We start from the raw sequence: 116,137 nt of genomic DNA, 5'->3' as shown, positions 1-116,137 counted from the left end.
ATAGATAAAATGTCCTTGGGAAAATGACATAGAGTGCGTCAATTCATATAGAAACAAGATAAGACATGGTGGGCTGTGTAGACCCACAATAGAGGCTGAATAGTTTTAGCAAAACATTTACAGAGGCTAGTCAAAGTAAAAACAATGAGGACACTGATTTAAAATGGTGTGTAATGATGTTAATGAGAACAATCCCTGCTTCTCATTGCATTTTACTCTAATTAAATAGTTCAGACTGCCATTAGAAAAGCAACATGTTGGGTGCAGCGCAAAGAAAGAGACGACAGCAGGGCAGGCGCAGCAGAGAAACTGGCAGAAGGTAGACTGAGGCAATAACAAGAGAAGGTGTAAAGTAAGGGCAAGGAGTGATCTATTAGGGAAATGAAATCTCCTCTTCAGTGTGGAACAACATACATCAAGATGTGACAGCCCCTCCTCTAAGCCTGTCAGTCCCCGCCTCTGTCAAAACAACAATTTAGAGCAAAGCTAATTCCCCTGTTAACCTCCAGATAGCCTCTGTCGAACACATTCTTCTCCTGTAAACAAGAGCGCTGCGTTGGCTCGTGCATTTTTCACACAGAACTCGAGCACAAAGCCTCCCAGTGCCAGTGTAGAACAACCCGGTACAGAGACTATTTTGAAACCCATCCGTGTAAATTTAAGAAAGTCATCTTATAATGAAGTAGGAGACGTCATTTTGGCGTTCTTTAGCTGGCTGCTTTGGATTATCGCGTCTGGGAGCTACGGTGGCCTTTGGATACCGTAAAAGGATGTTGCTCTTTGTTGGAGTTTTACTGCAAAACACAAGCTGATTTGTATTTTTTGAGAAAAAACCCTAAACTATGCATATTTGAAAGCAGTTATACACATGCACAAACATAGTTAGGGGGGTAGTATGTTCAATTTCAGCTAATAAACCTTCCTAAAAGTTACACGGTGGATCGATGACCCACCAGCATTTGCCTTTATATTGAATCGCCCTCACTTGTACAATCAAGGCGTGTTTCACCTCGAAGGAGGAGATGAACGAGAGAGGAAAGCAGAAATAAAAGACAGGAGAGGGGAGATGATATGGCAGTGTCAGTGGTGGTAATAAAGAATTATATGTCTGTCTTTATCACCTATACCCTCAACCTCACACACACATGCAACTGTTCTGATTAAACCCCTGCAAACATGGATTGGTGGGAGTGTCCATGGACCACAAGGCTAATTGAACTGTCTTCATTCTGAAAGGGATGGGCATGCAGAGAGAATGATGAGGACAAGAATAAACAAGCAGCAGTAATAGTTACAGAAAGATGCACACAAAGAGAGGAGAGGAGGTGGTAAGAAGTTCAGTCACAAAAAAGTTTGAAGACTAAGAGGTAAAAGACGTTAAAAAAAAAAAAAAAGGTCAAATGAGGACCTTCAGTTGCCACTATTTCGAGGCTGACACATCTCAGTACATTTCGGATATTCAAGTTGCTCAAAAGATAAAGCCCTCTGACTCTCAGTCCTGACCCATCACGAGGTAGAATTGTGTATTTTCAGAATTTGTGTGCCTGAAAGCAGGTGCCACGAATTTCCTTGTGATTTATTTCCACATGTTTCCATTGAGAGAAATGTATGGGTATATTCTGAAATCTGAAATTAATCATTTAAAAGTAGGGAAGATCATTTGGAACTGTAGTGTCTGAATCGTCTTGTTTGTTTTCTCCCCGGCACACACAGAGGTCACTGAGATTTTCAGCGCATCACAGCAGTGAGATGGTTAATTCCCGTTTTATGTATACACTGGTTTAATGACTAATTGCCCACCCCAAATCCTCTTAAAATGTTTATACACCAATGTTTTTTTTTTTGGAATTTAAAGCCTCTCTGTTTTTGTGTTAAAGGGAGAAAATGTTCTGCAGCTTCAGGTTCCCAAAATACCCGTCGTGAGTGATGAGTATTTTGGGAACCTGACCCTCCAGAATGGTCTGAGAATCCCACAGAGCAACAGATGTTTAACTGCTCTCTGTCGCCGCTGCTCTACCGTCCCGTCACTGCCCCCTCATTGTCCATTAACCAGCTCTACGTGTGTCTGTCTCCTCCCGCCATCCACCGACTTCTGTTCACGGCTAATTAGCTATCTGCCTTCTCTCTCTCTCTCCCTTCACTCCAAGCCTGAGACCTCATCACATTCTACTGTCATCTCGCTGTTCACTGTCGTCGGTAATAATCATCCAATCTCCGCTCTCCTCCTCCCACCTCCCTTTCTTCCCCTCCTCGACTCCTCCCCCTTGTCCTCCTCATTATGTCCCGGTCTCCGGCGTGACAGCCGCCATTAATCAAGTGGTTTTGAACGATGTTGAACCTTGCAACCCCTCAACGCCCGGCCCCAGTTCGACCAGGAAGTGTTCCATCCCTGCGGTCCATTAGGCCAACCCGAGCAAAACATGAAGCACGACAATGGATGCAACAATAGAACGCACAGCAGACATTCGATGACACGACACAATGGGATGTGGAGGGGGAACAACTGCTCTCATTATACTCTATAATATATCTGTTGGGGAGTTTCCTTGTGCCCTAATGTCTCCTGGGAAACATTGTTTCCCTTTCCAAACACACTGGACCTTATAATTAGTGTTAAATACTTGTTACTCTAAACTCTGCCATGACATTTTTGCCGCAGCAGTAAAATGAAATCCCCTCCCCATGCTAGAATCTGCCTGTTAACTATGGTGGGTTGACAGGCACTACCTAGCTAGCAGCTCGACCTCTTTACATTTGTGTATGAATGGAGGCAAAATGAATGGTCCTTTTTACAGCTACAGACTGTGTGGTTGTTCTGTGTCTCACAGACTGTTTTGACTCTGTTGTAGTACGTAGGTCCGTTGCTTGAGTTTGTGTGTGAGAGCCTGTAAAACTGACTTTTTTGGGGAAATGCATGTGCGTTTCCACGTGATTCCACACACGAGGGAAGTGTTCCTATGTTTCCCAGATTGAGACGACGCAGAAAAGGGAACGTGACAAAGAAGCCTATGTTCCCGAGGACTAGTGTTTCCCCAGATTTGATACATAAGGGAACATGATAAAGGTTCATATGCTCCCAGCTCTATATGGCACACTGGAAAGCTCCTGGTTTGTATTTGCTTAAATTGTCATTGTGGAAACTCATTAAATGGGTTTTGTGTTTTGAATAATAGACCTAAACCTGAGATAACTTATCAAATTAGGTTTAGGGTTAGAGTTTGGGGGTCAAGGGCTGCTGAGTTTGTTTAGCCTACTTTGAAACCTTGTCCTTTGTGATTTTATTAAACATACGCACACACACACTTTGACAACGAAGCCCCCCCCCGCCCCTGTGAGGATTAAAGCCTTCATCTTCAAATGGCATCGGTCAACAGATATTTGACGTTTTAATCAGACGGGACATCGCGAGGCCAACCTCTGTACTGTGCAAAGTATCACGCTCTATGGCCGTTATCTCTTTGTAAATAGATAAATGTTATGTGCATGAATTATATGAACACAACGAAGTGTTGTTAGTCTGGAAGTCTGATCATAAATCCAAATTACATTATACCACCAAACCTAATATCTCTCGGTGGTGTGAAATTTCAAATGCCGCTCGCTTTGTTGTCTTTATTGACAAGACCTTATCTCAAATGATGCGATATTTGTGCTCAGATATACAGCAACATATTGTTCAAACTTTATTAAATGGTGTGATATATATCCCCTATCTAATGGAGAACAGATCACAGAGTACTAATTATTTTACAGCAGGCTTTTACGGCCTCCTTTTATAGCCTATATCTGATGAGGGCAATGGGAAAGAATAACCTGATCACCAACAACTATTGCATTTACTTTATCATAAATAATGCTGCGTAGAACTGGGCAACCTGTGACCTGTAGTTTAATCACTTTGTCCTGTGTGACGACGGAGAGAGAAAAAAGATGAAAGGTTTTTGCTTCTACTTCTACAACGCTCAACACGGGAAAACAGAATTGCTGTTTTTATTGATCCAGTGTTTTTTTAAGCAGGAAAAGCAGGTGTCTCTGATAACATTCTGATAACAGTGGCTCTGTTCCATTCATATAAGTCAGGACAGTGTGGCAGTGAGCCAGCATGCTCCCTGATACTGAGGAAGCTGAATGGAGCACAGCCTTCATTAATTTGATGATTTACATCTGCCTGCGACTTTTCTACAGCGACCTGTCAAAATATCTGCCATGAAAAGGGTCTATCGTTGTATCTATAAGATGAACTTAAGCCCCTCTAAGTAAATTGTATAATTTTTTTTATTTACAGTAGTAGTATTACACACATGAAGACTACATTGGATTTATAGCAATAATTCATAGTGATTGATCGTCATGAAAGATGATGTAAGTTGCTAATGTCTCAAAGACTGAGCTTGAAAGGCGATGACGTATGTGTGTCTGCACGAGTCAGGGGCAGAATGACACAATCAGCATCGATTTCATTCATTAGTTCATTAGATTGGCTTGTATACGACAGCTGCCTATGCTGCGATGACAAGCTCATTTCATCATATATGAGATGGGGATCTGTGTTGACTAAAAGACATTAATTAAAGAAAATGAATCTCTGAAAAGCTTTATATCAGGATACCCAGATAATCATTTACCTTGATGAGCGCACACATGCCTGCACACACACACACACACACACACACACACTGTACAAGGCTCATTGGTTATTTAGTTTATATGCTGGGTAGTTGAGCAGGTGTTGGTGTGTTTGTCTTTGAAGTGAGAGCAGTTTGTTTTCCCAGGCCCATAACTGTCTCTTATCAATCCTGTATGAACCAGCAGGAAATCACCAAACTGTAGCAGAAGCAAAGGGCAGTTTGCAGACACTTTAAAAACAGATTTTAGCCACTACGGTGTAAAGCCTCACCTCAGAAAATGTATGATATCTTATGAATGTTTGCCACTTTTTTTCACGTAGACGACCTTTGTCTGAACGGAAACAGAGGGTTGTGTTGCTTTCTAGACCTCACACTCCCCACACCAAAGTCCATAGAGGTAAACGGTGACTTTAAATCATTGCACACATGAGTTGTTGGTTCGCTGTTACCTCCATAAGTTCATTAAAATGTGTTTGTTTGTTTTTTGGGTGACTCGTGTGTTTGAAATCTTTCATTTAAATGTAATTAAGTGACACAAACTTAGTAAACAAAGCAGCTCATGTGTCCCTTGAGCTAAAAACTCTACACATTTATGTTTCCAGTCAAAAAATGCCCGTGTAGAAGGCAAAAAAAGGAAAAAAAAGTGTAATAGATATTCTTCAGCCATTGTAGACTTAAGTGTGTGTTTATTTTATTAAATGAACCTTTAGTTAAGGAATCAGTTTTTTCCCTGTGCCCTGGATAATACATAATAATAATAAAATAAACTATTTCACCATGCATATGAGCTCTATGCACATAGTAAGTCACTTGCACAGTTCTGTGTGCTTCTGGTCTACAGAGGAGACACAATAAGTTTGCTTTCTCTCCGTTTACGGCACCATTATCTGCACTGATATTATGAAGACCTATAATTATGACAACCCGTGTGATAAGAACTGTCGGGTTTCTGTCAACCTCGGGCAATAAATCCCAACAAAGTCTTGTTAAACGTTGAATTTTATCATCTCTCTAAAGTGAGATGACAGTAATTAACGTGGCGGTAAAGTGTGGCACAGTGTGTCAAGACAGCCGACAGTGTGTGAGCTAAAGACATAGTCACACCTGAGAGAGGTCATCATGCTTAAAAAGGATGCTCACAGGGAGGTCTCTTGTTGTTCACTTGTTGGCTATGTGATGTAGGTTCCAGAAAGGTTCTAATGGCATTTGACATCCTCATGCCCTTTTGTTTGTTAAGGTCATTTAGTATTTATTTGCTCACACTTGTGTTGCAGCGGGTTAGTAGACAAATATTTGATTTATTGGTTTGATTGATTCTTAGGGTTGGGCATCTTTGGTGTGAGTCCACATGATACCGATCTCTTTCAATGTGAAACTGGTTGGATGATGCAAATGATTATTTATTAATCGAATAAAAGTGAGAGCTCACGCAAACTAAAATGGAAGAAAAGTAAACCAGTGTTAGCAGTTACATGCTGCTATAATTTGCATAGTCATAACAGTCATGGCAGAAACCTAGGGAACTTGAAAACAAAACAATAAATACATGGGTTACCAGGACGCCTTGTGGCCATATACAATAATGCACAATTGGGCTGTTACTTTTTCCAAAACGCTATTTAAAACAGGTATAAGGTCAATCGAGGTTTAAATTTGAGCTGTCCCCCCAAATTTCCAATGGATATTCCAATTCTGGATAAAAATGCACAAATGTAGTGATGAGTCATTTCACTCCCCATATACACTGACTGATTTCTTTTCAGAGTTGCATCTAATCACAGCTGTTCTGCGTATGTACTTGCATTGACACAGATGGGTTAGTTTTTCCATCCCTAGTGTCTCTGTGATTTTGCTACTCTTCTATCATAGTAAACGGTAAATCTTTGGTGTATGGCAAAATCATTTAATCATGTCACTGGTTATCTGACTGACATTTTCTGAACCAAACAAGAAATCAATTAATCAAGAAGACATCCGACAGATCTGTCAATAATGGAAAACAAGTGTTATTGCTGGCCTAGTTCAGACCTGGTTGGGGAAAAAAAGCACAAAACCCTGTTAGTGGTCTGAGAACATGTCACATCCAGGTAGGAAGAAGAAGGAACACCACACGGGATCAGATCTGAATGCTATGATTGTGTAGCCTTCACAATGTTCTTTACTTTGAGCACCAGTAGTAAATCTGATCTGTTAAAAGTCTGATTATAGTTGGACTGAGACAATTATTTGGTTTTCATAATGTCATGTAAACACGTTAGTCCGACTAAAATTGAGCTAGTCTTAGTCCAGCCTTTTTCAAAATTTTTCAAACCCCCAGGGGCCCCCAGTTTGAAAAAGACCAGAAAACCCAAGACCAGAAAATGCCACCAAAGACCTCTCTGTGTGTTGTGTCTCAAAACATTGGCAGGGGACAGCATTTGTATTGTTAAAACAAAAAAAAATGTACTCAATATGCACCAGGTTGTATAGAGAGATATAGCGCCACCATGGAGGTGGAGTCAGACGTTCGCTGCCAATAAATTGATTCAGGGTTCAGAGTTGTCTGGTTGCCTGTCTTAGTCGGACTATGGCTTTAGCCTGCTAAACCGTGTATGTAAACATACTGAGTGAGATACTGCACATCTTGAAACTATTTGGCAGCAGTAAGGGCTGTTGAAAAAGAAGCCTTACATTTTCTAAAATTATACTGAAACAGCAGTTTTCCTGGGCTCAGGTTTAAAAACAACAACAAAAAAACCCATTGTATCTCTGGCTTATGCACATGGAGAAAAGTTGTCGTATGGCCACTCAGCAAAAACCTTCCCTAAAAATATTGCTGCTTCAGTGTACACAACAGAAGAAGCACGATGACCTACTTAATTTGCCAGCTCACATTGAGAAGCGGTAATATGGTCTAATGTGGTGCACATTTGCTTGATGCTTCTCTTTAACATTCATGTCCCTGCAGCTCTGCTCTGAAGGTGCTATATCTCACACTCACTGAGAGACACTGGCATGTTTAATGTAAAGATGTGAACTGCCTACTTCACGATGTCAAAGGTATCATGTTATTCATCCCCGCACTGCAGTTTGTAGTAGTGTTTCAAGAAGGTGCAGCAGGAAGATCCTCCTAGTTAAGTGGGTCAATGCACTGTTTATCTCTGCGAGTGTGTGCAGTGAATACATGTGGTTGTTGTGTGTCCTGATGTACATGTGTTGAATAGAATCCCCCCCCCCCAATTTAACCACTCAAAATATGCAGGCAATAAAGATTTGCCGTCAACCTGCTCACATGATGAAAATAGCCTCTTCCAGACGCTGTGCCCAACTCCATTATTAATCACCAATACAAATATCTGTGTCATACAGAAAACAACCGTGTGCGCGTGAGAAATGTTTTTGAATAAATCCTAGTTGTTGTTGTCCCCTGTTTAATGTGTAGTCATTTAAGTGCTTCCTCAACACACCAGTGCAGTGTGTCAGCACTAATGAAACTCACTGAATGGAAGTAAAACAGTGAGGAGGGCAGATTGTTTGTCTCTGCCCGTGTTGTGTGCTCACGTCTGCTTACAAGTTGACTTGCAAGATTTTACAATGCTCTTGTGCATAATTTGGATAGAGCTGGAGATGTAACTGCCTAATGGTGTGTGCAAGATGTTTGTTTAGGGAATAAGGATTTGATTTTTCTTTTCTTTTCAGCCACAGTTAGGCCTTTGCAGCAAGAGCGAGACACAGAAGGGAAGTGTGACGCAGCGACGCAGCATGTATGTGACTTGCAAATGAAACAGTGGTGGTTCTCTTAGGGAGAGTGAAACATGTTGTTTTCTTTTTTTTGCGTGTCCAGTGATGTTTATATTTAAGGGAACGTTTACATTAATGCATCAATAGATGATGAGAGTGGGAGATCAGTGAGAGTTTGTGAGTCTGGATGATTTGCTCATTATTGGTGCAACAGTTAGTCCTGTTTCCATCCTGACACTGTCCTGTTAATTACCTTCAGTGAGACTTTCTGTCCCTTGATGCTCCTTTTTTATTGCACTCTCTCTTTTTTTTTCTTTAATCTCCTTCTCCCTTCCTCTGTGTTCCTCCATACTCTCCCCCCTCCCGTCCTTTCATCTAATGTGCTGTGTTTCATCCTCGTCCTCTCTTCTACTCTGACTCTTTATTTCACTGTACCCCACCTTCATTTCTTTCCCCACCTCCCCTTCCCCCACTCAGACAACCAGCAAAATCCCTGTCACGACCTTGATCCTCTTTTGCATAAGCAGTAAATGCCATCGTCTGCTGTCTAAACTGTCCCAGCATCCCTGGTGTTTATGGTCAGTTAAACTGCTCCATATAGTGAAGTCAAGTATGTGTGTAGGTCAGAGGTTACGCAAAGTCACTAATGCAGACGAAGAGCGACTTGAAAATGTACTCAATTGACTTTTTCATTGTTATCTATCTATCTGTTATCTATCTATCTGACTCAGCATCACGTGCATGGCACATTGCCATAATTGCATATCCTCTCTCTATTGGCACGCCTGTCTTTAGGCATGAGGAAGCGGCTTGTTTAGTGATATGGCTGTGACATTTCTAGCATTATCTCTTGCATTTCTTATCCAAACAATGTTAAAGTTGGCACTGCACACATTGGGGCCCAAGTCACCTGTCAAGTTTGAAACCTGTCAAGCAAACGGTCAATAAGTTTAACTTATACAACATGTGTAAGTAATGGTCAAGCATGTCCTGGACCTTTTTCAAAGTTACGGTTGTGGCTATTGTTCAAGTTTAAGAGTAGGGTGCACTAAATACTTGACACTTTAATCTCCAGAAGCACTTTTTTTTTCCCTGAAAAAAATGTATTTGAAAACATCAGTGTTTCCCGTATTTTCTGGATATGTTCCAAAAAAAGTAGTTGAGAAATAATTATACTACATGGTCATTACAGCATTGCTAAAACAACTATTGTATCTAATGCTGACTTAAGACTGTTTAGCCACCATTCGATAACCCTAAGTTTATCTAAGTCCAAGGAAAAGGCAGTATAGACTGATGCTGATGGACTTTAAATTTTCAATTTTCAACAGTTTCCATAATTAATCTAAATGGACCCCAAAAAAAGGAGTTAAAGAGAAAAACGGACTGCCAGTGGTTTTTATGTGACACTGCTGGTATCACAGTTTTACAAGTGAGTGCTGTGTATAAACTGAACGATAACAGATTCCTCACTGCAGCTCTGAGGTGTGATATTTTGCAGTTTTAGTTATTATTCTCATGTTGACGCCGTGGTGAGTATGATGACTCTGCTCAGTCACGGTGATTTAGAGCGCTTCCGCTGAAAGAACAGGTCAAGGCTGTAAGACTTGGCCAATCTTTGAAACACCACCAAACATTAATCAAGAGCACTGATTTGGAGCCAGTACTCGACTCATCAAATTAACCTTCATTTAGAACAAACAATAACTGCTCACCATGCCGAGTATTACAGGATAATGGAGTAGGTTTACAATGAAGTGACCATAATACGGATTTCATTTGCACAATTAGGATGTTGAATACGAACAGGTCATTTGTCCTCATTGATAGTTGTGTTAGAAATTGTGTGTCTCAAAAAATTGATGCACTGATCTGCCAAGTACCTGTGTATCTGAGATTTGAAGTGCTTATTATATTACATTACATTACATGTCATTTAGCAGACGCTTTTATCCAAAGCGACTTACAAAAGTGCATTTAAACATTTGGGTACGAAATTTTTATATAGACTGTAATGTGTTTTCCTCATTTGACCATGCATTGCACAGTTTATTAAACTAAGCAACATGATGCTTTAATATGAATTTATCAATAAAATGTGCTGTTGCAGAAATACACTGGCTTATTTAGTCAGAGTGTTAAATGCATGTGTTCAGAATGTTGGGTTGATGGTGTGTCAAGTCTGTACAGTGAGTGTGCTTGGGGAAATCCAGCACCAACAGAGATGCTGAAATCCTTCGTCATTTCTGCTCACAGGTTAATATGATCATGTCTCTTTCACCTGTTACTGTGGAGACCAACTCTGCCTCATGATTGCGGGGAGCCTGTGGTTTTGTCAGCCGATGACACTTAGCCCAGATTTTCTTTTGAATTCCCCAGGTTGCACTGCCGCACCCTGCTCAGCGATTGTAACGATGGTGCCACCTTGAAATCTGAGAGAAGGAAAGACGAGTAAGAAGAAAGGAAGATAATAATCATCATCATTTTCTAAACCTCCTCTGTGCCATAAGCACCTGCCATGGAGAGGAGCAGTGTATCTTGGACAAGTAATAACCTGTGACGGCTCAACTTAAGAAACTTGAGATCTGCTTCTCCTTCGTTATCTTCTCCAACCAAGATGATGCTTTGGCTGCTGCTAGCTCTGGCCACTTGGGTGGGACCTCGTCAAGCTGACACCGCCCACTCCAATGAACGGCGAGTTGTAGCACACATACCTGGTGACATCATCATTGGAGCCTTGTTCTCTGTCCATCATCAGCCTCCTGCTGACAAGGTGATTTTATCTCTCTGTGTGTCCGAGTCTGTCTGCAGGATGATTACTGTTACTGTGACAGTAAATGTTCATTTTCCACCACCATGATCTTCATGTGCCATCCTGCCTGAATTTGAACAAATCTCTTCATCATTCAACCCCCATTAGTGACTTTAAATGCCAAAAGGCATATGTGTTATATTTGGTCTCCCAGTCCTTCAAATATCTAGTAAATGTCGTTATCTGCAAAGTCAAAATTTAAACAATATTATTATCTAACTGTGCAATTTGTCGATGTGATTTTGTCTTTCTCTCGAACTACGCAGGTACATGAGCGGAAGTGTGGTGCAGTGCGAGAGCAGTATGGCATCCAGAGGGTGGAGGCTATGATGCACACACTTGACCGCATTAACAATGACCCATACATCCTTCCCAACATAAGCCTGGGCTGCGAGATCCGAGACTCTTGTTGGCACTCAGCTGTGGCTCTGGAGCAGAGCATTGAGTTCATACGGGATTCACTGGTCTCCTCTGATGAGGCTGAGGAGTGGGGTGGAGGAGTTTCTTGGGGAGGAGGAGGAGGAGGAGGAGGTGGAGGAGCAACAACAACAATGAAGTGTGCAGACCCCTCTGCCACTCCAATGCGTGGAAAGAAACCTATTGTGGGTTTGATTGGACCTGGGTCAAGCTCAGTGGCCATCCAGGTCCAGAACCTTCTACAACTCTTCAACATACCACAGATTGCCTATTCTGCTACCAGTATGGACCTCAGTGATAAGGTGAGATACATACTCCTGAATTACTTAATGCTGTTCAGATGTAGGCACATAATATAAGAAAGATAATTATTTAGGGAGAGGTAAAAGTACAGCTATGTCAAAGGGATATTTTTTTTGCGTGGTTGTATAAGATACTGACACATTATCAGCACTGAAAGTGTAGTTTCTTTTACTGAAAAACATAGTATTAGCCACTCCACAAAATGGCACACAGGAGTTGTTGATCCACTGCTGCCTCCATTTGTTATAAAATTTCTCTGATGTTCAAAATCTTGCATCTGGATTTACTTAAAAGCTGCAAATTGATTGAATGAAGCAGCAGCAGCAGTACACAGCAGCTTCTGTTCCTGCTGTCAATGAATGGTAAAATGAGTGCCCTTGTCTTCGGCTGGTTCTTGTTGACAGTGGCGTGCTTGATGAAGTGAGGGTTAATAATGTGTCAGTAAAAAGTAACACTCAAGTATAACTTTAATCATTACTTTATTCTGCCCTTTGATTACCCTGTTACTACTTTTATTTCCATTGTTTTAGAGCCTGTATAAGTACTTTATGCGGGTAGTGCCTTCAGATGCCCAGCAGGCAAGAGCTATGGTGGACATTGTCAAGAGATACAACTGGAGCTATGTGTCTGCTATACACACTGAAGGTACAGCCACCCACACATTCTCTCTTACTTTTAACCTCCACTTCTAAGCTCAGACACGCCAGCACAAATTGTCTTTCTATTTTCTTTTGCCCTTTCTTCCTCTCTCTGTCTCGGTGCACTTTGTTCATGGTTTGCTCATTATATTTATTTACCTGCATTCATATCTTGTCCAACTTATTTTAATTGCAACAACACTCCAAGTGGAAAGTGGAGCTTCACAAAAAGAAACTTTAGAGAAAAGATATTTCAGTGCAATTAGAACAAAGAGTGCAATATGGTGGAAGAGAGGTATGTAACTATAAAGATTGGCTGTAGGTGTTCCAAGACGAGAGTTTTCAGCTTGTAGAAGGACATGAGATTAAATGAATTTGCTGTATTGGGTTGAAACTAATGCCAACAAGCTGATGAAATGGCAGAATCCAAAAGTAGCAGAGGTGGTCAGCTGATGATGGCTGGAGGATAAAGGAGGGAATGGGGTCACAAATATAGGTCTTTGCTAAATTGCTGGAAATAAGAATCTGGAGTAGGAGTGGACAATCTGTATAAGATATTCAAACTTCAACCTTTATTTCTCTGTTTGGAACATCACATGTGGGAGAGCAGAGTTGGCAGTCAGGTTGAGTCGACAGCATTTGACTGGACAGAGCCGGTGTGTGTGCGTGTTCATGAATGTAAATGTGCACTACATCTGTATGCTGGTGTGAACCTCACAATACAATACGCGATACATGTTCCATGATACCAATAGTGTCATGATACAGCAATTAGGTGATGATCAATATTATTGCAAGACAATCATATAGCGATATTTGATGCTATCTGTCTAACTGAAGAAAACAAAACCTGAGAGAAATTGATATGGAGTTTAAGGAATAAATAACAGGAGCAGGGTGAATGTGTGGAGTTTGTGGTAAGGATGAAATTTAGTGTTTCTGATTTAGTTATGTACATTTTGACAAGCCTAATTAAACCTTCAAAGGATGTTTTTGCAAACTACTATATTTGAAACATTAGAGATGCAGAAACAACAATGACATTTGTTTTTTTTGTCTTATGTCTGCAACTGCTAGTGTGTGTGGGCTTCTGGGCTTGCTGGTGCGCTGCTATTAATCTTCGCTGCAGGACAGGGAGATTGTGTATAGGAGATAGAGACAGAGCTAGTGGTTGTGTGTGTAATGTGTGGGTTTGTCAGGAAACTATTAATCTTTGTATTTACTCAGACAGGTGTGTCTGACCTTGGAATGGGTCTTCAAGGTCGGCCGCTGCCTTTTGAAGCAAAATTACACTCAGACACACAGTGGTGGCAGAAAGCAGACGGCAAGAATTGGGAAGAAATAGGAAAGCAAAGGGAACAGAGAGAGAAACCGATAAGGAGCAGAGGAAACGGATGGGACAGGTATCAAAGGAATGAAGGGAGGGCAAGTAGAGGGAAGAAGAGAGAGTGAGGAAGGCGGGGAGGAAAATGAAGTAGGTTGGGAGGAAATGAAGGAAAATGAAAGGAGGAAGAAAAATGAGGTATGGGGATAAGGGAGAAAGAGAATAGGTAAAGCAAGGATTATGGTGCTGCAAAACTATAGCTGGTCGTGTGTGTGTGTGCATGCATGTGTGTAGTATTTGGGAAACGATAAGAACATACAGGAGCTGCAGATTTGGAGCTAAGTGGGGTTTAATTTTATAGAGACTCATTATATTGCTGCATTCACATTTTGCATCTGGAGGCAAAAGATCATGGAAACTGAATAATGCATGCAATATCACACAGTGGTCGCAGTAGTATACGATTAATTGCATGTTTGTAAGTCATTATGTGTGGAAATGGCAATACATGCAAACTACACACTTCATATTGACATTTTTGAAAGACCTACAACACATGAATGCCTGTGTGTTCTAACAGATCATGGAGTAAAGGCTTTTGTAGATCACCCCAGGGAGAACAGCCTCAGCTTACTTTACTGTTTCACTAGATGTTGTAAAAGGGAGAGAGACAGTGTCGTCCATTCCTCCATGTCAGCAATTTCCTTTTATCCACCATTATTCAAATAATTTTGTACTGTTTATGCACTATACTTATAGTTCAGTGTATATTTCACCATGCACTATTTATTTTTTATATCGCTGAGTTTGTTTTAATGCAGTTCAGCTCAATGGGTCTTATTGACTCGAAATTTGACAAGTGTCACCTAAGTGAGCGCCAAGAGATTGTGATCAATTTGTCAATAAATCCAGATGTCGACCTTCTCTCCACATTTTCCTCTTTACTCTCACTGCCTTTCGGTCCCCCTTACTTTCTCTCATTTATTTCTCTTATTTGCCTTTATTGACTGTTTTTCTAACGCCACTGATGAGCTCCCTCCTTTCCATAATTTCTGTACTTGCCCCTTTCTTTCCCCTCATTCCTCTTACGACCATCATCCCTCTCTCTCTGTCTTTCTCTGATACCCGTCATGCCCTTTGTCTGTTTAATTGTGATGGCCTTTTCAAGAAGAAGAAGAGGATGGAGGTGGGATACATTGGAGAAGGCAGCGTGGTGAAAGTAATAATGAATGGGGAAGAGGATAATGACACATTCTCTGCTGTCACCTCTGGCAGTTTTGCATTTGGATGAAGATTTCAAAAAGGAGCTCAGTGGCCAGTGTCTGGTGATTCTCAATATAACAAGAGCTCCTCTGTGTTTAATGAGCCTGGGTCACATCTTCTTAAACTGGCTCGGGTTTCAGAACTCATTTTCTGGTAAACCAGTAATAGTTTCTGTTAGGTTAGATAGATAATTCACATGCCATCTTGGTCTATATAGAGCAGTTAGTAGAGTTTTCCTTTTGGCACAGGAGAAAGCAGTCTTAATGTGGAAAAAAGCCTTAGCCTGGGCTCGGTAAAACATGTTAAAACATATACTGTGTAGGATGATATACTCTCACTATGTCCAAAGTAGTTTATTATTATATGACACATGCAACATATGTACAACTATGAAGGAGTCAGTGCCTTTGCTTTGATTTGTATTATTTTTGAGTTTGTGCTAACATTAGATCTACAAATATAATGTTGGCAATTCACATTAAAGTAGAAGACATTCATTATTAATTAACTAATTAATAGATTAAAAGAGGAAAGTCTGGTTTGAGTCTTGTTAATGTGGACTGAAAAATACTGGTTGCAGACACAGAGAGTTGAAAGTGAAAGAAGTGACATTTGTGGCTTCATACAGGGTGTATTTTAAGATCCGTCATTTTTTTAATAGAATAAATGCATAGCAAAAGTGAAGCTCTGGGGGAAACTGGGGTGATGGTTATGGTCCTAAAACTGCTAATATGCATCCTGTCTGTAACCTGGAGCTAATTTAGCTCAAAATATGGAAATTTATCCAAGAGGTAATTTTTAGTGAGAACAGGAGGCGAAAAGTTCTAAAGGTCAGTAAACCATATAGGTTTACTAACTGAAAAATTATAAACTTCAGGAAGACCAACTTTGTATATGTATATATATACATATATATATATACATATGTGTGTGTGTGTATACATGTATATATGTATATGTGTGTGTATACATGTATATATGTATGTATATATGTGTATACATATACACAAGTATGTATGTATGTATGTCTGTGTGTATATATATGTATATAGATAGATAGATAGATAGATAGATAGATAAGAGGCAATGACGACATATACAGAAGGAGAAAGGAGGACACTGACAGCCAAGGAAAAGAGAGAGGTCTCAGGATGAGTGATGGTCCAGCGAAGAGAGAGTGAAGAGAGGGCAGGGAGATGAAACCAGGGAAAAAGAGAAGCACACAGCCTTGACACATACTGTATGCAAAGGGAATATTAAACAGGAGTGAAGTCACACAATATTACAATAATCAGGTGTTCAGAATTCAAATGTGTTTTATGGCTATATAATTTGACAATTGAGATAAATATAAACAAAGGGCCAAGAACAGAGCCCTGGGGTGCTCCATATTTACCACAGGAAAATCCTGATTGACTATTAGAATAAAAATGCGTGTTCTAACCATGTGAAAGCTAGATCCAAATTTTCACTTGGTTTCTGTGTCAAAAGCTGCATGGAGAGAAAGTCAGAGAAGCACAGAGATAAAATCTCAAGTCAATTATGAGCAGGAGATCAACGGCTTTAGGAAATACAGGTTAAAAAGGTTAAACGTGGGTTGAAAGTGACAACATTGTGGTACTTGTGAGAAGTAAGGTTTTTGCCATGTGCTGTTGAATTCTTTTATCTGACTTAATTTTGTTTTTCAACAGTGTCAGCGAGCCAGTCTGCCCCCAGGGTTTTACGATGTTTGACATTTAGCAACACATTGGTCGTAATGTACAGTAGAGCAGTGGTGGCTGGGTGAGGAGGATTGAGGATAAGTGGAGAAATGTCATGAGAATAAGACTGGATTATAAGGATTCGAATGAGTGTGAGGGAGGATGACCGTTTACTTGATGTTTAAATTTTTAGGACATATTTCTCCCTGGGTGAAACTGTGACAGGAGGGGATGAGGCTTGAAAGGAGGAAGCAGATGAGGAAAGGGAGAGAGGCGAAAGGCAGGGAACGTGTAATTGCATGTAATAGACTTGATAAGAGTGACAAGAGGATGAGGATGGTAATTGAGTAGAATTAATGAAGGAAGAGCAAGAGGATATGGAGGGAAATGAGGTGAGAAGTAACACAGAGCCACCTGTGTCTATATTTTTTACTGCCAGTTCTGCTGCTGAGACAATTGAGGTAGAGTGGGGGATACTGTTGTGTCTTTGACTGCATAATTTATCAGCTGAATTAAAAGAAGAGGAGTAGAGATCAAAGAAGATGCAAGAGGGGGCACGAGGAACAAGTGGGGGGAGATGTCCATTTAAATTTTTAACGAGTTGCACAGATTTATACACAAAGGTGTATTTTTAGATGTGAAAAAAAGTGATTAAAGAACGAGCAGGAAGAGGTAAACAAGGCAAAAGAACGGCTCATAAGGAAACGGAGGGAAGTTGTGAACGTATGAGATCTTTTGCTAATACCAGGAGACAACAGGGAGAGAGTCTTAAGATGTGGATAAGAGGTGTGATTGAGGCAGTAGAGAGTAGCAGGCTTAGGTGAACTGAACTGAAGCATGTACAGAGAAGGAACAGTAAGTGTAAAGTGCAGAAATTGACAGTCAGAGCTAAAATATGAAGGAATCTTTGATTTATATTGTTCCTTCCTCTTTCACACAATCTATCACCGCGGCGGCATTACGTCCTCGGATTTTCCTCACGTTTGCCAACGTAATGTAAAATCAAATTATTTTGGGGTACAGCAGTGAGAGACTGGAATAGATACCGTGCTCTGTGAAACTGATGAATGTGTGTGTGCGTGGGTGGGTTTTTGTTCAGGAGGAAAGAAGTGTATTTTGTATGTGTGTTAACCAGAGAGAGAGAGGGAGCAATGTCTCACACATAAATCCCTGCTGAGACCAAAGGGAAGTAGGTTACAAGCTTATTGATTTTGACAATGGTAACAGTATGAATGTGTGCATGTGTGTGTGAGTGTGTGAGAGAGAGAGAGAGAGAGAGAGAAGAGTGCAGAGAAAGGACGGTCTGTACCATCTGTATCCTTCTTCTCTCACTGAGACACTAATTACAGGACTTTACACTTTTGCTTCACCAAACTCATCATTGACCTGACTACACACACACACACACACACACACACACACAAATGCACACACACACACACACACTCCTCCTCTTCCTCTCCTCTCCTGTCACAAGTCGCCACCCCCTTTCCCAAGTTTCTATCCTTCTTCCACTCAGTTTTCCTTATTTTTTTCCCCTAATTTTCCCTCTTTATCAGCTGAAGTTGAGCTATGATCAGTGATGTCTAATAAGACTGACTTTCTATTATCTATTGAAAAACAAATACAGTAAAAAAAAAGAGGGAACAAAGAGGGTGAAGAATGAGGTTTGTTCCATCAAAAATGAAGAAGAGACAGACAAAAGGGAGAGGGAGAGAAATAAAGAGGGGAATCCTATCATACTCTTTGCCAGTGTGTACAACACTTCATTAGCATAAATTCCAGGTCACCCACTTTCTGTGGCAAAGAAACGGGTGCCACAGTGGGGAGACATTTCTTTGACATAAATTAGAGCTTTAATGATTAGTGTAGGAGCAGAAGGCTTACAGTAGTGGGTATGAGAACCTTGTCTATTGGGGAGAATCTATTTATATATCTATACACAGATCCGAATCATGTATCTGTCTTTGTGAGACTTCTATTTAAGTACATCTGTTGTAGTTGCATTGATTAATAATTGTACCCTTTATTTGGATTTCTAGGCAACTATGGTGAAAGTGGAATGGAAGCTTTCAAGGACATGGCAGCCAAAGAGGGCATTTGTATTGCCCATTCAGGTAAGAAACTTGAGAGGGATCTTCATAAAATGCTTCTCATTCACTTTGAATGCAGCATTTTCAAGAATTGCTGAACAGAGTAAGGTTGTTCTCCCTGTTACTGATGCTGGAACTAAGAATAGTGGACATGTCGGATATCACGCCACCATCCCTTTAGCAACTCTTGCTATGTATGACAAACATTGCTCTGCTAACCTCCAACTCTAGCACCAAGCATCATCAGCTGCCCTTCATGAAGCGACGATGTTACGTGTACACAGAGATGCTGAAGATTATTGTAGCTACATGCTGTCTCAGCTTCCATACGTACATGAATTAAGAGGACATTTTAATATGACGTGCATTTCCTGCTGTGGGTGACTGTTGGTTGATACCTGGTCACATTTTATTATTATTATTATTGTTATTATTTTTGAAACCAAATGAAAGTTATCTCTAGTACAAATAAAAACACTGATCCAAGTGTGTCAGGTGGTTACAGATCATGTTTGCATTTGACTTTTCTCCAGGCAAAATCTGGAGCAATGCTGGAGAGCACAGCTTTGACCGGCTGCTGGAGAGACTGAGGGCCCACCTGCCCAAGGCCAGAGTGGTGGCATGTTTCTGTGAAGGCATGACTGTCCGCAACATCCTCATGGCCATGAGACGCCAGGGACTGGTTGGAGAGTTCCTGCTCATTGGCAGGTCAGTGCAACTGCAAATTCAATTTCCTTTGTTTTGAGTTTCTCCCAGTGGCTTTAAATACTGGTGGATGACACAGCATAGCAGCTTCCTTCAAGTTAAACCAAAACATTTTGATCACCCTCTGGTTACTGGTATCAGTGTCAGTCATAAACTGCTGTCCCCTTCATGGACCAAACGTGCTTTGTGTTTTTTTTTTTTTTATTATTTCGGACAAATGTTCACTTGGACTCATGATGAAGCGATTATAATTCAGTGGTTGAAGTCATTTTGTAGTCATTTTTTGACAATAGTGCAGTGATGGTAATAAGCTACAATTATATGGTTTATCTGACCAATAGGTTTGATTATTTATTTATTACATTGGAACAAGTTGTGGTTTCTGTGCTCCAAACAGCACATCTGTACAGCACAGAGGTAGTCAAGGCATGAAATTACCATTGAGCTGTAATCATTGTTTATTTGGTGTTTTAAAAAGCCGCACAGAATGAGAAGCATACTTATATTAAACACTTCCACAACAGAATATTGGGATCTCTGTTTAGTACACATTAACAAAAACAGTTTTGGAGGTGGTTTTCATATTAAGCTCTGTTCACACTTAGATGAATCCCTCCTACGATTCATTTGCAAAAATAACCCTCTGAGTGGATCTTTATCTCTATCCGAGTGTGTGTCTGCATGTGTATATGAAAGTTGCTTTTGGTTGCCATGCCAACTGTGTAATTAGCATAGGTTGAATAATGATTTTAGCACTGATACCAATATACAGGTAACACATCGACTTTGAATAGATTGTTAACCTTATCATGCCATTACTTTAAAACATAATTGTGTTTGCCTCTGTTCTCTTCTCCTCAGTGTCACTAAATCACAACCAGCATCATTTTTGTTGTCATCCTTCTCATCTTACTCATCGTCATCTTCAACTGCATCATCATCCTCATCTCTGTCATCGTCCTGCTGAGAGTGAGGTAACATCTTAAGCCATATATTTATGTAGATAAAAGTAGGAGCAGAGATTCCATCTTTCAAGTTAATTTAAGTAGTGGCCACAGTATAATACAAAGGCCCAAGGAGAACCTCATAAGTGCTTTCTCCCCCTCTAACCAAGTGCTGTAAATGTGTCTTCAAGCAGATCACTAAACTTACAACCTACAAAGTACAACTGGTCCTGTGCTGGTCAGTGATGAGCACTATGAAGCAGTACATAGAGAAGTTTCCAGATTTCCAGAGTTTTGGTAATGAGTGAAAGTCAAATTGACACTCCAAACTCTAACGCTAGCATGGTTTCTCAAACTTCTCCTGCTGTATTACTGGTTTGTCAATTTGACCTTGTTTACCCAAGTTCCTGCAAATACAACAATGAGATCAGGGTGACAATGGGAACGTCTCTCACATCAGAGAGACGGAGCAAAAGGTAATACATTTGGCAGCCAAACTCCTCTTTGACTGACGGCAGTAAAATGAGCAGTGACATGCAATTTCAGACAGACAGACAGACAGACGACTTTATTGATCCCTTTGGGAGGTTCCCTTGGGGAAATTAACAAGTTAACAAATTAACAATTTCCAAGTTGAATGAAAATTGGAGAAAAAAAAAAATGCATAGATACAGTACAAAGATGCAGTTTTCAGGCATGACATTGCTTGTGACATTTTTCACAGGCAATGCCGCGTTTGTTTTTCTTCTTACACTTCAGAATATTCCCATTTCCATTTTGACTTCACTTAAAAAACAATTCAGTATTTTTTCTGTGGCATAATCCAAGAATGCTTTTTGACACATGCCAAATTAAATCAATTTATTACATCAATTTTCTTAAATCATGCAACTCGGTCTTGCGATTAATGCACTTACATCAAGCGGTCACATCATTTTGGATTTTCACTTCTACATGGTACGAAAACAAGTTTCTCAGGTGGAATAGAGAATTTATTGCCTTAGTATAATTGATACTTATCCTGTAGTCCTGTTATTGGCCTGTCTGTTTTGATTAACTGATTAATTGACTTTCTGCCCTTGTTAGTGTCAGTAATATAATGGACTGTAGTTTCAAATTGGAGATGGTCATGAGTGGGTGCCTTACTCACTGGTGGGCCGTGGAAAGGAACATCTTATCAGTCCAATTTGGCCGACACTCGTTAAACACCAGGATAATTACATCACTACAAGTGCACACATATGATGAGAAAGCAGATTATTTAGTTACCAAGGGCAGAAATCAGAGTCTTCAATAGATCAGAATGAAATACTGCAAGATCGCTGCATCTGCAGACGGATTTTATGTGCTTTGTATTTGAGTTAGTCTCACCATGAACAAACACATTTGAATAAAAACCTTCTAAACTTTATTGTAGACATTGGTAGTGATCTCTTGCTGTCTCACTCCTAATATCCTCCGCCTTAGTTTCATGTGAATGTAAATGGGTAATTCTTCTTGGCCAGGCTCATATATGAAAAGTACATCCACCATTAACAGTTTTGTAATTATGATGTAAAGACAGCTTTTATCTATTAACATCACTAATAATAACGTAATACAACATCAACCTTTACTTTATATAACACACTGACCAACAAATGATGCAGTAAAGTTAAGGCCTTAGAGGACATTTATATCTTTTGTCATTTTTAAAAGCCTCAGAAATCACTCCAGTCTTTGTGTGTTACTGGTTTCAAGTTGTATGTTCTGCTTCTAGAAATAATCCTAAAAACTCACATCAGGTCCTCGGGCTAACTATCAGAATACAAGGAAACTATGTCACTCACTCACTCAGTCACTCACCCACTCACTCACTCATTCACACTGACACACACAAGTTTGAGCAGCGATCTTTTCAGGGACTTCCATTCATTTAGCATTATCCCTAATCTTAACCGTAACCTTACCATAATTCAAATGAGGTTCAGCCTCATTAGGACCAGGGTTAGATCTGCATGTGGGCCAGTGTTTACGACAGAAAATACAAAATAAAGAGGTGACAATTACAAGAACACACACATACACGCTCTCTCTTGGGCTCTTTTGATTGCTTTTTCCCCTTTAATTCTTCACGGTAACAGCAGGCTACAGACCCATTAATAAAGAGTTGGGCTGAGATGAATGTCTTTAGCCACATGATACACACAACACGCCCAGCACTTAAGCACAAATACACCTGAATTTGGTTTTCTCTTGAACCAACCTCTTCTTTTCTTTCCTTTTATAAAACGTCTCCTTTCATGAATTTATACTGTAAATGTGTTTTAGCCACCACTTGATGCGTGTTATAGTTCCTTTGTCCCATAGTTTTATGCCGTAGTAAGAGCTATCCCATCTAAATGTACAGCTTTTGATAATGCCTTTTTGGCATGGCCTTATAGAAAATATAGACCAATGCTGTCTGACATGTCATAAAAAGCTCCACAAATCCTAAATCCTCTAACTGACATTTACAACACAATTGCAGATTGTGAATGTGCTGGTAGGTGCATAGCTGCCTTCTGACATGCATTAGAGTCCAAAGTGGCTGCATGTCTGCAAAAGTCACTGGACATTCTCTGGAAATTCTCCTGACTGTTTTTTAGTCAGATCCCCAGATAATGTCTGGGTGAGCTAATGTGAGAGCGCAGCCGGAGAACCTCAAATAATACCCAGCAAGTGAATGGGTGAGTGTCCTGCTGCCTGCACGTTGAAGCCAGGTGACACCCTTACGCTTAGATGCTGTGCAGAATCTCCTGCTGTTGCTGTTATAACAACCTCCCGCTGCATTTGTCATGTTTGAACAGCAACCTCCAAATGCTCTGTATCTGGAGTTCATGTCCGCGAACAGCTTTAGATCGTGGATACCCGAGCTTGGTGGATTTTGATTTTGATTCATTCATTCATGCTGCTCATATGTATGCATGTCCCGATTACACTGCACATGTTTCTTAACAGGGAAAATAAGCAGTGACTATGATAATATATAAGGAAGCACTGTGCTGCTGTTGAATGAACCGAAAGAGAATAGTTTGAATCAAAAGGCAAAAAGAAGCCTCTCTCTCATCCTGCCCCAGCCTGCACCCCTTCTGCCTACTGTTGCCATGGAAATATCTCCTACCATATTTGGATGAATCCAGCATAGCAGCTGGGGTGATATGTGGTGCATGTGTATGTGTTTACGTGAATGGATGTGTGGGTTGATCTATGAGTGTGTAATTGTCTGTCTAAAACTATTATGCCATTATATACTTTAGAGTTAATTTACGCCAAAGTAATTTCAGAGACTGAATGTTTTTTTGCTGATATTCTACAACCCCATCACCCTCCTCATCTCTTGAAACACTCCATCCTTCTTAGCTCTCATTTGTGACTTAATCTTACGGTCTCTCACTCTGTCACTTCGCTGCATATCCAGCTGGTTGTGTTGTGTTACAGTATAAGGATGTGATGTATGAGGACAGATACCAAGAACAAATTGTTTGACTGAGGTCAGACTCCTGCAGTGTCCCACTTCACACCACAGCTGTCTGCTGGCACTTATCCGTAGCTTCAAATAAGGAACTATTTTAAAACGGCGGTTAAATGGCTTCTTATGACAAAACACATCAGTGACTCATGATGTATTTAAAACCAGCCTCATCTTTGAATGTGATTTTGAATGGTGGAGTGAGTATAAAGAAGGATTCAGAAGGCAAGAAACAGAAAACAAGGGGAAATGATGAATGAAGAGAGAAGAGAGTTAGTGGTGTAAGCACCTGAGTGCATGTGTGGCATTCATATAGCCCAGTAATGGAACATTTGCACATGCACACGTTCAGGCACTCAGATGTTGGTAGGCAGCAGGGTCTGTTCCAGTCTGTGGAGGGAGTGTTGTGAAATGTTTTGGTTGTATCATAGTAATTAAAATCCATTTTTATCTACTTACAACCAAAGACTGCTGGATAATTAAATCAAGAGAGAGAGATGGTGATGGACAACATAAAAATAATTTGTTAGTGTCATTGAACAGTGCAGTTGCACTGGCTCATTTTCCTTCGTATGACATCATGTCTATGCTTCCTTACATGGAATGCGTTCTTGTGACGTGATCTATGATGTGAATCTTACAACATGGAAAGTTTATCTGTGGATTCTTATTGAAGGTTCTCTTTTGACCTGTTATGTACACGCATCTTGAGTTATCCATTGACAATTTAACAGCACTAAATTGAGATGTTGATGCTCAAATCTGAGATTGGTTCACTCGGTCAGCAGTGGTCTCAGTGGTCCCTGTTTAGATCCACTATTAACATATGTCCTGTCAGAGTCGGGGTGTTTTCACATTTGGTTTCAACCCTACAAACAAAGTCAGACCAGCGTATTCTTTTTCTAATATGTGAATGCTCCAAAAGAACTCAGACACCTCTGAGGCCAACTGAACTCAAACCTCCTCAGTAGGTAGTATGGTTCGCTTAATCTATGGTGTATTTGCACCACAGATTGCCTTCTGGGGTAACCATGCAAAAACACTGTAATGTAGAGAGACAGAAACTACTGCACTTCTCCAGACCCTGAATTCTTGACCCTTAATTGTGGCTAAACGGTTGAAACTTGTTCAATCGGATTTTTAAAAATTCACCATGACCGTACTCACTGTTATTCAATGAGTCATTCATGGGCTAACCACTTCTGCTTTAGTGTGATATTAAGGCTCATGGGCTTTTTCCATGAATTTAAAAAGGAATAAATTGGTAACACAAAGTGCCTAGAATCAGTTAAGAGTGACGATCACAAATCAAAGATCCCCGTCCGCATGTTTATGCCGTCTCAATTTTGTGAACCTCTGCCATGACTTTTCTTTTCTGTTGATAGTTTGGGGGAAGTCCTCCAACACAGCCATTCAAATGTCTACTGAACTGAAAATGACAATACTAAATACATTTTTTATATTCAACGCACCACTTTGCTCTCATTCTGTCTTGCTGTCAATACCCATCCTGTTCTGTTGCCTCTTCTCCCCGTCTTTGTTCTCATGTGTCTCATGTCTTCTTGACACTTTCTCCCATAGCTCCACTTTCCCATTCTGTGGTTAACTTGAGAAGGTTTGCTCATGAATGTTTGCAGTGATACCCAGGACAGCAGCTGAAACTCTTCTCAAACACTGAGTTGTTAAGAACCATGTGCAGTGCAGACACATTTTCTACATGCCCTCAAAACTACAGCAGTAAAGAAAAAAAACCCTATATTCCCTCCTTAAAAAAAAAGAAACCTACCCAAAAAGATATAAATGCATCGAAATGTTATGTGTTTAACACAAGGTGTTTACAGTATGTGTGTTTATATAATTGGTTATACCTAGGATTAAATCTACTGTAATTGGGACATCTGTTGTTATTGCCAGTGTTTGTGGTGTAAATCCCCTGTAGGTCAGTTATTTAATGAGATCTTGACACCACATGGAAAAGACTAATACATCATTATCACATCATCAAAACACTGTTGATATTGTAATTATGCATTAGTGCATTAGTCATACAGGTGAATTAGGAGCATGTTTTACAAAACAGAATTAAACTTAAAATTCCATCAATCCCAAATGTACTGTATTTCACTTTCAATTTACTTTAAGATACATTAAGATACATAAAGACGAGATAGTTATTTATTTAGCTTTTGTATATATGTATATATATATATGTGTGTATCTATATATGTATATGTATATGTGTGTGTGTGTGTGTGTGTTCTAAATTGCACATTTAACAAATTAGGAAGTAAGAAATTCAAAGTAAATTTACTGCACTCACATCACCCTAACCCCCCTGGATCATAAACACAGCCATTCTTTTGAACATCAGCGTATGAATGGCTGATTAAACAAAATAATAATGATAAAATAAAAAATCAAATCATCAGCCCTTTCTGCTGCTGCTGCTGCTGCTGCTGCACATCCCTTTCAATGTTTTCCCCTCTTTGTTCCCTCTGTGATAGTTGGGCTGATTAATGATTGTTAGTGATCACGGTGCTGCAGAGAAAATCACTGAGATTTGAGGACAAAAGGACACACAGGGAATGACAATACTCATTTTATTTCCACACTCTGAGTCTCATGGCAGGGAATGAACTGGTTTTCCATATGTATCGCAGGCACACACACACGCACACACACATTTGCACCACTATTTTGCTGCACACTGCATTAACTTCAGTTGGACAGCCTAAAAAAAGTTTTATTCCTAACCTTAAACACCATAAATACACTTGATAGAAGGTTGTCAAGTGTAAATATACTGTATATTATATGTAATTTGTGTGTACTCATGGATCTGCTAATCCTTTTTACAGCCATTGTTGCGATAAAGGCCCTCTGTTTTGTTTTGTTTTCTTTCAGGGCCATGCTAATGCTCTGAATATTAAATAAACTTGTCTTTTACTGATATCCATTAATAAACAATCCCTAATGTCCTATTGGGACACATGTATCCTGCTCGGTACTCTTCATCCCCTCTATCTGTTTCAATTTATATACTTGACTTTCTGTAACTCACTTTATTTCCATTATTGGAAACAAGCCCTCAGCTCTTTCTTTCTCCTCCTCGTTACAGTCGGTTTTTTAAGGCTATCTATAAAGAATTGCCCTGCTATCTCCTGGAGTTCGTGGACAGGAAATGAATTGGCCCTTAATTTAGCTCCGACTCTAGACCAGGCAAAGGTAATTAAGAGAAATATGAGCTGTAGCTCTTGTGAGAAATGACAGAGACCTAATGTAACTGAAGATGTGAATTTGGAGGCAATATTTTTTTTAATAGTTTTACTACTCTTGTGTGACCTGCACAGAAACAGGATTACAGGACATAATGCAAATAATCTACTTTCTTTCATTAGCTGTCCGCCTTAAGTTTTTTCTACGACACATTCACCAGTGCGTACATTGATATATATGTATATTGTTCAATTACCTGACATGTTAATAGGTTAAAGTAAGAAATGTGCAATTAGATTAAATTACTGACTAAAAGAGGTTGCCTTGGCTGGTTCTTTCATATTTATTGAAGAAACTGCCTGACATAAACTGGCGTCTGACCCTTCACACACAAAAAAATCTAAACAGATGAATGTTTTTTGGCAGAATGACTATACCTGTAGGTGTTCAGTCAAAGCAGTGTTTATAGCTTGGCTCTAAACTAATACTGCAGACATGGAGTATTGGCAATGCAAGTTGCTTGCACCTGTAGTAAAATGATCTACGACATCTATACTAAATTGGCCATTATCGTGTTAACCCAAACACATGCTTTTAGAAATATATATAAAGCAAACAAAGCATGTAATGGCACATTTTAAAACACAGGCTCATAGTTAGGGATGTGTTGTTGGTTTGCTTCTCAAGCAGCTTTCTTTTCAATTTGTCCTCGAGCATCATTGATCATGTCTTCTTAGAAACAGGAAGGGAATGATAACGTGTCATTTTTCCTCATTATGTGTTCTTCAGTCAACCATTGTCCTTGATTTTCAATGAGATGAAGCCTCAGAAGGGAAAGTGAGTCAGAGGTTCATGTCCGACTGAATAAGAATTCTGCTTTGTGGTGAGTGGATGAGCTGCAGGTGATTTTTCAATCATGGCTGAATGATGATGTCCCTGTTTTGTAATGTTATATCGTGGTGGACTGGACTGCACACGTCTTCCTCTGCTGTGGGTGTAGTTAGAAAGTAAATGTTCCAGGGTGGTCCACTGTAAGCTTTGTTATTCAGACTTCATTTATTTATTTGGTGGAATTTGGCAGTGTAACTCAAACATGATGGTTGCTTTCATTTACAGCCTGACTCTGAATTGATTAATATGCTAATCCATGCAGTGCCTACTTAGCTTTAAATTTAGAATGGCACCAAGTACTGACAGCTCATGTTCTTTGATAAGGACGACGGTACTGTAAGCTACCACAGTGACCAACGAAGCCGCCAGATGATGTTATTGACGTCAATATGTAAATAAGTGTTATAATTTGACAGGCGATTAGTAGGTGGTTGGCAGGTTTTGTATCAACCTAAACAAAATCAGATTATGTTGAAGAATCAATGAATTACAGTTGGAGCCATTTCAAAGTGAGATTGGTTATTAAAGTAACATTTTCTAATTATTTAATTTAATTATTATTATTGTTATTTATTCAGCCTCCGAGTTTGGATTTCAAATCATTAATTTGTGTTTGAGGGACTTCCCTCTTGACTCCAGAAAACATACATACACATCACATTTTCGTCTCCATCTCCCTCGCTTCCCCTCTCTTCCGGTGAGCTCACGGAGACGGGTGTGATGTGTGCCACATCACAATCCCCCGCACTGCTTGTTTCCATAGCAACGCAGGAGACAGAGAGCGGGAAAAATATAGAAAGGCAGAGATGGAGAGAGAGTATGTGTGAGAAAGTTTGAAGCAAGAGTGAAATCAAAATGTTTACATGCTTATAACCGAAGACCGTTTCCAAAGTCCTCACTAAGACTAAGTCAGTGACAAATGTTACTGAATTGTGGAAAAGTCTGGGTATATTGCATATAGGTCTTTATTGGTGTAAGAAACTGTTCTATTTTCAGAGTACGAATGTTATTTCAGATTCCTGCTCTCAAATTCAAGTAGCACAGAGACACCATATCCTGAGCTGCTGCCACAATAAATCACTTAAACATAAACATATCCAAGAGACTCATGTTATGCGTCATAGAGGGAAAAAAAGTAACAACAAAGGCACAAAAGTGTCATTGTAAAAAGTAAAAACAATGAGCATCTAATCTGGTCAAGAAGGGTCTAGAAAAAAAAAGTGGGAAACCATAACTGTTCAGTAGCAGGTGGGCAATATGAGCTAAACAATATATCACAATATTCCATCATGACATTGCAATAAAGATATTCATGGTGATATTTCACAGAATTTCAGTGTCAAAGTGCTTGTTTTGATATGGAATGACGTGTAATTCCGTATAATGACATATTTATCATGTAAAGTAAATCTATGCATTACATGTAATTAATAATGTAATTTAATGTTGAAGGCAATACATGTAGTAATGTGATAATAACAACCAAATGTCTTCATTATTACTTTTATAAAAAACACTGCTAGCAAAAATAGTATTAAATTGTGTTCAAACACATGATATTAAGTGGTTGGCCACATGGAATTGATTGGAGGCACTGAATATGGCCCACGGGCCGTTAGTTTGGCACCACTGGCATACATGGTCTTCATTAAAATTAGCTGGGGAATCCTCTAATTTGAAGAGAATGTTATCGATGACCTTCTGGGAGAGGGATCCCTCCTCTGAGGCTCTTTCTAAGGTTTTTTTCCCCTGTTCAATGAGGCTTTTGTGTTTTTTCCACACTCCATGTGGAGGATAGAGGGTGTAACTTTCTCTACACTGTAAAGCCCTTCGAGGCTGTGTTACTGTGTTCGTGACGTTGGGCTCAATTACTAACAGGGACCTGACTTGAACATGCAACCAATGTGAGCAACTAAACATGTACAAAAACGGGACAAATCGTATTCAAAAATGGCGAAGATAAATTCATGCAGCCTTTCTTGTCGTTGCCTCGAACTTGTGAAAGGAGAACGCCTGTTGGATCGTCAACAGTATTAGTTTAAGCAGTTGTTAAAAGTTTTAAATAAATCACAGCTGAGTGATCTGTGAGAATGTTGTTGAATGTAGAATTGTATCATCTGTATCAACTTGGCTCTCTGGGTGTAAAAAAATGAAAAGCCCCAGGGAAGAAAATCTTGTCTTAAAATGTAAGAACAGGATAAAAATATATGTCTTGCATTGCTTCAGATTTATATGATACAGGGTTTCAGGGGATACAGAAAATTCATCTTTTTCAGTCCTGAGGAATGTGAAAATGGAAAAAAAAAACAAATAATTATAATAAACTTTATTCATATAGCACTTTTCTTAACAAACCAGAGTGCAGACTTCATCTGACACAGTCACTGAACTAAACATACGGCTGAATGGGTTGTGATTTGACACACCAGCAGTGTTCTCGCTAAATACCCCAGACTCCTACAGTGTGCTGTAGTTCGCTTTGATTCTTGTGTCGGACAACGCGCTCATGACTCTTCCGGTGACGACACTCAGTGGCCGGCAGTCTGTTGATGTCACATTTTAGTATCGGCTCAGCTCACTTGGAACCTCTCCATGACAGGCACTTAAGAAGTTGTAGAGTCGAGCCGAGCAATGCTAGAACTGTATGATGGAAAAATAAGGAGGGAACGTAGGGGCCAGAGGAGGAGCTACAGGAAGAGATAAGAGACTGGGAGAAAACAAATCAAATGCCAATGTGTAATTAATGCATGAAATTCTAAATAAAATGTCTAACCACCTGAATGTTTCACTGACATTAGGCACAAGCAAAGCATGTGCATGCACATGCACAAATCCATGGGCTTCGTCTGGCCAAAGAAATTTGCTGCTACAGCAAAAGCATAACTTCCCCCGAGAACAGAGTAGGCTACCATCGTTAATTAGGATACACAAGAGGACATGCAGAAGTTTTCGCTGCTGCTCAGAATATAAACAGATCAGAGGATTGTACGTCCCAACGTTGGTTAGGAAACATACCAGAAATAACGAGCTGGGTTTAGCTGTGAGCAACAGATCAGTGCAGACAAAACCACAACTATCTGCCAATTACATAAAACCTTTCTCAGCAGTTTAGATGGAAGCATCTGCTTAATACTGGTGTACATGGATGCATTCAACTTACAGCTCCATGTACTACTTTATTTCAACTGATTTATTACTGTTGTGATATTTGGTTAATCCTTATTTCTGTGTTGTCACACATGTTTTGTCATGTTCACAACACTGACCAAATACTTATTTACACATGTGTGGGTAATGCAGCATCGAAACGCAACGAAAAACAGGAGAAGTTGAGAGATGTGTGGTACCAATGAGATGTGGGAAACTGATCAGAGTCCAGAATAACATGGAGCTAATTTACTGGAAATCCATCTGTTCTCTCTCTCTCTCTCTCTCTCTCCCCTCCCCTCCCGTCACCACTTTCTCAGACTCGTGCACACACACACACACACACACACACACACACACACACACAGACACAAGTCTGTGGGCGATAAGCTGGATGTCTCGTTACTGGGCATTAGTTGCACCTCTTCTTGCTAATCCCTGCTGTCAAACAGTGTGTCTGTGTATGTGTGTACGTGTGCATTTGTGCGTCGGCCCGACTAGTGTAATTATTGCCATTGTGTAAAGCAGGGAAATAGCTCTAAATGTTGCTTCTAAGACACTGGACCATCATTAGGTTACACAAGATCGTACACTAATGGCTGTGAGTTTGCATTTGTGTGAGGAAAAAAAGTGTTTTTGCACATGGTGATTCAGTTTTAGAGATTATACCATCTTAAATGTTTTGGTTTTTATTGGATTTTTTTTTTTTTAGATATCTTTTTTGCCTTTATTGGACAGAACAGTAATGTGTGAAAGGGGAAAGGACCATGGGTGGATTTAAACCCAGGTCACTGCGACAGGCCTCAGACGGGACAGCTCTTTGAGTTAAAGCTAAATTCAACTGAATGAATGTCCAGGTTCTTCTTCTGAAGCTTTTTATGGGCACCTCTTGGTGTTTCCTTTCCCTCATCATCTCAAAAGTCACTCTGTGTGCAGGAATGTCGCCACGTCGGGTAAAAAAAACTGATTCGTTCAAGCAACCTTTTGTTTTCCTATTTCCATCTGGTGTTTATATTGTTTCCCCTTTCCCCTGGCAAGCTGGGTGGTAACAGGAGCATTGAGAATGGGTCATGAAAATGTTATAGATTATAAATGTTAAAGCGAAGACTGGAGAACAGAGCGCTGTGCATTGAGCGACCAAAAGCAGGGAGAAAGAGGGCAGTGTTACATTGGTGGTAAATTACCTCAGAAGGTGATATCACAGTGTCTGCTGTGCTGAGTATCAGAGATGACGGTTTTATAGGTGAAGCAATAAAAAGTGACGAGGCCAGACCTGGAGGAATAGGACAAATATACAGCCTCTTATTTTTTCCTGCTGACATCATTCCCGCCATCCTTTGTGACTCTGTTTCTTTCTCCACTATTCATATCACTTCTTCACCTGGAACAGCTTGTTCCTCTTCTTTCTCAACCTCACAGGACACTGACATCTCCATTTTGTTCCTCCTCCCTCTCCCCATGTCAGTCATTACTCCCCGAGAGATCATATCTGTGTCACTTTATCCTCTCCCCCTCCGTCTCGCTCAATCCTTCCTTATCTCTGTGGCTTTCGATGTCTTTAACCTTTCCACTCCTGGTGTTTCTACCATAAGTCTCTTTGTCTGTTGCTGTTTCACTCAGGTTTGTGAGGATGGCCCCAAAAAGAAAAATGCTCTTACTACAATTCTTTCCTTTCCTGCCCCTTCGAAGAAGATGAAGTTGTGTCAGAATTTCCTCCACTGCTTTGCTCCTTCAACATTCAACAAAACTAGTGTTTGTCTTCCAAAAATCTTTGTAGATGCTGCTCAGCTGACGTCCTGACGTCCTGACAGGGACCCCAGCTGCAGCCAAACAATGTCTGTTATCTGCGCTCCTCCATCTTTCTTCCCGCGTGCTCTTCTTCTATTTAATTAGCTGCCTTTGTCCTAATTCTCCCGCTTTCTTTCTTTTACAAATTTTTCCTCATTAACTCTTTTGTCGTTAAACACTTAGCCAACTCGTAACCTCATGAAAACCTTATTCATAAGGTAAAGCTGGCTTGTATTCAGATTTAATTCAGGTGTGAACCTCGTCAAGTCCATTCAGTTTGGCACAGAGAGGGAGGGAGATATATCTTTCCTGAAGATTAGTGTCCAAAATGATTGTTTATTATCTACATTAAAAGGTAAAAAAAACAATGCTGAAAATGCAGGTGATTTTTTTCTTGCTTTCTTTTGACGTTTTCTACATGATGGATGGAAGACCATGAAGGAGCGCGTTTGAACAAGTCCTGAAGGTCAATACATAATGATGAAGTTATCATGGTAAAAATTGAAAGTGTCACATAATTTTTCTCCATTAGGCCAAACCTTTTTTACATCTTTTCCCCTTGAAGGAGTTACTCCTGAATAAAAGGGAATGAATGAATGTCTTTTCTTCTCTTCTTTTTTCTTCTCTTCTCTTCTCTTGGCAGTCTCATTTGAGGTAATCTATAATCTTTTAAGATCAAATTACTGAATGTAATTATGGTTGTCTAATTTTGCAAAATAAGTTGCAAATGAATGTAAACAACATAGAGAAATAGTCAAATGGGGAGTGTGAATTAAGGAAACGAGATGAGTCAGAAATTAATAGTTGATGGCAGATGGCGACGAGAGAAGGTTGAAATTAGGAGGATGGATGGATGGATAGATATATGCAGGACAACCAGCCTAAGTCATAATAAAACAAGTATGAAGAAAGGATGAAGAAACTTCAAAAAAGGCAATGAGAGGATTTGGATGTGGGGACAAAAAAAGGAAGAATAAACAGATGCGGTGAGATAGTGTCAAAAAAATCGAGGGAAATGAAGTGTGGCACAAATGAGTGAAAGAGAATTTATACCAAGGTAAACAGGCGTGGGTTGTGTGCGTGTGTATTTGTGTGTGCGTGTGATTGAATGACAAGCGAGTAAAGCAGTCTGATCACTGATATAATTACACAGATGGCTACACTCATGCATTCATCTCTTTCTCTGACACACACACACACACACTGCCACACGTGCACATACAGTACAGGGTTTAGTGCTGTTTAGTGCTGTGACGTCTGTGTGTGAGACAGTTGAGGCATTTTGTCTAATGAGTTTTGCTGTTGTCACGGTGAACTCTGACCTGATTGGCTGACGCTGTGGTTTAAAAAGTGCTTGATATTTTCTGTTGGTATTACTATGGTCTTTTTTTTCTAGATGTATGGATTATTGCATTTCTATTCTTTTGTTGATAATAGAACTATTATATAAATATAAATATTTAAAATGGGCTATAATTGAGATATGCAACTAGAGATTAAAAAAACAATCCAGATTAAAGAGAATATTGGAGAGCATTGTCCCCTCTCCTCCTCCCCAAAGACTTGAACCTCCACAAACTGAATGATGGATGAAATTTGAAATGCCTAAAAACTCTCCCAGAGAGACAACAATCAGACTGCTAAATATCAAAGCACAAGTGTGAAACGTTCCTGTAAATTGAGGAATGCAAAGTCAAATATTATATGCTAATGAAAACAATTAACGAAATACAGTTAGTATGTTGTATTATTATTGTTTTAGATATTGAGGAAACACCATGGAATTTTCAAGCTACAGCATGTGGTTAATTTTAGTAAAATGATTTCATTATTTACAGCAGATATAACGTTGGCGATACTGTAGCATGATTTACTGGGCTACAATATTTTATTTAAATGTTATGTCATACACAGAATGTCATCTGTCTGTGTGTGCTGTGTGTCCTTTCCTGGTCATGGTGTCTATCCAGCTAATTAATGCTGTCAGGTTTGGTTGGTGGACTGCTGGTGTGTGTGTGTGTGTGTGTGTTTGTATGTGTGCACTATGCATGGTTGTAAGCAGCAGATGCTCATCTTGAATCTCCGCCAGGTTGCCATGGCAGCCAGAGAGCGGGCGATTTGCGGTCGGGTGGCATTTTATTATGGAACCCATCACAGATTTATGTCGGATTCAGATGTTTTGTCTGTAATCAAATGTGAACCAATACTCCTGCATTGGTGATGAAATTTTATTTCCAGTGATGAATGTGAGATGTGTGCCCACGCTCTCCACTCCCATCAAACACAACATTGGCTCAGCAAAGTATGCACATCTGTATCGTGAGCAAACAAATCACGACCAAGGTCAAAGGGAAGCAGTAACACAGAGGAACATGTATGTAAGCTGTGCTTCATCCAGTGATCAAATATTACCATCTCACTCTAATTCAGAGAAAATGTTCAACCAGTGACCTTGTTCATCTGTGAGGGCGCAATGATACAATCATCTCAGAGTTCATAGACTAATAAAAACAATAATTTTAACTGTGATCTTAATCATGTTCTCTCTGACCCAAGACCGCTCAAAAATACTACCGTAAATTTTAGCCTATTGAGCACAACTGACTAAAAGCCGCACCAGCTAAATTTTAAAAGAAAATACATTTTGTACATAGGCCGCACTTGAATATAAGCCACAGGTTGTCATGTTGTAACCAGTAGTGGCGCCAGGATTCAATCTCTTATCAAAGGAGTTTGTTAATGAAGGCATCGACTTTATGAATGGCAAGTGAGTGCGCGTGACTAGCACTGAATGATGCGCCGCGATCACGGATGCATCATTCACTGAATGATGCACCGCGATCACGGATGCATCATTCACTGAATGATCACGAGTGGGCCACGGACAAAAGTGGGCCCACCTGTAACGCCGCATATTGTTGTAACATGAGATATTTACATAGAAAGATGCTACACGGAGGTTTTTCGTTGTTGTTTTCATTAAAACGACGTAATTTAAACACAGGGTGAACATGCCTGGATGGTTAGAAAATAAAACCGCACCGACACGGCATCAACATGCCTGGATGGTTAGAAAATAAAACACTGCACCAACACGACAGTAACATGCCTGGTTAGAAAAGAAAACACTAGCCTACCAGAAAAGTCATTGCTATCTTCATCTTCTTGCGCACTAAATTTTTCCCTGCGTCCGTCTCACTTTTGCGCTTACTGCTAGAGTGCCCCCCAGTGGCCGTTAGCCAGTAAAAATCTATAAATTAGCAGCACCGTTGTATAGGCCGCAGGGTTCAAAGCGTGGGAAAAAAGTAGTGGCTTATAGGCTGAAATTTACGATAATTAATTTAACACACAGGTAGATCCATATTCTGTATTTATGAACCTAAAGTGCAGACATGGGTCACATGGACTGTTTTTTTTCAAACTCGAGTAATGTCTGTGATCAATGAATGTAGAGGCGCATACAGTAAGATGAGCCTAGAAGATAATAACAAGTAAATTTCTGCTCAGTTTGGAAATCAGTCTGAGCTGGAAGACACCGTAAAAATGCTTGTATTTAAATGTATCCATTTACTGCTTTTACTGAAAAGACAATAAAAAAGACACTTGATGAGTTTAATTAAGTTACAAAACTGTATTAAAATATTTTTGTTTTCTTAGACGTAACTAATAATAATGACAATAATAAATTTGATTTCTAAAGTGCTTTTCACGAAACCCAAGGTCATAGAGATAGAAATTAAAGAGTGCTCTGATTTATTTTTTTGTCCATTCTCATGGTTTTATCTTATAAAAATAATATGTCAGGTAATATCCTTGTTCAGTTGATAACATCTGGGTAACTGTCAGCTGCAGTCTTAGATAATTGGTAGACAGTGATTCAAAAAAAAAGAATCAGTTGAAAATTAATAATCACTCACATATGAGTCTAAGTTTTTCTTCCTGTAAATTCTTGGAAAGAATGGAAATAAAAATGTCCCGAGGCCCCAGTGTAGCACATTGGTTTATAAAGGTTCTCATGAAGGTGACGCAATGGCCTACAACACTGGCCACACTGTACTGTAACGCAAACAGTATTTCCAGTTTAGGTAAAGACAGGTCGCCTGATGTTAATTAAATAGTGAGTAGAATAAAGTCTGTGTGTCTGTGCACACGCATGCTTAAAATCCAGTGTGCTTTAATGAGGCACAAAGTACAGCAGGTTGAGCGTGGGTTGGGAACCATGGTAACAGCCTTGGGCTCCTAGATGTGTGGAGAGAGAGAGAGAGAGAGAGAGAGAGAGAGAGAGAGAGAGAACCAGGATGTGTTATGATAAAAAATAAACCTATTTTGATCAGAAATAGTGAGTAATCAATCATGTGAAGATACTCTTTCCACACTCATAGTGCATGTACACATGAAGCCTGAAGGCTTCCACTAAAGCCATAGCAGCATCGCCCACACAGAACTGCTGGTGTCTTTTTGACATGAAGACAAAGCCTTAATGTATGGTGTATTCAGGATTTGTGTGACTGGATGGAAGTTGATGGTTTACTGAGTGTACAGTATGTAAAAGCAGGACGATGATGAAACAGTGTGTATGTGTGTGTTGAGGGCCGCTGTCAGTCATCGCTGGTCACCCAGCGCATGTTCCGCCATGATTTCCTGGCACTTTTTAATTCAAAGTATTCGAAATGTGTTGATAAAACACAGCAGCTTTTCCCTCCAATCATATTTATTTCATTTCTGTGATATTTCATTTAGGACAGTTAGTGAGAATAAGTCAAGGTCACAGATTGGGCTCAGAACATCTGCTGCAAAACCAGATTTGGGGGAATTAGTTTTTTTTTAGAAATAATTTATCCATGAAGGGTATGTGTGTGTGCGAGTGTGTGTGTGTGCACGAGTGTAGTCTGCTGGGAAACATGCCAAGCAGGTGGCAAGTCACAGAAGGAAAGGGGACAAGTGAAGGAGAGAAAGCAAGAAATTAAAAAGTTCACCACAAAGACAAAAAAACAAACATTTGTAAACAAGTATATGACAGAGGCACCGTGGTGTCTACAGTATATCACTTGCATCCATGAATGAGTAAAATGAAAATGAGAATAACAGTAGAGAGAAAGAGGAGGACATGTTGACAGATGGATTCAGTGGAATGTGACAGAGTTAGAGCGATGGGAGGAGAGAAAAACAATGAAGGGGCTCACGGGAAAGCTCAAGGTGTTAATGAGAGTGGGTGAAAGAGACCAATGAAGAGAGAAAACTGTAAGAGAAATCTATTGAAGGGATGAAAGTGACTGACAAATGATCAGTAAGTCTCTGATTCCCTCACTTCTCCTTTTTCACTCTTCTATTACTTGTGGCTTGTGCTGTCAATACATCATTGTGTTAACCACTGACTAAACAAACGCAAGTACCCCCATAAAAATCCAAAGTCTAATGCTTTCTTCCTGCAGAGAAGCAACTCAGTGTTGCATTGGTTTGCTGGCTGAGGCCAATCAGGAAGGCAGAATATAGTGAATAGCCACCATGGGGCAACTCTGCCGATTGCAAAAATGAATTCAGTTTGAATAGAAATCTATGGGAAAATGAGCCTCATTCAGTTCAATATGTAAACATTTTCCTGGAGTACAATAGCAAACGTTGTCAATTTTGTAAATTATGTTCATGTTTAGAGGAAAATAGGCGATAAAGCACAGCCCATATTAGCGGAAACCAGTGTGATTGACAGCTGGTGTTGTCCAATAGGAGTCTGATTGCAGGTGATGTCTGTTCATTTTGTCATTATTGTGAATCTTGAGGCTTCAAAACAGGTTTTCAGCTGATATTCTTATTTGTGACGACATGACCGGTTACTACTTCATCATCATCTGTACCATATGATAATGGATGATGGATTAACCTAAATCAGTTGTTGGTCATTTACCATATGATGTAATTTTCTGATTTAAAGGGCACATCATGATGACACCACACTTACTATATGAACATAAATTAGTTATAAATACCTCTGAAATTGCAGTTTAATATGGTGACATCCTTATGATATTGCTACATATTTTAGCAGATGGCATGTTTTCATGATGTCTCTTGTTATTCCAAACTAGTTTGGTGAGAATTCATCCATGCATTTTTATTTTTTGCATAAATACACACACATACACAAACGCACACAAATGAAAACAATACCCTACTTTGAGCTTGGGCAGATAACGGGGCAATTATGTTGATATCGACTGCCACCATTTTGCACACATTATGTAATTATGAACATTTACTTGTATGTTAACAGGCATGGTCTGTCATATAATGGATAGCAGAGTTCTGATGCAAAAACAACAAAACGCACAAGAGGGAAAAAGAAGGACAGTTAGAGAAACACAAATGGTGACAGACTAAGATAGCAATATGCACACACACACACACACACCTCCATGCAAACATTGTGTCTCCAATCAGACTGAGGCTAAAAGGACTGCTGTAGGAGAAAATTAGTTTTGTTCTCTGGAGGCTGAGAGGAAGAGAGAGAGGGAGAGGGAATGTAAATTTCCATTGGAAGAATTTAAGATTATTGTTGTGCTTGAGGCCATGTTGGCAGTAGTTGTGAAATAAGTGGAAGTCTTTCACGTCGGCTTCTCTCTTTTTTTATCCATTTTTCTCATAAATGTGCACACATGCCCTCTTTCATAGGTCACATTTGGGGACTTCAGCAAGCCATTTATTTCCTGGGGAAGTGCTCGAAACCAAACCATAGAGCTCTGCTTGCCTTGCACTAACCCTAACATTAACCACTGGCCCAAAAATAGGTCTTTCTTTACAAATGGGACACAACATTTTCCCCAGTTGGACAAGCCATCCTCAAAAGACTAGTTTTATTTCTAAATTTGGTCCATATTCCATATTAGTTACCCACACATGCACGCACACATAGTGCCATCTGTGCTTCCTTAAGGAACAATCATCCCGAATATCTTCCAAAAAATGCCAACTACAGCGATACATCTCCACAGTGTTTGTGTGTAGGTTGTGAGGCAGTTATAATTGTCTTGCTGGTGTGTGACTGGGCATGGCTGCTGAGCTGCAGCCAAAATACTCCATTTGACCTAGTTCATCTCAGCGCTCGGCTGACGTGTGTGTGTGTGTGTCTATGCATAGTGTTTGTGTATCTAGAATTTTGGACATTGCGGATTATGATGCAAGATTTCCCTCCCACATGTCTTTTGACTTTCTGCTTATCCTTGTATTTGAGCCTATTTTCAGTGGGCTTCGCCCTGATTTACCATTTCTGCAGGCCTGTCTCTGTTTCCTCCTCCACCTCAGTTTTTTTGTCATTGGTCTCCTGAGACGGGGACACTTGCTACATAAATGTATTGTGTGTATGCGTGTGTAGTGTAATACAGGCTTCATTTGTTATGATGACTTATTAATGGCTTGTGCATCCCTTCTCAAATTCACCCAATGACATGCATGCTAACTGTTTGACACACACACACACACACAAAGCAACATTTTGTGCTGTAATTCCAACTCTATGAAGGAGGCAAAGTCTAAAGAAATCAACCTTGCATCCTCTGTTCTCCACATGCTCACCTCATCAAGCCCATTATTTCAACTATCAGCATTAGATCCTGTCAGGGCTGACCCCATGAAACACTCACAACCCCACAGGGCTAATTAAACCTTTGCTATAACCAGTCAGCAACACCTGTGACACAGTCTCTTAACTGTCAGGTATTAGAGGTTCTCTCACTCAGAAACTGATGAGATTTAAAACTTTACTACTGGCATAACGACTTCTATCCACATCCTCGATCACATCACAGTCAGATATAGTCCTGGAGAAATAGTCTTTCATAAGGGAATTCACAGCAGACATGATATTTATATCCGCTATTATCATGTCGTGCTGTGTGTTTATGGTTCCCAAAAACAAGGAAAGGATGTATGTTTGTCACTGTCTCTTAGTTGAAATGAATAAAGGAATTCCTCACTCCATCCGCTGTGCTCTGCCTTTTCTTGTTTTTCCATCCTTCTACACTTTCTTTCATTCTGCTCGTCTCTGCCCTCCAACAGCAGCATACCTTCTTGTTGCTATGCAGGACAAAGTATCTGCAGACAGGAACTGTCTTCCAGTGAATGTTATTTGAATGTCGTTTTGTAATAGTTTAGCAAAACAATGCGGAAAGTGGAGTGTGTGTGTGTACAGTATATGTATGTGTGTGTGTGTGTGTGTATGTATATATATATATATATATATATATATACATATAATATGTATAATGAGAAAATGTCTCATTAAATGCTCCTGAAGAGCCCCTCCACTATCAGTCGAAGAGATTTTGAAACAACCGTATTACTTCACTAATTTCAAAAAATGTTTGTCAAAATTTGCCAATCAATGAAGCACATATTTTAATCTTTATATAAAAATAAAACAAACTTGTCTTTCCCTGTGTTTCTGCAGTGATGGATGGGCAGACAGGTATGATGTGACAGACGGTTATGTTCGGGAAGCAGCTGGAGGTATAACCATCAAGCTCCAGTCAGCTGATGTGAAATGGTTTGACGAGTACTACCTTAAACTTCGTCCAGAAAACAACATCAGGAACCCCTGGTTTCCAGAGTTCTGGCAGCATCGCTTTCACTGTCGACTTAAAGGCCACCCACAGGAGAACAGCAAGTTCAACCGCACCTGTAGCAGTGAGTACAAGGAAAATAAATAACAATGCAATGACAATGAAGGGAATACTCTGTAGTGGCAGCATCATTTATTTAGGTTTTTAAGATAAAACCTAAAATTTGTCAACATCAACTTTTTGAAAAACATAGTGGGTTGTGCCTTTCTGCATGGAGTTTGCATGTTCCCTGTGTGTGTGTGGATTTTCTCCAAGTTCTCCAGTTTCCACAGTCCAAAAACATGGAACATGGGGGCAACTGTACACTCTAAATTGACCATAGGTGTGACAGTGAGAGTGAATGGTTGTTTGTCTCTATATGTGGCTCTGTGATGGACTGGCGAACTGTCCAGGGTGTCACGGTTTTCTTCCCTTCACATTCCGTTTTTGTTTCACCATTCATTAAAACAGAGTAAGACAGCTGCATCAAAGGAAAACTCAATGAAATGGGACATGAAACAAATGAACAGGGCACAGAAAGAGACGGGAAGAAATGAGATGGCGGTAGTGAGGAAAGAAGAGGCTGATGAAGGGGAAAAAGGAGAGAGAGAGAGTTGTCTTTGATGTTGAGCCCAGGAAATAATTTCCCTCTTTGTTTCATAGCATTTGAGGAGAAACGTGAAGATCAGGAATTACACTGATATACCTGGCTTTTTTTTTCTTTCATCCCTCATTCGTGCTCATGATTCCACCCATCCACCTCTACAGAGCGGGAGTCACTCCGGCAGCAGTATGCACAGGACACCAAGATGGGCTTTGTCATTAATGCCATCTACTCAATGGCATATGGCCTGCATAATATGCAGCGGGCACTCTGCCCAGGCTATCAGGTAGGTACTGCTGTGATGGATGAATGAACGGACACAAAGACTTAGGGAGAAAATGGTTGAACAATTAAAGGTGTGGATTTTTCTGCTATCTTACAGTAGACTCTAAACTCTATGCCAAATATGTATTAAACTTCCTCCAGGGTTTCCATTTGACACATATCCTAAAGCATCAATACAGTGGTTTTCATCATATTCTACACGATATCCTCCACAGTAAGCATCTGAATAAATTGAGTCGTTTATTTAACATCACACCTTTAGGGTTTGCAGTCCAAAATGACTGCTGTAGGCAATGAATGGGTAAGACTATACTATGTTCATGCAACAGATGGAAAACATTCCCATATTCAAATTACTCCCACCCACCACCCCAACCAATCCACTGCCCTTTCTTATGCTAACTTGCACTCCCACATTAACCACACATTTCAGAGTGTTTTCAGACCTGCCTCATTCTTGTGCTTTAAGTTGTGGCTTAGGGTTACTGTTAATAACTGTTGATGTATTTTAAGGGCCTCTGTGATGCCATGCGGCCTATAGATGGTGCTACGCTGCTGGACTTCCTGATGAAAACTAACTTCACAGGCGTGTCAGGGGAGGGAATCCTATTTGATGAGAATGGAGACTCACCTGGCAGGTAACTGATACAGAGAGGCCTTTTAGATTTGTTAGATGAAGATCCATATTATGTATCAAAGTGATAATGATGTGCTTTGTGTGGTTTTTAATGTACAGGTATGAAATAATGAACTTTAAGAAGATGGGGAAGGACTACTATGACTACATTAACGTTGGCAGTTGGGACAACAGAGGCTTGAAGATAGATGATGACGAAATCTGGCCCAACAAAGATACGACGATCAAGTCAGTCTGCAGTGAACCCTGTGACAAAGGACAGATTAAGGTAAATGACACTATGTATTACATATTAGTAAATATTATTATATTATAATAGTATTATCATCCAAAAAAGATTGAACACAATAATGTGCTATTTTTCTTTTAAAGGGGACATATTATGCAAAATCAACTTTTTAATCATTTTAATACTTATAATTGGGACTCTGGGGGCCCTACCAGTCGCCAAAGTGTGGAAAAAGAATACTCACTCCTTTTTTTGTGGTCTCCCTTAGTGTAAGTATAGGCGACAAAACATGTGATGTTGAATTCCCTGCGCATTATGACGGCAGCATGCGCATTTCACCGCAAATGTTACCACCCCACCAGTAAATTTACTTCGAGAGCTCCACCTTAGCTCCACCTTAGCTCCACCTTGTCCCTATAAAATGTGACAGTGCAGGCAAGGGAGGAAGAGCGGTATTATGTCAACGCGGAGGGATAAGTGTGCTGTTGGTGACTGCACAGTGGAGCACAGTGTTTTACACAAACTTCCTGCCTCAGAGGATTTTATATATGAAGCTAATGTGCCGGATAAAGTCAGCAAACGTGTGTTCGCACCACTTCGCACCACTTCGCATCAGACTGCGGCCAGCGGTCGCCAAATTTAGTCAGCGAACGTATTTCACCGACGTACTAACACACACATTGTTAAGAAAAGGTCATAAGGTTCACTGGCGATCCTTAAGTGTTTTTAACTGATTTACAGTTCGGCACTGTTCGTCTTTATCCTTATGTAGGACGTCTCTTCCTGTGATGGCACTCTCGCTGTTTTCCGCGCACGCTGCCAGAAACCCCCTGGAAGTAGTGGGTGTGTGTTTGCCTGTGTCTCATTTGCAGCGTTCTGCAAAGGGGCGGTTTTGGCAGGGTTATTGAACTGCTATGGTGCTTCATCCTTAGGGTATTTTGACCAAAGCATGTCACAGACATGTTCATTAGGACACCAGGGAACTATTTTTACTTGGAGAAATAGGATATTATATGTCTCCTTTAAGACTTTTTGTTGCATTACCATGAAGGTGAAGATATCAAAGCTGAGCTCCTGTGTCTGAGCAGCAACTATGAAAATCCCCCAAAATCCAGACACTGGTGGTGAGACTGATAAAGGATGAAGATTGATGGATCAGATGAGACTAAAAGACTTGTTGGCAATGGGGAGGTGGAGGCGTCATGCTTGCCTAGTTTGCCAATCATATCAATGCCATATTTGAAAAAAAAAAAAGACTTTATCTTTCTCTTGCTCTGCAGTCATGCGTAGTGCTATTGGAACAGACACTAACAGCTGATAAGCAGCTGATAGCAGCACGGACGCCTGGGGAAATGACACCTAAGAAACTGTCTGTATGCATGCTTGCAAGGAGATGAAAATAGTGAGAGAACAGTTTTCTTGACTCAACTTACGCCAGAGATTCCTATAAAAACAAAGGATCAAATGTATTTATTATTATTATCATAATAATAATATAAACTTATAGTCATTATATAAACATTTTGTGTCCGCTTATCTACATACGTAGATCAAGTGAAATATCTTCCTTCTTTGACACAAGTTAAAACAGAATGATAAATAGAACACATATCAGACAGAAGCAAACCGAACACAACAGTGTCTGCTCACTGGAAGCATCCACATAAACACAGACGATGCACATTCTGTCTCTCCTAGGTGATCCGTAAAGGGGAGGTGAGCTGCTGCTGGACGTGCACTCCCTGTAAAGAAAATGAGTTTGTGTTTGATGAGTACACCTGTCGAGCCTGTGAGCTGGGCTCCTGGCCTACTGATGACCTCACAGGTCAGTGTTTTGATCTTGTGTTTGTGTTTGCATGTTGTTTTTTTTAACCTTGAACTTATAATGGGACATTTTCACTGTACTGGGGAAATACTTGAGTATATAACCTACAATCCTTCGAAGAAAACAGGCAGTAACCTCATTGAAGTAATAACTCTGTTTGCTTAAATGTGTGTGTGGTGTTTAGTGGAAATAGATTTGTATTTTCTGCGATTTCGGCATTATTATTGTTATTATACGATCAGTCCTGCAACACGTTCATTATGTAAAGAAACACGGTGAAGAACCCCGTTTCACCCTCCCTTTGCTTTCCCTTACCTCTCCTCACCTCTCCTCCCACTTTCTCATCCCTTTAATTTGCCACTGACATGGTCACCGGTGTTTAATTATTTTGCATCAAGAGCAGCTTTCAATGCAAATACAATACAGTTGCAATCAAAATTTATTTCCCCTTCACTGCATCCAAAGTGGTTGGATATTGTACGCTTTCAGCTGCTCATTATAATGCCCGCAAGCTCCTCGGCAAGCTCAATGATTAAAACATGAATGAGCCCTGTTGAAAATTCAGATTGATGATGTCTGCCTGAGACAGAAGCGTCTTTCACTCGAAACTGGGAGTGCACCAGTGAAAGTGGAAAACAACAGAGAGGAGGCTGACGGACAAAATGACAGCTTGAAAGTAGAGAAAACGTGATAGAAATGATCCATGTTTATCCTCTGTGTTCGTTTGCATGTTCATATGTGTGAGTATGCAACTATATTCATTAACAATAAATGCTGCGTGTCCCCCAGTGGGGGGGTGTATGGAAGGGTTATAATGAGGTGTAAACAAACTGCTCGCCCTGTTCCTCAAGCAGACATTTTGATCTCTCCTCCCCAGGCAAAAAAGAAAGGAGAGTAAGGGATGAAAACAGCTTGTGTGTGTGTGTGTGTGTGTGTGTTAGGATGGCAGTAAAGGGCCAGAGGAAATGGATGAGAGCAAGGTCTCAGGTGGCTGGGACCAGAGGTAAAGTAGGTGTGAAAACGACGGTTAACAATGTGAGAGTTGTTTAGGAGACGGCCTAAAAGACAAAGATGGTGTGAGAGAAAAGCCAAATTGAAACATAACTAGATGTTGAACGTGAGTTTGAAAGAGAGAGGATGAGGAAGGGGGATGGAGACCAAAAAAAAAGCGATTGACAGAACTGATCTGGGATTTAAAGCCCTGACGTTTTGGTTTGTGTTTGTGTGGGCAGGGTTAAGTGGAGCTAAATTAGCAGCAAGTTCTTACTTTCCGCCCATCGCACATTTTCACAGGTGGGTGGTCCTTAGTGTCACCATTACACATGGGAGGCCTCGCTAGATTGTCTGATGATTGTGTTTTCTGTACACACTGCATGATTTAAAAGAACTGGCATTGTTTTAGTTTATGATGTATTTATGTTTTTATTTATGAGTGCTCAAGTGAGTTCTTGGCCTCCCTTACAAAATGCTTTACTTGACTTGCTTGCTGTGTTTACTATCCCCTTGAGTACTTTTCAATTATTACTATTGTTGATGCCCCAAGACCAAAACACATCACTGATTTAATAAGCTTTATTGACTGTGTCGAAGACAAATTCATTGAATTGCCTGAGTCTTTAGTCTTTTTGACTGTTGTGTCTCTTTTTTATTTGCACTACAGTGTAAGCAGATGTGTGTCTTTTATCTGAGATACAGAGAAACAATAAAAGCAAGAGAGAGAGGGGAAAGAAAAAGAAACATAGAGAGAAAGGTGTTCAAAAAAGTGGATTGTAAAAAATGTGGAGACCAGCTGGATCACTTCATCAAGTGTTAAGATGGATAATAATTAAAAGTGTCCCTTTTAATTAATGGCTTTTTATCTCTGTGCCCACGAAGAAGACAGAGATGGAGAGAGGAAGGCAGGGAGAGAATTAAAGAGAAAGGAGGGAGGAGTAAAGAGGGAAAGCATAGCTATAAGGTGAAAAGAGAGACTGATTTACGAGAACGACAGAAAAAAGAGACAGGAAATGGATCAGGACTGAATGACAGCAGCACTAAAGAGGGAAAGGAGTGGATTAACAGAGGGAGAAGAGTGGACAGAAGGAGCATATGTTGCAAAGACAAAAGAGCAGTCGGCAGGTATGGTGTGGACATGTTTTATGAATGTGGTGGATACAGATTAATGAAAACATTTTAGAATTCACCTTAACCAATGGTTTCCGAATCTTGTGTAGCTGTTTACACCAATCCTGACCCCTGTCAGGCTATTAAAAAAAAGATCATCTATTCTTTGGCTGCAGGCAAAGAATAGATGATTGACATCAGGAAAGGTTTGTGTCCACTGTCTTAGAAGTTGGCCAAAGCCTAAAGTGAAATAGGTTGTAAGAAAAAAAACAGGGTATGGTTCCTTCTCTTTTTACTGCCCACTTGCACAACTCTAACAAAGCAACTAAATGTAATCCACATTCTGTTCTCCATGTTACTGCATCCCTAAAAAAATACCACATATACTACTACTAAAACAGCAGACATCATAGTCTGCAATATTCCCTCACCCTGGTCAATTTTATTCTAAGAAATGCATCTCCGTGCTCGCAGGCTGTGACCCAATCCCAGTTGAATACCTGCGGTGGGGCGACCCTGAACCCATTGCCGCTGTGGTCTTCGCCTGCCTCGGTCTCATGGCCACATTCTTTGTCACTGCCGTCTTCATCAGGTAAATCTCGGCCTTCTCTCTATGACTCGGACACACAGTGGACAAACCCACGTTTCACTCATGATTCCCTGGCGTGTTTACATTTTTGAAATGCCCATCTTTGATTTACAACTTGCACATGTAATCGTAAATGTGTTTACCTTCAGGTTTCGGGACACCCCAGTGGTGAAGTCATCGAGCAGAGAGCTGTGCTACATCATACTGGCAGGGATCTGTTTGGGTTACCTGTGTACCTTCACCCTCATAGCTAAACCGCACGTCATCCACTGTTACCTCCAACGACTGGGAATAGGCCTATCACCCGCCATGAGCTACTCTGCGCTCGTTACTAAGGTAAGAACTGCATTAAGAATTAAGAGACGGGCTGCAGCGCGTTTGAAGTGTAAGGCTTTGATCAACCACTGTGAAATTCCTCTTCTGCATTCAGCCAGTGTCTCCCCATCCATGTCTCTGATTGGTTGGGGTTGCTTAAGTTGTCAAGGACTTGGGTCAAATTTCCAGCTTGCTGGAGATTGGATCAGGGTCTGAGACATATAAGGGGATGTGTCAGTGGGTCTGAATATTTCACTCTTAGTAACTGCTTAGTTCTGGTATTTTTGTGTCTCTAACAGGTACATTTGGGTCTGTAAACAGAGCTGTATGAGGAAAAAAGTGCGATATTTAGTTGATACAGCAGATCCTCCCTATTCTATGTATTGGACTGAAGGGATATGGCCAACCAACAAGCAATGCAATGCTATGCTAACAAGCTATGACAAAGGGATATTCTGTTGGGCATAAGCTTTTGTAACACAGAGTTATGATTTATTAATGTCAGTGAAGTGCAGAAGCTCTCCCAAAAGAAATTACCCAGAGTTTATAGCACTTTATTTTGTCTCCTGCGAACTGCAATTTTTCTTTCAATTGAAGTGTTTTCCAATGATGTCTCCATGAGGACAGAAGCAGCACAGACAGCAGATGGCCATAATCTACGCTAGGTACAATATGTTCAGTGTATAGTTTTATAAAATGTCCCAATGGTGTATGTGCTCTGATCCCCAGACAAACCGCATTGCTCGGATCCTGGCAGGCAGCAAGAAGAAAATCTGTACAAAGAAACCTCGCTTTATGTCTGCCTGTGCTCAGCTCATCATTGCCTTCCTCCTCATTCTGCTGCAGCTGGGCATCATCGTCGCCCTCTTCCTCATGGAGCCACCTCGTGTAAGCTGTGTGTGTGTGTGTGGTCTTCACTTGTGCGAGGAAGGCTAAACTGTTTTATGGAGTGCAGACAAATTAAAAGACACAGGCAACAGAGAAAAGGATTTGAAGCAACAGCCATATTCAGTATTCGTGTTCCCTCCTCTGTCTTCATAGGTGATCCATGACTACCCCAGCATCCGCCAGGTCAACCTCATTTGCAACACCACTAACCTGGGTGTAGTGGCTCCACTGGGGTACAATGGCCTTCTGATCCTCAGCTGCACCTTCTATGCCTTTAAGGTACACAGCTGTTATAATATACTGAGGAAAATGAACTGGCATATCTTCACATGATGACTTGACAATCAAAGCTTTAAGGACACATGCAGTTTGAGCCATTGGTTGGTTTAATGATGTGCTGTATGTACATTACTACTATTAGAGTCCTGAACCAGGTACTTGATGAGTAACCTGCCAAAATGTTTTGTGAATGGTAAAATGGGACCGAGATGGGTCATTATGTGTAAAGTAAAGATGTAACTTCTGTCTTATTTACTGCTGCTCTCCCTTTGAGCATGAAATGAAAATAAATGTTTCCACAAACATTAAAAAGTCAGTGTTTAATAATCAGTGCCCTGCAGCTACTTATTTTCTGCTCACTGTGAGGGAAGAATGGCAAAAAGGCACAAAAGCTGAAATGTTCTGCACTCACAGCAAATTGACTTAGAGTTTACAAAAACATAAAGAAAAAGAATATAAATCAAACTACTGTAACTCGGATGGGGTCGTGACCCGGTGTTTCATGTAAGTGCAGTGATTATTAAGCTTCTGTGGAGACATCAGTTTTTATTTTCCAGATTTAAGGCAGAATAAATGTGAACAGATCAGCAGCTGCATTATCTAGAAGTGCTTGAATGTTGCTCACACTTTGTTTTCTTTCTCTCTCTATAAGACCCGCAACGTCCCGGCTAATTTCAATGAAGCAAAGTACATTGCCTTCACTATGTACACCACCTGTATCATCTGGCTGGCCTTTGTACCCATCTACTTTGGATCCAACTACAAAATCATCACCATGTGCTTCAGTGTCAGCCTCAGTGCCACTGTGGCTCTGTGCTGTATGTTCGTACCCAAGGTAAGGCTGAAGCTAAAACAAAGTCTCACTCCGTCAATGCTTGGTCCATTTACTTCCTCATACCTGTCAGTCTCCCTAAATATTGAGTTTTAGGAGCTTGCCATGTGACCAGGTGAACCCTGGTCTTTTTGCTGCAAGGCAACAGCGCTAACACTATGCGCCGTCTTCAAACAAAAAATGAAATAAGGATAAAGATATTGTTCAATAACATATTTTGTGTTTTATTCTGCATCAGGTGTACATCATTTTAGCCAAACCAGAGCGGAACGTGCGTAGTGCCTTTACCACTAGCACAGTGGTGCGCATGCACGTGGGTGACGGCAAATCCTCCTCAGCAGCCAGCCGTTCTTCGAGTCTGGTTAACCTGTGGAAACGTAGAGGCTCTACTGGAGAGACGCTCAGGTATGTGGGTGTGTGTTGTCTGGCATAAGTACTGACCAAACCCTGGTCCCATTCAGTCAAAATTGTCTGAGAAACTGTTCCAGATTTGAGGTTAGATGTGAATTGAGGGTAGGTTATAGGGTTAGGCATTAACTAGCTATGGTTAAGGTTGTGGTTAGGTCAATCTTAGCTGCTCTAACGATACAGATTTCTTTTGTCAGTTATCGCCAGGTTAAGTCACAGTCCAAGGCACCAGTACTGCAATGAGACTATTTATAGTGTGTGTGTGTGTGTGTGTGTGAGAGAGAGAAATTGATTGTCTGAACTCCACTTAGTCGCCCTGACTGTTCCTCTGACCCTAATATGAACTGCAGACAATTGCCTAATGCAGATGGGGCAAGTGGGAGAGATGAGAATGAACAGAAGAAGGCAGGGTAAGCAGAATACGGAGAGGGAGAGAGAATGGATGGTGGGAATGGACACAGAGATGAGGAGCAGAAGGAGAGGGAAAACGCTAAAAGCGTAATGTGAAAGGGTGAAAAAGATCTAATAGCTTTCACACCAGGCCTGAGGCCATCCACAAGCCATCTACTGTGACAAGGGAACGATCAAAGGCTACAAAGGGAGTGATGCACAGTCGTTCGCACAGACTGAATTTGTTGAAAATTGCAAGAACACATTTACGTTTGTCAGCAGGTTATTCCAGCTCACCCTGCTTGGTTAGCAAGATTTCAATCATACTCTTATGAGATAATTCATGAATGTTGCCTTCTTTGTTGCTTTTGTTCTTCTCCATTTCTCCATGTCCTTCCTCTTCCTCGTGCATGGTGGTAATCGGCAGTAATTGCTGGAAGCTGTTGTCTTAACCCTTAAAATTAATGCAAATGTGGGAAACAAATATTTGACCTTCTATAGAGAGTTTGGTATAACCTCGGCAGACATAAAAGGGTTAGTTTTTGAGCATTAAGACACCAGTAGTGGAGTGTATGCAACGCTGTTAATTTATTTAACGAGTCTCCGGTTTGGAGATCTCTCCCTGTTTCCAAGTGGAAAAAAGTACTGTAGTTCCAGGCTAGCACCACAAACAGGCATGCATATGGTTTGTTCACATATGTTAGAACAATGAAACCGCCATCCATCACTTATTTTCAGGCCTGTCTCACTGTGCCAGGCAGCCGCGCAAGTCACCGGTTGCGGTGTATCACCTGTTTTTAATCAGAGCTTGTGAAGGAAATTTAGCAAACAAGCATGTTGGACTACAAAACCGATGAAGATGAGCTGTTGAGAGAAGAACCAACGGGATATCTTTATTACACAGACATGGAACTTCATCAGAGAGAGAGAGAGAGATCGAAGAAAATGGGGCACAAGCTGCAGGGAGACAATGAAAAATTATGATTTTTGCCTACTGTAACCTCATCTCAGAGGAAGTCAGCACATTTTCTGCTCCCGCCTGCTTAATGTCCAAAAATCCAAACTATCCTTTTAAAGCTGTCCTCAAAGCTGGACACAAATGTAATAAAAAACAGAATAAACAAAGACACTGCAACATGTTTCTGCCAGTAGGAGGTCTGGTTTGTTACAAAGCCCACTGTAACCGACGCTTATTATGAGATGTATTAAACACAAATCACATCACACAGTGGGTGTGTAGGTGCAGGTTGACCTATGCAGCATATGGATACGTTAAGTGTGTGTATATACAGTATATGTGAGAGGAAGAGGTTGGAGTGCTTCTCACCTCCAGCCATAGCACTGGGGTGTTCAGAAGTCCCACTATAGATTAATCACACTCATTAACCTAAGCAACAAAATAAGAGGAGGAAAGAAGCATGAGAACTGTGACTGATGTGAAGCAGAGAAAAGTGAAAAAATAAAAAACTGCCAGGACCAGAAATAGAGAGGAAGAGTTAACCTGACAAAGAAAAATGAAGAACAATCTGGTGGGGGAAAAATGGAGCAGAAATGAATTGCACTGAAATTACTCCACATATGAAGTCCTACTGGTTTTCTATGCTAGAGCCAAATATGTCTGTGTCTACAAAGTGACATCACTCACCCAGCATTACACAACACTGTGTCAAGTATTTTGCCACGTGTGTTTTTGTTTTGGTTGCAGTTGTGCAGCTCACAATAGGAATTAATTGTGACTTTCAAAATATTTTTGCCTTGAAACATTTGTACATGATGACTCACTGTCTTCAAGAGAGACTTGTACTGATAATAGAAAATAGGCTCATATTATTTATTATTTATAACAGTTTGGAAGGTAACAGTACATTATTTCACATGAGGTGATACAAAAGTTGTACTGTGTGTAAGTGTTTTTACCATCTCATTTATTCAGTCTTCAATCAGAGATGGCATTAGTTTTACCCTAACAGACCAGCTGATGGTGATTAATGTGAATTAAAACTAACCTCTTCCTCTCATTCTTCTCTGCCTCTTCGTTTTGGCTCTCCAGCTCCAACGGTAAATCTGTATCTTGGGCACAGACGGAGCGGAGCAGTTCACGTGGCAACCACCTGTGGCAGCGGCTGTCCTTCCACATCAAGAGAAAGGAGAATAATCAGACTGCCGTCATCAAGCCCTTCTCCAAAACCTCTGAGGAGCGTTACTGTGGTGGGGGTGACTTGCCCCCTCATGTTCCTCTGCCCTCCCTCCCATCCATGTCCTCCCTGCCCACTCATCCCGACGCTGGCGCAGACAAGACTCTGTACGACCTCTCTGAAGCAGAGGAGCGCTACTCCCTCACATATCGGCCGCAGACACCTTCGCCAATCAGCACGGTCAGCCAGAGGCTAGGGGCGGGATTAGGGGAGGAACCTCACATGTCTGGCATTCCCACGTACACAAGCAGCATTTGTAGCGGCGGCAGCGGCAGCAGTTGTGGTCGTGCCAGCAGTGGATCTGTCGTCACTGGGAGTGACGGTCGTCTGGTGATTGTGGACGATTACACAGTGCGGCCCCAGAGTTCACTGATGGATCAGATCAGCTGTGTAGTGAATCGTTTCACAGCCAACATCACCGAGCTCAACAGCATGATGCTGTCACCCTCACCAACTCACTCACACTCAAACAAACACACACCTCCTTCTCCTCAGCCCACCGACCCGTATCTGCTACCCCGCGAGCTCCAGATGGCCCCAACCCTTACCACATTCGCCGATGTCCAGCCCCTCCCATCCGGTGGCTGCCTCGCACACCCCGTTCCTCCTTCACCTTACCCACTGCCACCTCCTCACTCCCAGGCCTCCCCCTCTCTCTCCCCCATGCGAGGAGGCCTGGTCGGCTGCCTGAGCAACTCCCCTATGAGAAGGGGAGAGTTGGACGAGGAGCTTATTGCTTTGACTCCTCCGTCCCCCTTCCGTGACTCTCTGGCGTCCAGCAGTGGCTCACCTGTCTCAGAGACAGATCTGTGTCTCCCCCCAGTCCCCTCCCATCCTCCCCCCTCTCCTCCTTCGCCCAGGTTTAGCAGGCTCACACTCAGAAACTACAGCCAGAGTTCATCCTCACTGTGAGGCAGAGACGACAAGTTATGAAAACGCATAAGTGAAGAGGAGCATCAAAAAACAGCAGGTCTTACAGAGGAGAGAGAGGACAGATGGATTGAAATCCATTAGTCCCTACATGCAGTAAAAAACCTGAAGTAGAGGAGTCATGGAGCACTGGTTGGTGATTGAACCAAGCTGTGTTTGTGTTTACATGTTCGCAGTGAGATGTAAGTGTAAGAGGCTTTGTCATGTTGTGTTTTCTTAGCACTGTCTCTCACACGTCAGGCCAGGAGAACTGCAAAAACAGCCCCTACAACTTTGCAGTGGATCGGTGTCTGTAAAGCCACAAATCATTCTCGTAGGCTATGGATCGTTGAGGTTTGGCTCGTGGCCTTAAGGTAACATGGCTATCCACTAATTAGAGACTGTGAATATGTGTGTGTTTGATTGTGTGCGTGCGTGCGTGCGTGTGTGTGCGTCAGTTTGTACTGTTACTCAGTTTAATGGCTACATGACTTGAGATAATAAGGTGAGGAGCCTATCATCCATATGGAGGCTATCATGGACACATATATATCTACACACACTCACACAAATAGAAATATTAGGGAACAACGTTGTAAATACTGAGAGGTTGTGGATTTTTGTAAATGATGAAATCCAACATGCTTCTGACTAAAGTGCATTGTGTTAACATACCAGACTGTATGTTATTCTGAAGAACTGTCTCACAAAAGCATCTTCTGACTCATTCACTTCCCCAGTCTGTTCCCTCTACTTAGCTTTCTTTTCCTCAATCCCCCTTTCCCCCTCGCTGTTGTCTCCTTTTTTTTTCTGCCAGTATTTCAGTATTTTCTACTCTCCCGGTGTGTTTTTCTTCAGAAGTTTGAATGTATATTTTCTACATAATTCCTGAAGCGGTCGGGACCAAACTTTTTTGTACCTCTCAGCCTGTGTCATGAGAAAGAGGGGAGGGGAAGGGGTGGTGATGGTGGGGCGGTGGGGAGGTCCAGCCTTGTCAGTAAAATTTTAAGCATCATTGGAAGGAATCTGACCTCATAGCTGATTGTTAGTGTTTGTCATTTAAAGGAGTGTTTGTAAGGCTCGGCTGGATACCAGTCATGGCATTTTATCTCGTTGTGTCCCTCGCATTCATCAAAAAAAAATTCCAATGCCATTAATTGGAATCGCAATCATCTCTACTGTTAGCGGGTGTAGACTGACAGATTCACGCTGGGAGAGAGCCTCGTCAACCTCGACCAGAGTCATCTGTCGTGCAGGTGCTAGGAACCTTTCAAAGGTCTCCACTCTTTTCACACACAAAAAAAAGAGGTTCAAAAGCTAAGGAGGTTCACCAATTGAAACTCTAACTTCTTAGTTTCCCGAGACAAACCTGGTAGCAAATAACTGACATCCAGTTTAGCCAATGAAAATACTCACGCACATGAAAACCATACATATCTTAACTCTGTTACAAAACATGCGTTTTTGCTGAGAGAGAGAGATGAGAAGATTGAGATTTGCACGACTCTTCTGTCTGTCAGGTGAAAACCTTAAAGTCTCAGGTCTGCTGACATGTTAATTATTGAGCTATCGAGGCGCTGGTGGGCAGAAAAGACAGAGCCAGTTCATTATTTCCCTCTCCTTCGAGTGTTTATGCTAAGCCAACTTGCTGCTGGCTGCAGCTTTATATTAAATGGATGGACTTGACAGTGATATTGATCTTCATTTCACTCTCGGCAAGAAAGCAGATCCATTCTATTGCTTTAAAGTACGGTTTGGCATCGTGAGACTAATCGCTTATTTCCTGGATTGGAAAAACTGTTGGAAGTAATCCAGGTGGTAATACTTTTCTGTAGTAGTTTTTTTGGCAAAGTCACTTAGTAGTATGTACTGCAAGTGATTTTTAAGGAGGCATGGGTTTGTTTATATGGAGAAAATGACTTTCTATTATTGAGAGTAGAGTCCAATTAGTCCAGAATTCATCAAGTTTCCCATTTTTGGTTGAAACCCTTATGAATGGCATATTGTGCTTTCTCGTGCCAACACTGAAACAGAGTTTGAGAGTACTCGTCATTGTAGTGGGATCTCAAATGTGCCAATGAATGCATTCACTAAGATGCTTTTGAGAAATTGGACCTTGACCTTGTGTCGGCTCCGTCCCACAGCAGAAAACACTGGGCAAGTTAAAAAAAACAAAGAATCTGGAGAAGGTTTTCTGTGGCAAAGACATGGCTTGATATATCAAATTGAAGTGGAAAATCATTAGACCGTTGTTTGTTCACAAGAACAAAGCGTTACCTTTCCATCATGCTCTCCATGTTTTGTTTTTTTAATGTAGTATTTCTGCTCTACAGTAGCCAGCAAGAACAAACTCAGACAAAGTGATTCTGTAAATAATAAGGGCATGCAATTCTGTTTTGTTTCAGAGTACATTTATTTGCAGGTGAAAAAAGAAAAAAAAATCTGTTTTTGAACTATGGTATGACATACGGTACCAATATGTGTTACGACTACAGAAACTGTGTTACTACTCTGAATGTGTGAGTATTGACTATTCCTATTCAAATGTCCTGTAATTCAACACTGTAATAATTAATATGAATATAATTATTGTGCCAAAGGGGTTAGAGAGGGTATAGTTTAATAGTGTGTTTCTTAAAAAAACAACAAGTAAATGTAAAACTGTTTATATTGTTTTGGATATTTTCTATACTATATAATTACTCCACATTTCCAGTGTAAAAGCAATATTATCCATATGTATACAAGGTGCACATCTGAGGGGTTTCTTAAATGAGTTTTCTTTTTTTCTAAAAAACTACAGTATATTTAAAGAAATGGAGATATTTATTATTGTCTAGTTGCCATAAAGTTGTGATTCCCTATTTTTCTTTTGCAGTCCTTGAGGGCATGTAGTCCCTTTCTTGGTCCAGTCTCTGATTTAAAGAATCCAATCAAGTGTGAAGGCATGGGTGCAGGGAAGTCACCTTTTAACTTGTACTTGAGGCTTGTTTTTGTTGGTCTCTGCAATTTAAAGCGAGATAATTCATTTCTTCTCGGTGTAAAAAGTGAATACGCGCAATCGACATCTTAGGTATAACTGTATCTATAATTATACTTTAACTATTTAAGTTGTTCATATGTGTAATCATAACTGACCTCTATCATCAAGTTCTTTCTGTGCACCTCAACATGTATTTGTGTTTATCTGGGGTGCCGATCACAAAGAGGGAACAAAACCGTGAAACTTTGGAATTGTTTCCGGGGATAAGCTGTTTTTTTTGTTTTTTTTTTTTATGTGCTGCTGCTGTCATTGAAAGTGTTCGTAACATGCTGGGAGCTTGCTTCAGCATTTCAGCTCCCTGTTATCAGGCTCCTTGGTGAGACTCCTGCTGCCTCTGCAGAAAGAGACAGAATCAGTGCTCACATGAACTGCTGTCTTACTCGACGCGCGCAGTCCTGTGACGTCACCTTGTATCATAATCACACCACTAAGAGCATACGATGTAGTCATTAAACAACACAGATTAACAAGGAATGGAATATTCAAACTGATTATCTGATTATCATGTTATACTGAAAAAAGAGTATTTGGTTTGTTGTTGACACAACCAAAACCAAATGACATGAAAAATAATCTGTGGATTGTAAATGTATTGCCCAGGGTGGACCACACCTTTGGCCCTATGTCAGCACCAGCGACCCCCATGTGGAGATGGATCTATTGTTATAATTTAAAGAACTCAGATTTCTTGCATTTTGATTAATCTGAGATTTTCCACAGCTGGATCCTAACATTTTCAATGACAATGTAATTTTTCTGATTTGGAAACGTAATGCAAAACACTTTCACGCAGGGAAAATTCACTACACGCCACAACAAGCTCCCACCACGTTATAATCTTCCCTTCACATTCTCGCCAAAAACACGATGATTACAAATATGATGAGGATAATGATGATGATGATGAGTTAAGTCTTATGCTCACCAGGAAGATGATCTCCAGATGACGTTCATGCTGTCCGTTCACGTACTTTCATAAATGCACTCTAAAGAATTGGATTGATAATCCCTGCTCTCAAAAATCCAGACATGTTTATTTGCTGATAGAAGGAAAACAGAACCAAGGTCATTGATTTTAAAGCCTCCGAATGGAAATTTGAACAGTAAAGGCTTTTAACCAGGCTTTTCCTGCTTCCAGTTTATCTTCAGATAAAAAAAACGGGGTTGTTTTTGTTTAGAGTTTATATTTTGTGGTGCTACGTACTGGATTTACGGGCTGTCATCCTTAACGGGGGATTAAAGGTGACCCTGACATCTCTGTGGGGTCATCTCTGTGTGTCATGATGATAATTATGAACACTGAATTATGATTATGATTGTGGGTCTAACTCAGTTGATAATTAATAGTTTCTTATGTTTTAACAACTTAAATAGAATTGGTAAATCAGAAGATATTTGATGGGCGAGAGGTAGGTAAGATTGAGTCTTGAGGCGTTTAATCAAATCAGGAAGATTTCACATGAATTTGGATTCTGTTCTTTGTTTTGTTCCATAAGAAAATAACGGTTGTTTAGAATTAAGGCTTTAATAAATATAAGAATGGCATAACCAAATCAGTGGATACAAATAATGACTTAAAACTTTTTGGCATTTTTCAAAACAAAAACATATCGATGTCCCGGGTATGAAATGTCCCACAGGCTTGGATGAATCCAGAGGGGTGAAGAGTAGATGTTTTAAAAATGATTAATAGTATTTTTGTACGTTTGTCCTAAGCTGCTGATTTGAATGTCGCATTTTATAGCCAAGTAAAGGGCATATGTGTTTTAAGATGTGGTTGTTTCCTCAGCCAATAGAGTAACACGACTGATTTTAGGTCTCTGCGTGTTACGGTATACATCGTAGAGGAGGCGGAGTTGTGATTAAGAAGTTGGATTCTGTATTGCATTGATTATAGGTCAGAGAAAAGAGTGTGTACTTGAGGAGTTTTGTCGAAGTGTAACTTATTAAGCAGGTCTGTGTGCGTCTGTACGACGGTTTTGTTTTTTTTGCAGATGGATTAGGCAAGAATTTTCAGTATTGTATATTGATGGTTTGTGGAATATATTTAGATAAGCCAGTCTACAACTGTGATATTACTCCATATGACACAGGCGTTCATGATTATCGAAGAAATAAATGATTTTATGCTTTTCACATCGCTTCTATATGTAGATCATCCTCTTTTGATCACTGCTGTGGACGCAAACAGAATCAATACCTTTAATTCTCATGATCTTTGAGCAGCGTGGTAGAGATAACAATGAGGAGACGAATGTTTAATCACAGAAATCTTATGTAGAGGTTTTTTAGGCAGCTAATCTGTTTATAAATTATGGGTTATTTCTCAATATCTTTACAGCCCCAAACTTTTACTCAGCCCATATTTAATTTAGACATTGTCTTCTGGTTTCCACTCTGAAACCAACCCAGAAGTAGCAATATATTTCATTGCCACCAGGGGGCGAGTGCTTGCACAAGGAACTTCATTTGAATGGAAGTTTGTTGCGGAAAGGCAAATTCTCACTTGAGTTATAACTTCAGTAAACATTTTCATCAGGTTATTGTATCATTTGCCAGTTGCAGGTCTTCAATAGATCATAATGTCAATTTTGTGAATGTTAGTCCCATTTAGAGGACTGGACACCAGTGTGATTGACAGCTGGTATTAACCAATAGGAGCCTGGTTGCAGGTAACGCCTCTGACCTTAGAGTCTTAAGAGTTCAGACGATTTAAATTCAAAAGTATTTATTCTCCCCTGGTACAAATGAACAATTATTAAAATCAATACTTGTGACACTGTGTAGTAATGTATGAAAGAAATTGCAGTGTATCCCCAGCCTTCAGTAGTTTATCACTGTGTTAACATAAGCTCTTCCACTCAGTGCCAACTGTTTGACATCTTTTTTATTTCAGGTGCTACTGTTTTTAATTATTATCATTGTTATTATTATTAGCTGGGGTGAATAAACACTACAAAAGTCAATTAAACTGGAGCTGTATCGACACAAAAACACATCACATTGTGGCATAGGCAGTGCCAACATATAAATGTGATAAAAGTGGCTTAAATATATCAGTTTCTAAAGGAAACCTTGTAGTGTTTAATCACCTTCATAAATATTTGATAGCAAATCAATTTTTATGAACACTTGTTTCTTGTTTTGCTGTTTTTCTCTCTGGTGTTCAGAACTGTAGAATGTAATTCGATTATGTATGTCGGTGTGATTACGGAGGAGACTTTTATATTTGGATATTTGATTATCTGCTTCATATTTTCACTCGGCTTTGTGAAGTGTAAAATGTGAGAGTGTGGTTTTAGCGGTTTGGAAGATGTATGTTTCCAAGTGGCTTTTTCGAGGATGATGACGGGGGGTAGAAGTCTAATTCAGGCGGATTTTATGATCGATTACTACTTTGCTCACGAATAAGCTTTAGATGCCTTGTTGATTAAAAACGGTTTGATTAATTCTTTCTGATTGTGCTGCAATCTAAATTGCCAACACTGCGACCTCATTCATAGGTTGTTGTTTTTTTTGGAGGCTCCCAATAGACCTGGCAATAAGAATGACAGCAGTATTGGCCAGAGTTCTCTTCCTTCCCTGGTAAATAAATCCTCATCTCCTCAGTCAAAATTGGCCAATGTGAGCTATAAACTGGAGGCAGAATGGACGGTGTTAATCAGACTCTCCCGGGACTTTTAACAGAACTAGTTGTGTTTTTTTTAGGACATTGGACTTTGTGTTCTGTTTTAGCTGAAAGTATTAGCTAACACATAGATAATGCAAAAAAAAAGAAAACCCAACACCTTGATTTCAAACAATGATGGTTAATATTTTATATCCTCTGACTCGTCCTCTTTTTTTGGAATCATATTGCACCGACCCTGTCACTGCATCTCATGCTTGCTTTTCTCCCCTGGTGCAGGAGCAAAGATGAGATGCAAGAGCAGATACATTTATGGGATCTGTAAAGAACCACAAGCCTCCAGAAAGCTGATGTTGAAAGTAACTCTGTGGTTCTGTAAGCCCACCTTCAGACCCGGTATAAAAACATGTGTGTGTGTCTTGGAATAAGAAAATGTTCCTTCTGTCTTTCTTCAATAGTTCTGTCTTTGGTTGAGCACCTTGTCCTCTCTGCAAAAAAAACACTGTGTTGCCACAGCACTTTGGCACTAACAGGTGGATTTGTAAAGTCACCACCATTAAAGAGCTAGGGCAACCTGTAATAAAACAAGAAAAAGAAAAAGATTCATTAACTCTTAGAGCTCTTAATCATGACATGGTTATCTTCCTGTTTCTTCTTACTGGGATGTAACTCCATGTGTCCTTCAGTTATCAGGGCTGTGAAGGGGGGGTGGACGACAACTTTGAAAAACAAAAAATGTTTTTGCTTTTTATTTGTTTTGCCATTAAAAAGATCATTGTGTAAGTGTACTATAAAGTACTTTTGAACCATGATTGAAATCATTATTAAAAAAAACAAAACAAAAAAATCACCTCCCTGTCCTTTCTGTGTTTATCTAGTGGATTAATTATTACAAATATCACAACAACAGAAGTGACCACCAGTCTTAAATGGTTAATGGTTACTGAAATCGAAAACAAGGAGCTATTCTATAAATCAGCAGCAGGAAGTGAATGTGTGTCTCTCTTCCTTTTCACTTTCAGTCATGTATATTTGAACATATCCCTTATACAGACATTTGTCTTCTCCTCTGTTTGGAAAGTTTTTCGAGAGGAGTAGTGTAGTGTTCCAAACATGGGTGTCCAAGTCCTACAAGCTGCATCACATAAACTCACTCACTCATCTTCTACCGCTTTATCCTCCACATGAGGGCCATGGGAGTCGCTGGTGCCAATCCCAGCTGACATAGGACGAAAGATGGGGTACAATTATAAGTCGGTTGTACCACAGTGTCCACACATTGGTTTGCAGTGGGTGGTCTTCATGTGGTCAACATGTCAAAAGGAGACATTTGACATCTCTTTGACAGCTCCTGTGATATCTGTTCCCTCTTCCATCACCTTCTGTGTGACATGACAGTCAGTGTGAGAGTGACAGCAACCAGTGAATCATTCCCATAATCCCCTAAGAACCTTTTATTCATTTATCTGAAGTCATACAGGTCATGGCAGCGAGATATCTCCTCCCACACCACTGTTCACTTTCCTTATCTCCTGCTGGTTTTCTTTAATTCAATTCACCTTTTACGCCGCTATCCTTTCTTTCTTCATCTCATGGTGCATACATCTCCAAATAGGCCCATGTCTGAAATAAACTGAAATAATGAAAAGACAATGAGCAAACAACAGAATTTCAAAAAGAGGGAAAAAAATAAGACAGGTAGGTAGACATTACACATTTATAAACACATCCATCATTTCTGTCATTTCTTTAGTGGATTTATTTAATAATCATGGCTGCATCAATTGTTTGCCTTCGATTGTCTCCTCTAAGACATTCACATGTGTATTTGTCTCCTAAGAATATGTATTGATTTCATATTCACAGTTCCCTCTGCATCTCAGGACTGAGGAACCATTTCTACGTCCATCAGAAATAAATAAAGAACAGACCCAGGTCAAATATTCAGATTGTGTTTCCTTACACTTGCAATATAAACATTGATTATAATGAAGTGAAACCTTTCAGGAAAGATTATAAATTAGCTTGTTGTTGAACAGGTTTCGTACACTCTCCATTATCATTTTCAGTTAGGTTTTTTTTTAGGTAAATGAGAATGAGAATGCTTAATCCTAATACTTCTAGACCTTACCGTAGATGTCATATACCTTTTTAAGTAATATTATAAAAAAAAGGTGACTTAAACATCTACCAAAGTCATTTTCTGGTAAGATACTTGTACTTTTACTCAAGTATCCCTTTTAGGTACTTTATACTGATATATATCATATTGTAGTGGCTCCTATGAACCACATAACCAAAATTAATTTTCTCTTATCACCCGGATGTGAGCTGTGCTTAAAAAAGGACTGCATATTTATATTTAACAGAAAAAAACACAATGCAAGTATGAATTATAATTTAGGTAATCCTCAACATGCATTTATTGTAATCAGTGTTTCTTATACAAACAAAAGCCTGTGGTTTCAGTGTAGTTGTGCAGCCTCTGTGCATCACATCCGTGTAGGCACGGAGTGTGATGGCAGTGCAAGGTTATGAGTGAGTGTCAGTATGTGAGTGCACGTCCATACACGCATACATACTGTACGTTTGCTGTGTGGATATACATAGAATGCATGTGTGGGCATGAACATGTTTATGAAGCAGGGGAAAAATGTTTTATGCGCCGTTGTTTTTCTGCGTATGTGTACAGCTGAGGTAAAGCCACTTCAGAGGACGTCATTTAAATGTGAAGGATGTGACATTGTGTGCCACAAGGTTGGAGTGGCCGACCCCACTCTGTGATGGAGTGGCTTCACATCACACCTCCAATTGAGGTTTCTTTCTTCTTTTCTTTTTTTGCCATATTTTGTTGGGTTGGTTACAAAGTACAGAAAAAGCAACCAGTGTTAGTCATCATTGGAAACAGGATAAGTGAATGCTGATACACAGTGGTCATTTTGACATTAACCAAGAACTGGCTTCTGGAACTTGTCATTCTATATTGACCTAATGGAAATAGATTAATAACATGTTTATGTGTGCTGGGAAAAAAAACATGCAGAGGAAATTGAAGAACGTAAGTCTGATGTTTAGAGAGCTAAAACAAAGCAGATGAGAGACAGACAGACAGAGAAGAGGAAAGAAACCAAAAGGCTGGACAGAAGAAGAAGAAGAGCAATCTGTGATAAGAAGAAAAGGAAACCAAGCAAGCAGGGAATAAATCTGTGAGAGCCAATATAAGAGAACTGAGAGTGACTTTGGATTTAATTTCCTGCCAGTGGAAGCAAGAACAATATCAAGATTTTCAGCGTTTCACCGAGTCACTCTGGAGCTGAGTCGGTTCAGGCTGTTAACATTCATAACACCATTCCTTCATCTCTGTCGCTCCTCCACACAGACACACACACACACAGACACACACACACAAACACACAAACACATAAATTTAGTAACATGTGCTCACACTAATGCTCACATACATACAGTACAGTCACTTCCACACAAACACGGTGTAATGGCACTAATGAGTCTGCATGACTAATACATCTTCAGTCCCTTCTTCAGATGAGTGCTTATTATGGCCTGTCAAGTAGATGAGTCAGTCTATGGCATGGTTACTGTGGTGATCAAAGCCTCCAGCACTATTCTTAAATGCCTGCCGTTTAAAATAAATTATTTTAACGCCTTAAACACAAAATGACACACATGCATGTATACACATGCACGCACACACACACCCCCACACACACATTTACTGTCATATTAACCCACCTGACCTGCCTTACAGGAGAGATACTACAATAAAATCCCCCCACAGGACTCATTATTGATTAAAATGTAACAATATAAGTAATAATGTAAATGGCAAAGTCATAAGGGATACATAAATATTGTGCCTCAGCAGACTCCGGATGATCTGTGAGCTGGATTTTTAGGGTCATTTGCTGCTCCTGATGTGAAGTTGTTTGGTTTTTCTGGCTCATTACATTGGACATCACAGAGCCTGCTGGTGTTTCAGCTTTGGTACATGACTAAATTGCTAACGCTGAAAAAAAATAAAATAAAAATGTATTTAACTAAACTCACTTTTGAGACGATGAGACTCTGCCAAGCTCCAGTGACCAGAGCTGAAGGTGCATGTGCAATCATAAAGTTCAGTGGTTTATTTCTTATTGTTATTGTGAATAATTATTGCAATTGCAAAATGAAAAAAACAAAACAAAACATTTATTTAGAATGTCATAGTGAAAATATGCATTGTTTTAGAGGTTTTGTTTTTCTGCTATCTTGGCTGAGTGATTCTATTATATTCTATCATTACTCCCCACATAATACATGGTTAAGTTTGGCAGTGGATCAAACATTTATTAATTGTCAACTTTTTGAGTGTCACACCCATTGGGAATGTCAATACTCTGTAATTTGTTTCTGATACATTGTTTTATCAGTCAGTCAGTATCACCTTTCACCATGATCTCGAGGCTTCAAGTATTCTGTGCAACCTACCCCACACTCCTTCTACACTGGATTTCTTTCCACATACTATTTTGTTTATTGTTTATAGGATTTGCAAACAAACAATCAAAACAAAAACAAAAAATCAGAAACAAATCATGGACCCTAGCTTTGACAAAATAAATGTGTGCAACCATGGTTAGCTTTCCTCACACTGTATGATTGTTGGAGGGCTTGAGTGCAAACATTTACACTCTGTAAGAAACACATAGCTTCTGACTCCACTCACACTCTACACAGCAAACTCTATTTACCCTCAGCATCAGTTCAGGACAAAAAATGTGCTTTGTGCCAACATACTGTACATCAGACTTAGCAATGGTTGATATTTAACCATCCTACATACATCATTATTTTTTTGTTGTACTATTTATCGGTTTGTTTAATACTTTGAACAATTTATATGTTTATATGTTCTCCCTGTGTGTGCATGGGTTTCATCTGGGTTCTCCGGTTTCCTCCCCCAGTCTAACGACATGCAGATTTGGGTATTAGGCAAATCGTACGCTCTAAAATGTGCATAGGTGTGAATGTGAGAATGAATGGTTGTTTGTCTCTATGTGGCCCTGTGATGGACTGTTTTACCCGCGCCCTTTGCCCTATCTCATCTGAGATGGGCACCAGTGCTCCTCATGTGGAGAATAAAGCAGTAGAAGATAAAGGAATGGATGTTGATGTGTTTGGATTACTGTATGCCAAATGTTGGGGGGAAGATATGGCACAATCAGAATCAGAATCAGAATATCTTATTGATCCCCGAGGGAAATTGTTTGTATCACAGGTGCTCCTGACAGGACAAAGGTATAAATAGATACTAAATACTAAATAGTATAAACATACCTTTAAAAAGCATAGGAAAATACTAACATAATCTAACATAAATATAATAATACAGCAGAATATATGCAGCAGCAAGTAATTGAAATATGCATAGTAAATAAATAACAGCAATATTAGCTCAGTATGCTCTGTCTGTATGAGCTGGCACACAAACTGAATGCAGTTATAATTGGTTAAAAAAAATATCACAGTACCAAAACTATAAATGTTCAATTCCAACCAAGGTTCAAAAAGCACAGGATCCACCTATAAACAGAGCTGCAGTTTTAATGTGCACATTAGATTTACCACCTACTTGTACACAAACGTTTTCTGTGTTGTTTTTATTTTACTGTTTGTTGTTGTTGTTTTACAGACACACACACACACACACACACACACACACACACACACACACCCACACACACACTCTTTAATAGTACTAAAATATATGAAAGCCACTATGATTTGCTGCAATAAAAAAAGAGAAAAAGTTGAATCAATCACAACATGTCATATGAGTTTACGTTGCGAAAGCTGTCAGCTGTCAGGTGACTGGTCATATGATCATGTAAGCGAAACCAAAAATCGAAGGCGAAACATTGCACAGCAAGAGAGTTTCATGGCAATTGTTTCCGTGTTCGCTTGTTAACTCTCTGACGCATATACAGTGTTATTGATCTTTCGTGGGCCGCAGAGAGTGAGTTTTATGTCATATAGGAAAAGAACGTGAAAGAATATGGACTCGTGGTATCTGCTTTACTGTCGACTTTAAAAAATACAACAGCGGATAACTGACACTGCGCATGCGCTATTTAATTCCGCACTCTCAGTCACTCATCTTGAGTGGGGAAGTTGAAGCGTGGCTCTTCGGTAAAAGTTTGCAGGAGTAACAGCCAGAAAGTGACACAAAACTCTGGTAAGTAGTTCACTTAAACAAGCTCTCTCAGAACTATTAGTCTTCGTTCTGAAGACTCTGTTGTGATTTCGTCGTTGTTTAGCTTTCGGTTTCTGTGTGTTTGTGGGCAGGTAAGCTAGTCCTGTGTGAGAAGATGAGACTGAGCGCTGCTGTCCTGCTCTGTGTCCTCCTGCTTTGGGTTGACGGGTCCCGGGGGGACACACCTGCTAACTGCACCTATGAGGAGCTGCTTGGGACATGGGTGTTCCAGGTGTCCAAAGGAGGACATGACAGAACAGTCAACTGCTCAGCTGAAGGTTAGTACAACTTCCCTTTGTTCCTCAGAGGTACAGACCCCGTACTTAAACTTTGTGCACTGCTCACTCTCCACACCAAAGTCCATGGAGAAAAAAACAGCCATTTTACATCACAGTTCACACGTGTTGTTGATTCCAATTAGTACGTTTCACCGTCTTGTTTCGTGACTTAATCATGGATAATATAGGAGAGGCAAAAATACATTCACACACATTGTTGCTTTGTTCTATTATCATTGTCATCGTGAGGCCTGTTTACCACTTAAAAAAATGAAATAGCAGATGACTGTTGTCCTGAAGTTAATCATGTATATGGTGTGATCCTCCTCCTCAGCTACAGGTGAGGCCACTGTGACCGTGACCCTGGAGAAACTGTCTGTAGCCACAGATGAGCTGGGGAACACGGGCTTCTTCACCATCATCTACAACCAGGGCTTTGAAGTGGTCATCAATGGCTACAAGTGGTTTGCCTTTTTCAAGGTAAAGGATCTATAGACAGTACATTTATTTGGGCTATAATTACAGATATTCTTGGTAAAAATATATTATCTCATTGTTGCTCTCAGGTTTGGCCTGTGGTCCACATAAATGCTTACTTCAGACTATTTAAAACCATTATCTCATTCACTGCTCATCTTACTTGATTGCTGTTTGCTTTATTACTATACATCACTTTGGTCAACAATGTTGGTTTTAAATGTGTTTTTATAAATAAATTGAATTGATTTGGTGTAGTTTCACTATCCCTCAGTTTCCTCTCCATTAACCTGATATGTCTGTGTATCTAGCTGCATGTCCTTGTGACACTAGAACCATTCTTATACATGGTGTGCATTAAGTACACTATCATTTGTTACTTCTCCTTACTCACATGACACTGAAGGAAATGTTATGACTTGTCGGTCATCAAACCCATGTCATGGTTTTGTCTACATTTGTTTTAACTTCCTTATTCACTGGACTTGATTTAGCCTTGTAGAGGGCGAAGATTTTTATAGCTTTTGACTCGTGCAGGAACTCTAATAAAACCCACAGTTTGGTCTCAATAATGTAATTTAAATACACTTGACCTTTTTATTTACTAATGTGAGGTCTATTAACTTTCTCTCCATTTTTTTTAAACTGTGATATTGAATAAATTCATTCAATAAAGTTGTACCACGTAATCTATGTGTCTCCCTAACCTTTCAGTATTCTGAGGAGGGCACTCAAGTAACCAGCTACTGTGACCAGACTTTGCCAGGATGGGTCCACGATGTCCTGGGAAACAACTGGGCCTGTTTTGTGGGGAAGAAAGTGAAAGCAGTGCCACCCCATAAAGATTTTAAACCACTTTATAGCACTGGGTATGAAAATGATGGTAGCTTTGTATAAAATGAACTGTAATGGTTAACACTACTAAAAAGTTAATAAGTCCTGGATTGGCATAGGGAAACTGGTTTGTACTCGTGTTGAGGTGGTGATATTGGCAAAAATATCATATCACAACTTTTTAAAAGAAAATTGTTTTTAACTTTTGCTTTTTTTTAGTTACTGAACAATGCAACCGATAAAAGTCCCTATATAAAAATGTAACCTTAAAAGAAAAAAATATAGCCAAACATTTTGGCCAAAGAACATTTCTGAATAGGTTTTAGACAGTGTGAGCCAAGTACAATGGACATTTAGCAAGTATGTAAATAAACTCAGTCTCCGACTGACTGTTTTAATCCCCACTGATTTAAAATGGTCACAGGAATTTGAACACTGACTTTTTTGTTGTCGGTGTATGGGGCACACTAGTTCCTTTTTATTAAAAAAACAAACAAACAAACGAACAAACAAAAAACCTCATGCACAATGTTCCTGCAGGCAGCTCCAGAAGCTTTTCAGAAACAACCCAGACTTCATCAATTCCATCAACTTGATTCAGAGTTCCTGGAAGGCTGCGCCCTACCCAGAGCATGAGATGTACACTCTACAGGAGCTGTACCACAGAGCAGGGGGGCCTGCCTCACGTATCCCAACGTGAGTTGATCACTTATTCTCTAAAAAAAATAATTTTGGATTCTGCCCTTTTCTTTGGAATGGGAAGTGTATGAAAATAATGTATACCTTTTGTGATCTGATTCTTAATTGGTAGGCGTGTTCGCCCCAAGCCTGTGAAAGCTGACATGGTCAAGTTGGCAGCTGGTCTACCTGAGCAATGGGACTGGAGAAATATAAATGGGGTTAACTTTGTAAGCCCTGTGCGAAACCAAGGTAAATACTCTGTTGCTGTTTTAAGCTGTGCTTCCAACAAGTGGTACAGTGCAGTTCAGTTTTGGCATGGTTCAGTCTGGAACTGTAAACCTGGAACCCAGCAGTTTTTTCCACTGCTGGGTGTGAAAGGCGTGACATTAATCCAGGCTTAATATCCTGCCAGTAAATCTAATGACGAGGAAGAACATGATACAGTAAACACTGCTGCACGCTGATATTATTAATTAAAGAAACCCAAACATTTTTCAGTTTGAATGATGGCATGTGCATTATATATTTTATTCATCCCATCCAAAAAAATATATAAATGGACATATTACTTTAATGTAATGAGAAAACAATAATGTAAACAATATCAATCAGAAGAGTCAGACAAAGCCAGACCTTTACACGCCAGCAGCTGTCCATATGGGCAGAGACTGAACAGTAGCTCACCAGCTTCTGTGCTTCCTTCTGGGCAGTTTGAGATTGGCTTTCTGCTCTGCTCCCATGTGTCTGCACATCCAAGCTGAGTGTCTATGAGGGCCTCTGTAGAGCTGGGTTTAAGGGTCTGGAGAGAGCCGTAGTGTTTCAGCAGAAGCCCTCTAGTGCAGAGAAAAATGGTAGGATTGAGTGCTAAATTGTAAGGGGATATGCGTGTGTGGTCTTGGAACGCTCCAGCAATTGTGTTATCAAACCTGACGGGTGTTTGCAAGTACATTTTGTTTTCCAGAATCATTTCACAGACTGATTAAATCACAGATTATAAAATATTATTATAGCCCAATTGTCCCACTAACACAGATCTCTCAGCTAAATGAATAACTGTTGTACCTTCTTAATTCAGTCTGGGACCCAAATATAGTTGAATCATTATTAAAATTAAACCATGTAGCAAATCCCCACAGTATTAGAAACACCATTTAATACAATGAAATCTAGTCCAAGGCTACTTCTAGTTACAGAAGTAGTCGACTGAGTGGAAAAACAAACACAAGTTTCACAAAGGTCGGGTTTATTTGACGGCAGCTGTGGTGCACCGCAGCATTTATCACACTAATGTCGATCTCCGTCTTGTGTCAGCATCATGTGGCAGCTGCTACTCCTTTGCCACCATGGGAATGCTCGAAGCTCGCATCCGAATCCTCACCAACAACAGTGAGACTCCCATTCTCAGCCCGCAGCAAGTGGTCTCTTGCTCTGAATATTCTCAAGGTAAAAATCCATCTTGCTTTCTGACCATTGACAACATTTGACGCCAAATACTGTCATTGATATCTGTCACTTGAATAAGTCAATATTACACAGAGATATGAAGAGATGCAGTCTGACCATTCTCCAACATTGACACAGGGCTATTGAGATGAGTCCCTCTCTAAAATGCCCTGATTTAGAGCATTTTCACTCCCATTATTGTAAAGAGCCCTGAAGCACCATTTAATTTTTGTCATCTGGGACTTCTCCCTGTAACCTCCAAAAATATCTCAAACCAGATCCAACATTAATCTCTTCTCTTTAAGGTTGTGATGGTGGATTCCCTTACCTGATTGGAAAGTATGTACAGGATTTCGGCTTGGTGGACGAGTCATGCTTTCCATACGTTGGAAGAGACACCCCCTGTGGCATCTCTCAAGCGTGCAGCCGTGTTTACGCGGCGGAATACAACTATGTCGGGGGATTCTATGGCGGATGTAGTGAGATGGCTATGATGTTGGAACTGGTAAAGAATGGACCTATGGGAGTGGCCTTTGAGGTAAAACAACATTACATATATTAAGCATACAGTAATAGAAGTCACATTCAATAACATCTGTGGAACTTTTGGCACAAATAGTCACTTGGCACTGATCACGAGGGTCACTGATATGGGCCTTTCCTCCCTGCTATGTATGATAGGCTGTTTTTTGATGGTTAAATGCCTTTGCCCCCCTCAAATGTGTTTGTACCCTCTACTCAAACAACAAAATTATTTATTTAACTCTTAACTCATGTGAGTTTAATCACTCATTGTGCTGCCTGTCTATGATGCCTGCTGTGCCTCCTCACTTGGATGGAAGGGTGGAGCTAACAGCTAAGTGAACAGGTGAAGAACCTACTTCCACATGCCACTTTTCAGATGCTTTGCCATTGTGCTTGTTTAGCTCGCTTGTGTCCTCAAATTTTCATAGCAAAACATCACTGCTGGACCACACAGTATAGCCTTAAAATGGCCTGAGGTCCAGATTTTGGCAGCCCTGTGACATATAGTAGCAAAAGACATCACTGACAGCAGCTTTAAGTAACTCTGTAATGGAACGGTAGATTGTGACCATATATATTTCTTTTCCATTCCCATTTCTTCCCCAGGTCTACCCTGATTTCATGCACTATAAAAAGGGAATCTACCACCACACAGGCCTCGCAGACATCTACAATCCCTTCGAGCTGACGAACCATGCCGTGCTGTTGGTGGGTTACGGCCGCTGCCACGTGACTGGACAGAAGTACTGGATTGTCAAGAACAGCTGGGGCACAAGCTGGGGCGAAGATGGCTACTTCCGCATCCGCCGGGGAAGTGATGAGTGTGCTATTGAGAGCATTGCAGTGGCAGCCAGCCCCATCCCTAAACTGTAGCTGGGTGGGAGGGATGGCCATACTGATGAAGAGTCTCAATAGAGCAACTTATTCTCCATGTAGCTTACCTGATTTCAATGTGTGCTTGAGGAAAATTCAAAGCAGTAATCTGTAACTTTGTTCAGCAAATAAGTACTCTCAAATGAAAATCTAAACTAGCATGTTTCTGATTTAATGACGGTTCTTAAAGCCAGAAATGGCACATTAAATTCATATTCTTAAGCTTATGTCAGCTGTCAAATATTTTATTGTTTACATTATTGGATACAAATTATTCTATTGTACAGTATAACCTTACAACAAGCAAAGATGCAAACATCAGATCTTGTGATATGGGTAATTTGGCACATACCTGTTGGCTCCTTTTTGTTTTCTTTCACTGATTAGCTGCCAACGAGTTTTAATCATTTTAATCCAAGCTGTAGCTGCCACCACAGATCATAGACTAGTAGTTTGGTACATACTGTGAGACATGCCGATGGTCCTTTAATTGTGAAGTACAGTATAAAGGGACTTCTAAATATAGGGTTTGGGATGTGTGTTCAGGTGCAGCACCTTGGTTCTTTGTCTCAGGGAAAAACAGTGCACAATTGTAATGTCATGTCCTTTCATCAAATTACCATCACGTTTCTTTGTGAGGTAAACTGTAAGAGTTCCTTGTGGAACATTAAAAAAAAGGGATTTCTTAATTGACAAAGTGAATTATCTGGCTGCTCTGCCTCCCAATGAACTGTCTGTTTTAATGTAAGCGTTTGAAATGGAGGGGAGTGGAGACTGCTTTTGATGCAGTATGCCAACATGGTATACGTAGATTCATAAAGAATAATAAAATATCTCTTTAAATTAGTGCATAGAGATGAAATACGGGTTTTCCTGCCTCAAGCCGATCTTTTTCTCACACTGAGAAATACAATTTCCATAACAGAATCTGTGAAATAACTGTCAGTCTGCTGATTTTTTATTCTTTTTCTGAATGAGAGGGGAGCAGTGTTTGTGTGAGACGACCTCCCTTGTTGTTCTGTGTTTCACCCTGTTCCATCATCCCGAGCCATTTGCCCATCACTATTCATCGTCAGTCACTATTAAGCTGCCGGCCAATCGCTGCGCCAGACGCCTCAACTGTCAGCCAATTGGGGGCTTGGAAAGGGGGTTTCCCTTATATGAGAAGCGACGTCATCATCTGTGTGGTGCAGCACATCCAACAAATCACCCTTGAGAGTCTGTTTATAGCCGTGCCAAAAAAAAGAAAAGAAAGCAGAGGCGAAAAAAAAAGAATGCATCCTTTGTGTCAAAGATTAAAGTCACGTTTTTAATTTCTTTAAAAACGTGATGGTGCATTTGAATATTGTTAATGAAAATGATTCGTCATGTGAATATTGAGGATCAGAGCTCGTCAAAAGTTGAGTTTGGACTTGTCTGCGACAACATCGACATTAGATTGATGGAAATTACACCTAAAAGGGCGGGCTAGTCCAGACACATAGGATTTCAGTTGTGTCTCCTGTGCATTGTGACTGTGTGTCACATGTGTACAGAATGTTCCCTTCCACCAATATTCACCCCGACCACTTCTTCTTCTTCTGTGCTCCTGCTTTGTAACTGCATTACTGAACCTCATGCAGGAGATATAAACTGATTTCCACAGAGGGGGGGAATCCTGCAGACAAAGCATGAATGTAGATGTAATGAAATGTTACACATTCTCTGCTTTCTGTATGATAAATAGGCTTATATTTCCTCTGCATATATTGTTAATATGGGGGGAGGGGGAGGTGCAGGTTTGTAAATCTATTTAAATTGATTCTTATTTTATTCGTATTCTTTTAACTTTGTAATTTTATTTTTAGGTTTATTCTCACTTATTCTTATAGTTCTTAACTTTGTAAATTTTTTTAAAAAAAAATTGCTGCTATAATATTTGTTACCTTTGCTGTGACGAAAGAATTTCCCGCAAGGGATAAATAAAGTATATTCTATTCTATTCTATTCTTCACTCAAAAGCTGCAACTTGTTTGGGCTGCACCATTCACAACTTAACTGTTACTCATATACTGTCTAGAACCTGAAAAAGTGGTGGCGATGGCGTTCCCTGTTTCCGTACCTTTGCCTCGCACGCCCACCCACGTACTGCACCTCCCCTCCTGCTCTGCCTCTACACCGTGCACGATGACTGTCGGGGAGGTGCTCAGTATTCAGGGATGTTTCTGAGAGGAAAACCCCATCTATCCCTGCCTCCCTCCCTCCCTCCCTCCCTCCCTTTCACCACCACCTCCTCCATCATGTGCCCCCCTGTTCTCCCTTCACCCACGCATTTCCCTCGTTCTCCCTTCTCCTTCTCCGCCTCCCTCTCTATCTCTCTCTCGTACACCAACGCAGGTGTCGTTTGAACGTGTGCACGATGCCGATGACTCACCCGCTTCCTCTTTGCTCACGATTCAAAGGCTTTTCGGTTTCTTAATTAGATGAGGCAAAACAAACATGACGCCACAAGTGTGAAATCGTTTTCTCTCAGTTGAACTTTACATACTTTTACTTGCTATAAAGAGCTCCACTGTTTAGTTCACTGCCAAATTAGTGTGCATAAAACAACCAAAAGGCATTTCCACTTCACTTAAACAACAATGACAACCCCAAACCCCCTCTATTTGACATATAAGACTGTTTTACCAAACAAATTGGGCACAAGGAGTCTGTTAAAATACCCTTAGACTTGTGCCGCTGAGTGATGATGGACAAAAAAGGAAGAGAGAGGGAAAAAAGAGGAAACATTTGGACATCAACAGTGACAAAAGAATGCATTTAGGTGCGACAGAAATGAGGGGCATCACTCTGAAATGAAAATGTCTTAAAAAGAAGAAAATAAAGGGAAAACGAGGGCAGGTGAAAACCCTTGAAAGATGATCATGCAGCATCTCCCTCCCACGCAGTCTGCCTACGCTCCCTCTCTCCGCCTCCTCCATCCTCTCTTCTCCTTCTTCAGGATTCTGCTTTATCCATTACTCCCTCCCTGTCGGTCTTTTCCCAGCTGCGTCATCCACCTCTTCACTGTGTGTGTGTGTGTGTGTGTGTGCCTGCATCCCCCCCACACACACACACACACGTCTATAGGGGACAGAGAAGAACTCTCCACTGTCCGTAGCTTTGTCAACGCATGCAAACGGATGCTTCTGCAGTATTTGTTCATCGTGGTTCTGCCTCACGCCGGGTCGAACAAGAAAGAAAACAGAGCATACACACGTGCAGACATTAGTCCGCACAAACCCATACAAAGAGTTACAATTTATTTATCAACCAGCTTGTAAATCTCCTTCAGCTGCAGTAGTGTTTCAGTGAAGCTTGTTGAAAGATCCCTGCCAGGGCTGAATATTCATCATTCATCATTCTCATCAAATGTTGGTGCAAGTCAGCGTCAGAAGAAAGGATATTTGTTTATGGCTGAAAGTGGAAAATCTTGTTCCCAGACCTTTCTACAAGTCCTGTTCACATGTCACATACATGACATGTGACATGTGAGACGCTGACAGAGGCCAGTCAGCGTCTCGTCAACCCAGGTGACCCAGACGTGAATCAACGCTGACATCATTTAAAACTTCTAGACCTATGACCATAGGTCAAAAACCTTTAATTCGGCTCCTCCCTCTCTATGGGTCACCACAGTGGACCCTTACATCATCAATGACTTTTGAACGTGATTGTCTGACGATTGTACAACTCACTGCTTTGGCTAATGTGACATATTCATTTGGTTCTCAAACACACGAGGCTGCTTGTGATGACGGCCCGATGACTAATGTTGGAAGATGCAAAAACAAACCCGTTCAAAAACAAACAAACAGGAAACGGCTTCCCATTAAGGCAATCAAAGGAAATGAAATAAATAAATAATCAGTTTTTGGTAAATGATGCTCATTTAATCAAAGATAACAAGTGTTTTCAGAAGGAAATGAGTGTTAGGTGGCCCCTTCCTCTTTTGTCTCCCTCGTCTCCTCTCACTCCACCTGCCTCCTTCACACTGTGCCTCTCAGCTGTGGGTTTACTGATTAACGCGATCCATAAATAAGTAATCAAAGCGAGAGCAGCGACATTCCACTTGCCCTTATTATCAGCCTTCTCTTACACACATCACAAAGGCACACGCTACCTTTTACCCTGCCTGTAGAATAATCGTGTGTGTGTGTGTGTGTGTGTGCAGGAAGACAGCGCGACAGTGAGCTGAGGGGATAAAAACAGGGAAGAGAGGGAACACATACAGTCACTACGAGTGTGACTAAACTGACTGCAGTAGAATGACTCACCCTGTTGCTATGGCAACATAAAGACACACACACACACACACACACACACACGCTCTCTCTCTTAATGTATTGTTTCAACTGCTGCTGAGGCGGCGGCGGCTAATGGGTAGAAAATCCAGAAATCGCTGAGGGAGTAGGGGTTGCAGAGGGCAGCGCATGGGTGCACACAGTGAGCATAAATCATTGATATGAAAAAGACATTAACAAAACAAAGAGAAAATGCTCAGCCGCCGCAGCAACACCTCTCTCTTTCCCTCTCTTTGTGTGTGTGTGTGTGTGTGTGACTGTCAGCCCTGCAGAATGAAACCCAGTGGCTTCTTTTTCCACACTGTAGTGGACTGATGTGTGTGGGTGTTCAGCTTGAATGCCCATGGTAAGTAAAAGCCATAGGATAAAGTCTGACCTCCCACCACAATAAACCCTTTGAGGATTCATTAAAAGCCAAAGTTGCGCTCGTTCCCGTTATTCATATGCTTTCACTCTGATCATTGGCCTCTAATGTACAAGTGCAAGTATTGACCATAAAGTTAAATTAAAAAAAAAAACCTTTACATTACAGTATAGAAACAACATGGTAATAATTGTATAATTATAAGTGTTTTAATACATTGCATTCAGCAAAATAATACGGTGAGGTACAAAGCAAGATCACTGAAAGCTAATATTTGGACCTTGCATGTTAAATTCTAAAATAATAAATTGTTATGACCTCCCTGATTATGTCTCTGAATTAAGTAAGTAGTTTAAACTTTAATATATTTATGTTTAGCAAACATAATAGCTCAGATGGAAGAGGAAATTAAATAATCCCACACACACACAAATATACAAGGGTCACAGACATTTTGCCCTCCATTAATTGGCACCGGAAAATGAATCAGACGGTTCCTCTCCGCACATCCCTCCATTCTGGAGAAAACACAAAAAAAACACACACACAACACACGAGCAAGACGAGAGAAGAATGATGGTACTCATGTTTAATTTAATTGGGTCCTTTGTGGACTCAGTCACAGTTCCAGACACCTCATTAAGCTCCACTATGGAAAAATAAATGTTTCAATTCAGACACTAACACAATAAAACAAGATAGGCTAATAAATAAATAGTTGTAATTTCCCCGCGTGACCTCAGAGACACGGAGTCAGACCTGTCACGGCGAAGTCACGACAGATATGTAATAACAGAAATGACTCACCTAGAACACAAACAGAGGGGAGAATATTTCTTAACTTACTTTCTCTTCATAACGCGGAGTATTGACAAAACTGTATATATATATATATATAGATTGTATATATAATAACCAAAAGTCTGTGGCAGTAGGTGTGTCTATAATTCCAAATAGTTTTCCTGGCCTCCAAAAAAGTGCTTTTAGAATTTTGTCAGGGTGGAGGTTTCCTTGTAAACAAATCTGTAGAGGCTGAAAACCACTGCAATAAGAAAGAAGATAATGATTCATCGCATTAATGTCAAAATCGGGATTAATCACATTAATGTCAGAGTTAACTTGCGATTAATCGCAATTAATTGCACATTTTTATCTATTCTAAATGTCCCTTGATTTCTTTTTGTCCCATTATTTGTTCTCATTTTAACGCTCTTATCGTAACATAGAAAAGTGGATCGGCTTGCAAATGTTTTTTTAATTGAAACGATACAATATTTCTGTCACCCTGCATGTTTTGAGTTATTCCTCTTATTGTGAGAGCCGCGCAACAATAAGAGAGACTGTGTATCACCCTGCAGTGCCGTGAATAAAGTGCCCGTGGTTTAATGTGTTGTCGCCGTGATGAGCTAATCCGAGCTAAAGGAGCTAGCGGTCTTTGGAGGACTCCTTACTACGGTTTGGGGGTCTGCCAGCTTGGTTGGTAACACTGCATACATCATTACTTGGATGTGGGGATCCACTCGAAACGTAACGTTAGCCTACTACTAGCCTACTACTCTTACGTTAAAATGTAAAAAAATTTGACGCCGTTAAAATGGCTTTGCGCTAACGCCGTTAATAACGCGTTAAACCGGCAGCACAAGTACAAACACATCTATTGAGATGATTAAAAATGTGATATGTGAAGATGTGCCTTTTACTGTGTGTGTGTGTGTGTGTGTGTGTGTGTGTTTGCGTTGGCTTGCTACAGGGCTGACATCAACACCATGTTGCAATTAGCCAAACAAGAGACAATGACATATTGAGCGCTGCTAGCACCTTCTGTTAGTCAGCCTGCAAATCCCTCTTCAGGCCATAACTGCTGACACAACCACAGTATCATCCTGCACACGGCATCACTCACTGCAGCGTGCTGTAGTAGCAGGTCGTCCTTTTTAAGACAGCAAACATTACACGGTTCCCTCTAGATATACTGTATCGTGGGCATGTCTGGGAGGTGCCAACTCATACCCTGCATCATTACCTCAAAGCAAAGCAAGTCCTTTCGTGTTCACCTAATGGGCGTAGGCCTCTATCGTGCCGTCATGCCTGTGGCGGAGAAACTGCAGTGAGTCAACATCTAAGTGGTGCCCCCTGTTGACAGTGCTACCTGGGTTAAATGTGATAGTTAACCTGCAGTCATGCATGGGGTCATGCATTCTCAGTTCCATGTAGCTTCTCTCCTCCGGGAGGATGTGGATGAGAAACCCAAGGCTGTGATTATAAATACGATGCATTCTCTAACAGGCGTGGAACGAGTTTACTATCCAGAGGTCTCAGACTACGAGGTTGTTCTGCTTTTTAGGCTTGTTTTGAATTTCTGGATTCATATTCCAGGTGTTTTGATATTTCCTAACCCTAGTTTTTGTCTTTTGTTTTTGTTGTTTTAACCGTTTAACACCGAGCAAATCGAAGACGACACATTTGCACAAGCACACTTTGCAAGTTTCAAGTCAAAGCCGACATGTGGTTATTACGGTAATTTCACTCGCTCCATTGCAGGAAGCCGGCAAATCAGCATCTCTGTCGCACATAAGCTTTTTTGGCCTGTTTTTTTTAAAATATGTGTTATACTGTTCAAATTTCAAATTTAACACGGAAAAATTTGGTGTTCGTGTACAACTACAGTGTTTTTTCCAAATAAAACTTTTCGTTTTACTTCATTTTAAATTGTTAATACACCATTTTAACATGCAGTAAATTGTAAATAACTGCCAGATATTGAAAGTTATTCTGTAAAAATAGGCAAAAGCACTTATTCACAGGACATTATCTGGAACTTTTATGGTTAAAATTAGCCAAAAATAAAAGCCCAGGTGGACATTTTGAGGCTTAGGTGTTAAAGGGTTATGTTTCCCTTTGTTTTCTTACTGTTGCCCCTTCATCTTCTCTGTCCTCAGTAATTGCCCGAGCATTCCCCCTCTTATTTGATCCCAGAGTGTGGCGGTTAGATTTCGCTCTGCTTTATGTGGGACCGCTGTTTTCCTTGTCGGCTGACCCGCGTAATAAACCTGCTGTGAATCAGTAAAGGTTGTTTTCTGCTGAACCCTTACCTGAGTTGAGCCCTCAGCACTCAACAGCTACTGCAATAAATCTTTGTCCAATTCACTGGAGCCACGCGGAAACAATACGATATCATATCAATTTTTATAACTCTATTATTGCACCTTTCAGTATGTACTCACAGTGGAAAAAAAAATAGACTTTCAGACACAATGACTTTCAAGCTGTTGCCGCTCGTCTGTGACTGAACACAACCAGCTGCTGCTGCTACAGAAGAAATATGATGCTTCCCGCCAACAAACAACAGTCTCTCACAGATGTCACTTTCACTATTGCTTTTAATGGTGAAATGATTTGACAGTGGCATCCCAGCACTAACTTATTCACAGGCAGTTTTCTTACTGCTTTAAAGCGCGGATGTCATGTCTATTCTGTCTGTGTGTGTGTGTGTGCATGTGTTCCAGGCATTACTAATGTTGTTGTGACCTAAATCTGTTGACACAGTCACGTTATGGGGACAAAAAGCAAGTCTCTATGACGTAAATGACTACATTTTAAGGTGAAGTTACAGTAAAAGTTTGAGTAAATCGCTAGGAAATGAGTCTAAACCAGGGGTGTCAAACTCATTTTTGTTCAGGGGCCACATACAGCACAATTTGATCTCAAGGGGGCCGGACCAGTAAAAATAGCAAAATAGTAGAATAATAACCTATGACCAACTCCTTTGTTTTACATTTAATGAAGGATAATTTTACAAAACATGAAATTACTTGAGAGTAAGTGCAATTTCAACAATATCATGCCGAAATTTACTATTTACACAGCACACTTAGCACACACACATTTAGTCACGAGTTTCGGAGCATTTGACATTACATTTAGATTAGTGTGAAATTTTAACAAATTCATCCTGTGGGCCGGATTGGACCGTCTGTCGGGCCGATTCTGGCCCCCAGGCCATATGTTTGACACCCCTGGAAACCAGACTGTGTGTGTGTTCATGTATGGGTTTCATTTTGTGGACCAAAAAACTTTGGCTTTACGTGGGTTTGCACAAGGTTTTAGGATTAGGGTTAGGGTTAGAATTAGGTTTAGGTTGGGGTTAGGGTTAGGGTTAGAATTAGGGTTAGAGTAAGAGTTAGGATTAGTTGTGATGCATGGTGGTTAGTTTGCCACTTACTTTCATTAAATTACGCTGTGACACCCAGGTAGTTGTCATATTGCATTCTTTATTGCATGGTTCCGTCGCTCAGCTTCTTAAAATGAAACCTTCTGCCCAACAACCCCTCACCACTCTCCATCTTCAGCCACACCAGAAGTAAACAAACTTAGCGTTAACTGCGTTAAATTATTTTCTCTCGTTAAATCTGGGCTGTATTAATCTCAGAGATTAACGTGTTAATTTTGACAGCTCTTTTCCAGCTTGTATTACCCGGTGTGGCTTCTACCGTGGCAAAGTAAGAGGGAGACAAACCCTTAGAGTGGAAACCTTCAAAAATAAAATGAGCACACACGAAGGCTAACATGAAGCCTCCTCCTACACCAACCAACCCTGCGATGATTACTCCGATTAATAATAAGCCCTTATTTGTCATTGTACTGGAACAGTAAATGCTTCAGGAACAACGACATTGCAGAACGGCATGTGATGGAGTGCCTCACCACATGGAGGAGTTCCTTTATCACCCTGTGACAAAAGGTGTCTCAATCAGAACAGAGGAGGAGAGTGTAGTGCTATAGAATGTAAAAAAAAAGAAAGAGCAAAATTGTCAAGTAAAGAGCAATGGAAATGAGCATCGGGTCAGGGGAGAAAATGAATGAAGGAGCTGGAATAAGGGCAGGCAGGATCACAGATTTACAGAGAACATCGTCAGGTCTAGACAGCGTGCAGCAAAATAAATCATACTGTGTAGTGTTGCAGCTGGTACTGCGATATTGTAATAATTATTCAGTGGTGTTTATTTTTAGTCACATCCTGAGGGTTTTCAAGTCCAAATGACATCATGTCCCCCCCCCCCAGAGACACAACACACACGTTAGTTTGCTCTGAGGAAGATGATGGACACACCCCATAATAAAACGACAATGACTCTGCATTCATGTGGACAAACCATGACCAGTTAATGCCTAACCCTAACCTTAACCTAACCACAAGTCAAATCTTAGCCCCAAACTTCCTCAGAAATGAGGTTCTGCCACATTAGGACCAGGTTTTGGGACTACCAGAGGTGACAAATACACGTTGTTACGGCATTGTGTTGCCCCGAGGTCACATGATGTTTCTCCCCTGCTTTGAGAGTGTGTCTGTGTGAGTGTCAGTCTGGATGTGAGTAACCGTGAGTGATTGGGTCTGGATTATAAAAACCCTTCACTCTGGGCTTCCTCCTCACCTCTCCAGACAAATCCTGTGTCTTTGTCATTGCAAAAAAGGTTGAAAGTAGTTATTAGTTGTTCATTTTGAAAGCTACGGTAAGTAGTAAGCCATTTTGTTTCACCTTTCTTTTCTCCTGTTTTCTGTTTTCCTTTTGTAGATAACATTAGGTTTATAAATAGAAGTTTTGGTTTGTTATTTTGGCATTGTTTCGCTCCGAAATTAATAAAACTGCTCCACTTTTGTTTATTTGGCTTTCACACACACGCGCGCGTTACCCCTGGTTTCCCTAGGCCAGGGACGTAACAGGCCTCACCAAGCTCAGTGGGAGACTGAACAAAATATGGACGCCAGAAGTTGAATGAAGTTAACAAAGTTGAATTCTTAATTCTTCAAAACCAATGTGAACAAAGCCAAAAGGGTTGGAGATCCTGACAAAAAGTGACAGAGACCCAGAACCGGAAACAAAAATGAAGAAAACCGAAGAAAAGTCGGCGCCATCGCTAATCGTCTAAGTTAATAACAAAAAACAATCGTGAGGAGGAGGAAGACACGCTGCCCAGTGTCGTCCTCTGCTTTCGCTCTCCCCCGGCCCTCCCCACGATGACGCCCTCTCCCCCACTCACAGCAGCAGCACAGTGCAGAGGACAAGTGGGAAGGAGTGAGGTCGAGAGAGGCCGAGAGAGCAAGAAGCGACACGTAACACACGCAAGTGCACACGTACGCTCTAATTAAGGCCCAGGTGGAAATGGATGACACCTGTTCATATACATCCACATCCACTTGGATGAGTATTAACTTTAAAAGCTGATGAAAGCTTTGGACCTCTAGCCAAAAATAAGAAATGGGACTCATTAAAGGTGCATTCACTGTCACTGTAAAACCCAGAGTGTCCCCTGCAGGAGACTTTCTCCTGTTAGCATGACTTCCCATCCAGGAGGAAAAATAGCCCACATGTTGAGGGAAATATTGAATAGAGTATAGCCCACTGCATATAACACACACACACACTCACACACACACACACACACACACAGCATCCTCTGTGTGAGAGCGGTGAGTAATGTTTGGCAGTGGACAGATGGAGAGACCTTGGTTTTGTAACAGCTCACAGAGCATGAGTGATGCCAGCTGAGCCACAGGGGCACACGGTGGTTAGCAGTTAATGACTGTGTGTGTGTGTGTGTGTGTGTGTGGGGGTGGTTGGGTGTATGTGTGTGTATACCTGTATTTGTAACCTCTTTACTAAGGACCGGCAAGTTTCGGGAGCTAAGATTTGGATTGTGGTTTGGTTGAGATTAGGGTGAGGCCTTAACTAGTTATGGTTAGGGATGAAAATGAATGCTTGTGTCCTGGGAATAATAGCTGCACAATCTGTGTGTGTGTGTGTGTGTGTTGACTAGAGTACATGAAAGCACACAAGCACCTCCCACGTATCACACACTTGTGCCCACACATACCCGTGTATTACTTCACACAGTTAGGTTATAATAATGCTCTACATTTACACACGCACACTCTGCATGTACAACCAGTTAAGGTCTAACCATAAACTAACCACAACTGAAATGTTTAACTTAACCAGTTCCCCAGAAATTAGGTTCTGATTAGGATCAGGCTTTGGTCCTAAAGAGGTAACAAATACAAGTACAGAGAGAGAGAGAGTGGGAAATGTTGCTGTTGGAACATACTGTATTGCTTCCTGCTGTTGTCACATGTACATGTCACTTACTTTGTTATTGAGCACATCATTTTATTTTTCTCCTCCCCGCAGTCGTCAAAGTAAATTATTTCCAGAAATGACTTTTTTCCTCTTTTTTTTTTTTTTTTTTTCTTTCCTGCAACGAAAAGTGTTCATCTACCCACTCCTATTCTCCAGCAGCTCATCTTACCCCCGCCACCTCCATCACTGCAGTTATATAAAAGAAAAAAGGCTATTATGTGTCACTTTCCACAAGTTTGACAATGAACAAGAACAGGTGTTCAGCAGAATGATGTTTGGACTTGGGTCCAAAAGTCTATTTTTGACTGTGCTTTGCTGTGTAACAAGGTTTCTTCACATTTTCTGGCTCATTGCAAAAAAAAAAAAAAAAAACTACATTGATTGTGCCATTTTCTAGGCTTGTCGGGGTATTTGAGCTAATCCCAAATGTGACCAAGAGACATGGACTACTTGACATGAAACAAGGATTTTCAATAAAGCTTCTGCAAACCCGTAAGTGACAAACAGGACATTTTACAACACAAAAGCATCACATAACAACACTGACCTCGATGTAACCCAAACAGATTTGATGTTTTTAATAAAAATCTGATTCTAATGTTAGAAAACAGCTGCATGGATACCAACCTGAGGTTCCCGGGACCTAAAAGAACCCGGCTGTGAAAAAACATTTTGAGTTCTTTTTGCTCAGGTGTGTTTATATAGTTGATGAAAGTTGATATCTAGGCATTTGTCTAACTGTCAGCTTTGGTTCTTCTGTAGCTACTTAGATATTCAGGCTTAATTAAGGTACCTCTGTCATTAACACAGTGTGATTCTCTCATTTCCTAAGCTCTCAAATCCGTAGCACTCCTCTCAGTCTCAGCACCCACCCCAACACACAACACTTCCCCACCCACCGAAAACACCGTCACAGTCCCCTGGCCAACCTCTCATTTAGTATTCATCATAACCGAGACACCTGCTTTGTTGTTTTTCTTTTCCGTGGAACTGGGGGGGGAATGATATCTGTTGGAATAAAGCCAGATGTTTGGTTTGATGAAACTTCTGGAGAGAAAAGGCGGCTCACCTATCTCCTGACATGAATCATCTCTATAAAATATGATGCTCCTTCAGGGATATGAGAGAAATACAAACCTGAATCAGTTGTGAGCTTTTGTCATTCTGTTCATAAGTGCAGGTATCTATGTTTGCAACTGCATGAGATAAAAATGAATAATAAGTAGTTGTTTTATCTGGGTTCCTCAGTGCAACATGTCCATTGTCCTGGGACTCCTAATGACATGCAACACTTGCTTTATTCACAAGATGGTGCAATAAGTGTACCTACTCACCAACTTACTGGCTCACTCCTCCACAGCTTCCCTTTTGGCCAGTGGTACAGTGAAACAATATTTGCCTCTCAAAACCATGTGGCATTTATGAGAACGGGGATTTGTGTTTTACATGCCACATAAATCAACCCAGTAAACAAGTCTGATTAATGTTTCTCCTCATGCAAAAGGGTTGGTTTCGAGTCAAAAGGCAGACCTCACAGTCCATTAGACTAAGCTGGACCTAAGCAAGTCTGGCAGACACAGCGGTTTTACGTGCACACCTAAAATCACCCAGTTTAATTTGGACTCTGATCACAATCCTCTTAAGTGGCCGAATAAAAAAAAGAAAGAAAAGGAGATAAGGCAGAAATGCAAGAAAAGGACCAGCAGAACTATCTAGAATTGAAACGTCCAGACCACTGTCCCTGTCCTTGACTTACTCTGATCAAAGACACAGGAAGAGAGAATTCTACAGGATAAAATGACTTCTGCAGAGTGCACCGCATCTGCAGAGCACTGATAGAGTGGGTGATTAATTTCGGTGAATTTATGATTAAAATTCAGGTGGTGACATTTCTCACATTTTAAACCCTCTTTCTAAAGTAGGAACAAAAACTCCACAAGCCTATTCAACCACTCACTCACTCACTCACACGTATGTACACACACCATGTTGTCTCTCTCATTGTTCAGCTCTCCCTCTCTCCGTGTGCATGAGGTTCATCCATCATTGTTGGTGCAACACCAACTGTTCGCCGATGGGGGTCAATAAAGATTATGGATGATTTGATGCCCCTTTTATACCAGGTTGTTAAGAGTGAGAGCAGAGGATCTGTGTAATCCCTGTCTGCACATCAAAGACAGGCAACATATCTGGCCTGCTATTAACCAAATGGCTGGATGCCACCTGTCCAGATGTTGGGCATGCAGGCTCCACTTCATGAGACCACAGGATTCCTCCCAGGAAGCAGCCGATCACTCATTTTATTTTTTTCACATTTGCTACAATAATCTCTCCGTGTGTGTTTGCTGTATATCTATATATACTGTATATATATATATGTATTTTTTTTTTTTTTCAGAAGATCAATCAAAACATCGCAAACAAGGTTATTGCATGTGCACCGAAAGCCTTCAGAGGTTGATGATGCAGCAGACTCACTGAAGAAATGTCATTTCCTGAGAACACAACAGGCAATTTTGATATCCTGCATCACAGGCCATGGAGCTCAGTATGGATTAGAAAGAGTTGATGTTCCCAGGCCTGATGCCGGCACTGGATCTGACCGTCAGTTGACCAACATGCGCCTGATGAAGCCTCAAAATGCACAAAGGTTTCCAGTGGCCACATCCCTGACTGTCAGTGTGCATTTGATCACCTTGTTGTTTATGCACACTGAAGTTGTTTGTTGTTATTTACAGCCAAATCCTCCGAGTGAGTCCCAGCCATTGTACACTTGACTGAGCCGCGGTGGAGGTTGTGACCATTAAGTGACCCATTGCCGAAAAAACATTACTCACTGTCAGAATTACAACACAGACAAAGACCAATACAAATGCTATGTTCTACAGGGACAAAACAGAGGCCATATCCTTGTGTGTCAATGTGAAAATGTAGTTAAAAATCACAAACAGGAGGAAATATTTACCAGATTAAATCAAAGAAGTACAACACATTATGACTAAAATATTTCAACAATTACTGAAAAGACTGCTCCAGAGGCTGAACCATATGCACATATTTTATTACATTTATTGTACGAATACTGTGTACTGATACTATTAGCCTGTGGTAGTCTGTCATTTTTGGTCTACATCATTTATTTTTGGGTGAACTACACGTTGTAGTGTGTAACGCAGTGATTCTGCAGTACTTTGGTGACTGATCAAACACCTTTAAAAAGCATGATACTCCCAATAACCACATTAGTGCTTTCTGCTACTCAAACAAATATGAAAACATGTTGTGGAGAAATGTAGTGACTTGACATCATCTTTCCTACGATGAGATAAACACTGATTTATTCTGACACCACCACTTGGCCATTAATTACATTCACTTTTGTTTTCATCCATTTCATCCAAATGTTGTCTTTGTGATAAGACGAGCAGCCTCACACATCTTAGTCTTGTTTTGCTTTATAATTAATGTATCTTGAGTTTATTAATTGTTTGTGGATGTGACCTGCAGCTAGCATGTCTACATCAACGTGTAAAGAATTCATTTATGAATTACGAATCTCTTTTATTGATTTCTTGTCCCATTTTCAGTGTTGGCAGAAAAAAGGAGTATAAAAACAACAACTGAAAAGTACAAGCCAAACACCATTAATTGTGTTTATCCCTGAGATGACTGTTAAGCCATCTAATTTTTTCAATATAAACAGTTTTAAACAAATGTATATTTCACCTTTAATGCAAATTCTAAATGTGTTTTCCCTAAAGAGATAAAAAAAACATGTTGATTTTTCTTCCCACTTGCCACTTGTGTCAAAGGTGACAATGGCTTTGACACAATATGAAAATATCAAAAGCCATGCATTTTTAAACTCATATTTGCTCCATGCAGTCGAATCTGTGTCAAATCAATTTCGAAGTTGGTGGCCTCGACTTTGACCTTATCCTGAGCTGTGACTCAGTTCCATTAACCCAACTCAGAGCAATTTCTCTGCATTTAACAGACACAAAGCCAGTCTGAATGCTTCCAGTGAGGAGCACGTTAGTATAGGCAGAAGTGAGATATAGGAGATATACGGTTCTGGTAGATTTAGGGTTTCATTTATCTTTGACCTTTTTTTAATTTTTTCTACATATTATATATACATATATATCTTTCTCACTACAAGGTTATTTGCTTCCTAACCCCTCGCCCACCCTCAAGCCTATTCACACCCATCCACACACAAACACAATCAGCTCCATTACCTGAAGGTGAGGAAGCAGTTGCAGTGTTTTCCGTGTGAATTCTGCACTCTCAAGTGTGTGTGTTATAAACGTCAGATTCCAGCCGTGCAGTGAAAATGCATGATGTATTATTGTAAAAAAAAAAAAAAAAACACAAAAACCCCAAAACACACAAAGCTGTAAACCAGGAAGAATCCTGACTTCTGCAACTTATCTCGCGATCTATAATTCACTCTGACAGATGTCAGAAAACAGGAGCGTGTTTATTTTAGTTGCACTGTGACAACAAGCTGCAAAATGTACCTCCAAAGACCTCAGATGTGTGAACATCCTTCGGGCTGTGAATTTTGCACAGTGCATAACTCATCATTAGTGAGTGATGACACCACTGAGACGCCTTAATTATGATTTCAAGTCCTCTGCATTTAAGACATTACTGTGGCAGAAGAGCACTGTGCATATGCATGTCTTCTCTCTTTCTAGACGCTTCAAACACGAGCAGCTCACTGCAGGTGAATGACAGTAAGTGCCACAGACAAAAGCAGGCCCTACACTCAGACACCCCCAGCATTATCACACCGACTGTCATCACGGCTTTAACAGTAAGTCAAGACTTCTCAAAAGTGACTCTGGTAACATTTCACTGACTGAAACAGTCAAAGCACAATTTCTTTCTTTTTTTTTCCTCTGAAAGAAAAAGGAGAAGACAGTGCTGCAGTGAAATGAAATGAATGAGTGTTTGACTCAGTGGCTTAGTCTGATAAAATTCTGTTCACTGTCTTTCAGCTCCACCAAACAGCAGCAAACAGAATGTCTCTAACTGATTGGCATGGCAGTCAATACATCAGCGTGTGCATTGGGATGAAGAAATCAATGTCAGTTCATTCCCATGGTGCTTCCATCTCTGCCAGCAAACCCTCGTACAACGATGGAAAGCCATCAACTGAACCTGCCCAAAGGGGCTACAGATATATATTTTTTTGTTTGAAGGGTTGCCTTGGTGCCAAGAAAGGCCCTTGTAAAAGCCATAGTAAAGGATTACCCAAGCAAGCATGTCCTCCTTCAGCACAGTCGAGAACACTAGTTTCCACCCTTGGTACAATTTTGAAGGGTCATTTTTAAACACAGAGAGGGATGAAACAAACAACAAGAGACGCTGGAAGGGGACATCCATCACTCCTACTTGGCTCTAGCCTGCTGCTTACTGATTTGGAGATACCATTGGCCCTAACTTCTTTTAAGCCTGATCGAACGTTGTTAAGAACAAATCTGTGGTGCTAAGCAAAAACAAACAGAACACGTTTAAATTGTCAAAGGAACTGATTACGAAATTACAACTTATTCTGCAGTGAAGAACACTGAACAACTGTGTCCAATAGTATTAGAGCTGTGAAAGAAGGAACATCCATATTATTTGTATTTGCCGTAATTTTATAGCAGCAGTCAAAGTGGGCTTGTAGATGGATAAAAGGCTTGTCCTCTTCCTTATATTATCTTCCAATATATTTAAAGCTGTCATTTTTTTTAAATGATGTTTTATTTGGCCTGTCTTCACGAACAAAAACGATGTAAGATTATTTGTGCGTTGATGAAGGACGCAACATAACAGTACTATTGTAACCCTGAATTCCGTGGGATGTGGGTGACAGTAAGATGCGCTCATATGCATGTTAAAAGTCAGACTGTAGTCGGACTACGACAATAATTCTGTTGTCTTAATGTCATGTAAACATGTTAGTCCGACTAAAATTGAGCTCATCTTAGTTGGACTAACATACCTGGACAACGTGGTTCATAGTCTGATTACTCCTGCATGTAGTATATACTTAGTCAGCCTGGAGTCAGATTTGGTGTTCTGTGCCAGAAAATACAAAGAGACGACGTATAAACTGCAGTAGTGTTGGCAGAAATCGTATGGCAGCGCAATGCTGCGGTTTCCACTGTCTGTTTTGACATAAAACAATCACTTCCTGTGTGCGGTGCGGGAATGTCAGCAGGCGATGCAAGATCTAAACACTGCTGCAATTGTGTGGACTCACCTGAGTGGCTTGAATGTAACAAACATCTGTTTATATTATATAAAGTTAGCCACTACAGATTTTGTGAATAATTTATAATAATGATATTTATATTTATAATATTTAGAATATATGTATCATATTGCGGTTGTATGACAGATTCATACCAGGCTGAGACAGAAAGGAGATTCATAAATAAACATCAGGAAAACCCCAAAATAGAGAGACACCACTTAACCTGATCAACATAATTGTGAATTTCCATGATAACATTCTGTATGGTTTTTGAGGACTCCTCTGGAAAGGAAACAATTACAGACACAGACAGACAGACATACTGATTTCTATGTGCCTATAGCCCCTGCATTAGACACTGAGGGGAAAAATAAAATCACTTTGTCACAACAAAAAACGGAAAGCTTCATATCTGCGGTACTTGTGTGGGTCATGTGTCAGCTGAGAGGTTTTTGTAGGGGTTTTGGGATTGTTGCATGCAGCTGAGCAGATAAGATTGATGTGCCACTGCTCTGCCAAACAGACAATATAATTAAAGTCACGCAACCGTGGTTTGTGCCACAACTGCGGGACATGCATCCACGTTTCCTTCTTCTCTGGTTACTCTTTTGTGAAAAGACACAAATTCTAAATGTTATTGTTTCTACAAGCAGACACTTATTCTTTAAAAACGGGTACACTGGGGAATAAAATGTTCGATTAAATGTGAACAAAATAACCCAAATAATACTGAAGGATATTGAATAGAAACACTGTTTTCATGTCATTTATGTTATTTTATTTATATAGTTGGCAACACAGCATATAACAACAGAGGGAGAGAGAATTCTTGTTCTTTTGTTCATCAATCTTAAGCAATTTTTATATTTCTTTATAGTAAGTTATCTCGCATTCTTTTTAACAGGAAGAAGATTATGGGTCGAATGCAACACACAGATAAAACCACATTCTACAGTCTGGTATATCCCTTGTATGATGCCTGGACACCAACTTAGCCCATGGCAACAAACAACATACTGTATGTATAATAAAAATAGATTCACAGCAGGCTGCAGGGGTTGAGCAGTAAATTACCGGTGCTTTTGCTCCTGTGAATCTGCAGATAGTTGCTGAGTGATCACCTGTAGAGTGGTGCAGCAGATATAGCACCGCAGGTCATTTTGCAAAACTAGAAAAGCCTTAAAAGGTTAATCTGACAAATGAGGTAGTGCCATTAAAAGCTGATCATTAAAGAGCAAATGGGCACATTTCCCACTGTTGCAGGTGCCTTTATGAAATGTCAAAGAAGAAAATAATACAACTCTGTCTCACACACACACACACACACAAACACACCACCACCGCAACACATTTTTATCACCTTATGATTTTAGTTTATTGTAAAACATAAATCATCTCTGTATCATACTTGTGAACACCCACATGTTTGTTTTACCCATGAGCTGTGACCTCAATACTCCAAACAGTCCTTACAGCAGACCCAACCATAGGCGTAAACAGATAAATATAAGATGTTGACCCTACTGAAATCCCCGGTTTAATTAATGCCAGGTCCCCTCTCTGTAATTTGAAGTCTCCTTTATTAGAAATTTTAAAAGTGCTTTCCCTGGGGATCCTCTGAGTCACAGGGAAATTGTGGCACAATATGTTTTTAATTTCCCAGGAGGTCCTGGCACAGCAACTATTTAACGATGGAGCAGCTTTGCTGAATGAAACTAAAAGGTGTGCTTTTTTTTCTCTTTTGTCATTATGACTGGCCCATACATGAAATATTCTGTCTGTTTGCATGTTTAATTTCTTCCTGAGGTGCTGCTAAATCAGTGCTTTGGCTTCGGCCAAATGGAAAAGGCACATAACAATCAGTTTGTACCGTATCTCTAGGAGTTCATTAAAATTATTATCTTCAATAAAAAAAAGCACACATTTTAAACAGAATGGTGACCTATAGGGGGAATGATACAACCTAGAATAACAGGTGTTATTGTTGCTTTTAAACCTGGGCAAACATGACTCAATCCCATTAGCTCACACTTTAAAGGTGACCTTTCAGACACTATGTTGTTATAGATATTATGTAAAATGTCAATTTGCAGATGGACAGTATATCTGTGCCCTTTGAGGGTAGATTTCAGGCTCAAATCCAACACAAGCCCCTTACGTGCACCACGGGTTTCGTCTGTAGTTTGTCTTCTTTCTGACTCAGACCTTCAGACCGTTAGCATATAGAGTAGGCAAAGCGACATAAAACCAGGAAATTGCAACAGCCCATACAATATTTTTCTTCCTCCAAGGTTCCCAGAAATGTTTTAAACAGTTGGGTGATCTATTCTGCGCGAGCCATAAAGAAGTAGGTGGCTCGAAAAGAGATTCAAGGTTAGTCAGATTACTGACTTTCCAGTCAATTTGGTGCTCATGCAGTTGTCATATTCCGGGTGGCACCACAGTTATTCTCGCATTACTAATGCTCCATTAGTCAGCGGCAAAACAGAAATGAAGCGAGATACTTTGAGCTATTGTTGGTGGCATTTTATCTCCAAACTATAGGAATTAACAAAGATTTAGCCACAAGATTTGTCTCCCTTTAAAAAGATGTTTTGATTTTAGTCGCACATAAAGAAATCACTTCCAAAAAAAACCCTTTTTCGATCCCCCAAGTTGAGGGTTCATTAGAGTCCGGACATCATGATAGTGTCTTCTCTGTATGTTTTTATCTTTACCCCAGAGTGTGAAGACACATCCATCATCTGTTCCTGCAGTCTAAAAAGGCAGCCTGCTGCTCTCCGTGCTACTGAAAGGGCTCCTCACCCAGTCCAGTTTAACAGATGTCCTGTCAATATCACTCAAATATGAGCTTGAGTTGAGCTCTGAGAGACACACGTCACCACAGGAGTTCTGCCTGTTCTCATAGAATGAAAGAGTGCACATTTCCATTCTCTCTCTCTATCTCCACACAGTCCGATCTGCTTAATAAAACTACCAACCTCAATCTTTACATTCTTTAATAGTGGTTATCACTTGGGAAATTAATGATTACCTGTTAATCAATTCATTTCTGTTAAGAATGTATTAATTAACCAACAACGTCTGTTTCCCTTTAATTTGAGTGTCATTTCAATGGACCAACTGGCTGTGATGTTACTCTCAGATGTTCTGTGCTTCAATGTCTATTTTCGAACATTTACAAAACCAACTTCATGTGCTACTGAAGAATCTAGCAAGTGAGAGCATTAGCGTTCAGTAAAATGTTTACTGATGTTATAAATCAAGTGGGAAGTGGACTTATTTCCACAGACTTCCCTTCAGACTCCCAAACAGGGGAGTCGCCCGCCGCCTCATGGCTATTCAATATATTCTTATTTCCTGGTTAGCTTCAGGAGGAAACCTGGAAATATGGTCTATGCCATAGACCTCACATGCATAATTTATACCAGATTTATATCAACCCATTGAAACAGAAATAATAATAATGAATTCCTCTGTGCCAAACTTTCTACTCTGAATATAAACCCTGTTTACTTGTGAAAGCAAACACAGTTTCTGTTTCATCAGAGAGATTTTTTTCCCTGAAGCCTGACTTATCAGGAACAACATAACCAGCTTTTAACACATAAGCTTATAACATTTTAAACTGTGAAAAACGTTTGTTAACGTTTAGGCGCCCATTGTTTAATAACACATTCAACTATCTGTTAAGGAAAATGCATGAAATTTGAAATCACATCAACAACCCAGTGTGGGTCATGGTCTATTGTAATTAAATACAAAATAAAATAAAAAAATAAAGTAAAGTATTTACACTGCGATTCTCAAGCTTCAGCCGAGCAAGGCTATGCAATGTCATTTTTCAGAATTTCTGTGCTCTCCTCTCCCGTGTCTGAATCAACACTGTATTATGTTTACCACTTGGAGTTGTGGCAGCATGTCAATCACAGCTTTGTGTATTAATCAACATTTGGGATGGCACACTTGCAAGGTGTTTGTTCGGGATTAGCAGCGATGGTGTTATGAATCAATTAAAAGCCCATGGGCATCTGCCTGCGCTATGTGAGCTGCTTATTAATGCTGGAGTTTGAAAATGGGCAGGCTTAAAGTCAGCATCTTATGATTTAGCTGTATTATGTGCACCGGGTTTATTTTATATGTGTAATTCTGAAAACATAACTGAACTTGTTTGGTTTGACGGTAGAGTCTGCTGGTGTGAGCTGTGACAGTGTCCACGAAAAAGGGTGTTGAAGCTAAAGGGAATGCTGGACAGAAATTATTTATCTTTGCTGGACATTGACCCATGCCATGGTTGGCCATTTTCACTGCAGTTCAGCATCTGTGCTGGTGTGACACACAGGAACGTGTCAACACACTGCAGAGTCCACACACTGACAGGCCTTATGGTTTTCTGCTTCCCGTTGGGAGGTTTTACGCAGCTCTGAACACTATGCTATCCTTCTTTGTACTCAGCCTTAGGGCTGCAATTAACAATTGTTTTCTGAGGTCAGCTATTTTCTTTTTTAATCAGTTATTTTTTGTTCCACAAAATGTCAGAAAATTTTGAAAAATGTTGAGCTGTGTTTCCCAAAGCTCAAAATGATGGTCTTGTTTTGTCCACAAACAAAAAAACACAAACATTACATTTGTAATCATTTATTTGCTATATGGAGCAAAAAAAACAAACCCCAGAAAATATTCACATTTGAGAAGCTAAAAAAAACAATTATTAAAAGAATAACTCAAACCAATTGATTGATAATCAAAATAATTGGTGATTAATCTTTGAGGATTTAAGGAGTTTTTGGTTTGTGGTCTCTGATGAGAGCACAGTACGGCACACATTCAGCAAGAAAGTGAAGTTGCTAAGCAGCTGTGTGAAGTGCTTCGCTGCTCTTCCCCATTGCTTTACATTCTAATGTGGAAAGGTACTGTCTTCTAATGTGCTTGTTACATACTTCATGTCCCTCACGATGACACAAATCAATAGATATACTAATCCTGGTATATCCAGTAGGGCATTCTCTTATCCTGCTGGATTTTCACACACTCACTTAAAAATACGGTGAGTAGTCTTTAGGCTTTAGTTTTGTATTCCAGTCAGACGTAGGAGGGATTAATATGTCTACTACTACTACTAATGTAAAAAAAAGCTTCACCCAGTTAGAGGTTAACTTTCTACGATGAGGCAAAAAAATACTAGTTTTATGTTTGGTGACATTGTGAAAGGTGAAAAACACACAGCCTAAAGGGAGCCAAACCCACTATGGGGAAACAAATCTGACTCATATTGTGACTGCAATTTGATTTGCAATATTATATTTTCAAGTCAAGCTTCAGTTCAAAATATAATGTAACGCAAGAATGAGAAATTAATCACACAAGTTTTTTTAATTGGCAAAAAAACATATAATATTGCAGCCTTTGTGGTTCATTAAATTGTTTCAAACTGTGATTTTGCTTCTAAAATGATGAATCATTCAGACCTAGCACTGAAGACAAAAGAAACTAAACCCGCAACAGTGCAATTGAACAAATGCATTGTTCAACTCACTTGTTCAGTGAATAAATGAGGCTAAAGTGGTATTTGGTGGTGGTTATATTTAAACCATATAGCTACACTTTTTTCATTCTAAGAAATAGTTAAAGCAACATGTGCATGTCTGCCAGTGGCCGACTGCTGTGCACGGGTGGTGTTCATTAGACAGGCACACTTGGCACACCTGGAAAAGGCAAACCATACCATGCAGCAGTAATTACTGCATGAGAAGCATAATGTGCCATCCAGCCAACGTGTGGGTGAGTCCTTACAACGTCTCTCTGCGTTTCACACGCTACAATTCGCGTCACTTTAAGCACTGTGTTCATTTTCTCGTCGGAGAAGCAAATGTGTGATCTGCAATTTCCAACAGTACCGGTAGTTTTCCTGGTCAAGGACTGGTTCTAATGATTACACTTAAATGTTTCAGATCATGAAACAAATTTTAATATTAAACAGTAATAACACAAATACAGTAAATACTAAATACAGTTTTTAAATGATGATTTAATTTATTAAAGGAAAAAGGCGAGCCAAACCTACCTGGCGTTATGTGAAAAAGTAATTGCCCTCCTTGTTAAATCATGAATTAACTGTGATAAAGCACATTTTTGAAAAGCTGAGTTAAATTTCACTAGCCACACCCAATCAGCCACACCTGACTATGGCCAGTTGCTACTTGTTGAACCAAGAAATCCCAAATAGAACCTGTGAAGTACACCCTAAAGTATTTGAAAAAGCAGCACATCATGCTGCGATCTAAAGAAATTCAAGAACCACAAGTGGAAAAAACCTGGGAGAGTGATGAACCTTCCCAGGAGCGGCTGGTCTACCAAAATTACAGCAAGAGCGCATTCGATGACTCATCCAGGAGCTCACAAAAGAGCACAGAACAGCAGCGAAACAACTGTAGGCCTCACTTGCCTCTGTTAAGGTCAGTTAAGGTTCATGATTCAACATAAGAAAGCGATTGGGCAACAATGACATCCACGGGAGGGAGAGTTCCAAGGCAAAAATCATTGCTGAACAAAAACAACACAAAGGCTCATCTCACATTTGCCAAACAACATCTTGATGAAATATTGTGTGTACTGACGAGACAAAAGTTGAACATTTTGGAAGGTGTGTGTCCCGTTAAATGCGATGGTCAGGGGCTGCTTTGCTGCTTCAGGACCTAAATCACGAATTCTGCTCTCTATCGAAAACAATTCTGAAGGAGAACATCCAGCCATCACTCTGTGACCTCAAGGTCAAGCACACTTGGGTGATGCAGCAGGACAATGATCTGAAACACACCAGCAATCTGTATGGCTTTAAAAAATATATAGAAATAAATAAAGGTGGCCGAATCAAAGTCTGTACTTGAATCTGATTGTACAGGCCAGTGGAATACATACATTTACAGTACATGTGTATGTGTATATATATATATATATATAGACATGTGTATGTGTATATATATATATATACACATACATATATACACATAAATATAAATATGTATATACACACACACACACATATATGTATATATATATAAATAAATTTAATCCACTCCTTTGCCTCAGTGAGCCTCTGACCAGAACTTACTAACGTTAAGGGTGTTTAGAGTTGACATATTACTGCCTGCTCCCTCCTTCCATGAATCTAAAACTCCAATGTTGCTGTTTGTAGCTATTTTGAGAATATCGCAGAGGATAAAACGAGGCACCTGACTGATGGTAAATTATTCCCCCCCCCAATCCTTGAACTGCATGTCAAAGCTCAGATTTATGACTCAACTCACATCTAAGAGAGCTGGAGATCTGACATTGTCACAGTGCAAAGAGATGCCGTGTAATTGAATTGAAAGGCACAAAGCCAGTGGTGGGTCACACTGCAAATTCCCAAAGCCTGCAGATTTAAAACCAAGTCACGACCCCAGTCGCCATAAGTGCCATCCAAGTCAAATCCCAGTTGCTTGCATGTGTCCCTTTCTGTCCCACAGAATCCAGATTCCACCATCAGTCGTGGCGGTGGGTGACACGATCCCTGACAACTTTCCACATCAGTCTGGGGATTAGAGGCATAAGGTTTACGCTGGTCTTGCCAGAATCCAGGATAACATTTTTTGATTCAGCAATTTAAACTAATTTCAAGGCTGGCTCTGCAGCAATTTTCTGGATCAATGGAATGTCATAGCTCACTTGGTCACTGGCCCTCTTATCACAGGTACCTAGTGCACTGGGATGCTATGCTAATTAGCTAGTTTGGAGAGCCTGGGATCTACATTTCCTCCCTCTTGGTCATCTGACGTCCAGAGCTATTTATCTGACAGACTTGGTCCAGTTGTTTCCTGTCCAACAAAAGCCTAAAGGTGCGAAGACAGAAGTCTTTTTCTTCAGTGGACCCATCAACCTTTATTAAAAGCTGCTCAGTTCATACAAAAGGCTTCAAATTCAAATTACATCTCGTTTGCGCTGGAAAATGCACACAGATCACTCAATCCTGCTCCCAGAGGCAATACCCCAGACAAAACTGGAGAAAAGGGATTATTTAAAAATGTGTAAGAGTAAAATCAGACCTGAAAATTGCAAAAGTGTGGTATGATAAATGTAGTTTCTATATAATTGCAAAATAGGCCTTGGGCAAATATAGCAGAGATGTATTCACTTCTGGATGGATACAAATAAGCAATGTTGGCTCACACAATTTCTGGAAATGTACTGTGTGAAATTCCATTCCAGTGAACTTGTTAAACACACACACACACATATATAATACATTTTTTTTTTATAGCTATACTACCATGAAACCTGTGAAGTGGACATGTGTTGTTAGAAACAGGTTTGGATCCTTGAACACAGGAGCATGAAATGAATACATATCTGAAAATCATTTCCGTAGTGTTGCTTCAGGGCGGCACTGCATGTTTTCACTGGACTATTCATTTGTGCTTTTGGCTTCCCTTTTTCCCTTTGAACGCAAAAATACCTGTAATGTTGCACCTGAACTGAAGTTAAATCTGGCGAGTGCAAAGAAACAAAGTAGACAAAATGACAAAATGACCAAAAATTACTATAATCTGTTGCATATTCTGCAGGGTGATTTCTGCACACATGACGTTTCAAGTCTGTTTTAGGACAAGACCAGAAACTATTTGCAGGGAAACAGTTCAGTGTTTTTCCCCCTGGCAGGGCCTGTTCCATTTTCTTATGTTTTATTTGCCAGGCAAAGGGTGTAGCAGCCACACAGGGTTAAAAAGCAATTTCCCACACCATGACAACTGTACAAATGTATGGTGGCAAATGTTGGAGGAGAAAAGGGGGGAGGTGGGTACAGATAAGGGGGTGAAAGACACCGATGTGACAGTGGTAGAGTAGAGAGGTTAATCCTGCTGTTTAATCTGTGGAGGTATGGGGGGGCCTTATCTCCTCTGCCTGCTGCCGTTGTGCTCTCCTTCAGCATCCAGCATCCCTGACTGTCTGACATCACTCAGTGCTGGGTGGCGAAGGGGATGAAGGAAGAGTGGGAAGACAAGCAAGTTGCAGCTAACATTAATGGCCAGTGCAACCACTGGCACATGCACTACCTCCCACATGCCCCCGCTGTGACGACCACAGAGACTCAGATGCCGGTGATTCTGCTCAGCATCCCATGGGACTCAGCACTGACAACCTTCATTTCCATATTTGCTTTGGTGCAACAGTGATGAGAGAAGTAGCCGGTGAAGAATTGGCCGGCTTTCTGATAAACCAAACAGCTGTCATCTTCCCTCAGGCAGCAAAGAAACCAGAAAAATCCCACATGAGCACAAACCTTTGCCAGCAAGTCTATTTGGAAAACCCAAAACAACAATATTCATATTCATCAAGAAACCACATGCCTTTTGCAGTTTTGTCCATGCCTCCAATTAAGAGCAGAATATGAACCAGGACGACGACTACTTTTTGATGGTGACTTCCACTTGAAAATAGGATCCAACAAACGTCTCTACACTGATTCAGACCAGGTAGATTTCCCTCCTGAAAGTATGTCTAGTGTGTAAAATAATAATAATAAATAAGCCACATTAGACTGTGTATTATAATACAAAAAGGTGGTCATAGTGTTTTGTCAATTTAAAGGTGGAAATATTTTTCACTTTCAGACTGCTGGATAGAAATAGCTCACACATTTGTTTTTTTTAATCAAATTTGTATTTATCGCAGCTGTACCACTGCCAAACTTTAGGAGACTTGGTACAGGTCGGAACAGCATTTAGATGGGCAATTTCTATAAGGCATTTCAATTTCTGACACACAAGGAAGGGTTACAAATGTTGGCAGGGAAGGTGACTTGTTTTGAACTGTTGGACCTGATTAAAATGGCCTAGCACTCTTTTCAAGCGGTATATTCATGCAGAAAATGGGCAACTCTTAGCAATGATCCTGAAAGCAATAAACAGACCAACTAAACAAATCCGCATCATGTGCCTCAGGCAACAAAAACAATTACCAGAACCTCCATTTATACATACGGAGCTTCCGATTCTTTTAATGACACCATTAATGATAACATTCCATTGACTGGCCAAGGTCTCTACTCTGTGGTCCATTTTGTTTATAGGGCAACATAACAAAAAGCATTATTTTGACTGAAATGCCCTGCATTGTCTCAACAGAACAAATCTGCAATAAAAAATAGCAGTGTCTGAGATTTTGGACACCAATACTGTACTTATTTTTTCACAACATCATTCAAATCTCAGACTCAGGAGAACCAAGTTTCTAGCACTTTAAATAATGGTGAATGCATAAAGCGATAAACCTGGGTTAGGCAGATCTAACAGGATCAGAGCCTCAGCCTTTTCATAAAATGAGATTTGTAGATATGAAAAAAGTCCTGAAAAATCCCCCTGCACCGCTGCCAGTGTCCATTTTAAAACAACACTCTGTATCCTGCATCTATGAAGACTGGACAAATGAGACTCCTCTCAGATTAAAACGTTATTGCATACTGAGATGCAATTTGATGAGACAACAGTTACCGGTTATTCGGTGGACAGGAGATGTGAAGAGGTGGACACAGAGATTAAAAATGCAACTTTATGGTGATTTTTGTGATTATCTGAAGTATGACTGAAGTAACATAATCTGAGGGTCTGGTGAAGCCCTTCAATCCAGCTCAGGTGAGCATGGACAGTGAACCGCACTGATAAGGACTTTTATACACAGATATGTTTGTTTGAAGAGGCTTTTATTGATTTTTATTTTGCCTTCAAATAAAATAAATGGCTAAGCGTGATCAATGCCAGAGTGTGCATTGTTTTACTGACCACTCTTAGCATAAATGGATTCAGGGTGAAATGTGTCGTGTTTGTGTCATATTCAACAGATACAGACACTGCGGTGAAAGATCACCTCAGTCTTTTTTTGTAGCTCACGAACAAAAGATAAGAGCTCTATTTCCAAAAAGAGCAGCGCAGCTCACTCATGTGAGATGTACGACTCGTAGCATCTCACATGACGTGTGGCTGCTCTAATCTGTTAACATGTGTGCCTTGATGAAAACCAACCTCTTGGTTGCTCATGCATCCAGTGTCACTCAGACCTTATTCTTTCTTCTTTTTTTTTTTTTGATGCCCCAGAAAGCTCTTAAAAGAGCTTTAATGACTGGACAAATTGGCAAAAGGTGGGACCCTGTTTCACTTTTTAATTGAGGCAAGAATCTATTTCTTCCTGTGTGGTAAGCCCCAGCTCACAGTGTTAATGCACAGTTGATGGCTAATGACAGGTGTATTAAGTGATCATGAGATTTTAATGGCCCCTTATCCCCAGCTGTCAAAGGCAGAGTCTACAGAAAGCTGCTGCAGCAGCTGTCCGTCTGCCAAATGGGCAGCGTTCCGCTTTGACTTCATTCTTCTCAACCAACTGAACAACCTACACACATTTGACTTAACAGAGCATTGTTTGTTCCATTGTTCCTAAGGGGACATTTTATATCAAAGCAGTTTGCCATTCCTTGTTGGCTGTTGAACCCTAAATGAGAAGGCAAAGGAGAATGATGTGCACATATTTATAACATGAGTCTATGAGTTTATCAGTGAGCTAATGAAATCCATTGTATCCAGTAATATAATCAGCCTGCAGCGTCTTAACAATAAACAAAACACTTGTCAGAGCAAAGCAGTGTAAATATTCTAACTGTATTTTTGCTGTAGTCTTCATTCAGAATATTTCCAGCTGGGAATTTAATTATAAAAGTCTGATTTAGGCATGAATTTAGGAAAACTGCATTGGATTTTGATTGCGTAATCGTTTGGTCCAGGAAATTTTGAAAAATGTGTCTAGTGTTTTTCAAACCTCAAAATAATGATGTTTTCAAATGTGTTGTTTTGTTTCTCCACAAACCAAAATTATTTATCCGTTATATGAAGCAAGGAAACCAAAAAATATTGACGTTTCAAAAATAGATAAAATAATAAATTTAACTATAGAAACATGAAATGAGTTTAGTAGTATTATGAAAAGAGAATTTAGTCATGTTCATTGCAGCCCTATACCTTTTGTCTTTTTTCATGTCAGTAATATTATTATTCTAAAATTATGATACTTTAAAAAAAGGCTGTTCACATTTCAAGTGTGGATCTAAGAGAAAAAAGGTATAAAAAAATGACTTTTCCCTCTCCCTTTCCTTTGGCAAAGAACATTTTTCACATTGTTCTCATGGGGAACCTTCTAAAGCACATCCAACACCCACCTAACTTCGATTTAAGATCTGTACTGCAGCGAATAACATCACAGACGAACATTTCACAGTATCCTGCCCCGATGCTTTGTCTTTTGTTCCTGCTGCTGTTATGTACCTGTGATTACCCCTGAGGCATCAGCTCGGTGTGAGCTCTTGGCTCTATGGCAATATTTAGCACCGGGGCGTTTGGGTTGGACGATGGCATGTTACAGGTCACTAAGCGCATGCTTGGCTCACAGCCAAGCCCTCTGACAGACATTACCAGCAAGCGACACCTATCCGTTCAGCCTGTGTCAGTTAATTCTTTGGCTCAATTTATTCCTTTTCTCTTAGCAAATTCACACATCTCATCATGGCACATTTAAAATGCCACTGGTTCTATTGATTTCCATTAGCACACTTTACATCCCTTGGGTGAGGCTTGAGCGACACTGGTCGGGATATTTAAATGAGTAGATTCTGATTTATCACACTCCAGCACCTTTATTGAGCTTTTCCACAATACAGTTGTAGCATGGCTCGACTCTAAGCGGTTTGGGTTGTTTTCTATTACTATAGTACCGCTTCAACGTGGGTGGAGACGTGACATCGTTTTATACATGACACAAACCAGTGACGAGCAAATCAGTTATTTTCAGTGTACTGAAACGCTAGAATTAATACTTCCAAAGTCACTGAATTACAATATGGCGGAAGGGTTAGAGATGCGGCTTACGATCAACGGCTTTCTCTACATACACCAGACTCCTCTGTTAAATATTGAGATTTTAGAAATGATTTTAGAGATTTAGAGAGTCACCGACTGACTGTTTGTGATATCTTGAAAATCCAAAAACTATGGACTGGCGATCTGTCCAGGGTGTGACCCCACCTTTTGTCCTATGTCAGCTGAGATTGACACAACACCCCATGCGATCCTCATGTGGAGGATAAAGCGTTAGAAGACAGATGGATGGATACCAGAAAGTGAAGAAATTAGTGCTGTCAAACGATTAAAATATTTAATCACGATTAATCACATTAAAGTCATAGTTAACACATTTTCTATCTCTCTGGATTGAGACAACATCTGTGTCACCCTGCATATTTTGAGTTATTCCTCTTATTGTGAAAGCCGCACAATAATAAGAGAGGCTGTGTATCAGAGTGCTGTGAATAAAGTGCCGTTCTTCAACCGTGGTTTAATGTGTTGTTGCTGTAACAAGCTAATCTAAGCTAAAGGAGCTAGCGGTCTTCAGGGGTCTACTATCTGCGGTTCAGGGGTCTGCCAGCTTGGTTGGTAACACTGCATACATCATTGGCTGTGGGGAGTGCGTCGAGAAACGATCCAGGCTGCTTTGGATATGTCTAGCTAGATCTGGTGTGGTGTTGTAGTTTTTCTAATGTTACTAGTTATTGCAACAGCATGTGAAAAAACTACAAGGTTTGCTAGGCCAAAAAGAATGTTAATTTCGCGATAAAAAATATTGACGCAGTTAAAATGGGTTAGGGTTAGCGCCGTTAATAATGCGTTAAGCCCAATCGAAGGCACCAGCGCGTTACACATTTGTGGCGTCAGCTTCTCAGTACCGTATTCCTAAACAGTTGAATAACTGCCAAATATTAAAAGTTTATCTTGGAAAAAGGAGCAGTTCGGCATTGTTTGGTTTTCCTGTGAGGGACGTCGCGCTCATGACTCTTCCAGTGACCACGACACACTCTGCCAATCAGTGTCCAACAGCCCATATAACATTTATTATCGGCACAGCTCATTTGGAACCTCACCAGAGAAGGAACTAAAAAAAAGGTACCAGATACCAGGTACTATGTCATGTAGAGTTGAGCCGTGCCGAGCTACAACGTGGAAAAGCACCATCACATTGTCATGTGACGCACTCCAGTGTTTCTTTGTCCACCTGAGCTGATGTACACAGATGTACAGTATATGTTAAAAATGTGATGTGTCAATTCTTTCCAGTGACATTCATTCACACTTTTCCATCTGACAACCTGCAGACCAGCGCCATAGTGAGTGTCTCGCTGCCTACGGTCCATTTAGAAAACCCGAGGCGATCGGCTCGTTCCCTGAAGGATAGTGGAGGGGACCACAGAGCCGGGTCTCTTCTGAACACACCCGGCATTAAGAGCCATTCGGTGGTCCAGAGGATGTACCTGACTGTCATGTTGGATCACATCACAGATACAACGAATAAGGTCAGCAGGAAAAAACATGGAGGACCTCAGTCGCTACAAGGACACAGTGAAGATGGGGGGGTTATTAGACAGTTGTACTTTCAAAAGAAATAGCTCTGTTTCTGCATGCCATGAGCTGTTTATTTGGTGACTTCATTCCAACTCGGCTTTATTTAAAGAAATGAATTTGTTTCCTTTGTGTTTCCCTACACAAGCTACTGGACTGCCTGAGTTTTGTTTGTTTGCCTGCCAGCCTGTTCATCTGCACTTGGGTCCAGAAATTATAAAAGACTATCACATTGTGACTCGGTAGCTGTCAGAACAAACAATGTGCATGTGTTATGACTTTACCCACTCCTGTAGACAAAGAGAAATGTTTCTCCTTTAATACTGTAACAGTATCACCAGTTTATCAATATTACAAGTGTGGATCCACAAAGGCTATAGGTCTACAGGCAAAAATGGTGGTTTAGTTTAGCCGCAGTAGAGCAGATTGAAAGGAAGCGAGAACTTCAGAGACCATTATCCCATGCTTACTTATCATCATTCAGGTGGTGAACTTTGCATGGAGAGTGAGACAAAGAAAAGCACTTCAAATTTTCACTGCGTACAGAAATGAGGAAGGAGAAGCGGTGACAAACTTAAATAATAATATACAGACAATGCAATACTGCAGTGACCTACACATCAGGCAGTCTGAGTAGCATGAGATGCCACTTGGCAAATCGTCACCTTAAGAAGATTTTAGAGGATGCAAGGAATAAAATTCAGCCAGGCCCAAAAAGACTCTAAAAGAAGCATTTACAACCCCACTTCCCTATAACAGAACAAGAGCTTAAGAGATCACAAGATGTATTGGTGAATATATGGCCAAAGACCTACAGCCATTTTCTGTAGTGGACAACAATAAAATCCCATCATGGACGTACTTTAGTCAAACACTATTACCAGCGCTTTACAAAGGGACAAAAGCTTAAGTTACACAGAGCCTCGAGCAATCAGAGTGCATCTCACTCACACACATGGGTGGACTTTATGAGCTACACAAAGTTATATTACTATAACAACACTGCAAAACATTTTGTACTGTGGATACTATCACATTCATCATACCATCATAAATATTGTAGTGTGGACTTGTTAAAGCGGCAATATCATACTGTGAGATTTTAATGTTGTTACATCCCTATTGTTTTAACATAATGGAGCGTACTTCTACTTTTAATCATCTAGGGAACTGAAAAACAGGACTACATTAATTCTGCACTGTGTAGAAAACAAGATCAATATATCTGTGGTTATTCTGTTGTGTTCAGGGCCCAGGCTAAAGCTACATAGCTTATACTGTATAATAATAATGATCAAAGTAAATACAGTACAACTGTTATAAATCAAATTATATTGATGTCTCTGGGCCATGACCAACTTCATTAATTGTCCTAATTGGTTTTCATTGACTACTGTTAGAGTTAAATTCTAACTGATTTACTGAAAGTGATTATGATGTCGATTAATGTAATAAAATTAATTTAAAGTGTTAATTCTCAAAGGGGGAAAAAAAAGTAACCTTGACATTGATGTTGGTACATACTCTTTTAGGTGTTAAATTTAGCCTTGAATATTAGTATACGTGCAACGCGATTCTGACTTTATCCGACATCTGTCATATCTGAGGTGGACAAAAAAAGGGATATTATTTAAGACTTACATTGATATTTGTGCAAGCTAAATTAAAAAAATCTCTTACAGTATATTCATTACATAGACCTTCTGTGGCTTTATCCTGTATCTCCATCACCCTGCTGTAACAAAGTCGTGCATTAATTGCTAAATCAGCACAAAATCCAAACACTGGGATTCCGCATCGCCTGGTTTGTTCTTCTCACTGCTTGTGTGGTGGTGATCATGCCACTGAGCTGCAGAGATCAAGGAGAGATCTATACGTGCTTCACCAAGCAAGAGCATTACTAGGGATGCTTTTGTCAGCAACATGTGAGCGCCTTCAGAAAATGTCCACTAACAAGACTAAATGAAAAAGAAGTGCACACACACACACACACACGTGCACACAAGCTCATTAAGACGTACCATGATCTCTCTGGCCTCCAGCTGTATCACTAGGTAGCTGTAAAGAAAATTTAGCCCGCGAGAAAGTCAATGAAGTGATGATGGAAATGAGCCCCCCTGATGCAGCTGATTGATTTTTTTTTTCCCCGTGAAAAATGGCAAGTGCAAAAGGAGTACTTGTCTGCACTACACAAATCGCAGAGGGGGCGCGGAGAATCGTTTTTACTCGGGATTCTCACACAAGCGGAGTTTATCTCATAGAGGGAAGACAAACTGTATATGCCTTGCAAAAATGTTTTGACCTTGCCTGAAAAGACTGAGCCAATCACAGGCTACAAAACTCACTGTGGACTTGAGAGCTTTTCTTTTTACAAATCATTCTTATTTTACTAAGAAAAAAGAAAGAAAGAAACCATAGTTGATGTTAATTGCTTCTCAAATCTCTCTGTCACCTGAATCGGATGGAAAAACAGACTGGTGTAGATTCAATGATGCCAAATCATGGAGAAAAAAAACATAGAGGAAGTTGAATTTTTCAACAATTTCAATGTGAGCGGTAATGTTAATTTTACAGTTCAGACAGTAGACAAGCAAACAGAAAAAAAGTGAAAACAATTCACCTGACCCAAGCCTGTGAGTACTATTTAGGTGCATTGGCGTTGGCTCGTCTACTCTAATTCACATTGATGCGTTCATGGTGATTTCTTGAAACTTAATTCATTCTCTACCAGATATCCAGTGAGGGTTCAAGAAGTTGGAGACAATCCCAGATGACATCTGGTGACCAGACTTGACTTTACCCATAAGAATTGCAGTCAGGCTCCTATTGGACGATAACAGCTGTCAATCACACTGGTGTCCACTCTTATGGCATGCTTTGTCATCTACTTCCCTCTAAATGGAAACACAATTGATATAATGTCATACTGAAGAAGAGCTGACCATTAACTCCTCAGGAGAACGTTCACCGACACTGTAAATCAAGTGAGAAGAAGGTTCCTTTTTCCCATTTTAAATTGATTACTTTTTGCAACCAGTGGAGTCTCCCCGTGTCTGCTCAATATATTCTCACTTCCTGGTTCACGAGCAAACCGAAAAGACTATGTCTACTTTTTATATACGGTTGATAGGTAAACCTAGACAAAGTCACCGACCTACATGGTACATATTTGTGTATGTCATATTGACATATTGTGTATTGTGTATGTCATTATGGCATATCATGTATGTCACAAACATACATGGTAAATATTTAGGTAACACTAGTCTAGATAAGGAGGGTATACAAACTCAGTTGTCCTAACATTTAACAGCCCCTGAGGACTAATTATGCATACATGATGATTGAAATGCCTAAGTGGTCTTGCACCACCTTCACCCCTCCACTATTTGCTAGAGGCATTTCTCCTGTCAAACTGCTCAATGTCCAGTTTTATCTGGCAGTAGAATCGACGTCTGAAACATTTTGAGGGCTCTTTTTGGCTGCAACCCTCTGCATCTGCACCAATACTGCACTTCCTCACATTTGTCAGTCCCAACGTAAAACAAGTCACCTCCCATGTGTGACGTGTCAATGCTGCAGGTTCGTTAGATACAAAACTCTTTTTAGAAACACAGAGAGAGTCGCTTGGAGCTGATTGATGTCATCAGAGTTATGTAAAGTCACCTGGCAACATTTTTTTAATAGTTATCCACAACAGCTTAAAGGTGACATCGAATGCTTGTATCACACATAAGTTAGTTATGGAGGTCTACTTACATATATGAACTTGTTTTCATGATTAAAAACCTCCTAATCGCTGCAAACGAGCCGATCAAAATATCTCCTCACTGACGCTCTCGTCAGCCGTGCCGTTTCAGACCAAAATCACACCCCAGAACGTGGACTGTGTTGTGATTGGCCAGTCAACGAGAGCTTTCCCACTGTCCTGTGATTGGCCAGGTACCTGGAAGTGACGTAATAGATAGGCCAGCTCTTAGATACACAGCTCCCCCACTGGCACGGTGGATGCTCTGCATCTCAGCAGCTACAACGAGAGTAGTTCTTCTTCTTCTGCGGTTGAATGTACACAACCGGATGTGCCCGGACTAGTGCCCGCACCAGGAGGCGCTACGGTGGTGAGAGGAGTGGTGAGGATTTCTGATGACGACATCAAATTAAAGAAGTGCCGATCCGCTTCGCAGAGCCCAGGAAAACAATACAACACTATTTTCTCAGCAGTGGCTGAACTGTTGTTCTGAAACTTAAGGGTTTCATAAACGAGGTAATGACGCAGATACACACACACAAACGCAGCGTTAATTGGAGCTTCCGGTCTATGTCACCTTTAAACAATATTCTGGTCGAGCAGAATTAGTTCGCTCTCAGACTCAGATCTTCTACAACAACTACTTGTCAGGCTGTAAAATCTTCAAAAAAAACCATGCTGTGTTGTTCCTTTTATTTCTTTTTACACATATTTAAAACTTCCACTTCCAACATGGTCCTAAGTGCTTACTCCGGGCTGTCAGTCAGCATGACAGTAAATATGAAGCAAAAAAGATTAAATGTAAAAACAGAAGCATTTCCTGTGGCTGCATCAAAGAGCATCTTTCCAATTGTCTTTTCCGACCGGAGTAAGAGATGAGAAGGTGGTGAATAGAGAGTAGTGTGTGAACAGATGAACTGCTGGCCTTTTGCTGTGTTTTACAGCACTGGAGTCTAGCTGTGATTGTTCTCCGCCTCCCCGAAGACAACGGTCAGCTGGCTAATGTTAATTAGAGCCTGTCAGCAGAGCAGCCTTTTTAAAAAGGGTCAGAGAAAAGGTCAGCGCGCTATATTATAATTATTTTACATGTTTAAAGGAGAACCCAGTTTTTGTCCTCACAAATCTGACACCATAATGATCTAATGATCTTTGAGTGGTATTGCATAATGGAAAATAAACCTTTGCCCACATTCACTGCAGCCTTCTGTGATTCATTATCTAAAACTGCAAAGTCTGAAAAGCAATTTACCCCACTTGACTGACTGTTGACTCACACAACCTTTGTGATGGATGACATTGAAAAATGTAAAATGTTTGCCATGTACCGAGGGAATTTATAATTTACTATTTCACTGCTGGAAATTATTATTTGTTATTTCATGACAATGTCTCGCGAGAAAAACAACACTATTTATAATTTGTTCATAAGACTGGTACAACCTCTATTTCAGCTGCTATTTGAGATATGACCCTCGTCTCTTTGGAGGAAAGTAGAAAGTATTATGAAGCCCAGCAGTAATAATTGCATTATTCTTCAAAAATGTTAAGTGGCTTCAGCGGTTGGATAAAGTAGTAGAAGAAGGATAGGATAGGACTTTTGGAAAGAAAACAAACATTTTAGAAAAGTCCAACAAGCGATCCTGGGTTTTGGTTAATAAAACAACTTGATTTAAAGGTAACAAATAGGAAACAAACAGCAGTCTCTTGAGACGTCACAGGCTTCCCTCGGAATTATGTTAACAGCTGCCAACATTTAGTGCCAATGCAAGAATTAGTGTGCCCTACATGGAGTCTGGCAGAAAGTGAGGTTGTGGAGATTGAGGTGGTGGATGTAGTCAGCCTTTCAAGCAGAAACCCAGAGTTTGAGTCTGCTCAGAGAACTGCAATTGTGTGTGTGTTTTTCTACCGTGAGGGCATCCGATCAGAAAATGCAGATTTCTGCTTTAGGAGGCTGATAAATAACAACGTTACCATTACCTGACTTGATGAATTCTTCTTCTGCAACGGCAGACTGCTTAAAAACTATTTTTCTACAAGCTTTTACTTCATTCATTCATCTTCTACTGCTTTATCCTTTAGTCACGGGGGTGCTGGTGCCAATCCCAGCTGACCCCCCAAAAGGCAGGGTATACCCAACAGGTCCAAGCTTTTACTTTTATTCATTCACCTTCTACTGCTTTCTGACTTAAATCACTTAAACTAATATTGCCTGACTGAATATATAATATATAATAAATATGCTTATTGTTGCCCGACATGTGTTACTCGCCTTGAAAAATTACCTCTAATATCATATTTGGAAATTATCTAAATGGTCCCCATACTCAAGTTAATGTCAGGACTCTTCACAATTGAAATCATACACAATAAAATCCTTGTTCAAACAATGAATGCATTCAGGCAACAGAGTGCTTTTACCTGGAAACAGGTATGGGACATGCTGTATTTGTGACGTGTGCAATAGAAAGAAAAAAAATCATATTCTCTGTCTATTTTTGTTGTGAAAAAAGAAAAATTCAATTTCCCCATAAAAGAGCATTGTGGCTTTGTCTACGCTGTAACGCGCCGCTCACACATCCAGTGAGACCCATGGAAGCAGCAGCTCCACGGTGCCGGAAAAGGCTGACAGTGACATACTGGGCGCGTTTGATCTTCACACCCTTATAAACACCTTTATCGCTAGGACAACCAAGAAAAGTTAATTCACTTCTGGTCATGCATGATTTGTCACCGTGTTGCTTCACACTATATTTGTTGTCCAAGGCTACTATAATAAAACTCAAAATTGAAATGAAATTGTTCTAATAAAAACACCTGATCTGTACGTTAGTATACATTTCAAATATCCCTGAATGTATGAACAATGAAGATTTAGATGTGTAACATCAGCAAACAGAGAAAGGGAAGGAAATCAGCCTCAATTCAAATAGATGTGTCTGTTGAGAAGCTAATGGCGACAATGTTAACCCACAATACATCAGGTGACCCCCGCCTGTCCTATGCTGATCTTCCCATTTTGTCTTCGACCTGCTCCCGTCTGTCCTCCCAGGCAGCGTCAAACAGAAATCTCCCAAGGCCAAACTGTGCCACGTCCGTTCACTGCTTCCACCCTGTCAACCAGCAAACATCTTCAGATTGGATTGTCTGACCCAACCCACACCCCCAAGCTAAATAGAATGCACCCCCCCCACCCACACACACACACACACACTCCCCCTCTCCACAGACATGTGGAGACAGGTAGAAATGTGTGTGTCTGTCTCCGCTGGACATTTATCACACCTGCTTCCCCTCTTTCTTGTAGCCAATAAACAATGTAGCAGAGATAATACAGCATTAGTGTCCTCACCTTCATCATGCTGACATTTTGTTACGCCTCAACAGAGCCGCTGTTTGATCCAGCGCATGTTTCAACAGCACATCTTTAATCTGTGTAAACAAGTCAAAGGCCAGTGCAGCTTAGAAGGCAGAGGATGAAGAAACATTATTCAGCCCGAAGCCCGCAGCACACTGGGTGAATCTTAGCGCGAGTGTGTAGTAATATCACAGGGAGTCAGGACAGCGACATTCTCGGCATGTGCATGCACACATGGATGTGTCTCTGGCAGATGTTTGAAAATGACATTTTTAATGTGGATTGCTTCTTCCAATCATGTATATGTATATATACATATATATATATATATATATATTTATATATGTATATATATGTATATATAGATAGATATATAATATATATATATTATATATACATATATACACATATATATACATATATATATGTATAAATATATAAAATCATAAAACCCCAGTTTATATATCTGATAATAAATGGGGGGGGAGATGGGTGATTACATCGTCAATGTAACTTAACGTTTAAAAGCATTTAGGATTTGTATGCAAAACACATATCAAATCATATTTGCACAAAGGAAGCCATAATGTTCACATCACTGGAGAATTCACACACTAAATGGTTTAATTAGGCAAAGAAATGCAAACAAAGGTTTGGTTGGGAGGAAAAAATATGGATAATACATTATTCAATTTTCTGCTGTTCCTCATCTCTCAAAATGTCTCGCAAGCAACAGTGAACATTTGCCTGATGACTAATGACTGGGGCGCTGATAACAGACATAATGACCTGTGACGCATGCAAACCATTATGCTGTATTATTACGTTCGTGCATTCTGTACTTTTATTATTTATGGTATGCATGTGAAAATGTGTCGACATGATGATGTAGTACTGGTGATTGCTATCCTCTAACCTCTGAAGTCACTTGAGCTTTCAATTTTATTTAATATTTAATCAGACAGGCAAAAGTAAGGTCTTTTTTTTCAACCTTCGTCAGAAGAGTCCCGTGAAGTTACTGGGACGTGTCGAGCTCAGCTGTTCCTTCAACAGGTTTGTCAGACAGCAGGGGATGCTGTCCTCGACAAGGCGTCAAACAGCAGGGGGCATAGTCCTCCCCTACTGTGTGACAAAGTATGAACCTTTTCTGGACAATCTGAAGTCACTCCTGGGGTTAAAGCCATAATGAGCTATATAATTGGCAGATCAGTTCAAAATATACCTAATTAATCCAATGTGGTTCAAGTGGTAGTTGTTGTTTTTTTTTAAAGCTACACTGGTGAAAAAAACATCACGTTCTCACCAGAAAAATGAAAAATAGTGAAGCTGAGGCAAAGAAATAAAACAAAAAGACACATAAAATCACAAGGACCCTCAAAATGAAAGCTCCATTAGATCAGTCGAAGTCCTACTGAGATTTGGCAGCACATAGCTGGCATATTTACCCAAAAGCTCTCCACAATTTTTCACTGACCACAGATAGAGCGCGTGTGTGTGTCTCTCATTGAGTAGCACAGTGAGATGAGAACATCAGTCAGAACAGAGTTTCCATATGAGACTGTCAATTTGCACAAAGTAAATATCAGCCTCAGACTCCCATTTCCACCATTTCATTTACAACGCCGTCACTGCAGAGAAGATCCATCCCCATGTTCCTTGTGTAAGCATTTTAAATGGATACAAAAGCTTTGAGTCAAAAATGAAAGAAACGCCTTATATTTGAGTTTAATTTGGTAGGTGAGCCCATGCAGCAAAGGAACACTTTTGAATAGATAACCATGAAATTGTGATTCATTTTAGTGCCGAATTGCGTTTGAGTCAAATTATTTACGTGGCAGTTATTCTGAACCTCTCTTGCTTATTGATATGGCGTTCTCAGTGCTAGTAGAAAAATATAAAACTGTGAAATGTGTGTTTCCACATACAATTAACAGGTTTTGGCTGACAAAATTCAAACTGAAAACCAATCACAAAGATTTCTGTGTGTTTTCACAGCGAGACATGATAGAAAACATGTAGAAGACTTGTCACTCAATTTGAAAACGGTAACAGGGAATCAATAAAAGTATTCACACTCAGGATGGAAGGCTGCAATTCGAGGCAAAACAACACAGGCCTAATCAAATGTCATCTCAATATGCTATACATTGTCAGTGACATATACTCAAATAAGGAAAAATCTGTCTGGCTTCCAAAAGTTACCACCCCGAAAACATGAACATCAAGCCAGGGCAAGACAGTTTTATGCTTTGTTAGTAAAGGTCAGACAGGCACATTGATGATGTGCCTATTATCTGTCTCAGTGGCAATCTGTTTAAAATTACCTCATTATGTTGATGACCAAATCAAGTGCGCCCCTGGGCCCCATGCACTCCTCCTTAGGTACTGCTTATGCCAAGTCACGGCTACCGATGCCGTCATGTTAGACCTGATAGGAGCTGTAGGGCATCTAATACTACATGTATGCCAGTTAAGCCATCCATTCATCCATTTTCCACCACTTTATCCTCCACATGAGGGTCGTGGGGGGGCTGGAGACCAGCTAAGCCATGAAATGTTATTAATTAAGTTAAAGCCCTTCCTGTCAGGCAGCCTGATCTCATTAGGATCACACACAGGTGATGCTTCAGCCTCCTTCTCCTGTTCTGAGCATGGTGAGTGCAACGACCTAACATGTGGCTGTATTGTTCTCCCAAAAAAACGTTAGTTTAATAGTGATGGGGGAAAATTATTCACTTACAAATTACAATGACATTATCAACCATTTTCATCCATCCATCTTCTATCGATTTATCCTCCACAAGGGGGACGAAGGGGGGGCTGTGCCAATCTCAGCTGACATAGGGCGAAAGGCGGGGTCACACTCTGGACAGATCGGCAAACTACATATTGTATATTAGCCATTTAATGAATGTTGTTATTATTTCTAAATCAGGACTCATATTATAAATCAAAGCGGCAGAGAATGGCGCCGACTTTAAATCGGGACTGCAGATACTGAAAGAACAAATAAGCAATAAGACAACAAAAGGTGTGAGGCTCATATGTCGCAACACATCGTTTTTCCTATTTCACAGTCATTTATTTCATCAAAGCTTTTTTGTGAAATATTAGCAGGAACAAAAGGATGCACATCTTCATACTAAGATAAGATAAAATAGTCCTTTATTAGTCCTACACTGGAGAAATGTTTGATAGAACAATACAAACAAAAAAAACAGCAAGACGGTACAGTGACAGCCTTTTGCAGCAGGTCTTGCTACTAGAGTGCTGGTGTTTAGATGTGTAGAGAGAAGTATATTTTTATGATTTTCAAAAGGCATAACCCTACGTGAAACATAGCAGCAGCTCCAGCACATGCATACAGAGTAAACCCAGCAGATGGACACAAAACTGAGATATATGACCACAAGAAGCAGCGAAGACCACACAGGTTCAGACACAACTTTGGTGGTTAAAGTTTAAATTACCTAAAACTTTGTCGACTAGATGAATTTGTGGCAAAGTTTTTTGTATGTTATGATTTATATACAGCAGCAGATGTCAGACACTAAATGAGGAAAAGAGTGCTGTACGCCAAATCAGTTGATGTAAAATGTATTGCGGTCGTAAAGTGTGTAAAATGCATGTAAATGGATTTCTGTAGTATTATTTAGACAAATGAATGCACTGCATCTGGATGTGGATTATTTTAATCTGTTGTGTCTTTTAAGCTTAGGCAGCCGGGGAATAATAATGTGCGTGCTACAGTGAGAAAATCCATTATCGTCATCATTGTGCATTGTGGTAATTTGACTGACGTGCAGGTGCATTCCATTATGGAGGAGTTTAAGGCTGAGACAACCAGCTACTTTCACTGCCATCAGTCAAACATAGCTGCTCTTATTGTGTAGAACTTTATAAGACTTTATAAGGAGCACTCAGCAAACCTCCTTACTTTCCATCAACACTTTTATTTATTTTTTTATTTTTTTTACAGCTTTTCCTGTGCAAAGATTGTTATTTAGCCTGCACCGAAATCCACATCAAAATTCCATGAAAAGCTTTTTAGAAGCATTGAATTAATCTCAACACTTTTTCATCTATGGCAGCGTGATTGTTTTTTTTTTTAGTAGTCATTTCACTCAATTTCCTCAGTGCTTTGTTTGCAATGAACTGTATTTGAGTGAATGCTTTCATGCAGAACATGTAAGTGGCCACCCAAGTTCTTATTGATTAGGCTATAGAACCCCGAGAGCGTCGACATTCACAGTCTTTTGACAGAAATCAAAAACAGTCAAACCTTGACACTTAAC

The 116,137-nt window shown here is 40.3% G+C and overlaps 2 protein-coding genes across 2 annotated transcripts; both read left to right on the top strand.

The window, feature by feature from the left end:
• Window positions 1-10,731: 10,731 nt before the first annotated feature.
• On the top strand, window positions 10,732-55,091 carry LOC122765056 (metabotropic glutamate receptor 5-like). Its single transcript, XM_044019122.1, has 17 exons — window positions 10,732-11,121; window positions 11,427-11,879; window positions 12,411-12,525; window positions 18,848-18,922; window positions 19,432-19,606; window positions 41,520-41,755; window positions 42,439-42,560; window positions 43,073-43,197; window positions 43,296-43,464; window positions 45,124-45,250; window positions 47,828-47,945; window positions 48,092-48,278; window positions 48,987-49,145; window positions 49,299-49,424; window positions 50,077-50,259; window positions 50,495-50,661; window positions 53,105-55,091. The coding sequence occupies exons 1-17, from the start codon at window positions 10,966-10,968 to the stop codon at window positions 54,159-54,161; spliced, it is 3,750 nt and encodes a 1,249-aa protein (XP_043875057.1). The 5' UTR covers window positions 10,732-10,965; the 3' UTR covers window positions 54,162-55,091.
• Window positions 55,092-66,749: 11,658 nt separating this feature from the next.
• Window positions 66,750-72,415, top strand: ctsc (cathepsin C). The gene is made up of 9 exons (XM_044019867.1): window positions 66,750-67,064; window positions 67,175-67,360; window positions 67,695-67,840; window positions 68,552-68,706; window positions 69,212-69,367; window positions 69,483-69,601; window positions 70,664-70,795; window positions 71,101-71,333; window positions 71,927-72,415. The coding sequence occupies exons 2-9, from the start codon at window positions 67,198-67,200 to the stop codon at window positions 72,191-72,193; spliced, it is 1,371 nt and encodes a 456-aa protein (XP_043875802.1). The 5' UTR covers window positions 66,750-67,064; window positions 67,175-67,197; the 3' UTR covers window positions 72,194-72,415.
• The last annotated feature ends 43,722 nt before the right edge of the window (window positions 72,416-116,137 follow it).

This window comes from Solea senegalensis, linkage group LG2, assembly GCF_019176455.1.
Source record: "Solea senegalensis isolate Sse05_10M linkage group LG2, IFAPA_SoseM_1, whole genome shotgun sequence".
In the NCBI taxonomy this organism is placed as follows: domain Eukaryota; kingdom Metazoa; phylum Chordata; class Actinopteri; order Pleuronectiformes; family Soleidae; genus Solea; species Solea senegalensis.
Note: the sequence above shows the minus strand (reverse complement) of the source record. Positions and strands in the feature narration are given on the sequence as shown.

What these genes read in the sequence shown, in the direction of transcription:
- LOC122765056 (XM_044019122.1), top strand. Translation starts at nt 10,966, where the DNA reads ATGATGCTTTGGCTGCTGCTAGCTCTGGCCACTTGGGTGGGACCTCGT. An exon ending in CATTTGTATTGCCCATTCAG is followed by an intron (nt 18,923 to 19,431) that starts GTAAGAAACTTG and finishes ACTTTTCTCCAG; the next exon opens with GCAAAATCTGGAGCAATGCT. An exon ending in TCCTCATGGAGCCACCTCGT is followed by an intron (nt 49,146 to 49,298) that starts GTAAGCTGTGTG and finishes CTGTCTTCATAG; the next exon opens with GTGATCCATGACTACCCCAG.
- ctsc (XM_044019867.1), top strand. Translation starts at nt 67,198, where the DNA reads ATGAGACTGAGCGCTGCTGTCCTGCTCTGTGTCCTCCTGCTTTGGGTT. An exon ending in TTGCTCTGAATATTCTCAAG is followed by an intron (nt 70,796 to 71,100) that starts GTAAAAATCCAT and finishes CTTCTCTTTAAG; the next exon opens with GTTGTGATGGTGGATTCCCT. An exon ending in CTATGGGAGTGGCCTTTGAG is followed by an intron (nt 71,334 to 71,926) that starts GTAAAACAACAT and finishes TTTCTTCCCCAG; the next exon opens with GTCTACCCTGATTTCATGCA.